The 111,897-nt window shown below is 40.2% G+C and overlaps 1 protein-coding gene across 1 annotated transcript; it reads right to left on the minus strand.

Moving 5' to 3' along the window:
- Positions 1-10,179: 10,179 nt before the first annotated feature.
- Positions 10,180-86,312, minus strand: RICTOR (RPTOR independent companion of MTOR complex 2). The gene is made up of 32 exons (XM_065406075.1): positions 86,186-86,312; positions 83,763-83,932; positions 82,795-82,862; positions 78,878-78,945; positions 71,134-71,216; positions 62,889-62,976; positions 60,584-60,674; positions 60,361-60,427; positions 60,177-60,257; positions 58,993-59,093; positions 55,479-55,641; positions 54,552-54,653; positions 52,443-52,489; positions 49,447-49,582; positions 48,626-48,825; positions 48,009-48,135; positions 45,144-45,308; positions 44,675-44,751; positions 44,496-44,574; positions 39,228-39,337; positions 39,032-39,119; positions 35,839-35,931; positions 34,912-35,018; positions 32,998-33,227; positions 30,577-31,606; positions 25,729-25,906; positions 23,351-23,435; positions 21,711-21,944; positions 14,106-14,264; positions 11,970-12,093; positions 10,862-11,000; positions 10,180-10,254 (listed from the first exon to the last, which is right to left on the minus strand). The coding sequence occupies exons 1-32, from the start codon at positions 86,310-86,312 to the stop codon at positions 10,180-10,182; spliced, it is 4,692 nt and encodes a 1,563-aa protein (XP_065262147.1).
- Between the last annotated feature and the right edge of the window lie 25,585 nt (positions 86,313-111,897).

Genomic DNA, 111,897 nt, shown 5'->3' on the forward strand with positions numbered 1-111,897 from the left:
TCAGCATGTGGTTCCTCTCTAGGCTGGAATGAACCTTGGTAAGCTCCAGCTTGACTGCATAGTTCTATGAGATATATGCTGTTGATTCTTTCCTCCATGTCGTAGATGCCATGAGCTGTTTAGGATGCCAGGTGTGTTCCCCTGCCCTCTAGACTGGCATCGGTTGTCAGGATCAGGGGATCTGGAAGGCATATGTGCATTCCCTGGTGGGCATTGCCCTGGGCTGACCACCGATTTAAGGAGTTGATCACCTGTGCTGGAATCCTTACTTGATCTTCCATGCATTCTGGGAAGTGGTCCCATACCTTTAAGATGAAGCCTTGAAGGCATCTGACGTGTGATTATGCCCATGCCCGTCCCATGGAGTGATCCCTACACACAATACTAAAAGGCCTAGCAATTGAATTCTCATGCAATAGTGGGCCCTCTTACAGTTCCAAAACAATGTGAGGTCATCTTGACCCTTCTGGAACCTCTCTAGGAGAGGGATATATCCTTGCTATCAAGGTACCTATGTCCACTCCCAAGTGAGTTATTTGGGTGGACAGAATCAATGCGCTTTTCTCGAGGTAGATGATAACGCCATTCGCCTGCAGGAGATTCAAGGTAGGGATGTAACGCTGTGTGCTGTTTCTGATTAAGATGTCACTCAGGAACAATACAGATGGATACCATGCAACCTGAGTCTGGCTATGATTACCATCACCACCACCACCACCATCTTTGTAAAAACACGTGGGGCTCAAGACAGGCTGAATGGGAGGCATCTGATATTGAGATTGCTTCCTGCTGTAGGCAAACCCTAGGAACCTGTGATGGCACAATCTGCCAGGTCCACTGAAGTCAGAAAGGTTTCAGAGGGGTAGCCGTGTTAGTCTGTATCACTAAAAACAACGAGGAGTCCTTGTGGCACCTTAGAGACTAACAAATTTATTTGGGCATAAGCTTTCGTGGGCTATAACCCACTTCATCAGATACATGGAGCGGAAAATGCAGTAAGCAGGTATAAATATACAGCACATGAAAAGATGGGAGTTGCCTTACCAAGTGGGGGAGGGGGGAGGGTCAGTGCTAATGAGGCCAATTCAATCAAAGTGGATGTGGCCCATTCCCAGTTGACAAGAAGGGGTGAATATCAACAGAGGGAAAATTATTTTTTGTAGTGACCCAGCCACTCCCAGTCTTTATTCAGGCCTAATTTGATGCTGTCAAGTTTGCAAATTAATTCCAGTTCTGCAGTTTCTAGTTGAAGTCTGTTTTCGTTGAAGAACGGCCACTTTTAAGTCTGCTATTGAGTGTCCAGGGAAATTGAAGTGCTCTACTACTGGTTTTTGAATGTTACAATTCTTGGTGTCCAATTTGTGTCCATTTTTTCTTTTGTAGAGATGTACGTGGCAGAGGGGCATTGCTGGCACATGATAGCATATGTCACATTGGTAGATGTGCAGATGAACGAGCCCCTGATGGTGTGGCTGATGTGGTTGGGTCCTATGATGGTGTCCCTTCAATAGATATGCGGACAGAGTTGGCAACGGGGTTTGTTGCAGGGGTTGGTTCCTGGGTTAGTGTTTCTGTTGTGTGGTGTGTAGTTGCTGGTGAGTATTTGCTTCAGGTTGGGAGACGGTCTCTAAGTGAGAACTGGCCTGTCTCCCAAGGTCTGTGAGAGTGAGGGATCGTCCTTCAAGGATCTACAACCTATTCTGATGATGCGCTGGAGAGGTTTTAGTTGGGGTCTCTAGGTGATTGCTAGTGGCGTTCTGTTACTTTCTTTGTTGGGCCTGTCCTGTAGTAGGTGACTTCTGGGTACCCTTCTGGTTCTGTCAATCTGTTTCTTCACTTCCCCAGGTGGATATTGTAGTTTTAAGAATGCCTGATAGAGAGAAACACCTAGAGGATCTCTGTCTGAGGGATTGGAGCAAATACGGTTGTATCTGAGGGCTTGGCTGTAGACAATGGATCGTGTGATGTGGTCTGGATGAAAGCTCAAGGCATGTAGGTAAGTATAGCGGTCAGTAGGTTTCCGGTATAGGGTGATGTTTATGTGACCATCGCTTATTTGTACTGTAGTGTCCAGGAAGTGGATCTCTTGTGTGGACTGATCCAGGCTGAGGTTGATGGTGGGGTGGAAATTGTTGAAATCCAGGTGGAATTCCTCAAAGGCCTTCTTCCCAAGGGTCCAAATGATGAAGATGTCATCAAAGTAGCGCAAGTAGAGTAGGGGCATCTGATCAAGTGGGTTATATCCCACGAAAGCTTATGCCCAAATAAATTTGTTAGTCTCTAAGGTGCCACAAGGACTCCTTGTTGTTTTTACTGAAGTCAGAACATCACCCTGGACAGGGATGACACCATAGAGGTTAGGGTCTCCATTCAGAACTTAATTTTCTTCATCTACTTTCTGAGCCTCTTGAGATCTAGAATGGATTGGATTCCCCCTAACACTTCTGAATGATAAAGATGGAGTAGAACCCTGAGATTCCTTTCTTCTGAGGGAATGGTCTCTATTACTCCCATATCCAGGTGAGAAATTTTGTTCTGGATTAGATCTTGCTTTAAAGGGTCATTTGAGATGGGGGGCTGAATGAAAAACAGATAGGGTGGAGCCTGTAACTCAAGGGAGTATCCCTGGCTCACTGATCTATTTCCCCCAGAAATGGGAAATCCTGCCCCTAGGCTTCAGCTCCTGGTGGAAACCTATGCAGTCTTTGTCATAAAGAGGCTTTGGGAGCAGCAGAATTCCCTCAAGGGTTGGCTTTCTTCCCAAGCCAAGATTCCACAGCTTTTTCTGGAGAATCTGCTGTCTCTTTGCTGGTATTTCTGTGAGAATGAAGGCCAAAAGGAACACTTTCATCTGAAAACTGGTTTCTACTCTCTCTTAAAGGCATGGTGTGGTGTCAGAAGGGCCTCTTTAGATTTTACAGCATTGTCCACCACTGCCTTGTCTAGCTTCTCTCCAAAAAGCAGGGCTCCTGTGAATTTGGCAGAGCACAGCACCAGTTTTGAGTGGCTATCCATCTTCCACAGGGACCGAGCCATATGTGATGCCTGGTCACTGAGCTGGTGGCCATGGCTTTGGTTGAGATTCATCGTGTCCAATGAGGGAATCTTTCTTTAAAATAGATCCAAAGTCAGGGTGACCTTTAGCCATGAGGGCTCAAAGATCTTCCATCTAGGAAAAAGATGTCTTAAGAATGCAAGTAGCTGTCAGGAACTCTCTGAGGTAGGCCTCAACGTCTTTATTGAGAGTGGCCTTCATTTTTCTATCCATGGGATCCTTCGGATAGAACCGTATCTTGAGAGGGGGGATGCTACGGCAGGGTCAACCTTTGGTATCTCAGTAACTGGGACTTTCATTCCTAGATCCTATAGAACCCAAGATCCTTTCTGTTAACATGCTTGCCCTTGTTTGGCTTACCCCATTCACCCCAGATTACTTCCTTGAAGGAGGAGGGTAGGGGAATCACGGCCTCAGGGGAGTATTTCGAGGGAGAAATTGGCTCAGAGACTTACTCTTGGGATATTTTTTTAGGTTGAATCTGAATAGTAGATACAACCTTGTTGGTATATGGCCTTGAATTTCTCAGGGTGGGGGGAGACAGGGGAAGGCTTTCCCCAATCCTGATCAGAGTCAGAGCCTGACAATTCACCATTCTCTGTGGAAGGGGAAAAGGAAGAGGACTCATACCACCTAGATCTTTTTACACTTTCTTCCCCTTTTTTGTGTGTCCTTTCCTCCCCTGCTGTGTCCCATACCCCAGGGATGTGGAAGAGAAAAAGCTTCTAGAGCCCTCCTGGCCAAATTGGGAAGTGCTTATGAGCCCTGCTTCTTTCCCCAGTATGCTCAGGACCCATTTTGGGGGTCAGGGAAAGGAGGAGGGAGGGATTTGTGACCCTGCAAAGTCTGCCCACTCTCTTTTCCAGGGGCCCCTTGGGACTTACCCCTTGAGTCAGCTGGCTGGGGTCCTCCTTGTCCTTGGAGCCTTTCCCTGCTCTGCCCAGTGACTCCTGGTTCATTTTACCCATGCTGGAGTCATTGCAGCTCTAGTGGGTAGCGGATCCCACATGCCTGTCCAACTCATAGCCCTTGGACCTAATAGAGTTAGGTATAGAAGGCTGGGTGAAGCCTGGGAACAACTCGCTGTCTTCCAAGCCTGAGGAGGGCAGTCTGACAGATGGAGCACTGTATGGATTTCATTTGGTGCTTTTTTAGGCTACTCTGCCATACCTGGAAGTTGCAGAGAAGCAAACAGAGAGGCACTGTAACTGCGGCTCTCAGGAGTTCCAACACCCAGCTAAAAAACTGGCCTGGGAAGAGGAGGGGCTGAGAGGGAGATCACTACTGCCTCAAATTTTGACAAAGAAATCCCTCCCACCTCCCAGGCAGATGTGAAGGTGGGAGCTGTCTGCACGCTGCCACAGAGGCAGAGAAATTGAAAACAAGTGGGAGCATGGCCAGATGATGCGACTCCAAAACTCTGATCCGTTTCCATCAGCAGCAGCGAGAGGAAAGTAGCCTAGATGTCAAGAACTGAGAGAGACGCTGGGCTGCAGAACAAATGGGAAAGCTTGACTGTTTGCCAAGAGGAGGAGGAGGAGGATTGAAAATCCTACATCAAGACTGGTTATGACTTACCTCAGAAATGAAGAGAGCCCAGTCACTAGTCCAGACCAGTGGCAGCCACATCACATAAATTAACTGTACTTCAAAATAATATATGATATGAAAACAGTCAAGCATTAGTAAGCAGATATCCAAGCAAGGATAATCCTTTTTGTGTTATTTTCTAATGACATATTAGTCAAAGAATAGAGTGGGAGAACTGTAATAAAAACTATATACCAGTATAGTATATCAACCTTTGTCACTTGATATCTATACTATTATGGAAAAATTTCTTTATGGGTTATATTAAGAACTGGTCAAAAACTAAAAAACATGAAATTTTCATTTAGTTTTCAAAATGGAGTTTTTTGCTTTTTGAAATATATCATTGACATGTCATCGTTCATTTCCAAAATAGGAAATTTTCAAAAGTGATTTTTTAATAATTTGAATTACTTTCTAAAAAACACTTTGGTGATTACTGCAAGTAAAAGATTATGTGGTGAAAACTGTTTAATTGTTTTTCAAAATTCAAAAATCATGTATGAAAATTTGAAATTTAAGTGATAAAAATTAAAGTTGATTCATCAATTTATAAAAATAAATTAAAATATTTTTTGGAAAATGGGAATTTTTCCTCAAATGGGCATTTTTGACTAATTTTCATTTGAAAAATTTAAGTTGGCTCTAATTATATTTAGTAACTCAAATACATTATATAATAAGAAAATTCCAACTCATTTCTAGTGCTTAGAGGTAGTTAAGACACCAGGACAACTGTAAGTAGTTTAAGCATTTTATTAACAATGCATCCCTTTGATAAGATTATACTTCAGGAGGCTTTTAATGCCCATGGACATGAACTGTACGCACTATACAAAAACCAAAAAAAAAACACAAAAAAAGATCAAGGTGGGCAAAGCCGTGTTGAGACAAGCCTCTGTTTAAATTATACACAGCTCAATGAAATATTCTTACGGAAAATATATAAATACTTTTTCTTTCTATGTTACAGGTATACAATATAAATCAGATTTCAATGTCTGTTCAGTGACCTACAAACACTAGAACCTCCAAATATGTAGCAGCGTATTACTAAATAATAAAAAAAAAGTAAAGAAACCACATGGGGCAGGGAAAATAAGTCTTGAGATTTTAACAATCCCTTCCCTCTTCAGAAAGACTAATTTACATCATCTCTTATAATGCAGTTTTAGGGATATTGACAGCCAATATTGGAACATTTTTTCAACTACATCTACAAAATGTCTGCCTTTTCCCCCTAAGACATTGCATTTTGTGCTAAAACAACCTATTCAGTGGCAAAATGGCAAGTTACACTTTTTTGGCATAAATTACATTTCTCAAATTAAATAGTGTATTTTACAAAGCAAGTCAAGCAAAATGTGCAATTTCTGCATGCTGTGGCATTGCTATCCGCCTATTTTACAAAAATAGTTCAAAGAAAATCCGCATTCTTTAATGAACATAAAAATCTGTTGTGAACAAAAATATTTAGGAAATCAGAACATGGAGCTAATAATCAAACAAATTGAAGAAACAAAAGGCTAACCTTTTCCACTTCCTACCAAGGGGAAAACTCTAACACGGTTTCTAACATGTTCCCAAAGGTCTTTCATAAATTTAGGATTTTACGTTCAGTACTAGTATACCTTTAAATAAGCACAGAGTGGTATAAGTGAATGGAACTGAAAAAGATTACAGAACCTTTTCAGCTGCCTCCACAGCGAAGCACAACTTGTTAAAACCTTCTGTGTAAGAGCTGCAAGGCCATGGGGAGAGGGCTAGAGGAGACATTTCCAAACTTAATCTAAACTTCTTCCATGAAGAAGGATTCCTCCTTATGAACGTACATTCACTTTACAATGTTACATAAATTAGCCCAGATCTAGAAAAGCAACTGCGGATTACAGTGCAGACTGAAGTGGAAGCATCTGAAATTTTTTACTGCTCATTACTCATTCTCTAGATGTTTTAGAACTATTTCTAGAATAATTATTTCTCTTCCTTATACTACTATCATAACTGTTACTGTTTTTTGTTCAACTCCCTCTCACCACAAATTAGATTCACATTCAAGCTCACTGCATATGTTTTTTAAGAATGATAAAATATATGAATGATTTCTCACTGCTGCCTGGTACATACTTTAAGATGTATATAAATGCAACTTACTTCTGAGTGTTTCAACCCAACCCCCAGGTCACTCCCACCTCCAAAAATCTCCAGACAAGTAAGCTTTTATGGTGTAAACTATTGAATACTTCGTCATTTTAGTGTGTCACAAAAAAACAGAAGACATCTGTAGGTAAATATTTAAGATCAGATTAAACAGGGCAACTCTGATGAGCACTATTCTGTTTCTCACATACTTTATGTCCAATGGCCAAAATTACTGAATGTGCACACCTAGGCATAGGTAAGTGATGATCTACTGCAACTCTCCTTGAAATCAGAGAGCTAGGAGTGTTTAACACCTTTGAAAATTGGACCTCTAATCTAGATGCCTACATATGGCTTTAGGTGGTTAACTTCAGGGACTCTCCTCTGAAAATTGTGGCCATACTGTAATATATATTCATTCATGAGCTCTATGTCACAGCAAATACAACTCTTGGGAGTATACTTAGAATGCAAATACTGTAACTGAATGCTATAGGGTTTAGCAGGTGTTCAACAGCATTACAAATCTTTAGGTTTGGAAAGATACAGAGTGAGCAGAGTCTGTCAGCTTCTCATGTCTCCTTCTAAAATTGGGGAGGGGGGGAGGGGAGGGAAGTTAAGCATAAGGATTTTCAATTAGGTTTAAAATAAGCTGCATTTTACAATTATTTTTCTCTTTATGTAAATATATCTAAATGATATTAAAGGAACAGAATAAATGCTCTTAAATTAGGAACTTTGCAAAAGGATATTTTGAAAATTCACTCTAAAATTCAAAATTCACAGTTTATAACTAATGCAAATGTCACAAATTACTCCAAATCATACAGTACCCCTTCATCTGTCAATTAACATTAAAAATTAGTGTGAACTAAATGTAATTTAGTTCTAGAAATGCCGTATCTATGAAGCTTACAGTACTGACATTACATCTATTATGCATATTTTGTTGAAATTTACTAACATTGATATAGATACTTGAAAAATTAATCTTCTGCTACCATTGAGATCAACCCTTAAGTTTTCAGCAATGTTTCCATACATTAACTTCTTGGTGTAATGATTCCCCACATAACTGGGTACTTCAGAATACATAAGCATTCAAGGGTGGAGGATCCAGACCTGGCGGTGAACAGCAGAATTAACAGAGTGGCATCAATTTTTAAAAGTATATTGAAATCTTCATTTGTTTACTTTTTGTTTATTGAGATACCTTTCTAATGTTCTTTCTATACTGTCGATAAAAATGGTGACAAAGTTTTGTTTTTTTAAATAAAGGTGGATAAATGGCTTACGTTGCCTTAACTGCAGAAAAACAAACAGATTTATTTGATTTAACACCATCTAGAGTTATTAAAACAAAGAGTTCATACTCTATTCTAACTGAGGTAGTGTTGGAAACTACTGTATAACATATGCTAATCCCATTTTTGGTGGGAATACTACATTATTTGCTTTGGAGTTTATATCACTATTTCTTATATTGTGGTTATTTTGGTTTTGCAGAAATGTTTATTCCTTAAGACCAGAGAAGTCCAAATAACTACTGTTGGGTAATGTTTTCCATTATCGAATATATTTCATAGACACGTTATACTGTTATTGGTGTCATTGATGGTAAGAGTTAAAGTGGTTTCCTTCTGCTCTTTCCTTCAATGGGATCTCATGAAAAGATGAAAAACTCAGGGAACTAAATTTTACTGTGAGAGAAGCAGTTTGTAGCCCTGCAACTGCTTTGCTGTCAGGTGTTGGCATGCAGTGCACTCACTGAAATGAATTCTGCAAAGCAATGATAGACAACAAGATGATATTGCTTTGTCCCCAAAATGAATGTCCAATATGATCAAATTAATTCTACATTTCATTAGGAACTGTGTTTTGCTCTTATTAGCTCACAGGGCTATCTATGGAAATCTCCAATAGCACATTAGTTAATAAGGTAACATGAGGGTTATGAACTATTGGGATAAATTTACCCTATCTTCATCTAAACTATCTAATTTGACACTTTAATTATAAAAAAGGTAAAAGTGAATGGGTTAAAAAGGTGTTCTATCTAATACAGTCCAGCTGAATGATTCACATATCAAAACCAGGCTTTCTAATGAAGGTGGCCATGCTACTGTATATACAAATTTGCATATATTTGTATTTAATTCTTGTAAAGGCTTCCAAATCTCTTTAGATACATAAAAGGTTTTTTTTTTTTTTTAGGTTGCACTCAATTTATCAACCTCAATAATAACATAATGAAGGCAGTTATTGTACCCATTTATCAGTCATTGTATCAAGTAAATTGTGCAAAAGATCTAAAGAACACCAATATAAAATTAAAGTACTGCTCTTTCAAAATTTGGTACTTAAGGCTTTTCACTACAATTATTAGCATTATCCGGTGATCAGACATATGAAAATTAAAGCAAACGTTTGTTTTAGAAAAATGTTTCCCATGGAATGTGGAAATTACCTACTACTATGTATTTTACCAAAAAAGCAACAATGATCAAATGTTTTCTAGTTTAGCTGATACAGTATTCACCCTATCTGATACAAATCATGCTTGTTAAAGATTTTCATTTAAGAATAAGACCAATGTTCACAATACATGAGCATGAATATAGAAATCCCAAACACCACATGCATAATGTACAGGGAAAACAATCAAATTTCAGTTGACTTAAAAAAAAAAAAAAAAGGATTTGTTGTTTTTTAAATCAGAAACTGTAGTGAAAATCCTTAACCAATTTAGATAACATGTTGTATGTAATTGCCACAAAACTGGAGAGAGTGCTAATAAAATAACAACTCTTGCAACTATAGTAACATTAAAATAACTTATAAGAAAACCCCAGATTCATGGAGGCTTTTCTTTCTATCTGAGGTTATGAACCCCTCAAGTAGTGTTACAAACATTAAGAAAACTAACATAGAAGGCCCAACGTTAGTCCCTTGGCGTCCATGGTTACAGTATGCCCCACTGTCGGCAATGGGTTATACTCTCGTGTACCCTGACTCCTGGCGTCCAGGGGTTAATAAGCAAGGCATCATTCTGCTTATCTGGAACAGAATTTGAAGTCAACCATTTAAAAGAGGTCTCTGCACACTGTCGTATATTGTTTAACTGTCATATTAAAAATGAAATGAAAACCTGTGCAGGTGTTCAGTGCTTGTTTCTTGCATATATTGGTAATTATTATTATTAAAACTATGGTAATGAGTTACAATTCCCCAAGGGCTCAGAGGGCTGGGGCAGTGATTTTTGTTGAGAAAAGTCTTCATTCACTCTTCATGTACCAGTAATTTCTGGTGCTCCTATCTTTGCTGTCCAGTCCATCAGAAGTTGTCTGAGGCTTTCAGCAAGTCCATATACCATGCACTGTACAAAACTGAGGTCAGGATTCAGCTGATGTGTCAATTACTGGTTGTTTTGGTGGTGTTGCTAGAACAGCCTCTGCTTCTTCATGCATCTAAAGGGCAAAGAGGATGCAGTATTAACTTACAGGTGTTCTACCATGAACACATCACAGAACCACAAAATTGGCATGATTGCTCACTTCATTTAGAGCACGATGAAACCTGAATCCAATTGGTGCATCTTTTGAAGTTAATACTGTGAAGAACTGAGAAATATCTATTATTTTTTATGAATATTGTGCATGCCTGTGTGTGCTGATGATGGGTTACTTACCATGGAGGGAATGCCAAATATAGGTAAGACACTAGAAGAATAGGTCTCTGTTTAAATCCTGGTCTCAGAGTGCTGTGCACCTTCTGGCAAGTAAATCATACTTTGTTTTGAATAAACTTCTCCTGAGTTACTGCATACTAAACAGAGGCTCCCGAAAGGAAACCCTTGCCAAGACTACCGGGGCTTATTAGGTATCATGACTGGAAACCAGGGGATGTAACCCATAGACCCAGTCACATAGTAGCTGGATCACAGGGTCCTACGCAAAGAGAAGTAGAGGCATGGACCAGTCACTTGAAAAGAGTACACACAGGGGATGACAAAAGGGTCTCAGAAGGGGCAGTTTACCCAAGGATCATGACAAATAAATCTTCACTTCTACTTACTTGTAAAAACTGTACATCTTGAAATAGCTCCTGAATGAACCTTCGAGATGGCAGTCGAAATGTGCAGTGTGCTAGCAAGTAGGACACCTCAGAGTAAAGGCAGATGTCATCAAATGCTTGGGGGAATTTCTCTTTAATGCTAATTATTTAGGAAAAGAAAGCAATTTTAATATACTCTCACATGTAACCATCATAATATTTTTTTTTTAAACTGTTCAGCTAAATGTTGGTCATAATGGTTGACAAAACTTCTCTCTTCAGCGACAGAAGTTGAGAATTTTTAATTTGTTCAGCCAAAACAATCAACTCATGTAAGAAGAGAAGCACCTAATCCAAATGATCTACAGGGATTATTATTATACTGTTTGGTCACAAGCACTTCTCAACATGTTACATTAGCTAACATTTTGTATCCAACCAGAGGAAATTTAGATTAAATGAAGTTCTATATAAGTATACGAACAAAAATCTCAAATTGGAAAGCACTATTCAAGTCCTTAGGCTAGATTTTATTTTAAAGTGAACAGCACAGCATAGTAGTTTATAACCAAATAGTACAGTATATAATTAAAAGCAACAGGCACTCATTGCATGTAGTGAAGCATTAAGAAAATTCATACAATAAGGACTTTAAGCAGTCAAACTTTTTTTAAATGTACAAAACCACTGCATATCAAATGCACAAAATACCATAATGGTTAAAGGACTATTATGAAAGAAAATGAGACAGAGAAAACAAGTAGATATTAATTTAAGGTTTAATAATAAATCTTAAAAGGCAAGTCCTTAAAGTCTGTCATTCCTCAATCTGTCCTTAACTCCCACCAGTATACATAGGCATGACAGAGTTCCTACAAAATAGTACAACCATACATAAAAAATATGTGTAGTGCTTAGCATTGCAGTTAAGCAAAAACTGAGCCCAAATTTTGGATTCACTTAGTGGAGACATTATGCCAACCCATCTCTACAGACTTATGACAAAATCAGTTTTGATGCTTTTTAAAGCCAGGAGAAAAACATGAAAAAAAAATACAGTTATGATTTTACAAGATATCTACACTGAATGCTGGTAAAAACTATAGTTTGAAGGACACATTTTACTTACGTTAGGAGTCCAGTTTCATGGCCTTTTGTTCCTACTGAACTACTCAAATTGATTACTAAGCGTAAGACTTCTTTTCGCAGCAGTATTCGGCACACTGGTGTATCATCTGGAATTGACTTTACTCCTTAGGAAAATAAATTCCATAGTATGAATTTCAATCAGGACACTCTTTCATTGTGTTAAATGGAAGTGTCATGTACTATACAGCTGAACCGTGCTAATTCACAAAAATCGCTGCATTTTGTGAATTACCAACACACACACACACACACACACACACACTAAAAAATGCAAAACCAACAAAACCCATCACCAAATATACTTTGTTCATTTATTTTACCACAACAGTAATTTAGTTTTAACTAGTTAGGTTACAGCTTAAGTATACTAGTAAATATTGTGCAATATATTTTACAACAACGAGGTCTTAAAGATTTAACACCCAACTACATTTCTGTCCCTGCTGTGGCACTGGCAGACCAGGTGCCAGCTCTTGCCATGGCTTTAGGCCTCGGTAGAGCACTGATAAATTCAATGCTGGAAACCAGTCTGTTTCACCTGTGTGTTAGTATGGATAACATGGGTGCTGGACTTATAACAAAGGGTTTAGTCTTTATGAAAAACTTAAATATTACCTTTATAGCATGCAGTAATCTCACTTATACCACCTTTATCACATGCTATAAAGGTAATATTTAAGTTTTTGCTTTGTAACCACAAATATATGTTTGCTCTGACACTTTATCATCTCCTGCCCATCAAGAAGGGCCATCCAAACTAAATGGGCCATTGTGGAACATCAGTATAAAAAGACTTTGTTAATTGCCCCCTCACACCATGAAGGGGCTACCTGAAAAAGGGCTCAAACCGATGGGATGAATTCTGGAAAAGGAAATAAAAATAGCTGACAATAAAATTTTTCATCTCTTTTGCTATTTCGACTCTCACAGGACCAGAGCCATGAAACAGAAGCAGAGATCCACAGGGTCAACCTAGGATAGCCCTAAAAGACATTCAGAGCTGACATTACAACAACTCTTGTCGCCTACAGGAACCATAGGCTAACTCATTTGTGTATATATGCTTGCCTGCTTTAACCTTATAATAGCTCTCTCATTTCTTTTTCCTTAATAAATCTTTAGTTGGTTTATTACTGGATTGGCTGCAAGTGTTGTCTTTGGTGAGAGATTTAAGGTACAAATTGACCTGGGGTAAGTGACTTGTCTCTTGGGACAGGAAGCAATCGGAATCTTTTGTGACCTTTGGTGCACAGCAACCAACTATCACTAAGTCCAGCTTGCTGGGGTGGCAAGAAAGACAGGAATACCCAAGTGGACTAAGTGACTCTAGGAGTTCACATTTGTTACTGGGTTGGTGAATTCCAATTATAGAACACACAACCAGTCTGGGATCTCTGCCCTGGTGCTTGACCCTCTGCCCTGAGGTTGGCATTCGTGGTTGTGAACCATTCCACACAGCATGACACTTCAACCCAATTCTGAGCAAAAATGTAGTGGGGAGATCTGCCTTTGTATGTGAATTATAAGCTATTTGGGTTAGCAAGGTTGTACTTTATATGTAAAGTAATTACACTAATTCAAATGATTACAAACCAACGAGGAATTATATTCAAAGATAAAATGTCTTCCCTAATATTTTAAAAGAAATCCAAACTATAAAAAGCTCAACATTTATCAGTTTATAACGGTGTTTAAATATGGTCCCCTATTCTATTTTAAAGGTCCAAAATATGGAATAGAATGTTCTTAAGAGTCCTATATAAACAACTTTAAAGATAATTTTCAGTCTGCTAACAGTAGGCTGGAAAAATAAGATGATTAATTTGATTTAAACTGAGGTACAGAGAAGTTTAATTGACCTGCCAAAAGGCCACAGTGAGTAAATGTTAGAGCCAGGAATAGAACTCAGCTCACCTGACACCCAGTTTTGGTGCTCTTTCATGCTACCTTCCTGACAGTGACAGAAAAACACCTAAATCATTTAAAAAAAACCCTACTGCTACTCTATTACAGTAATTGCAAACAAAATTGTCTTTTAAAATATTTAAGAATAAGAAAGAAAATACTTAAAAAATGAATTAATACTTTTCTAATACTAGCAAAGTTGCATGCTTACCTAGTACAAGATCCGTACTCTTGGTACTACTAGCTGAACCATGGGATACTGCATCACTACATCCTGAAATCCCAGAAAACTTTGAGGAATGAGAAACCACATCTAAGTGATTATGTATGGTCTGCCCACACCAATCAGAATATGGAATGTCAGGAAAATCTGAAAAAAAATAATATTGCCTATTTCAAGTAAAGTATTGAAAACATACAAGTATGCATTTGAAGGGAGAAGAAAGCAAATTGCAATGTTTAGTCCACAAGATGTTGATGCATTAGAAATGGTAACTGTCAGCATACAATTTGACATCTTTTTAAAAGCCAGATGTTGAACCTTGGACAAAACTGTACCAATATTCCTGAAGTTATCTATGACATTTCTCTTAAGGTTTATATGTTTGAGAATCAGCATTTGCTAAAATGAAAAATCAAACTGAAGCACTGACAGATGCTTCAAAGACTATCAGGATGATGACTTCCAACTCAATCTAAATGTTGGAAAACTAGCAGGCACAATAAAGCATTATTTATTAATTTATTATTATTATTAATAGTAGTAGTAATATTAGTGTTACATTAGCATCTAGAAACCCAAACTGAGATATAAGCCCCACTGCACTAGTGCTGTTCCTACACATGGTAAGTAATCACTTTTGCCCTGAAGATTTTACAATCTAAACAGGTTGAACAGGCTGTGAAATTTCTTACCCTATAATTTCCTTTCTTCTAGGAGTGTTTCCAACAATTCTGATATATATGAACTAGTCCCCTCTGTCAACTCAATGCTGTAACACAACTCCTGCTACTCAAAACTTGTTATCTGGTGTGACAGACCCAGACCAGTGGGGTACAGGAGTCTAGTAGAGGGCAAATATACTGGTCACTGGATGAGTAGTTTTCTATTCCCTGAGTGACCAGAAAAGGGGCTGCACTAGAGTAATCAGGAACCTGCTAGAACCAGTTAAGGCAGGCAGGCTAATTAGGACACCTGGAACCAATTAAGAAGCAGCTGCTAGAATCAATGAAGGCAGGCTAATCAGGGCATCTGGGTTTTAAAAGGAGCTCACTTCAGTTTGTGGTGCGAGTGTGAGGAGCTGGGAGCAAGAGGCGCAAGGAGCTGAGAGTGAGAGGGTGTGCTGCTGGAGGACTGAGGAGCACAAGCGTTATCAGACACCAGGAGGAAGGTCCTGTGGTGAGAATAAGGAAGGTGTTTGGAGGAGGCCATGGGGAAGTAGCCCAGGGAGTTGTAGCTGTCATGCAGCTGTTACAGGAGACACTATAGACAGCTGCAGTCCACAGGGCCCTGGGCTGGAACCCGGAGTACAGGGCGGGCCCGGGTTCCCCCCAAACCTCCCAATTGACCTGGACTGTGGGTTCTTCCAGAGGGGGAAGGTCTCTGGGCTGTTCCCCAACCCACATGGTGAATCTCTGAGGCAAGAAAATCTGCCAATAAGCACAGGACCCACCAAGATAGAGGAGGAACTTTGTCACACTGGCTTGCCACCAGATGATTCATTCCAAAATGGAGTAAAAGTTCTTAGAATATGATTAATAACAATAACTTCAATAGCAAATCAGTAAATGTTTTACAGTAGGAAAACTGGTTCATAAACTGTAGCTTTAAAAATTAAATGTTGTTCCTTGGCTAAGGTACCATCCAGGGCAGAATTGTGGTAGACTCTGGTAGCAGAAAGCAAATGATTGGGTAACAAATGCTCATTCTGCAGCCCAGCGTCCCTCAAACTTCTGATATGCATGGGAAATAGTGAAGGATAAAAAAGTAGACTGAGATGGGGGGAGGAGGGGAGGGAAAGAAACTGTATGCCTCTACAATTCATAACTTGATCCGTCTGGCAAGAGGTAGTTTGGATACCCTGAGCCCTTGGCACTTCAGATTAAAAGTTGATTAACAGGTAGCCTGGTGGTTTTATCAATTCAGTGATCTTTGTATAGATCTTTAGTGCTCTCTGAACATCCAGATTATACCCAAGCTTTTCTACAGAATACTGTGGCTTTGGACAGAATGACAGGAGGATGTCTTCTTGTGAGGCATGGAAAGCCGAGTTCACCTTTGGCAAGAAAGATTCTGGGGTCCTAACACCACCTTCATCCTGGAATACACAATGAGGTTCCTGCATGGATAAAGCTGAAACTCTAGGGCTTTGTCTACACTACAGGAAAAAGTCGATCTAAGCTATGCAATTTGAGTTATGTGAATAGCATAACTCAAGTCGACATAGCTTAGATCTACTTACCGCGGGGTCCACGCTAACCGATGTCGACGGGAGACGTTCTCCCGTTGACTCCCCTTACTCTTCTTGATTCGGTGGAGTACAAGAGTTAACGGGAGAGCAATCTGCAGTCGATTTAGCGGGTCTTCACTAGACCCGCTAAAATCGACCACCGATGCATCGATCACCGTGTGTCGATCCCCCAGTAAGTGTAGACAAGCCCTCAGACTCATCCTGAAAATGTGATCGTGACCAAGAAACAGGTTTGGATGAACAGGCAGAATGGTGTGACCAATGGCTCCAAAGGGTTATGCTTTCAGCACCTGCAGTAGGCCCCGTTTAGGAAAGGCTGGTCTGACCACAAGTCTAGCCACTCTGACAGCTTTCAGAAATCTGCATACTTGAAGATTCTTTGACAAGTAACCTGTATGTAAGATGCTACTTATGGCCAACACCTGGCATGATATGGTGTTGGGCTCAAGTCCCTTGCCCACACTGTTCTCAAGAAAGTCAGAATAGCTGGGATACCAGGGTCCACGGGATTTTTGTTGCTTTTTAGACACTATGCACTAAACCTTGTCCAGATGGAAGAATAGGCATTTAGCATTAAAGTCTATTTGGAGGAGACTAGAGTGACAATCATTTTGGAGGATAGAGAGTGATTAATGCTTCCGTCAATAGCCAAGCTGTTAGTTGTAGATGGTCTGGGTCTAGATTGAGGCAAAGACCTTGGTGTGAAGGATATCTGGTCTCACTGGTCCATACAATGCAGCTTCCAAGGCCAAGTCTGCCATATCTAAAAACTCTCCTCTCCTCAGCCAGTGTGAAGCCGAGCTACCACTTTTGCTTCTTCTTGCCTTATCTTCTGAATCACCTTCCCTAAAAATGGGAAAGGTGTGAATGCATAAAGCAGGCCTTGTGGCCATCTGTGTCAAAAAGCATCCACTTGGAGGGACCTGCTTCTCTGGTATAGTACTTCGGCAGCTTTCTGTTCTTGTGACCGGCAAACAGGTCAACTGCTGGAGGCCATATTCCTGTGATATCAGGCTGATATCCTGTGATATCCTAATTCAGATATCATTCTGAGTTGATTACACATCAAACCACCTAGTTTACCTTCTGGTTCAGTTCTCCCTTTGTTTGCTTGTATTGTATATGTACTGCTCTTATGGAAAATAAGTTCTTCTTAGCCCATTCCATTATCTCCATTGCTTCTGCAGGTAAGAGTTGAGCTCCAAGTTCCCCCATGGCTGTTGATACATGTGACAGTGGTAGTGCTGTCCAATAAGACCAAAATGTGGCTGCTCTTGAAGTGGCTCTGGAGCCTTTTTTGGACTAGCTTGACAGCGCTGAGATCTAAGGGGTAGATGCTTTGATTCCTTTCTATGGAGTTTAAGTACTTTGTACTTGTTCTGTATCCCACATGTGCTGATCACACCATCAGGATGGCATCTGTTGTGAGTACCCAGGGGTGGGTCTGAAAGGCATGTGGGAAGACCCTTACAGACTTTTTTGGGACTGTCCATCATCTGAGGGAGTACAGTACCTAGCTTGGAACCAGCACTTGATCCTGCATATGTTTTGGTGAATGGTTCCATACTTTCAGGAGAAACACCTGGATACATCTGATACGGGATCTTCCCCATGGAGTGATTACTATACATGAAATCAGAAGGCCCAGTAACTGTAGAAATTGAGCTATGGACAGCCTTGTGTTTCTTACCACTATATACAAGGTTCTGGATTTTCTGGAATCTGTCCAGGGATGGGTAGACCCTTGCCACATAGATGGCAAAGTCCACCCCCAGCTGAACTATCCTTGTGAAAAGGACCAGGGAATTCTGCCTGGTGTTTATCATGAAACTGTGCTTGAAGTTATAGTGTCTGGAATGTGGCACAGTTTGCTGCTACTTTGGCTTGAGTTCTGATAAAAATGTCATCAAGAAAGGGATACAGGTGAGTGCCCTGAGACCTGAGTCTGCCGATGACCATCACCAGCATCTTGGGAAAGACCTTGGGGGACAATGAAAAAAGAACTGGCAGAGTTGTGCACTTTTAATGGGTTGTGCCATACACAAATCTCAGTAGGTGGTGGTATATATGGGTGCATCGATATGCATCATCTAGGTCCATTGAGGCAAGAAAGACTGCTTGGGACAGGGATGCTACCATCGAAGCTAGGGTCTCCATCCAGAATCTATCTTTGTTCATTTATTGAGTCGAAATAACTAGGATGACTCTGATGGTACACTTTTAGATGATTAAGAATATGATGTGTAGCCTTAAGAACCTTTCTTCTGAGGGTACTTTTTCTCTTGCTCTTATGTCCAGGATTTTATTTAGCACAAGCTCACATTTGATGTGGCTGCATGAGATGGGGGATTACATGAAGAAAGGATGGGATGGGAAGCTTTATTCGAGGGAGTAACATCAACTCACTACCTCTCATCCACTTCTGTGGTTGATAGAGACCATTCTCCTGAGAAATGAGAAATTCTGCTTCCTAGATTCAAATCTGGACAGAGGCACATTTATTTGCTTGTTGCCATAATGAGCCCTCAGAGAGGCTGCTGCCATCTCTGATTTTGCTGCCTGATCCATGGCTCCAGGGCTTTCCTGAATGAACCTGCTGTCCTTTCCTTAGGTACTTTTGTGAGGAGAATGGACAGAGTATCTCTGTTACTGGGCTTGTATAACTTCATCAAGGCAGTATGTGGGGGAAAGGGAAGGACTATTTTGGTTTAGAAGTGTTGTCTGCCACAATCTAACCAACTTTCCCCCCAAACAGCTGAGAGACTGTGAATTTGGATGACCATAGGATTTGTTTGAAGTGGGCATCTGCAATCTGGGGCATAGCCATACATGGTGCCTGTCTGCTGAGCTGGATGCTGTGACCCTGACTGAGAATCTCATTGCATCAATTGGGGGCATTGCTAGAGTCCCCAGAAGTCCACAGAAGCTGTTGCTAGGGATATTTTCTTAATGGTAGACCAGAAATCAGGATGTCTGTGTCTCCCTTGGCATTATGGTCAATCCAGCCAGGACACTGTAGTTCTTGTGATGCATGTAGTGGCCATGGACATTCTGAGGGTAGCCAAGGAAACCTCAAAATCCCTTGGTGGCTTCCATCTTTCTATCAGTTGCATCTTTGGGAAAGAAATCCCATTCGGATGGGATCATTATATCTTTTGCCATAGATGCCACTGCAGCACTGACCTTTGATATTTCTGTGATGGCATTTTTTAACCTAGGTTCTATAAGTTGCAAGAGCCAACTCAAAGTCCCCCCAAGCCAACAGCTCATTGGGCTGACGCAGCTAAGGCATGTGCATACCTGCTTATGGCTTACCCTTATTAAGGAATTCCCATTTCTCCCTGATCACACCTTCAAAGAATGGGTGCAGTGGGATTGCTGTCTCAGACAAAGATTTGGAAGGCAGGTATTTGCCCTTTGACTTTTCCTTATATATCTGCTCCTGTTGCATCATATGGTCTCAAATTTAAACAGAGGAAAATACCTTTTCTGCATTTCTTCCATGCCCTATTCAGAGACTGAATATGAGCACTCTCCTTCCTTAGCAGAAGGGGTGGTGCTTTAAGTCAGGGCACAAACACCTCTTAGATTTCTAGCTTTTTTCCTCATTTTTATTCTATTTTGGTTTTTAAAACTTTTTTTCACCCACTTTGAAAGCGTTGCCACTCAGGTGTAGCCGGGGCAGGGTCTCTTGCAGCTCTTCTATCTTAAGCTATCTGAATAGATCTCCCTCTCTGTTCTTCCCCTCCGGGTTCCACTCCCTCTTCCTGGGGGATGGGGTCTCATTGCTAGAGTCCCCAGACTTGTGTTGAGAAAAAGGGGAACTGCATATGGTCTTACTTCTTTCCCCAGAGACCTTAGGACTCACTTTAGCATCTGGTGGGGAACAGAAAAGCAGCACCATGTCCTACTCAATGATTTCTTCTTCTGACCTGGGTCTGCCCTAGGATATACCCCTTGGGCTGGCCAGAGAGTGTCCTCCCCGTCCTTTGATTCTCTCCCCAATATGCTCTGAGACTCCTGATCAGGCTTTTCTGCATTTAGGTCATGGCTCCTTGGGGTAAGGACGGACCCAATAAGACTGTCTGACTAAGTCCCAGGCCTTGGCAGCATGAGGGTCAGCTGGTTGTGAACAGGCCCTCTGAAGAGCCTGTAAATGATGCCTCACACTGATTTAGCTTGGTGTTAGCAGGAGTGCTCCATCATGCCTGTACTGGCAGGAAGGTAACGGTCAGATCCCGGTGGCTGATACCACCACACTGCTTTTTACCTGATCGGAGGAGGAAGGAGAGTAAAAGCTCACCACTATCTGAAAAATTATTTAAATTAAAGCTGGCAAAGAAATGGTTGGGAGCAAAGTGAATTGCCTATGAACTGCAAGATGAGATGCCATGGCAGAAGATCTGGCATCAAGCTAGAAAACAGGACATGACCAGAAGGGGCTGTGTTACAGTACTACACTGCCCCTGGAAACGGAAGGCAGGAGGCAAATAGCCCATATGTATCAGAATTGTGGGAGAGACTGGGCTGCAGAAAAAGGAAGTATTAAGCTATTTTAACAGATGGAGAACTGAGGCATTACTCCAGTTTTACACCAGTGTAATTCCACGGAACTTGCCAAAAAATTCACACAGCAAGTCTGTGGCAGAGCTGGAAACAGAACTCAGATTTTTAAATTTTAAGGTTGATCCAAAGTAGATCAGCATGGTGAAACGGCAGAGACCCTGCCTATAGAGGTTAGAAGTTCTGTTAGCAGAATCTGTTTTACTATAGACACCATAAAGGGCACACACCAGCAAACTCTGCAGAAGCAGGTTTGGGAGGGAAGTGGAGAAACCTCTTATGACGCATTCTACTCCAAAGCAGAGTAATTGGAGAAGAAAGACAACCAAATCCCCTTCTGTTCACTGCATCTCTTCTCAGACAGACTCTCCAAGCATAAGCTAGTTATTTCCATTTTAACATACATATTGTCTGCTGGTTTGAAAGTGAGTCTCAGTTTTCTGCATGCTGATCTATGTGCAGGCTTGAATTAGGTTTCAAATTTTCACATTTTAAATAATTTTCTTCTTTGGTGAGCTTTACAAATTTTTTTTTAAAAAGAATGTATGCACACAATTGCATGAACACCAACAAAAGAAGCGGAAAATTGGGAAATTATAATCTAGAAATATCACTGCTGATTGCACAAGATTTTAGTGCTATACAAAGACAGCATAGCCATTAAAAAGGATGCATTATTTTTGTTCATCTTCACAACAGACTACATCAGTATTTTTATTCAGCATTTCTATAAATCCCATTGAAGCATAAATAAAAGTAGATAGTAATGGAGGCAAACTAACCTGTATGACTATATGCAGTGTTCACTCTGTTATTCTGCTGGTATCCCAGTATCTGGATACAAACGCAATAAAGGCAGTTATCATCTGTGTGCTCCTGTAACCCAGTGTCTTCTGTGTTTTCTAAAAACTGAGAGGCATCTGAACGACTTGTATTCATTATCTCTGTGAGGCTGATCTGCTGTCTAAGCATTTGGAAGGGACTTTTGACAACATCCGCAGTCCCAGATGGATGGCCTGTAGACACACAATTAGAAATCAGAAAAAAGCAAGATCAAAGTAAGTTAAGATTATATTTTTTTAATTAAATCCCTTTTAAAAATTAGCCAAAAAATGAAATATTTTTAGTTGGGAAGTGGCGTATCTCCAAGAAGAGTTGTTCGTATTAAAACTCTGATTTTCTTTCTGTAATAAATCTCACAACATCCCATACAACCTCAATTTCTTTATGAGTAAGACAGTCAAAATACTGCAAAATTAAAATACATCCATTGCACATTCAAACTGAAGAAAATATGCACAGCCAATAATGAATTTATTTCAACATTAATAATGCAAAAAAAAATACATAATAAATATTGACTCCCTTTCAAAATAAAAGCATGAAACTTTGGTATAAACTCAATATATACAAAAATAGAAGCAGGTATTTGACCTTCTCTTTTATTGGTGCAACAAACTGATGTATGCAATCAAAATGTTTTGTATAATAGTTTTTGTATGTGACAAGTTTGATAACTACACAACTAACCAAGACATTGCAAGTGCTGCTGATAACCAGTTAAAATTACGACAAAGAAGAAAAGCAACCCCATAACAGTAAATAACCAGGAAGCCCAAAAATAAACCAAATCCCCCACTTTCCCTTTACATTGCCACTAACAATATTTCTTTCTTCAGTAGCTCTTTAAAAACATGTGTCTTGCAGTGAGACCTGAAGGTCAGTGGATTCTGACTATTTTGATCTAAGAGGGGGAAACATTCCTAAAGGAAACACGATATCCACCAAAAGAACACCATCTTTTACACCATACTGGAGTAGGGCAGGGTGTCCAGCTCAAGCGCCTCTGCTGATCTCAATTGTTACAATATGTCACAAGGAGAGAGGTTGTACTTCAGTAGGAAAATCATAAGCGGTAAGGCTTTGTAGGTCAATACCACCAGGAAATACACAAGTAGTCAGAGAAGATCATGAGACAGTGGTTGAATATGCTTATGGCAAGAAAGTCAGGTTACCAAGCAGGCAAAGATGATCATCCAGAGGAAACAGGAATCTAACCAATCTTCCAGGTTACAAACAGTGGGCAACAATTGGTGGAGACATACCTTACTATCAATGGGGGAGAGAATTTCTGCCCTGGTTTACAGTTAGTTTGCTTTCTCTAACCCATCATGAGCAGTTGTTTCTCAATTGGTCTCTAGTTCTTTTCCCTGGTGTGTTATCTTGCTTCCAAGCAAGACCAGGACACCTTGCAAGCAAGATCTGATATGGGGCCGATGCTCCGTTATCCTGAAAAATCTAAATTCAGTCCTCAAAACTGAACAGCTAAGAATAACCTTTTCAAGAAGGGTAAGGAAAGAAAAAAAAGTATGGTAAAGTCTAGCTATATAATTAAATGGTATTGAAAAGAAAAAACAACTACCTCCTACATCAGATGCAAAGACTCTAGTTCCACGGTCATCAAATGGAGGCATGGTTTTCTTTTGGAAATAAGGAGTCTCCTTAACCTGAAACATTTTAAATGAAAGTTATGCAGAAGTGTTTCAAGAAAGTCATTAAAGGATCTTTGAACTAATATGCAGAATTTTTTTTTAGATTTTATTGAACAGCTGGAAACTGAAGCTTATAAAACAAGATGATCACAATTAGTTACGTTTTTATAATCTATACAGCTAATAGACAAAGTGCACACAATAACCTGAAGATTATATCATTTGCTGCATCTACAAATATTTCTACAATATGATACATGTGAAAGGTGCTTTAAGGACAGAACTCTGCTCCGTGGAGTTTAAGATGCAAGTAAGGGCTTGATTACATGGGGAAGTTAGTGTGCAGAGAGCCCAGAAAGTGTCCACATAGGAAATCAGTGTACAGTATCTACTCCGCACTAACAGCTAGGCTTTTCCTCACATGTAGACAAGCCCTTATGTATAGCAAAACAATTAATGGTAGAGGGTGAAAGGAAATATTGGAAAGAGGATTACAACAGTAAAAATCAAGGAATAAATTACTTATGTAGTTACACATCTTATTAGTTCTTTGTGTTTTCCTCTATTGTGTACATAGTTTTTAGATATTGTATAGTAATATATTATATGATAAATTTGATGGAACAAAGTTTGATAGAAGAACAGATATTGGCGAGAGATCAGTACTGGAAGTCTAACCAAAGTGAGTCCTGAGCAGGAATTTGAAGGAGGAATGAAACTACATCGTACAGGATCAGAGGATATTCTACACGTCCCTAGGAATAGCTAGGTGCGCTGAGCTGGAAGTCAGGATAGGGAAGGGAGAACTAGGCACTAGCAGTGGTATCTGCAGCCATGAAGATGAGAATGAGCAAGTTTGAATATGATGAAAAATGATCAGAAAAGAGTGCAGAAATGCAAAGAGTGAGGGACATTCAAGGAAGATTATTTTAGATACAGCATGCTGGATAGGAGAGTAATATAGCCATGGCATCAACCGGGTTCTTTAGCACTAGTGGTGTAGAAGATGGGTCACATTTTGAAGATAAATTATTCATTACTTAGATTACAGTAGCATTTACAGAACTCAATCAGGATAAGGGCCCCATCATGCTAGATGCTGTACAAATTGTGAAAGAATTGGCAGGATTTATCAAGTCTGGACGCGTGCACTGAAGAGTACAGTAAAAACATTACATCAAGTTTGTGAAGCAGGGTAACAGGGAGGTTGGTGCAATTATTAACAGAAACGAGGAAGAGGGCTTTGGGGATGAACAGAGTTCCACATTGCACTATAGTTGTTTTGAGCTGGCAGCTTGATGTCCATATATGTATGTTATCATCTGTGCAGTTATTTAGGTATGTGTTTGGGTAGAGAAAGTTGCAGAACTTTACTGGAGGGATACAAAGTTAGATTTGGGAACCACCAGCAGAGAGATGGCAGATCTTAAAAGAAAAAGTTTACCTAAGAAAAGGGTGCAGTAAGATGAGGGGGCAAGGACAGAACCTTGAACACCACCAACAAAAAGGAGGTAAAGCCAATGAGGAAATTTCTGCTGAAGGAGAGTTTGATGAGAAAGGCAGAGACAGTCAAGTGAATGATAAAAGAGGGGGAAGTGATAGGCTATCAGTAGATCAAGGAGGATGAGAACATGGAAGAGCCTCTAAGTTGGCCAGTAGTGAAAACAACCAAGTGGAGCAGAAGAGAAATGAGATCACAGAGGACTTACAAAGGGTTAGAGAAGAGAAAACAGGCGAGAGAGCATGTAGAGGAGGAGGAGAAGAGAAATGAAGCAGTAGTTATTTAATGAGGGGAGCGCACTGGGAGTGGCAGAAGGATTTCACGAGGGAAGATCAAGTGCAGATGGAGGGGGTGAAAAATGATTATGCCAATTTTAGTATAAAACAATGTCAACAGGAAGTCCTATTGTGATGACGCACAAAGTAATATCCCATACATAGCTGTTAGCGAGTGCTGAGATTTCAACCTCAAGAAGCATAGGTTTTCTACTTTAATTCACTAGCTTTTTATCTAAGAACAGTTAATTTAAATGAAAAACACCCTTCCAAAACTATGTGCCAAAATGGATTGGAACTCTGTAAATAACTAAGGTAGGAAAGTGTCCCCATTTCAGAAACGTGTGCAACTCAGAAATTTCAGTATCCTGCTATTCCTACATACGTAGATCTCCTCATTGAGGTAGATGAGAATTTCACACATCCTAACAGAATACTGAATCAGTGGGGGAAGTTTTGACATTACTCATGAAAATAAATGCAAACTCATTTTCATTCTGTACATCAGTTAAACACATTGCTGTGTACATACCTGAAATATTTCATTGATATCCACTGGGAGAGCAAGGCCAATGTAATCATCAGTACTACCATACGTAGCATTGGACACCATGGACCGAACAGAGGAGGAACGCTGCAGTGTGTTTTGGTTAATAGGGCTTAATAAATCTTCTTTATCTAGCGAGGCATAACTTAAAGCTTTCATGAACCTGTAAGATAATTAAAAGAACAAATGACAAACTTCTGACAATCACTCCTTTTTAGATTCTGCATCTATAGGTGGGGGTTGTTAGTACTGCCTGTGTTAAGGTTGCCAAACACATCCCAGTATAAGACCCCATTTCCAGTTACTTATGACTTGGCCAAATTTTAACCACTTGGGCTTAAATTTTCCATGCCAGGTGTCTGCTTCAGGCTGAAATTTCTTTTGGAAAATTTCAACCAAAATAGTTTATCTATTTCCAAAACAAGGTCAAGGAAATATACATTTTGCCAATGTTAAAAAAATGTGACAACCTTTATTTGGGAAACTAGCACCCCCATGATTTGGGGAAAGGACTTGACATTTGGCAAGGGGTGGCCTCTGTGCCAAGGATGTGACTTTTGATATCTGCCTGAATTTGGCCAAGTTACAAGCCTTAGGGGGGGGGGAAAAATCACATTTCACATATGCTCAATAGAGATTTTAGATTTCAGTGGCTAAATCAGGGGTGGGCAAACTACAGCCCGTGGGATTGCCACCCCCGTGGTGCCGTGGGCCCCACGCCGCTCCTGGAAGTGGCTGGCACCATGTCCCTGCAGCCCCTGGGAGTGGGGGGGCAGAGAGCTCCGCACGCTGCCCTCGCCTGCAGGCACCACCCCCCGCAGCTCCCATTGGCTGGGAAGGGGGAACTGCAGCAAATGAGAGCTTTGGGGGAGGTACCTGCAGGCGAGGGCAGCGCGTAGAGCCCTCTGCCCTCCCCTCCCCCAGGGGCTGCAGGGACATGGTGCCGGCCGCTTCTGGGAGCGGCGTGGTGTCAGGGCAGGCAAGGAGCCTGCCTTGGCCCCAGTGCACGCCGCTGCCACCCCAGAGCTGCTCCAGGTAAGCGGCGCCATGCCAGAGCCCACACCCCGAACCCCTCCTGCACCCCACACCCCAGCCGCACCCCAACCTCTTGCCCTGAGCCCCCTGCCACACCCTGCACCCCTTCCTGCATCCCAACCCCCTGCCCTGAGCCCCCTGCCGCACCCTGCACCCCTTCCTGCATCCCAACCCCCTAACTCCCTGCCCTGAGCCCCCCGCCGCATCCTGCACCCCTTCCTGCACCCCAACCCCCTAACTCCCTGCCTTGAGCCCCCTGCCACACCCTGCACCCCCTCCTGCACCCCAACCCCTTGCCCTGAGCCCCTTTCTGCACACCACACCCTTTCCCACACTCCGCACTCCCTCCTACATCCCAACTTCCTGCCCCAGCCCTACATTCATGGCCCTGCATGCAATTTCCCCACCCAGATGTGGCCCTCAGGCCAAAAAGTTTGCCCATCCCTGGGCTAAATTCTCCAAAGATTCTGTCTTCACTGGGTGTGTTCCTGGTACTGAGCAGATCTCTTCCTACAATTGCAGCTCTGGGCTGTTGCAGGCCATTCCAGGTCTGGGCACTAGAACTGAGAGCAGGGACTCTTTCTCCTGTGTGCTCAATGATTTCCCTACCCTGGCTGGGCTCAGATAGAGTAGAGGAAAAAACCACCTGAACTGAATGCAGAGGGGACAAGATCTGTACCCAAGGATGGAGAGTGGAAGAAATGGGGACAAGGAACCTGGGAGGGTGGACTAGTATTAGTGAGGAGAGAGGAGAGGGAAATTGGGACAGGGAAATCTGGAACTGGCTATGCAAAAGCCTGGGACTGAAAGCCAGTGGGGTAGGAGAAAAGAGGGGAGACAGATCTGATAAAGAGCCAGGGTGCAGGGGGAAAACTGGTACTGACTTGTAAAAAACAGACAGGAGCTGGGGGTGAAGGGCACGATGAGATGAGATGAGATGAACCAATGCGGGGATTGGGACTGGGTGAGTGGAGAGAGAGAGAGATCAGATGAGGTGCCAAGTAGTGGAGAATGGGACTGGCTGATCAATGAGATAAGAGTTCTGAGGAATGGAGACTGGGAGTGACTGTGGAAGAAGAACAGGACGGGGAGGGATAAGGCGCGGTGAGGAAGAGACAAGAACATGTTGGAGGGGATGGGGCAGAAGGGGTCATGCTTTGAGGGAATGGGAAGAAGCTTCTGTGCCCACTAGTGCACTCCCCCTACAGATCTTGGAACAGAACCCAAGATTCTGGAGTCTCCCCATCCCTCTGTTGTCAGCAGATATCTGGCAAACTGTCTCTCTCATTCCCCTTTAGTACTGGTCCACATAAAGGACAACCTACTAACAACTATCAGTTACTCTGCTAGCTCAAGTGACAGAGGTATGTGGTGGATCTAAAGGTCTCAACCCTACCAATGACCCATATGGGTGTCAATATTATGTCGTATAATTAAATTTCTTTTTTCCCCCGTTCCCCATTTGCTTTTTAAAAACATAGGAAATTAAATACAAAAACTATGTTAAAAGATCATTGTTTGCCAAGTCAAGCACTCAAAGCTTAGGAAATCCAACAATTAAAATTAGCTGTGCATCCTTAATTCAGACCCCTTGTGTGTGTATACTCGATAATCTTTAATTACATGATCAAATATTTCTTTTTCCACAGGACTCCTGGCACATTCAGTATACAAGATGGACCTCTCTAAGCATGAATCAGGGTTGTGTAGTGAAGGAGATCATCTGTAGGACCACTGCTTCATTTGCTGGTCTCATGGTTAAAGCAGGTAGAATTGGATTTTATTCTTGGTATCTTATTCTAGTAAGTATCTCTGCGAACTAGCACTAATTAGAGTAGCAACCGATGCAGAAAAAAATTCATGCCATTAATCTAGACCTAGACAACTACTTACTACAATGAGTGAACACCACAAAACAGCCATACCACTTTAAATGTTCTAATGACACCTATTTGCCACTATTTTCCTCATTTCCAACTGCCGAGTTAGGAATTTAATATTAACCTATGAACTTAATTATTTTGCTCAGGGGAAGACTAGAAGAAAAAACTCTAGTGTAGGTAAAGAGTGAGGACATTTTCCGGAGGTCTAGTCAGTAATAAAACAGGTGTGAGCTTATGATGATGATGATTTGGGGCATGACCTGAAAGATGCTCAGGAATCATAACTTAAATGGAAATTGTGGGCACTATGCATCTCTCAAATTACATTTGACTAAAAAAGGACCATATCCTATCATAAGATCAAGATTTTAAAAACTATGCCCCTAAATTTAGAACATATGAGAAAGTCAAATATGTCCTATTTCATGCTGCTGCAGCTTGGGAAAGCAATGAGCAACAGAGGCAGGCACTAGAATTATTCATGGGAGACAGAGCACCAGATGCCTGCCTCCTGTGCAGCAGCCAGGAGGCTCCAGAGAAGAAACAACTATGGTAACCTCTCCCCTTTCTGTCACATCAACCAGGATGCTGGTGAAAGAATGTGTGTGTTGGAGGGAGAGGGCGCAGATAGAAAAAAACAGAGCTAGAAAACTTCTCCTTGCCAGGAGCAGTCTCAAATTTGAGACACATTTGAGTCAAAGACTAATACAAAAGACAAAGCTCTGGAAACAGAGTCCAGGGACAGTGACCTGATAAAAAGGGGGATGTGCTGGGACTTCAGCAGCTGGCAGTTTTTCTCTAGCAAAGGCAAGACTGTCAGTGTCATGAGACAAGCATCTTATGTAATGGCCTAATCAGTGCTTCAGAATGTCTGACATCACACACTAATATAAAGGAACAGAGGGTCCTGTGGCACCTTTAAGACTAACAGAAGTATTGGGAGCATAAGCTTTCGTGGGTAAGAACCTTCTTACCCACAAAAGCTTATGCTCCCAATACTTCTGTTAGTCTTAAAGGTGCCACAGGACCCTCTGTTGCTTTTTACAGATTCAGACTAACACGGCTACCCCTCTGATAATATAAAGGAGACATTGACTTTCTCTAAAAACGGGTCCCACGGATGATATTCTGGACCCAATGAAGTCAATGACAAAATTCCTATTGACTTCAGTGGGGCAAGGATTTCACACAGTGTCTCCCTGTGTTGGACTTAATCCAGAGATAGTGCTCTCAGTTTAAAACCTCAGTAAATGACACTGGGAGAAACTCAAGAAAATAACAGGAGTACTTGTGGCACCTTAGAGACTAACAAATTTATTAGAGCATAAGCTTTCGTGGGCTACAACCCACTTCTCCGAAGAAGTGGGTTGTAGCCCACGAAAGCTTATGTTCTAATAAATTTGTTAGTCTCTAAGGTGCCACAAGTACTCCTGTTATTTTTGCGGATACAGACTAACACGGCTGCTACTCTGAAACCTATCAAGAAAATAAAACACTGTTTGCTCTCATTGCATGAAAACAGGGAGATGAGTCTGAATCATTATTATTTCCGCTTAAGTAATATTAGTATTTAACAATTTAAAAAAACAAACAACCAAAAAAGTTAAATGGGAAAAAACACCAATATAAATAAGAAAATAGTTGTTCCTGTGACTGGTCTACCTGGCAGAGAGGTTCTGAGGACAGTTGTGTGTGCTGGGCCTTTTAGAACAGCAATTAGGAAGTTCAGATCCCTAGTTGATTAATTATTCCCTTAACACAGTTACACTGCTTCCAATGGATTTGCGGATCATTAGGCATTGAATGTTACCTATCATTAGCAGAAAGCTGTAGAAGTAATTTTCATGAGAAAAAAAATTTCATTTAATTTGCAGCTATGCTTGTGAAATAATAAATTAGCATGGATGCCTCTTACCTGCTTGGCGTTAGCCGAGAATCCAAGCTCCCAGACTTCATGGTAATAGTGTCAGTAAACAGCACATCCTTTGCTGGAGATGCTAAGGCTTCTGAATGCGACAGTGAAGGATGCATCCTTTGCTGCTGTAAGCGTTTCAGTGTAGCGTAGCCGAAGGCATCTCGAGAGCTTGTATAACTAAAGTTGTAGTCAGCAAGACTCTTTATGGTAGCAAGAGAAGGAGCTTTAAGGGACTGTGCTCTTCGAGGAAGCGTATGAGAAGACCCTGGCGGCACCAGGGATACAGAAATTGATTTTGAAAGAGGCAGGTGGTTAGATTGTGGTGTTGAACAGTGGCTTGTTTTAACTGTTTTTGTACTTACCACAGTACTCAAACTTCCACAGTCAGTGTCTACATTTGTAGTGTCCACAGCCACCGTCTCCCTTGATGGACTTGAGCTCATTGAGCTTATGCCACTTGTTGTGGTATCCGTATTAAAACTTAAGCTACGACTCTTGAAATGTGTTTGTGTAGAACCATCTCCTATTAGTCTCTCTCTGCTTGTGTTTTCTCTGTGATTTTCATTTCCAAGACCTTTTGGCAGCTTTAGATCATTTTCTCCAATACTTGGGGTACTACCTGTATCTTCCATGTGCTTGCTCGCAACAAATGAAGTTTCTAAGCGTAAAGTATGGATTTTAGGAACTCTGAACCCAGGAGTGAATTCATCCCCAGGAGTAAAGTCTATACTACTGGAAGGCTCTGTTACTGTACGATTTCGCCTCAAGCCTGATTTACTGTCTGATGATGACAGTTTGCCTCCTTTAGGATCGCTGCTACTTCTATGTTTTTTATTAGGCAAAGTAAGTGAATTTAGGATGCGATTCTTCACAAATCTGCTAGAAGCAAAAAAGGGAAAAGGACTACGATCCTTATCCTTTAAGGGTCCAGGTTTGTCATAAAATGTTTGTTCTGCATCCTCATTGATATCTAGGAAAAATGTGCTAGTAGAAGTACTGCCAAACCGGTCATCCTCCAGGATAAACATACCTGAAATTAAATAAGGATTCTTATTACTGAATGCTGATATTTCTAGGAAGTGTAGGAAGTAAATTGTAAAAAACTTATTGAAAAATTACTGAAACTTGATACACAGTAAGATCAGGTAAATACATTTAATAATTCTAAAACAAAAAGAAGTAAATGTGTATGTTATGATGCACGAGTCACATTTTAAATTAGCATTTGTTTCCTGCTTAGAAAAACAATCCCCTTCTCTTGCCCTGTCTTATTTTTGTTCTTTGGAAAAGATGGTTAACTCCCCCTAGAGCCAATGCTAAGAAATGTCCATGAAAACAAATTGTAGTTACATTCTTTGTTAATAGAAGCTGCATCAAACTTAAAATCTGAATATCACAGCTTGAATCACACCTTTAAAATTTATTCATATTTTGTTCATTTCATCATACGACATATTTTTAAAATGTGGATGCCTAAATGGTTTGTACAAATATGAGTTTTGAGCGTAAGCTATATAGCCACCTGTGCCAGTTATTTTAGTCTTCATAAAAGGGGAACTCAAACAAAAACAAAAAAACCAATCAGCTATTTTAAGAGTTTTGAAAGGTATTTTCTTTGCATGTAGCTAACACACTGAGAATTAAATTTGTGTGATCTCCCAACTTACACTGTGTGTTTATTCCTGATGACTATAATTATTGAATTTAACGATCTACAGAACAATTGCTTAAAAATAGCTGCCTATCACAAATTTTCTAAGATATCTGTTCACCTGTCAGTATGTACAATTTCTTAAAAAAAAAAAAAAAAAAAAAAAAAAAAAAAAGTAATGGAAGTAACCTGACAACTGAAGGCATCTAAACATCTAAAGAATTTAGGCACACAAGTCTCACTGAAATGCAATGGGACTTGTTACTAAATTCCTCACAAGCTATTGAAAATAATCATTTCCTTTGGTGTTTACAATGACTATAGGTATTACTATGTTTTTGTTTCAATTTCTGCAACACGTAGTACTTGACTATACTAGTTTCTGTACCCATCAGAAAAGGAAGACATCTCTTCAAATCCTGGTTTGTCAGGTTACTTATCTTTTACGAAATATTTTAGATGTTAAAGATTTCATTGTTTCAAAGATATAGCTACATTATTGTATTTAATACTTAACCTGAGACTAACCCCCAATCAGCAGTGCTGCATTCTTTAGGGCTATTTAAAGATTCTAAATACAGTATGGTTAGCAGCAGATTTAAATTCCCAATATCGATCACAAAACAAATGTAGTATTATTATTAAACCTAGAAAATTTACACCAAGGTTATAAGTATAATACTGTACATACAAAAACATTTTCTAGATGTTGTTTTGAAAACGTACTAGGAAATGTTTACCACTGTACCATTAATTCTAGCTATGCTTACTTGATGGTGCAGATTCACTTTCACTGTTATGCCTAGAACTGGTGGACCCCGAGTTCAAGCTAAGAGTGCTGGGTATAGAAGAGAGCTCATTGCAGAGTTGCTCCATGTCATCAGGGACTACTGGCCAAGGCTGTCTACGACTGTGTCTCACTGCATCCCAATTGTGCTGCTTCAGAATGTCACAACCTTGTTTAGTTTTGGCTATTAGACCAAGCACGTAGACACAGGTTCTGTATTTAATAATAATAAAAAAAAACCAGTAACAATAGCCTGATTTAATCAATAGATCTGAGTTATTCAAACATACATTTGATTTGTAAGAGGAAACAAAGTTGCAAGATAATCCAATATAGACCAGCTGAGTAGCTTTTTTTGTTCTATCTAATGGGAAAAACAAATCAGAGCAAGTGTCGTACAGGTAACAACTACATGTTAAATATATTAAATGGGAAAAAAAATAAACTTGTGTAATGCAATGTTAATGTTCCACAGTTTTAAAAAGTTAATCAGGAAAAGCTAAAGTTAAGGTTCCTACAGCAATGTTAATCAGTTCATACTTCCTGTTTGTTTTACAGTACAGAACTAAACAAAGGATAAGAAACTGTCCATGTAACAAGAAATACAGTAATAGAAATGTATAGGCTGAACTGGTAGCAGTGCCTATAGTTAATTTTGCCCAACACTTTCCATTATAAGACCCTTTTTTCAGTTATTTATAACTATGACAAACTAACTGTTGGGGCTGAAATTTTCTGTGTTGAGTATCTGCCTCAGACTGCTGGTGGAAGTCGTGGGTTGTTGTTTTCTATTTTTGTTTTCTGTTTTTGTCTTTTTTGGTGGGTGTGTGGGTTCTTTTCCTGAAGTTTCAGGTAAGATTCCAAAAACAAGTTTAGGGGAAAATGTCATTTGCCCATGTTAAAAAATTACCGTTTTAAACAGAAGCTATAGCATGTCCATGCTTTAGCACAGGAACATGAAATTTGGCAAAGAGATGCACTGATGCCAGTGATATGCCTTTTGCTGTCACTGTGAAAATTCATCCAAATTTGGCCAAGTTATAAGCCTTCTAAAATTCTCAGTTCACACATGCTCAATAGAGATTTATTATGGCTGCAGGGGGCTGAACAGAACTGCAATTGTTTCTCCTGCCAGATGGGGGCCAATCTGGTGCAACACACAGGAATTGAGAGCAGGGAGACATCTTTCCTGTCCTCTCAATGCTCCTCATGCTGGCACCTAGGTAACATGGAGAAACAGAAGCAGTGGCCTGATTCAAATGCAGAGGGGTGAGGAATGGAATAGAGTTGAAGGGAAAAAGAGAGAAAATAAGAGCAGAGGGGGAGACAAGGTTGCAGAAACCAGAGTGGGTAGGTGGAGCAGAGGGGAACAGACAGGCTGAGATCAAGGGAGCACAAGGGTCTAAAATCACTAGCATGCATTCTGCTGCCACAAAGTTCCTATGGGATTCTGGCCAAACCACTTAACCCACATATTAACTGTGTGTTTCTCATTTTCTATTACATTCAAACAGTCTAAGGGGTAATGTGATAATAGGTTTTTGGAGACCAAATACATTTTATCTGTTTCCTCCTAAAAACTAGTACAAATATTACTGAATAAAAATCGAAAAGAATAGTGGCAGAGATTTAAGAACTTCTAATAATTTTACTTGCTTCTTTAGAAAAACAAAAATAAAATAAATGCCTTTCATGATGGCCTTCCTAAGCTAGTTTCCATGACACTTCCTGCAAATAAACTTTTGACCTATTTAGAGGACCTGGAAAATTTCTCAAACTTTGTCAATGATGTTTAATAAAGGAATCCAGTGTAAGCAAAAGTAGAAATCTTTATACATCCTAGGCCTGTCAGGAAATACTATTTGCAGATTTTAATTTTAAAATTAGATATACATACCCCCTAATGGATAGAACTTCACAGTGCTGGGCAAGTGCCATTATGTCAGGAATCACATTCTCTTCTTGAAGCAAGTTAAGGCCCCAATTTGATGATCCGATATTTCCCTGGAATGAAGTTATTATTTGCCATCAAATAAATTTAACTGCTGATGTCATTTGTAGTGGTGCCCACAAAACTCTTGGCATGCTAATAAGGTGAAATGCCACCTGGCCACAATTTTATTATAACTTCAAACTTGTAACTTTTAAGAGCAGATAGCCAATCCTTCTGGTATTTTTCACCTGTGAGCAATGAAGGACTCGGGGCACCATATGCCATCTTGGGCTCTGGGATAACTGAACAAGGATAATCCTACATTTCCCCTCATCATACTGGCACTTTACTTGTCCCCATTAATAGTCAACTTGGACTGGGGCACAGAGAACAAACATTGAGGAGGGAGGGAAGACAGACCCATGATATATGATGAAACTAATGTCCAATTTTGTTCCTGCTCCACCCCAAAAGGACTTCAGGCTTCCCTCCTATCTCCCCGCAGTGGGCCAGTTGAACCAGGTAGGTTCAAACCCACCAGTCGATGTCCCGCCCCCCAAAAAAACTGTTTTGGAAAAATGATGGTGATATCACGCAGGTCACAGCAAGTCATATCCCCTGAAGATTAGCCACACATATTGGCATACATGATACACATTCTTTTGCTTTTAAAAAATCATTGTTAGACTTCACTTTTTTTTTTTTTTTTTTTTTTTTTACAAGAGTCACATGCAATGCATAGTATTTCATCGGAAAGACCAGCTAGGATACCAGAAGAGTAAGTTTTGTGAACTACTTTTACTTAAAACCAATTCCTTAATTATTTCAGTATCTGAAAAGTTACAGCAGAAATAAGAGGAAAGAAAAGCAATACATATGTCTATTACTAACCAAGGCCCAAAGGGCTGCTTTCAGATGTTTAATTCCTTCCCACTTATCCAACATCGGGGAACGAACAGTGTAACTTAAATCTGGAACAACACTCTAGAGGAGGAGAACAAAACAAACTTAGTTCAAAGTGACTAAATATTGGAAGTTTCAATACATCAGGTTCTCCTAAAGCTTTGAACAAATGTTTACATACGCACACTTTAAAATTGGACCATTCCAGCATATAAAAACTTGGATTGATTAACATCAATAATGCAGAAGGAAAATTATAAACTTAACACTACCTGATATCCCAAAGAGGAACAAACGATTCTGTAATCAGTGCATACAACATGTTAATTCTTAGCTAGCTTACTTTTACACCATTGGGAAACCTTCTCATTGCAGTTTTACAATTCAAAGAGTAAAGAGATTCCCAGTATATTCTTTTTCCTTTCCCTCATCATCCAAATGATTTACAAATCAGAGATTAATAGCATGATTACATAATGCCATCCCTAAATCAAGTTAATCTCCCCAGCAGAGCTCAAACCAACATACTTCAAACCTAACCACAATCCCCCTGTTGTCTGGGTATACTGAAAGAAGGACAGGAGACACTTGATATGGATTTTAATCAGGCTGCAACTTTATTAAATAGATGTCTGGGACTACCCAGCAGATAAAGTGTACAGAGTAGGCAAATCCATGTTTATTCAAATCATTACCCAGGGCTTCCACCAGCCCCCCTTCTTTCCATCCAGGTCCCCCCAGCCAACCCATGGCTTGGATCTTACCATCCATCCCCCTCGTAGGAGGGTTAAGGTGGGCTATAAGAACGGGGGGAGAGAGGGCTTGGCTCCCTGCCATACAAATCATAGGAGTCCCCAATTCTGTTCCTTTATCCAGCACATCCTTTTAAGTCCTTTACCAGGTCACTAGATGCCTTTCCTATGGAGTACCTGCACTGGACATCCGCCCCACATTTACAAAATAAGTTGCGACATAAGGCTTACCACCTTTTCTTCTTACCAGGAAAGGTCCTCCCTGACACCTGCTGTGGGGAAGGTGAAAAATCCTCACTCCACCGAGGCCAATCTGGTGGTGCAGGAAAAATTCCTTCCCAGCCCGCCTTAAAAAGGAGCGACTAGCACAATGCCCACAACAGGTCCTAGACCAACCTGATATTTGCTACCTCTTGGGGGGGAGGGGGAGGGAGGGAGGGAGAGAGCTGCCTTGCCTGCTGAGAGGAAAAAGGGACTTCCAACCTCACATTCCCGGGGGGTGAGTCAGCGCCGCAAAGCTAACCACCATTCACCTTTTGTAGCAGTTTCTGACCTCATTCCCCCTCCGGCCATAAAGCACAGCTGCCTTCTCTCGGCAAGCTGAGACAACGTTCCCTCCTGCTTTTGGTGTGGTGCAGTCACTATCTGGTTTTCAGGTCTCTTTTGTACAAAGACTGTCAACCATGTCATATTCTGTCCAACTGTGTGATGGTTTTAATTATATGAACAGATGCTCACTAGCAGCTTGAATGAAAGCATCAAATATAATTGTTAGTGAATTATCCAGGTTTAATTCAGGTCTCAAAAGGGGACAGATTCATTGGATTAAATCAATGCAATATTTGGCCTTCCACTTGAGTTTATTTTATTTAAACAATTCTATAAAACTCACTCTAAGCGCTAAGTTAACAAGTTAATTTTTAAAAATGAAAACAGACTAATTTATTTCTCTCTTCATTTTCAAGGACCTAAAATACATATTTGTTTTAACAAAAATTCCCAATCCATATTTTCTATATGCATAAAGCAAAACCATAGCTTTACTAATCATTGCTTATAGTGTTCATTCAGCTAACAAACTCTCCAAAAAGCATTTCTGATTGGTGATGTGTTTGCCTTTCCTATTTCTGTCCTCATTAGCCCCTACCATTCACAACGATCAGTTGTAAGAAGCAGATTGAAAGATATTTCTCTGATGTTTTCAACACCAGGAAAGAATTTCACATGATGCTAGAATGCAGGTAAAGATTGTCCTTGCAAGATATAACTTCTTTGAAATTTGGAAAGGCCATAGTTTTATGAATCTTCATTTAATGACTGTTCAAATGATGATCAAAATAGAGGTTATCCCAAGTCAATTATTCTAGAAGGGTTACACATCACACTTGAAAAGTTTTTACTTTTAATTAGGGCTGCCAAGCGATTAAAAAAAATAAAATAACAGCGATTAAACGTACTGTTAAGCAATAGAATAACATTTACATATTTTCTGTTTTCTACATTTTCAAATGTTGATTTCAATTACAACACAATATAAAGTGTACAGTGCTCACTTTATATTTTTTTTATTACGAATATTTGCACTGTAAAAAACAAAATAAATAGTATTTTTCAATTCACCTAGTACAAGTACTGTAGTGCAATCTCTTTATCATGAAAGTTGAACTTACAAATGTAGAATTATATACAAAAAAATAACTGCATTCAGAAATAAAACAATGTAGAACTTTACAGCCTACAAGACCACTCAGTCCTATTTCTTTCTGGAGTGGGGGTTGAAGCATGAAGGGGCATACGAATGTTTACCATATCTGGCACATAAATACCTTGCGATGCCAGCTACAAAAAAGTCCCATGTGAACGCCTGTTCTCACTTACCAGTGACATTGTAAATAAGCAGTGGGCAGCATTATCTCCCGTAAATGTAAACAAGCTTGTTTGTCTTAGCAATTGGCTGAACGAGAAATAGGACTGAGTGAACTTGTAGACACAAAAGTTTTGCATTGTTGCTGCTTTTATTTTTTTTGAGTATAGTTATGGAACAAAAAAAAAGCTACATTTGTAAGTTGCACTTTCACGATAAAGAGATTGCTCTACAGTACTTTTATGAGGTGAATTGAAAAATATTGTTTCTTTTATCATTTTTACAGTGCAAATATTTGTAATAAAAAATAATAAGATAGATTGAGCAGTGTACACTTTGTATTCTGTGTTGTAATTGAAATAAATATATTTTAAAACGTAGAAAAACATCCAAAAATATTGAATAAATTTCAATTAGTATTCTATTGTTTAACAATGCGATTAAAACTGATAAATCGCGATAAATTTTTTAATTCGTGATTAATTTTTTTTTGAGTTAATCATGAGAGTTATCTGCAATTAATTGACAGCCCTATTTTTAATTTATCTATTGTCAATGTCCTCACCTGAACTTCCAACAAATGACAGCCTGTTTTGTGGTGCACCAGTTGGCCATAAAGGTGAACTGGCAGGTAGACATGTGGCCGCTGTAATCTGGTAGAAAAAGAAATGATCTGTTTTCATGGCAATAATTATGACATTTTTAAAAAGCCATCACAATTCATGTCCTCTTAAAACAAGTTTATTTGCAACAGAAGTTACCTTTGGTTGCTCCGACGAACATAGTTATCACCATCAATAGGTTTACGGTAAGTGGTAAGTGCTTCGTTAAGTTGTTCTTCAATTAATTCAACATATTTTAAATTGTACTCCTAAAAAGGAAAATTGAAATATAGAGCCTATTACCTCATTGATAATATGACAGGCAACAAATGTTTCTAGTATTTACAACATACTACTATATTATGGAGAAACTATTTCTGACCATAATCAAGGTTGAGTTTTTCAGCTAGTGCAGTAATTACAGTACTTAGAATATAGAATGAATTTTCTGAAAATGTACAACAAATCTGCCCAACTATTTTAGGGGATAAAATTAATTTAAAAATGGATGCTAAGAGAATTAGCACCTGATATAGCACTTTTTCTCTCATAATCCTAAAAGAACAGATCATTCAAGCTTTTCGTTTAAACACTGAAATCTTGCGTGTAGGCTACATTTGAATATTTTTTGTAGGATTAATGGAAAGAAAGACTTATTTTAATAACTAATCTTGTCCTTTAACAGAGGCTGAAGAATTATGGACCTACTATAGAGAATTCCAAGACCTGCCCTCTTTCAAAATGGCTGCCATCTCCAATGGCTCTCAGTGTACTGAAGCAAGAGGCTGCCCTCAAGTACCTATCTGGAGAAGGGAAGCTATCTCCCCATTGTTGTCAGTGGGTCTGAGTGTTCCTGTTCACTTTCTGACAGTATAGTGTGTCAACATCTTCATTAGACCACCTAAGGCCTGGTCTACACTATGAGTTTAGTTCGAATTTAGCAGCGTTAAATCGAATTAACCCTGCACCCGTCCACACAACGAAGCCACTTACTTCAACATAAAGGGCTCTTAAAATAGATTTCTGTACTCCTCCCCGACAAGGGGAGTAGGGCCGAAATCGACATTGCCATTTCGAATTAGGGTTAGTGTGGACAAAATTTGACGCTATTGGCCTCCGGGAGCTATCCCACAGTTCACCATTGTGACCGATCTGGACAGCAATCTGAACTCGGATGCACTGGCCAGGTAGACAGGAAAAGCCCCGCGAACTTTTGAATTTCATTTCCTGTTTGCCCAGCGTGGAGAGCACAGGTGACCACGCAGAGCTCATCAGCACAGGTAACCATGCAGTCCGAGAATCGAAAAAGAGCAGCAGCATGGACCGTACGGGAGTTACTGATCTGATCGCTATATGGGGAGAGGATTCTGTCCTAGCAGAACTACGTTCCAAAAGACGAAATGCCAAAACATTTGAAAAAATCTCCAAGGGCATGATGGAGAGAGGCCACAATAGGGACTCACTACAGTGCCGCGTGAAAGTTAAGGAGCTCAGACAAGCCTACCAGAAAACCAAAGAAGCAAACGGAAGGTCCGGGTCAGAGCCGCAGACATGCCACTTCTACGCTGAGCTGCATGCAATTCTAGGGGGAGCCGCCACGACTACCCCACCTCTGACCGTGGATTCCGAGGAGGGGGTAATCTCAGCCATGCCTGAGGATTCTGCGGACGGGGAAGATGAGGAGGAGGAGGAGGAGGAGCAGCTTGCGGAGAGCACACAGCACACAGCACTCCGTTCTCCCCAACAGCCAGGATCTTTTTCTCAGCCTGACTGAAGTACCCTCCCAACCCGGTATCCCAGACAATGAGGCCATCGAAGGGACCTCTGGTGAGTGTACCTTTGTAAATATAAAACATGGTTTAAAAGCAAGTGTTTTTTAATGATTAATTTGCCCTGAGGACTTGGGATGCATTCGCAGACAGTACAGCTACTGGAAAAGTCTTAACAGGTCTGGGGATGGAGCGGAAATCCTCCAGGGACATCTCCATGAAGCTCTCCTGGAGCTACTCCAAAAGCCTTTGCAGAAGGTTTCTGGGCAGTGCAGCCTTATTCCGTCCTCCATGGTAGGACACTTGACCACGTCATGCTAGTAGCAAGTAATCTGGTATCATTGCATGACAAACCCTGGCAGCGTACAGTCCCGGTGTTTGCTGGCATTCAAGCAACATCCGTTCTTTATCTCGCTGTGTTATCCTCAGGAGAGTGAGATCATTCATGGTAACCTGGTTGAAATACGGGAATTTAATGAAGGGGACAGAGGTGGCCATTTGCCTGTGGCTGAAAATAAATCCTTCCCTGCAGTTAGCCAAGCGGTGCAGGGGGGGAGGGGGCATTGGCGCTGAGCTAACAGGGATCTTCCCTGATACCAGCCATGCAGTGGGGGGAGGGGTAAAGCGATCATCCCAGAGAATTGGAGGGGTGGGAGGGGGGTTTAAGTTTGGTTTCTGCTGCTGAAAGTTAACAGGAAAACCGCAGCACTTAACAGGCTTTGCTTGGTATGGGAAAGGAGGGCGCTGCTTTAATGAAGGTTGCAGAAGCCGAAAGACAATGGCTTACCATGGCTGCATGCAAGCCGAATTCCGTTGCCCGGCCCTGCATCTGTGATCTCTAACACCAAAGCCAGAGGCACTCAATACAAGATGCAAAATGTGACCTTGTACCGAAATCACATGTGCTATGTAATGTGAATAGTGTTCACCATGAAAGAGTATAAGCATTGTTCTGTAAAATGTATCTTTTTAAATACTTCTCTCCCTTTTTTCCCTCCCTCCCTCCCGCAGCTGCAAATTTTTCAAGCCTCCCTCCTCCGTCCCGAAGGCTATCTCAGATAAGGCGGCGAAAAAAACGCACGCGAGACGAAATGTTCTTGGAAATCATGCAATCGACACACGATGAAAGAGCTCATCTGAATGAGTGGAAGGACACGGTATCAAAGTACAGGAAAGATGCCAGTGAACGTGAGGACAGGAGGGACCAATGTGAGGATGGGGGGGGGGAGGGGGAAGGCTCCGTGCACCCGCCCACTCCACCCCAGTGGATAGCCCAAGCAAAGGCTGTCATTATTTTGAACTTTTGAAGTGGCCTTTTCCTTCCCTCCTATCCTCCTCCCAAACCCACCCGGGCTACCGTGTCAGTTCTCTCCCTATGTTTATAATCAATTAATAAAGAATACATGATTTTTAAATGATAGTGACTTTATTTCCTTTGAAAGCAAGCTGTGATCGAAGGGGGGAGGGTGGTTTGCTTACAGGGAATGAGTCAATCAAGGGGGCGGGTTTTCATCAAGGAGAAACAAACAGAACTTTCACACTGTAGCCTGGCTAGTCATGAAACTGGTTTTCAAAGCTTCTCTGATGCGCAGCGCTTCCTGGTGTGCTCGTCTAATCGCCCTGGTGTCTGGCTGCGCGTAATCAGCGGCCAGGCAATTTGCCTCAACCTCCCACCCAGCCATAAAGGTCTCCCCCTTACTCTCACAGAGATTGTGGAGCACACAGCAAGCAGCAATAACAATGGGAATATTGGTTTGGCTGAGGTCTGAGCAAGTCAGTAATGTACACCAGCGACCCTTTAAACGTCCAAAGGCACATTCTACCACCATTCTGCACTTGCTCAGCCTGTAGTTGAACAGCTCCTGACTACTGTCCAGGCTGCCTGTGTATGGCTTTATGAGCCATGGCATTAAGGGGTAGGCTGGGTCCCCAAGGATAACTATAGGCATTTCAACATCCCCAACGGTTATTTTCTGGTCTGGGAAGTAAATCCCTTGCTGCAGCCGTTTAAACAGATTAGCGTTCCTCAAAACGCGAGCGTCATGAACCCTTCCCGGCCATCCCACGTTGATGTTGGTGAAAGGTCCCTTGTGATCCACCAGTGCTTGCAGCACCATTGAAAAGTACCCCTTACGGTTTATGTACTGGCTGCCCTGGTGCTCCGGTGCCAAGATATGGGTTCCATCTATCGCCCCACCACAGTTAGGGAATCCCATTGCAGCAAAGCCATCCACTATGACCTGCACATTTCCCAGAGTCACCACCTTTGGTAGCAGCAGCTCAGTGATTGCTTTAGCTACTTGCATCACAGCAGCCCCCACAGTAGATTTGCCCACTCCAAATTGATTCCCGACTGACCGGTAGCTGTCTGGCGTTGCAAGCTTCCACAGGTCTATCGTCACTCGCTTCTCAACTGTGAAGGCTGCTCTCATCTTGGTATTCTGGCGCTTCAGGGCAGGGGAAAGCAAGTCACAAAGTTCCATGAAAGTGCACTTACGCATGTGAACGTTTCGCAGCCACTGGGAATCATCCCACACCTGCAACATTATGCGGTCCCACCAGTCTGTGCTTGTTTCCCGGGCCCAGAATTGGCGTTCCACGGCTATAACCTGTCCCATTAACAGCATGATCTCCAAAGCGCCAGGGCCCGCGGTTTGAGAGAATTCTGTGTCCATGTCCTCATCACTCTTGTTGCCACGCTGCCGTAGCCGACTCCTCCTCGCCTGGGTTTTCAGGTCCTGGTTCAGCATAAACCACACGATAACACGCAAGGTGTTTACAATGTACATGACTGCTGTCTTGAGCTGAGCGGGCTCCATGCTTGCCGTGGTATGGCATCTTCACTGTTCACCCAGGAAAAAAGGCGCAAAATGGTTGTCTGCAGTTGCTTTCCCGGAGGGAGGGGGAGTATGTACCCAGAACCACCCGCAACAATGTTTTTTGCCCCATCAGGCATTGGGATCTCAACCCAGAATTCCAATGGGCGGAGGAGACTGCGGGAACTATGGGATAGCTATGGGATAGCTACCCACAGTGCAACGCTCCGGAAGTAGACGCTAGCCTCGGTACATGGACGTACACCGCCGAATTAATGTGCTTAGTCTGACCACATACACTCGACTTTATACAATCCGTTGCCAAAAATCGAATTCTGTAAATTCGGAGTAATCCCATAGTATAGACATACCCTTTGATTCACTTTCTTTGGGAACAATTAGAGCCAGTAGCCATCTGGAAAGAAGGCAATTCTTTGTGAAAGAAATTCTCTCTTCTACAGAAAATAATATGCACCACCTTCTGCTGACAACTCAGCAGACCGACCACTCTCCTAAAGCATCTAATCAGTCATGTAGTTGTGTACATTTGGGAAAAGGGAATTGTTGCCAAATGTTTTTTTTAGTTAATTTTATATTATTAAAAACCTCATCAACATGCTCTTGCTAAGACAAGAAAGTGGTCACACAATGGAGTGAAGAGTCCCTAATAACAGGATGTTTCATTAGAAACACTCACAGACAATCACTGAAGCAATAGAATGTCCTGACATTAATATTGTACAACTGTGAATTCCTTCCAAACTTCTAAATGTCTATATTCACATCATCCCTCCTTTAAAAATAATTTGCAATGGCTATACACTTAGCCTTGTTAGAATTACCTTTTGCCATTTCTCCATTTGTTTTGTTACATAACCTCTCTCATTTAGATAGGAAAACCCCTTTGGAATGGACAGAAATCTGTAAAGTAACAACAGACACTGAATAGTCCATCTTTAACAAACCACTTGGAGTATGAACATAAGTTTTTCTGAAATGAAAAGATGCATGTAACACCTACCTTAGAAGCAAAAGCAACCCTTTGTCTCCAAGATGGGAGAGAGCAGGTTTCATCTGGATAAGGGCATGAAGATTGGCCTAAAAGAGAAGTAGAAAAACTCTTTTTAAAATCCTGAATTTATGTAAGCCATTTAAATTAAAAAGGCAACTATTTATTTAGAATAAGAAATATCCATATAGAAGCTCGGAGCACCTTTAAGAATGAAAATTACAATAGCAGTGATAATTACTCAGAAGCATGCGAAATTGAAAGTATATGACAGATAGTAAACATCACAAAAATTTCCTCCAATATATGCTATTATAGTTCACGAATATTCATTATATAGGCACTCTGTAGTAGGCAACTTAAAACACTTTGCAAAGTAGAATTATCAAAAAAGGTAATTTGATTTAATTAAAAAAAGAAAAAGAAAATATATTTTCCTACATACATTCTTAAGTTATTGCTGTAGACTAATGATGCTCACCTTATCTTCACATGCCTCATCTAAGATATCAAGTGCTTCAGAAGATATGGTTTTATTTTTATCATGCAGCTGGGTCACCAGTAATTCAATCCCCCAGTTACTAAAGAATTCTACATTGGCCCTCAACAATACTCGTAAATGTTTTGTTGCATATAACCTGCAGCTCTGCAACAGAAAAAAAATATTTGCAAGAGAGAATATACAGTAGTTAAATATTAAACATATTTTTCATATTCAAAGGCAGTGCATTTCCATCACAATGTTACATAGCAAATAAGCGCAGTTTACACATTGTTTTGCATGTGTTATTACAACTGTCTACATGTTTCTCTTACAAAAAGTGTGATGTAATTATATTTTCCATGACCACAAGTTATCTGGTCAGGACAAGTCTCACCTGTCTCATCTGAAAGCCAATACTATCTAACAGTCCACTGTCCTTGGCACCGTGTAGAAAATGGTCAGTATCGTTATAAGTGCTGCCTTGTGAATTGCCAGCACTATTTCATAGAGGACAGCATCTACGCTCTACCTGCAGCAATGGTTTGAAAAATCTACTTTTCTCTGATGAGCAGGAAAGCTGGCCCTGGTACCTGAGGGGATTTATACTATCAATTTTTGAAGAATTTAAGATCTCTTACAATATATAGCTTAAGTTTTGAAAATAATCTTCTAAATGTGAACAAATTCAGTGCTGTCTTCCCAAGCCAGACAACTCCAACACTTATGTTGCTACTTGCAGCAGCTTTCCTAAGTAGCAGAGTGAAATGAACAAGACATTGGTCCATTGCTGCTACAGTGGAACCTCAGAGTTACGAATGCCAGAGTTACGAACTGACCAGTCAACCACACACCTCATTTGGAACTGGAAGTACACAACCAGACAGCAGCAGAAACAAAAACAAAAAAGCAAATGCAGTACAGTACTGTGTTAAATGTAAACTACTACAAAAATAAAGGGAAAGTTTAAAAAAAAGATTTGACAAGGTAAGGAAACTGTTTCTGTGCTTGTTTCATTTAAATTAAGCATTTTTCTTCTGCATATTAAAGTTTCCAAGCTGTATTAAGTCAATGTTCAAAAGTAAACTTTTGAAAGAACAATCATAATGTTTTGTTCAGTTATGAACAACCTCCATTCCCAAGGTGTTCATAACTGAGGTTCTACTGTACTCAGAACCCTGTGGGCAGCAATGACAACTGGCAACTATCAAGTCAATTTCAGTAACTATTGTTACTGGGGAAAGCTCTGAGGAAAAGTGGAGGCAGGTAGGTTCAACCTAGGCTACAAACATGTGTTGTTTAGCTTAAGCTTATCCCTAGGAGAGTTGCAGACTAACTTTTACACATGTATTAAATAGCTAGTTAACTGGCAATCAATTAATTTGAGATAAGAAGTCTAGTGAAGACAAGCCATATGATGGTGTAGGATGAGGGTTGTGGGGGAGAGCAAAAGGGGGAACTACAAAAATTCCTTGATTTGGCTTTGCTCAACACAAGGGTAACCCCTGCCCTCCAAGTCTTCCCCACCCCCCAAACTTAGATCTCATGGAGTTCCTCCCTACCTCATGGTGGGAGAAGCATGAGATCCAAGAGTTTCTATCATCATGATTTCTTTAAAGAATATCAATTCCAGTCCAAGGTCTTACTTTCCACTTTCAATCTGTCATCCTGACACAACCTTCATAGTCTCAATTCTCAACCACCCACCTCCCTTGCCCTCAACCTCTTACCTTCACATCCAAAAATCCTCCAGTATTCGCCAGCCTCAAAGAAATACACGGAATTTATAGTAACTGTCTGACTTCCCCTCCCCTAACTCCCTTTTGGCACTGAATTTTGTCCTCTCCAGTCTACAGAAGAACTGCTCTCACCAAGGTAGATCATTGAGAGACAAGGTGGGTGAAGTAACAAATCTTTTATTGGACCAACTTCTGTTGGTGAAAGAGACAAGCTTTCAAGTTACACACAGCTTTTCTTCTGAAGAACAGTTCAAAAGTTTGTCTCTTTCATCAACAGAAGTTGAGCCAATAAAAGATATTACCTCACCCACCTTGTCTCGCTAATATCCTGGGACCGACATGACTACAATACTGCAAACAAAGTAGACAATGACTTTCTTGGGCAAGTCTCAACTTTATTTATCCTTTTTGACATCACTCAAATTGAATCCCTCCTACTTGTCTACTGTATGAAACCTAAACTTCTTGCCCTTTTCTTGAAGATCCACTACACTTCTTTCCTTAGCCTACAGAATCCCACTCGCCTCCTTCACTACAGCAGTTCCAGTGTCAATGCCAATTTTTGTATCCTTCCCTAACTCTGCAATCACGCCTTCCCCCATGCATCTTTCTAAGATTTACTTCAATCAGCTAATGTGTTAAAACTTGTTTTCACTAGGATTTTAACATGTTACCTAACATATTAAAAATCCAACTTTCTCCTAGTGAAGACAAGGCCTTACAGTTATTCCTCAAGAAGATAACCTGGCATTGGTTTATATTTGGTTCATACATTTAAGAACATTTCCCCTCCACCATCAGCTCTCTCAAACCTGAGGGCTCGAAACTATTAAATAAAAGCTTAAATTCTGGAGCCCAATTAGGTGGCAAGGAATGTATTCTATGGCAAGTTGTGCAGTTACAGCATCACAGAATACATGAGGCCCAGGTTATATTTTAAAAAGTTTTCTGTGGTATGCCAGGAGAGTTTGTGTTACACAACTAAGAAAAATGAAAGCCTGTTGTAATGAATGAATATACAACATTTTAAATTAACCAGATTTAGCTTATTAGATTAAACAACAAAAGAAATAAAATGTTTAATAATAAATATTGACAAGCTGTGTGCTTGATTAATTACACTTACATCAGTAGATGCAGTTAAAATTTTGGAAAGGGTGACTCTTGCTAACCCATCTCTGCTGTAATCCAAACTAGAAACTGTCAGTTTTAGTAAGTGATCTTGGTTCTTCAAGGAGCAGAGATTAAGAAGACTGAAAAAAGTTGAAAGAAAATATTAGTTGGAATCCACTTTCAATTTTAATATTTTATGCATGTACACATAATAATATATACACCACCTTGCTAATTTATTATTTTTACTATTCAACATAATATGTTGGGTCAAAGTTAAGGTAAGGACAAATGTTAATCTGATACTGGCTGCTTAAGAAACGTTAGCATGATATTTGACAATGCATGCTGCCTGCCTTTTTCTCATATTTTCAGTGTGTAGACAGAAACATTCTCCCTGATGCAGTCACCAAGATGTTTTTGTCAGTCAGACATGCATGGAAAAAAAGGCCATTCTACAAAATCCATCTGTACTACAGGGCTTTTCCCGAAGAGGTTGGAGAATCCAGTGAGATTTGGGAGGTTTTTAGTTTTGTTGGACATAGGTCTTTATTTACTATTTGCAGGTTTTATAATTATTGAACATGTACCCACAGCATATTACAAACTGAAGTAAATACAAACACTCACCACTGAAACACATTGCATTTTTCAAGCATTTTCACTCCGTGAGGGTGACAGGAGAGTGTACCAAAAAACAGAAAGTAGTGCTGACTAAGGGTGCTTAGTAACCCATTGTTCTGAAGACTGCGTTCTGGTTTCATTCCAGAGGAAGAGTTGAGCCAATGCACAATATCTTTTACCAATTCCTCCAGATAGCCTTGTCCATCCTACCCCAAAAAAGTAAAGATATTTTCATTTATTACTGGTAATGAACAGCTTTAGTTGGTTTTTGTTTACTAAAATGTATTGATTTAAATTTCTCAGAATGCACATATATAAAAATGATAAAATAAAAAAATGTTAACTAGCGCAAACAGTTTAACGAAGTGAAAAAAGCTAAAGGCAAATAAAAAAAAGACTGATTTCAGTGGGAGCTCTGTACCAATTTTGACATATGCAGTATGACAGTTATGAAAAGACAAGGCAAAGTAAAATATTTTAGTATAGTTGAAGGAAAGAAATTTGAGCATGATAATAAGGATACATCCATCTCTGGTACTGAACAAGAGGCCAGGGAGCATTCCACAAAACCCATTTCTGCTTTAAAAACAAAACAAAACAAAAAACCAACTCCTTTTTAATATACAAATCACCACAGTACTGAGGCACTCCTATGCCTGCTGGCCAGGATACCTCAGGATTCTAATTAGACTTGCCAAGATGGTCTTTTTAAATTTTAAAACCCTGAAGTTTTCTTGCAAACATCGTTACTAAAATTAAGATTTTGCTTATCTAGCATAGAGAACTGTCATTTTTTCTTATATCTTGTAGCTGAAATCATTTCTCACCTCTTCAGATTCAAGAAGAAATTCAGTAAACTGGCAACCCACAACAGTGAGTTGCTTAGACTTGGCATAATCCAGATCCAGGTTGGCATACAATTTACTGCTAGGCTTGTAAAAATACAGCAATCGTCGGACAAACCTAATTAAGATTAAAATGAGAATTAGTTGATTACCCTAAAAAAAAAAATCTTACTGTGCTGCAAGAAGTAATATATATGAACTTGTGGGCATGAAAGGGATATTTTGTACACGAGGAGTTACGGTGATGAGTACCAAGTAGATTTATTCGCAAATTACTAAAATTGTAGTCTGCAGAAACAAAGATCAGGCAGCCCAAATAATTATAGCCAGAGAACAATTTCAGAGATGTGACCATGTGAAGAGTCATAAAAATTCTTTCTATGCCTTTTGGGAATGCCACAATAGAAGACAAGCAAAAAATTCAAGTTATCAAGAAGATTTTTTTTTTTTTTTTACAGCGAACAACAAAAGCAGGCAATAAAACAAGTTCATTCAGTTATAATCTCTTCTGTAACATTTCTCCTGTGGAAAATTCAGAGATTACTCCTATCTGTCTGTCTATAAGAGTGACCCCACTTCATGTAGTAACTACTCTTCTCTTGGCAGATTTAAAAAAAAAATGCATGTGTCCTGGTATTTGTTATGTATTTTTAAGAGAAGTCAGACCACATAGTGGCTGGTATGTGTTTGTCTTAAAGAAAAATACATGCCTTCTATGCATGTCACACCATATTTTCCCAACGTGATACTTCTTATTTGGACAGTTTAAACAGAACTTGGGCATTACTAATGATCAAATATGAAGCCCTATAACGGTCTTAGTGCACAGCTACACTGATTCAGGTGGAATCAATTCAGGATTGAAGCAGTAGGGCCCTAAATTTGTAATTTAAAATTATATTAATTTTTCCATAAATCATTAGTCATATTTAGTATACAGCTTGCATACCATACTATAAGAGAACACAGAATCAGAATGCTTTTTAAGGGGTATCTATGACTCTCTATACAAACATTGATTTTTTTTTTTTATTGTTGTTACAGCAGGAATGAGAGAACAGGCCTCTGTCCAAGTCTGACTGACAAAACACAGGGCAGAGAAATTCCTAAGGAGTCCTCTCAAGGCTGTTTTATATTTTCACAAAACAACCAACCTATAATAAGAGCATGTGAGCGAACATAAGTCATAATTAAACATTCTTATGGATTATGCTTATGTGCATCTCTCAAAGATTAAGTAAGGCTAGCAATAACTTGAACGACACAATTGTGATTTAATCATTTTTAAAAGCCATTTTTGATTACTTTAACGCTACAGTCATAAGATTTTCACAACATATATTAGACTAAATGCACTGGCACACAGCACAAATTGTGTATTTACACGATGGAGAACAAAGCCTGGGGAAAAAAAAAAAGTGTTTTGCTGTCAACAATTTTTGAGAATGATACAGTTAACAGTTCATAGCTCTGAGTCATCCAAGACTGCAGAAGGTTGGTTTTTTTTAAATCTATGTTAACTGCAACCAAGAGTTAGAATATTTTATGGCAGTAAAAGCATGGAGATAGCTGTTTGCAATTCTGCACTTGCAGAAATAAGCCTTATAGTAAAAAGCGTCCTAGCTTTTCACAACTTATTGAGCGTTTAAAAAAAAAAAAAATCATTCATCCACTGAACAATGCTTGAATACAGTACAAATCCAGGAAACCGTTACACAGAATTGTAGACATTCCTTTGAGAAGAGTAATATTACAAATGACTGAATCTGGAAAATAATCCTTTATCACATATTACCAGTTAGCAATTACTTTTGTATTCTGTGTGTATGAAAGGGGCAGGAGGAAAGTGGGATACAGTTAGATTGTGGTCATAATGATTATCACAACAACACCACTCATGTTTAGGACAGAATGTAAAGGGTAGCAATCCATTTTTACATTTCCACTTAAAAAGTAGTCTGATTATTTTTACAAAAGAAATTAAGAGGTCAGAGCAAGGTGTAGTGCAGGGGTAGGCAACCTATGGCACTCACACTGCTCGGGTCCTGGCCACCGGTCCGGGGGGCTCTGCATTTTAATTTAATTTTAAATGAAGCTTCTTATACATTTTTAAAACCTTATTTATTTTACATACAACAATAGTTTAGTTATATATTATAGATTTATAGAAAGAGACCTTCTAAAAACGTTCAAATGTATTACTGGCACGCGAAACCTTAAATTAGAGTGAATAAATGAAGACTCGGCACACCGCTTCTGAAAGGTTGCCGACCCCTGGTGTAGTCCTTAAGGTTGCATCTTAGCAGTAGGTTTTCCTCGTAAGTTTACAGAAAAATATCCTGTCAATCTTGGCAAAAGGAGGAAAACTAAAAGACTGTTTATTCAGATCAATGTCTTAGGTCTACATTATGAGTGACATCCCAAAGATATTTACTAACACTTGAAGCTGGGAGTAGAAGTGATAAAAGAAAAATTCCCTTGTTCCAAAGATTATAAATGTAGATGAAAAACACTGCACTTCGTGTTAGAGCTTTTAGTTCTTAAAAAACACCTACATTTGATTTCAAAATTGTTGCTTTTTTCTTTAAAAAAAAAATCTTCACCCTTTTGTTTTGTTTTATGGTACCAGCTGGTATAGTGACCAGGTTTGTTTTACTCTGGAATGTTTCTCAAAATGTTGCCACCAAACACTAAATTGAAGAAATAGTGAAAAGATAATCTTTTGAGGTTTAAAATGTAATGAAGTGTGTTTGGCTAGTTGATATCCTTCTGTTTTAGGGGATAAATATATTTGTACAGAAAATAACTCTTAGCATACATAAATGGCTCCTTATATTTAACCTTTACAACTTAATTGCCTACATTTCATTTTCACAGCTCATATACAGAGTAGAATTTTGAAAAGTTGCATTTACAAGGAATAGCTGATTGAAATATTTCAAATTTTTCCACAGGAAGTCTAAATAAGTGTTACATACCTGTGCAACTGTTCATCTTTATAGTTCCTTAGATTTACATTTGGCCACTAGATAAAGAACAGATATGGCATTATGTAAGACTTGTACATCACTCTTGAGTAATTCACTAAAATTTCTTCACTTCTATATATTGACACAGATGCGTCAGTTACTATTTAAAAATTTCTCATTAGTTATTCTGTTTGTGTGTGAAAAATCTAAAGAAACTGCTGAAGAATGCTTTCATTCCAGTAACAAAGTGTCATCACATCTTTATTTTCTTTCAGTTAGCTGCACAGTTGAACATAGTTACTCACTCATGGTTCTGGCTGTTTATAAATATAAAACTAATGGTTATCAAGTCTGGAAACATTTTAAAATTTTATTTTTTTATGGACAAGCCAATTTTCTCTTTGGTGAGGAGTTGGGGTTGAGAGGTGTGGGCCATTTGTGTCCGTGTACAAAATTCCAGTGAATGCAATTTCAAAATATTGAAAACCAAGTCTGCTTATTTTTCTTATCTGTAAATAAACAGCAACTTTAAAAACAGACATTTTAGAGGGACACAGTCTGCTTGAATTGTTTATAATAATAAAAAATTAATAAGTTTGAATAAATTCAATATTTTGGTACAGCACCTATTAAACAATATTTTAATAAGAATTTTTCTGCTCCCCAGTTGATGTTTATAAGAATCTTTTGGCCAGGCCCGGGAACACCACAAAGCATGCCTGAGCCCACCCCTCCTTGAACAACCACTTCCCGTTTGTGCTCATTCTTTCCTGTTGTCTCTTCACTGTCATCTGTACTTTTATTGTTACAAGTAAACACACTCTTGCAAGGTCTGGGGAAAAAACCCATACACATGAACATTGTCCCTCCTGCCTAGGCAAGGCATGACAGCAATATGATCATGCTAATACACGAGAAGTAGGGCAACTGATTATGCAGTCAGTATCACTTTTCATTAAGTGTGGATAGCACAAAGTTAACAGCTAACAAAAAATAAAGAAAAAAATTCTAAACTTTCAGTTATAGCAATCCTATGAATGATTTGTAATACCAGCAGTAAAAAAATATCAGATAAATGTGATTAAGTCAACAGTGCATAGCTGTCTACTCTATTTCCCTGTCACTCCCTCCTCATTAGCATTCAATAGAATTCAACATTAATGTTAAGGAGAGTACTTTATTTTAGCAAAGCATTTAATGGTGCTGCATGATCATTTAAAATATTTGAATAGTTCTGAATACAAGCAATGTCACTGACAGAAATATCCGAGACCCTTCACCTAAGGGTAAGGATAAATGTCAATGTGAATTGGGGAGGGATAGCTCTGGTTTGAGCATTGGCTTGCTAAACCCAGGGTTGTGAGTTCAATCTTTGAGGGGGCCATTTAGGGATCTGGGGCAAAAATCTGTCTGGGGATTGGTCCTGCTTTGAGCAGGGGGTTGCACTAGATGACCTCCTGAGGTCCCTTCCATGTGGGAATTCTATGATTCTAATGGTATTTAGGTGGGGAGTTGCAGGGATATGTGCTAAATTGGGTTTTTATTAATAATCTAAAATGGGTAAATACCAAATAATTTATATTTGAGGTACTAACTTAAAAACTCCAGTGAATACTGAGAGATAATAAAACGGCATCTAAACAGGTTAAAATACAAGCAAAAAACAAAATGGGATTTCATTTTGGAGGACCTGAAGCTTCATCCTTTGAAACATTTAAAATTTAGTTTGACAAAGTACTAGAAAATATATTGTATGGAAAATCCTCCATTGGCATGAAAATTAACCAGATGGCTTAGTAGTTTTTTATTTTCTAATTTCTCCAAATTTTATGAGGAGAAACCTTAGCGGTCTACTAAATGCAATTCTTGTTTTTCAATTCAGAATAAGACAATTGAATAGAAAAACTAGGTGACATTTTGAAAAGCAGAAATACCAGAGTATTCAAACACTCCTAATGAAAAAAACAAAACAGGAACCTACTTTTATGAGACGACTTCAGAAGTATCTTCTCATAGCTTCCTTCTAATATTACAAACTTTAAGCTCACATAAGAAATAAGCCAAATTAGTTTTTTTATGAAATAGGTTGAAAAAATATCATGAATTTTCTTTGCTCACCTTCAGTATGGTCCCTATCAGATTCCAATTCCACTCAAGGTTTTCTTTATGATGAAGTACTTGACTATCTCTAAGATTCATTACAAGTGCTTCCTCTGTATCCTAGAATATTAGAAAAGAAGTGAAAATAGGAAGTTACTTTGCTGCACTTTACCCTAACATAAAAAACGCTTATGATAAAATCTACAATCGTTTAATGAATTGTTGTTGATTATATTGCAACTGTACTAATGCTTGACAAACAGCATTCTACATCAAACAAGGTTACACTATCAGCAGTGAAATAAGCATTATAAAGTCTAAACCTCACATTAATTTATAGTACATTTTTGAAACTGAAGACAAATTCCAATGAAAAGCATTTCCTCCTTTTTTGCAAAAACCTATCATGTGTGTATACAACTCAAACTGCAGCATTCTGGTGCCGCAATGACAGCCTAAAAGTGAAACTGACTAAAAACTCGTCTTGAAATTAAATAAACTAGTTTAGTTTCATTGCCAAAGCTTAGAAAAAGTAGTACGTTGCATTTTAGCAGTAGGTTTGCAAAGTAGCAGTAAGATGCAAAGTAGCAGACAGCATAAGAAGCAAAAAGTAAATTCGATTTTCAGCATGCCTTCCAGTTCTGAAAGTCAAATATGTTCATTTTTATTATTATTAAAGTTAAAAGTTTGCAAAACAGGCAATTACATTTATTTTACTAAAGTTAAAAGCAAACCTCACAATATCCCTTAAATGATCTGGCTGCTGAAGAGAAAGTGCATAAAGGATCATGGATTAAACAAAAACAGAAGTGGTAATATCATAAAAAAAAAAAAAAAAAATCGGGATTTCTGGAGAATGGTTTAAAAATCACAACATAAATTAACTTCAGAGTCTCTGATATTTAACGTTAAGCTTACTAATAGTTAAATGGTTAATCAAAATACCTTTAAAACAAAGATATCTTTCTGCACACGGTATTGATCCCTTTTTTGGTGTGTTGAGATTGCCTTCTGAACAATATGATCTAAATGGAGGCTGTAAGGTTTAGGTCCTCGTTTCTTCATCTCATGAAAGCGTTTTAAACAATTTAGCGCTGCACTGGCTCGTCTAGTAGGGAAAAATATTGATATTTATCACTGTTCAATAGTACAATAAAACACAGGCCACCATTGCTAAGTCTTGTATTAAATAAGCCTGGGTCAACCAAGAAGTTGTCAATGAGAAATGACTGTTCTGAATTCAAAAAGAAAGAGTAAAATTACTGTCCTCTTATAATTCTAGAAGGTGCAAGTTCCAATAGGTTTATACTCTCCAGTCTTGTACCTTCAGTGGGAAATTAGTTTTGAGAATGTTAGAGATAGGAAACAAGGGGAAAACAGGACATGGGCCATTCAGGAATCAATCAAACTAGCATCAGACATCAAACAGCTTATGAAATCAAATATTCATCATGAACTTGAACACTGAGGGCATGTCTTCACTACCCGCCAGATCGGCGGGTAGCGATTGATCTATCGGGGATCGATTTATCGCGTCTAGTATAGACGCAATAAAAATCAATCCCCAATCGCTCTGTCGTCGACTCCGGAACGCCACTGCAGCGAGAGGCGGAAGCAGAGTTGACGGGGGAGCGGCAGCGGTCGACTCGCCGCTGTCCTCGCAGCCAGGTAAGTCAACCTAAAATACGCAACTTCAGCTACGCTACTCGTGTAGCTGAAGTTGCGTATCTTAGGTCGACCCCCCCGTAGTGTAGACCTAGTCTAAGAACTAGGGAGACATACCACTTGCCTAGATACAAGACCAAATGATGTGCATTAATTACAAGTTTTACAAATGAAAAGGATGGTTTGGGAGCTTTTTTGTGTGTGCTTTTAAAAAAGTACAGCAATCCTAAGAATACCAGCACTAATAGATATGGTTGTAATACTTGGATATACACTGTTCCCTACTTGGGAGATATTTTCATCTACACCTTTACCTCGATATAACACTGTCCTCGGGAGCCAAAAAATCTTACCGCGTTATATCAAACTTGCTTTGATCCACCGGAGTGCGCAGCCCCACCCCCCCGGAGCACTGCTTTACCGCGTTATATCCGAATTCATGTTATATCGGGTCGTGTTATATCGGGGTAGAGGTGTACCTTTTTTTTTTTTTTTTTTTTTTAAAAACAACTTTTAATACAAGTGTTATTTGATGGATAACTACACTCACAAATTGTAACTTTGGAACTCCTAGATCAAGACAATACAGACAGTGCTGACAGGGTCAGGGTCCCCAGATATAACAGATGTGATATCAGTAAGACTATATTTCTTCAGTAGAGACAGGTAGGGAGAAATGGAGTTAAGTGGCTAAGGACACCTTTGACCCTCTGAATTATTTTCAGAGGGGGCAAAAAGGAGAAAAATTGTAAGCTAAAGTGTGGAGGTGTGCCATTTCTATTCTTCAGTTCCTCTCCTCACCCACTGCCCTGACCAAGTGTGAAAGTTACCAGTTACTGCTACAGATCTTCTATTCCTTCCCTGGCATCCACTTAAGTCCAACGTTAACAGATTAAAATTAGAATGTCACCACTTTTATAATAGTCCAACATTTAAATTAAAACCATTTTGTGGATTTTTTTTTTTTTTTTTTTTTTTACTTTCAGCAGAATTTTTAAGACATGCAATACTCATACTTTCACAAATGTGTCACCACTATAAGACTTTCTACGGCTTTCTTCATACTAACTACTCTTGCAATGCAAAAGAAATATAGGCAGAATTATAAGCACATAAAAAAAGAATCCCCACCCCCACCCTCAATATGTACAACTTAGTTAGCAGTTAACATTCTTGCCAAATTGTACTCAAGCCTTTCAATAACACCTTGGAAATCTTCTTAGAAACCTTTATTATTTTTAGTATTTATGATACCACCTACAGCCATCGAACTTAGCACCAGAAATTTTACAACAGTAGTTTAAAAATAATTCAGTGTTTATCATTAAAAGCACAATGGAGAAAGTAAAATATCAAGGAATTTCTTTCCTGGTTTTATCATCACTGGATACAAATTTGAAAAGCCAGATCAAAAATAATACTGAGAATAACCTGAACCATCACAAATAATAAAAAACAAAAATAATACTGAGAATAATACTGAGCAATCACAAATAATGACTACAATACTTCGCACAATTTACTACAAAATTGTTTAGCTTTGTAGAGGACATAATACTTAAGCATACTCAATAATGTAAAAGCACCTAGAGTTATGTATAGGCAATTTATAGATTAATTGGAATATTTATTCCAAATTTCTGACTTCTGTCATGAATAAAATACACTACATGCAAAAATTCACTCTTCTGAAATTGAACAGCAAAAAAGTTAAATTTTAGTAAAAAATCTTAAACATTTAATTAATTTTCTTCTTTCATATTTACTGTGAGGAATAAACGGCTTTTATAGATATTTAGTTTTAGTCAGTGTTGCTGGCATATAGCTTTCAATTCATTATTGTGACAGTGCCAGACAAAAAACAAACAAACTATGATTAGTGTGTAACTACTAGCAAATACAGTATGTCTGCTCCATCAAATGCAGTGGTAATTGTTTGAAGCTTCTGCTTTGTTTGCGCCTCATGTTTAAACAGACCTACAGCATAAGAAACATTTTGAAAATGAGTGGAAGCCTCAAACAAAAGAAGCTGTAGCAGGAGACAGAAGCTATTTCTCTGGGTTTTTTAAATCACTGTCTTTTGGAAAGTCAAAGTCTTTTTGAGACTGAGCATTTTCATTTCTAGTTCCTGAGTTTTCAGAGAAAGTCTAACATTGAACTTCAGTTTTTAATTTTGCTATTAATGCTTCATAAATTTATCAAATTACTAATTAATATAGCTAGAGTTAAACATTGGCTAAGGCAAGTTTTTTGCACAGCCATTCCTAATTTTAAAGGCTTAACCTTTCCAGAAGGTTAAACACTAAACCACTTCAAACACTTAAGGGAGACAAAATTCAGAACACATCTCAAGTAATGTGGTTTATACTGTTTGGTCCGATATTAATTATTATTATTATATGAATTAATAATAATAATAATAATAATAAAGATCTCTTCTTAGTAATATGAACTGCCTTGTAAAAAATAATTCTTGTAATACCTGATGCAAAGTAGTTTTGATACGACAAACTTACTCATATCAAAATCTTTCTTTCAATTCGGTCTGAATTTCAGGATTAATTATGGTCACTATATTGCAACTTTGGAACTTATATGCTGTACACTGAAACAATATTTACCTGTACTGCATATATGTACTAACCATTAATAACTACAGACATAATTCCAGTAAGGGTCAAAACACATTTATGTATGCACACTTTTTTAAAAAACAACAGTTTTTAACTGTAATAAATATATATTGTATATGTTCACACATTCTCAGTATCTTAGTACAACATAATATGCTTACAGTCTTTTCTCCTTCAGGATATCAAATGATGCTGCCATATTCATTAGCGTTGGTAAGCAGTGCAAGTGATGGCTATGTGAATGAGGAAGGATTGTGTTTGCCTGAAAGAGAGATATTTGTTATTAAAAACTAGGTCCAGCTATTCATCAATATTATACTTTTTCAGCCATATTCCACAAAAATCCCACTGACTTTAACAGAACTTTCCTATGCAAAACAATGACACAATATGGCTCGATTTGCCCTTTTCATATAACACAGCTCTATGTTAGAACACTTTCTTATACATGATTACAGATTCCCATTACATTAAGCCTTCTTTACTAAAAAGAGACAACCTTGAAATATACCACATTTGGTAAAAAGCATTTAAAATAGTTCTAGAGACTGCACTTGCCTCTGAAGTCTCCTGTTAACTTCTGGTTTTACAATCAAATTAAACAGTGAAAATGATAATACAAAATGTTGTCAAATGCCCAAAGTAAACAAAATGAAAGATAGCAAAAAATATTCCTTTCAACTGTAGTATGAATACCATGATGATACTTGTAACAATACTCAGGAAAAAATATGAAACAGAAATGAGAGGTTTTCAGTTGCTAGTGACCCTTTGGAATACTCAAGATTTGGCTGCCAAAAATGTTGTTGCAGATGCTGCAACTACGAAAGTGCACAAAAATATTTCTTCAAGTGTTGAAATAAGGGTCAAACCCTATTGTCCAGAATGGTAAAGAATTTAATCCATTCAGAATAAATCTTAAAGGCTTACACACAAATATCTCTGTCATAAGATTATTATTAAGATTCAAAGTCAAGCACCAAAATTAGAAAATACTAGAATGCAGGGTTGCCCGTCAAACCATAATTTACTCACTCCCCCTTCACACACATCCCCGCCTGCACTCACCATGGGTGTATGCATTATGACAAAACCTTTAATTACATACTATTTTTTCCACAGGGCCTTTGCCTCATTCAGCACACAGGATGGACCTGCTCTGGGATGAAAAACGTTGTCTGTAGGACTCCTCCCTCCCCCTTTATTTGTTGCAGAAGTTGTAAGGTGTGTAGTGAATGAAACAAAGGACTGCAGGAAGAGAAAAGCTGGTCTCATGGTTAAGGCAAGCTTAACAATATGTGACACTACCAATCCTATCTATAATGAACAATAAGCCCTGACTTACCATGTGCAAAAGTTCTCCTAACAGGATTGTTGCTCTAACAGACACATGGTCATCACTGCTTGTAATTACCTCAACCAGACCCTTAAAGAAAAGTAAAAATGTACTGAAATAGCTGCATTTAATGTACACATATTTTAGTATTATTTTGAGGAAATGATCATTCTAACTTAAACTCTGCACTTACTTCTAAAAGTCCATTAGTAATAAAAGCCGAAAGCACCAAAGCCAAATAATTATCCATGAGGTCAGGTCTGGAAAAAAAAACAACAACAAAAAACATGCACACAATGTAAAATGTGTAGTTTCTTCTTCTGTTTTTATTTTTCATTATAAAACTTAGAAAACAATACAGCTTGTGTCACAAACAACACCACAACAATCATCCAGTTTCAGTCACAAAATGCTACCTTGATCTGGCTCGATGGGGTAATATAGTTTTAGATTCAGCTGCTACAAAACCATCAGAAAGTCTCCAACAGTCCTGAAACCGACTTGGATCTAGAGCAAGAAAAATGTGGACATCAGTAATTGTAACATTTAACTTTAAAGGGTCATTTTAATATCGGCAGTTGCATTTATTAGAATAAATTATTCATTACATTAGCAACAATAAGTGGTTTTGTTTGTTTCTTCTAATCTCCAGTGTAGACCAAAACAGTACAAATACGATTTTCACATTCTTCACTTTAATACAGCACTGAACTTGTAATTAGCAAATACCATAATTACGACTAACTAAAACGTAATATGAGACACACAAGGTGGCTGAAGTAATATCTTTTATTGGATCAACTAAAAGAGACTTAAAGCTCAGAACGTATATTATACATGAGCACCAGTTCTCAGACTGCAGAGAAGTAGTATTGCTAACAATATGAGCATGATTTGTTCTACTATACACTGACTGCTAAAGTGTGTGTCAGACAACAGAATTTTGTAATCTAGACCAAGCTTTAGTCAGCAACTCTGCCGAAGATTTAACTTGGGAGGCTGGGAAAACTGTACACTACTGCAGGGTAGAAGGGAGAGGCTACTTCCTGTCCTCTGCCCTTCCTCCTGAGTCCATACTCCTGCAGTGAAAACCAAAGGAGAGGCTGCTTCTACAGAGTTGCAGGAGAGTGTGGCTTCTCCTGACATAAAACTAGTACCACTCAGTGAAAGGACATTTGACACTGCAGCCTCACACATCCACCTCAAGGGGATTATGGAAAATCTGCAGTACGGATGAGAGTTCCCATTATAATTACATGGCTAAACCGGACAGTCTCTACGCAAAAGAATAAATGGACACAAATCTGACATCAGGAATCATAACATTCAAAAAACAGTAGAACACTTCAATCTCTCTGGTCACTCAATAACAGACCTAAAAGTGGAAATTCTTCAACCAAAAAAACCTTCAAAAACAGACTCCAACTTGAAATTGCAGAACTGGAATTAATTTGCAAACTGGACACCATCAGATTAGACCTGAAAAAAGACTGGGAGTGGTTGGGTCATTACAAAACCTAAACCTATTTTCCCCAATACTAATTTCCCCCCCTACTGTTACTCATGCCTTCTTGTCAACTGTCTGAAATGGGCCACTCTCATTACCACTTCAAAAGTTATCTTTCCTCCCTTGGCATCCTGCTGTTAAGTGAATTGTCTCATTAGACTGACCTCACATTTGGTAAGGCAACTCCCATCCTTTCATGTATTTATTTATACCTGCTCCTGTATTTTCCACTTCATGCATCTGATGAAGTGGGTTCTAGCCCACGAAAGCTTATGCCCAAATAAATTGGTTAGTCTCTAAGGTGCCACAAGGACTCCTCGTTGTTTTTATATTTGTAAAGGCATTGGAAACAAAGATTAAGTCTATTTGCTGTGTGGAAAAAATGCAACAAACAGAAAACTGATTAAAGTCAGATGTTTAGAAAAATCAAAGATTACTTTAAAATGCTGTTTTAAACAGTCAAAGTGCTAGCCAGAGGTTGTCATGGGTGATAATACCCTTAAATAACATTAGCAGCAATGACGCATTTCAGAGGTGATGTTCTTTGAAATTATATAATTAGCCTAGTAAAACTTAACTCATCTAGAATTCTTGTGTATTGCTGAAATGTATTCTACCCCTCCAATGCATCTTAGATTAAAAAAGTCTACACAGCAACATTATTATTTAAATTTGACAAATGAATCTAAAAATGTACTAATTTTAATTAGACTTATTTGGAATATGTTTACAAAGTGAAATGTACCACTGATAGCAGCAAGAATTCACATTATTAAAGATGAATTCTCTTATGCAATAGGATGCAATCCTACAACATTCCCCACCCTCCCAATAATAGATATCAACTATAGATTTCTCTGACCTAACTTTTGATAACTCCTTGTCTACAGTCAAAGTATCCTATTAACCTACAGCAATAGATTTACCTGGTGTCTTTTAAGATTAATTGCCCCCAGTACATCTCCTGTACTACTTTTACAGCTGATGTAGTAATAAAATCAACAAAAGCCAGAACAACGGAGATACACTTGAAAGTAATCAACAGCTGAAAACAAGCCAATTTTTAAACAAGTATTTTTTAAAAACAAATTAAATGATGAAATAGTCAATATTGACATGATTTACTGTGGCAGGGAAAACCCCAAAGGACTCAAATTTTAGAAGAATTAAATAAGTAGGATGACCTGTACTGTGCATTGATTCTTAATACCTACCTACACTGAGAAGTGCTTCTATGAATTCTTCTGTCACAACAGGGAGAGGAAGGCGAAATATATCATAAAGAACCTCAAGTAGACCTCGCTACAAATACAAAAGGAAAATATTTATTTTCACAAGCTATTAGAAACCTGAACTTCACTTTAAAGCTAGAAGAAAAAGTCACTATCTTGAAAGTTAGAAAGTTATCCAAAATGAAAAATATATTCAAATATAACTATTTGAAGCAGGCTATCAAGCAGCAAAAACTGTTACACTCAATTTGTCTTGACTTTTTATTTTTAAACTTTATTTTTATTGTTTTTATATAAAGAAAGCAATATAATGAAACCAAAAAACACATACAAAGGAGGAAGTAGCATTTAAAGTTCAATGTTCATAATTTGCTAAACCTGTAAAAAAACCAACCCCCCCCAAACCAATTAAACCCCAAAACAAACAAACAAAATCCTGAACTCATAAAGGTCATGCAGTGACTAAATAGATAAATAAGTGAGAACACAGTCTACGAATATCAGGATCTAATATGTACTAAGCTTCAAAGATGTGCAATAGTTTCATGTGTGACTAGACATCCTCATATTTTTCCAAGTGTTAATATTAGAGTCATTTTTTTCCAATAATGCAGTAGTAGAGAGCTCACTCAGCCAATCTGTGTATGAAGGGGGAATTGCAGATTTTCTAAAAGTAACTTCTTCTGGCCACTAGAATAGTAGACAATGTTTTCACCCCTCAGCTCATAGAGAGCCAAGAAGCGATACTACAAACCATTTTTTAATGTTAACTAATCATTCCAACTCATCCAGCACCCCTGCGCACATATATATACACATAGAGAGAGAGAGAGAGAGAGTGTAAGTATATATAATATTCCATAACATGTGTTTGAGAGGTCTAGAGGATGTGCGAAAGGTTGGCATGGTCTCCAACACTCACTCTGCATTGCTAATCTAGCCTTAAAGAGTCTGGAGTCCAGTAGCACCTGTTTAATATCTTGCTCTGGAAGAATAGCAAGGACTTGAAGTATCTTTCACATTAAGCCAGATATCTTTCCAGATTTCTGTTGCGATAGTAAGGCTAAGTTCTTTTTCCAATTTTCTGTCAGACAGAGGATACTGCAAAACATTAAGCCATCTAGAAGTCATTCCTACACAGTGACTTGTTTCCTTATTTCTTAACATGTTCACCTAGAGGAGAGAGAGAGTTAAAACAGACCAATTGTTCCCTATCAGTGTGTAAATCCTTGACTATAGTCACTGAAAGAAGGAACTGAGAAACAGCAGTGGCTGGTATTTGTCACACATGTAATAGAAAATCAGTTGATCATCTTCAATTTTTGTTAATCCTTTTTCTATCCAAATGGTCTTAAGCATGGAGTTGGCCCTGATTCTGAGGTGCGGGTTATCCTATAGTGATACAGAAAATGAGCAAGATTGGATGCTGTAACGTATTGCAGTATGCCCCATGTAGAAGCAAAGATTGGATTTTTCCTTAAGGGTACGGATAGACTCCAAATGGCATAAACTAAGCTTTTTTTTAAATCTCAAACCAAGCCGATACATATACAGAGCCACCACTGGATGTGAACCACCTTAAAATAGAACGCATTTGGAATACTGTATAATATAAATACAAATCTGGATATCCCATACCTCCAGTTGCCCAGTATTTCAGGGTCTTGTGACACCCACGAGGCAATTTTTTATCCCATATAAACTGCATAATACACTTATTTTTATTTGAACGAAGAGCATGGGAAAGATTTTGAAAGGCAAGAGGCTAATCATATAAATCAATCCTGGGAAAACATTCATTTTGGCTACTTCTGTTCTCCGCAGTAAAGATGACAGGACAAGACACCATCTTGCTACAACCTTGGAAGTTTGTTTAAATATATAGTGCATACTTACACAAACAATTTTCAGAAGATTAGGACAAATCTTAACACTTAAGTAAGTGATTTCCTTGTATATTTGAAATTGAGAATACTGAAATTGAGACGGGTCTAATCTTTTGGATACACCCATTGCTTGTGATTCATTCCAATTAATGAGAAAACCAGAGATCTCTCCAAAAATGTCAACTACATCAGTTATGGCACAGATGAGGATGGATTCTTCAAAAAGTACAAAAATGTCATCAGCATATAAACTGATTTTGTTCTTCCCGGTTCACACCTTCAATGGCTGAGAACTGATAACGTACACAGCATTGGTTCGAGAGAGATTAAAAAAGGAGAGACGACAGAGGACAACAGAGTTGTCCTATTTTCTGGTTGAAATCCTGGAGAAAAAAATCCATTAGTTGACAGTGAAACAAGGGAGAGTTGTAGAATACACTAATCCAGTTCAGGAATATTGGATCAAATTCAATTTTTATTTATTTATTTTTTTTTAAAAGAACAGCCATTGGATAAGTCCATTCAACCCTGTCAAAGACCTTCTCAGCATCTAGAGAAAAGCTATAGAGGAAATTTCTGAAATATGAGCTTGCTGGATCGAGTAATTTTTCTCTATCACCAGTCAATCTTCCTTTAATGAAACCAGGCTGATGGGATGATGGTGTTCAATTATATAGCAAAAATTTTTACAATTATTTTGCAATCTGTATTCGACAGAGATATGGGCAGAAGCTGACACAGTTGCAACTGTTTTTGCTCTTCTTCAGTATTAAAATAAATAAAGCAGTTGTCATTTCACAAGACATGGCTTCTTTTTGGACTGTTCCAGTAAAGACCTTTGAAAGAATAGAAGATAACTGATTACAAAGTGTTCTGTAGAAATCTTCCAGAATGTCATCCATTCCAGGACTAACAGATTTATTTGGGCATAAGCTTTCGTGGGTAAAAACCTCACTTCTTCAGATGCATCTGAAGAAGTGAGGTTTTTACCCACGAAAGCTTATGCCCAAATAAATTTGTTAGTCTTTAAGGTGCCACCAGACTCCTTGTTGTTTTTGTAGATACAGACTAACACGGCTACCCCGATACTTGATCCATTCCAGGAGCCTTTCCAGAATTAATTTTTTTTATAGTATGTTCAATCTCTTGTGTTGAGAAATTTTTGTCAATAAACAACATTTGTTCTGAAGTTATGGTATTAAAAGGCAAGCCTTCAACAAAATGATCAAATTTGTTAGCGTCAAACTGGTTGTCTGATTTATATGAAAGCTTGACAGAATTGCTTTAAGTGATTATTTATATCTATTAGTTCAAAGATGACACTCCCATTTCCTTGTAATATAGAAGAAATATTGTTACCGGATAGTTCCATCTTAAGTCTTCTGGCAAGTAGTTTACCTCCTTTATCTTCTCCATTCATAAGATCTTTGTTTGGCTCTGACAAGTGTAAATTCAATTTGGCTGGATAAGCATTTATTAGGTCAATATTTGGAGCGGATTAGGGAACGTAGGAGTTTTTCACTATTTGGGTCAAGTCTTGTGCATTCTCTCCAAATCATCTATTTCCTTGGTAACTTGAGTCTCTCTCCTTTTGGGAAGTATACTTGAGCATCCACCCCTTGCAGTAGCTTTCAGAGCTTCTCAAAAGAGGGTCTCTCAGGCAACTGAGTCCTTATTTTCTCATATGAAGTTAGAGTTAGAATATCAGGGTTGGAAGGGACCTCAGGAGGTCATCTAGTCCAACCCCCTGCTCAAAGCAGGGCCAAGCCCCAGACAGATTTTTGCCCCAAATCCCTAAATAGCCCCCTCAAGAATTGAACTCACAACCCTGGGTTTCGCAGGCCGATGCTCAAACCACTGAGCTATCCCTCCCCCTGAATCAACTATGCAACAAATTTTTGTATCTTTTAGTTCAGCTTCCCACCTAGAAGACTTCAATGAAGTGTAACCAGCATCTATGGTGAGTATAACTGGCATATGATATGCTAATTTTGTATAATCAATAGCTACTTCTAGGCATGCTAGAATCAGATAGAAAAGGAAAGTCAATTCTGGGAGTAAGATGAATGTACTACAGAGAAATAGGTATAGCCATGCTCCTTGGGGTGTCTCAGTCTCTATATATCTTTTAAATAAAATTCATTAATAATGAAGGTTGGCCTATTGCGTTTTCAAGCTGGGTCTTATGCAATTGGATTTGTCCAGATGTCTTTCTAGGGTAGTATTTCAATCACCTCCCTTTAGTACAAGAATATCTTTTATATTATATTGGCAGTGTCTTTGAAACATTTAGAACGACCTCCACTTGGATTGTAACAGCTTCCTAGAATTAACCTTTTTGAGTCAAAACAAGGATTATCCTTCAAGAAGGATCATCTTCCCTCAGGATCAGACCAACAGTGTATAAACTAAGATGATGTGCTTCTGCTCTTAGAATTCAATGATGAATGATTTGCTACACCTTCTTGATTCTGTTGGCATCTATTTCTGCTAGATTAATTTCCTGCAATAAAGCTACTTGGCATTTATTTTAAAATCTGAGATGTCAAGATTTTTAATTATTTTGGAAGGTTTATTGAGTTCCCTCATGTTCCGGGATCATACCCTAAGAAAATTCATGGCAAGTTTTAAAAGATATATTAAGATATATAACTTTATTGTAAAGATATGTATTTCTAGTTAATATTGTTAAACCACATCTCTAAAATATGGTGTGTATTTATATACGTTAGATAACTGGTTAGTTTTCAATGAATTTATGCCTTCAATTAGGCCTCTAAGGTGTCAGGTATACAAAAGGATCTATAGTTAAATATCCAAAGAATAAATATAGTTGTATTTCAAAGTATATTTGTAACAGGGGCAGGGGAAAACACTTAAAATAAGCCAGTGTGGGCATGTTCAGATCCCTGAGGGTATCTGTTTCATTCTCTCCTCCCCTCCCATATTATCTAATAATATTCTAAACATCACTAAATGCAAACACATTTTCTAAGAACATGTATAATATATATATGCATATACATACATAGAGTCACCACATATAAATTCACAACTGATTTGGTCAATGAAATACTAATTAGGACAACTAATCTGAATAAGAAAAAATACAATATTCATATTCATAATATGTAAATGCCCTGCACAAACTGAGTAACTAGTGTTATTTAGGGTTTAGGTTATGAAGTACTTTACATGTCAGGAATATTGACTGCTCCAAAGGACTTGTGGTAAACATAACATGATCTATCAGAGGAAGAACTAGTGAAGAGACTGTCTAGCAGTGCAAGTTGTGATGACTGGGGTTGGTAATACTTCCTTGAGTACATGGTGCTATATCCCCCAGCTTAGTGTTAAACTGTTACCCCATGCATTGCAGTGTTGTTTGTACTCAGCTCCAAAGTGGGTAAACTGAAGAGTTCAGCCTAACTGCTAGATTATATAGGTGATTATTATTATAGCATATCTACAAGGATACATAAGAAAAACTGATTTTTCAGCATGTGGAAGTATGCTCTTTATGGTGAACCATTACGTTATTGTTGGTAAAATCTGGCTGCAATGTTAAGCATCTTACAAATTTTGCAGAAGGTTTTGCAAAATCTTGTAAAGCTTGCTAAATCCATAGTGAAAGTAGATGCACATCAACTCCCATATGACATTGGTCCCCTAGGATTTGCTTTATGTCATTGAATGCAGTCCTCTTTTTGTTAAGCTCAGCTGAGAAGTCAGGACAAAGAAATGTTGTGCCCTTTGTACATAAGGGTTTCGGCTTTTCTGGCAGCATTCATTAACATTACTTTATCATTGAACTTCAGCAACTTGAAGATAAGTCTGGGCTTGTCAGATTCCAACTTTCTAGCATCAGGAATTCAATGAGATCTTTAAATATATGGGGGGAGAGGGAGGCAATAAGGAGTCCAATTTAAATGGGTCAGGGAGCAGCTTCTGGAGAAAGCTGATAATATTCTTATCCTCTAGACCTGCAGCAATACCCAAGATGTGAAGGTTGTTTCTTTGAGATCCGTTTTCCAAGTAATCCTGTTTTTCTTCCAATTTGTTTAGTCTAAGGCCTGGTCTACACTAACCCCCAAATTCGAACTAAGGTACGCAACTTCAGCTACGTGAATAACGTAGCTGAAGTCGACATACCTTAGTTCGAACTTACCGCAGTTCAGACGCGGTCCACACGCGGCAGGCAGGCTCCCCGTCGACTCCACGGTACTCCTCTTGCCGAGCTGGAGTACCGCAGTCGACGGCGAGCGCTTCCGGGATCGATTTATCGCGTCCAGACCAGACGCGATAAATCGAACCCGGAAGTTTGATTGCCAGCTGTCGAACTACCGCGGTAGTGTAGACCTGGCCTAAGTTTTAAGGAGGCAGTTTCTTCTTTAATTTTACTCGTTTCAATGGCAGCCTTTTGTGGCTCATTTTCCAAGTAACCCATTCTCAATTTTACATCACATACTTCTTCAGAGAGGCCGCGAATATCTTTTGAGATTGAATCCACTTGGTAAGGAGGAATTTCTTCAGTGCCATGATATCCTGAGGTAGGTTCTGCTGTGGCCTTTCTCCCCCCAGCTCTTTAGGTGATTCAGGCTTAGGTCTTTGGTTGCCTCTCATTTTTTCCACTGGAATCCATGTTCAACAGTCTGAAGTTTATCCAGGGAATTTAAACTTTTATGACAGAAACTTAGTCAAATTTGCTAGAAAAGTAATAATTAAATTAATATATGGGGTGACAAGAGGTCTAGGACTAGGCAGCCATCTTTCTCACAGGAAACTTCAAGGTGAGAGTCATGTGGTATCCATGTGTAGATTTAAAAAACAAACAAACAAACAAACAAAAAAACCTGATTCTAGCTGTATCAAAATTTGGCTAAAATAAAGTAGAAAATTACTGTCTTAACTGTTATATTACATTATACGTAACACAATACAAAAAGACACTACAATGCTATTTAAATGACAAAAGGGGGGAATTTATGAGTTGCCACTACATTCTTAATTAGCAAGGACTGTACAAGCCTTGCAGTGCGTCTAAAATATAGCTACTAAATGATACACAAATAAATACAAAAGTCAAATTAATGTAGTATTCTGTATTAAAGACAATAAAATAATATTTCTGTGTTGACAAAAGTAATAAAATGAAAAGTTAAATATGAAAAACACTTAGATCAACTAGTTCATCTCCCTGTCAATAAAGGATTGTCTCCATGTATACGTTTTCTAGTGTTTAGTCAGTCTCCAACTATATGTGTTTTTTCCTACTTCACACAGAGACATGAGTGATCAATTGCATTTTTTTTTTAAACTTTCGCTGGAGGCTATGCACTTTGGCTTCTTTCTCATTCTTGCCAGGATCATGGACAATTCCTGCGTCAAAAATTGTCTCAATCTCAGAAAGGAAGTTCTTTTCAGCTCCAATTAATCACAGTGTAAGTCCATATAATGGAGTCTTGATATACATAGGAGTAACATATAGTAGTGCAAATAAAACGTATGTCACTCTTCTATTTACTGTATCTATCTCTCTTAGGTATTTTAAAGAAAACTTGGCAGAATTCAATTTTTATATTTTATAATTTCAACTGATATCAATGTTTATTTTTAAGCTTGTTTTAGATCTTTACTGATTTAAATTTTCACCATTGCGTGAAATTATGGGTTTTAAGATTTTTTTTTTCTTTCAGAAATTTTAATTTTCACAGTGGTGGGAAATCATTGGAGGTCTGAATTATTAATGAGAAACATTGAGATTCAAAAAGTTAAAGCTTTTTAACCCTTAAAACACAAACTGTGAACAACACATGTCAAAATATGCAAAGTAAATATCCTTAAATCAAACGTTTTCAAGCAGCATTTTTCTTACTTTGCCTATCTGTAAATTTTAACATTGATGTAATATTTTTGGATGGCGTATGCATACAGTAAAAATCGGTTTACCGACATTTACAAATAAAAATCTAATCCTTCCAAGTCTCTTTATAAGGCCCCGTTTACTGTAGTATACGACTGCCACATGATCTTTCATGTATTTATCCCCACAACACCCTTGTGAAGCAGGATACTGCTAATATCTTAATTTTACAGAAGGGGAATTGAGATACAGAGAGGCTAAGTGATCTACCCAAGATCACACAGGAAATCTGTGGCGGACTTGAATCCAGCTCTTTCAGGTCCTAAGCTAGCAACCTAATCACTCGACCAATCTTCCTACCATTAATGTTAAAATTAAGTGTTAAAAATACACAGGAAGCACACACAAAGTACCTCCTAGAAGTGCACACAGTTTTAGAATACCATTCCCCTCTGTAATTATCTGATTTATTGCCTACCCGTATTTCCATATTTGGTATACAAAGTACCCCAATAAGAGACTGGATCCCAGAGTTGCCCGGCTTGCATAAACTGATAATACCTAGAAAACACAAAATGTATAATTAGTGTGTCAATCAAAGCAACAAATGCTTTAAAAAACTCTGTTTGAAATACTAATAAAAATTATAACTAAACAATTGTCTCATAGGATTATGCACAATTACTAAATCATAACTGCAGTTTTCCCTCTAGTTATCCAATCCCCAGCAACAGACCATGTGTGCTTTGCATATTCACGAGTTATTTCTCAATAATTATGGTCCCTATGCAGCTCCTTGTATTCTGACTCTGATAATTGGGTAATTATTAAATTAAAATGTAATCCTGATTGCTCTGCCTCCTATACACAGAAATTTCAATTTGTTTGCAAGCAATAAGCCTGAGCTTTAGCTGTAAATTAATTTTAAATGAAGGACAGGCAATACAAAGCAAAGAAAATGAGGTTGTCAAACTTTATTTTTGTACTTGGTTCTCTGATTTCTCTTTTCCTTTCTACAAGTTAGTTATTCTGAAGACAAGTGCATTGCTATCTTATCCCAGACATTCCCTCTCAATTAATTTGTTTTTAAGTTATACTTATTGCTATTACAAATACCTTTTTATGAAGAGATGTAATAAAATGCAAGGCATGTAAATCAAACCACTACAGCACTTCTAGAGAGAAGGGGACCAGGCTAGCAAACAAGAGGGAAAAGTGGGGGGACAAAGTGGGAGAAACAGTAAGAAAAGACATATCAAAGGATTTTCTCTCCTCTCGGTTTAAAAATTTACCTTCAGCAGTATGACAAAACCTATATAGATTTTTGTAGTTTTCCTTATGTAAAATTTACATGTTTAAATATTTCAGTATTAAGAGGGCTTCACCTTTATGATGTAAAATTGCACCTTAATCTTAATGAACTCCCTGACCTTTGGCCTAACTTTACTTGCTTTAAATGTAATCTTGCCCTGTTAATGTCCATTCAAAATGCGGCTGCAAATATAATTTCCTAGCTCATCTTTTTGACCTTGTCACCCCTCTCTTTTACACATTGCCTCTGGATCTCTTTTCTCCATCATATCCAACAAAGTACCAGTACTTATTTTCACTCTGAAGACCTTCACAGCCTATTCCCATGCTATCCTCCTTTTCTCATATACTATTGAGAATTTTCCTGCCTCTGCTCAACCAATGATGCCAGCCTTCATTGCCCACTTGTTAAACTTTCAAACAAGAACTTTTGTGCTTTCTTCCCTACTGCCCCTGACGCTTGGGAAGAGCTCTTGTAAACATCCACAAAGCCGTGTCTTTATCCTTCAAATCCATTCATAAAACTGTTTGTCACGATGCCTACAAAAAAACTTGACAATGGTGAGGTACCTAGTGAACTGTGACCACTGAACCTATCATGCTAGATTGTATTGTCTCATTGTTTCCTTGTTGTTATCCATCTGTCTGTATCCACTTGTTGTCTTTGGAGCAGCGACTGCATTCTTATTAGGTGTTTGTACAGTGCCTATGAGTTTATGGTCTATTACTGGAGCTCCCTGGTACTACCTAATACAAATAAACAACAATAAAAAGTTACCCTGTACAGTAACTGTGTTCTTGAAGATGTGCTCCCCTATGGGTGCACATGTGCCTTCAGGTCTGCATGTGCCTCTTGAGCTCTTGATGGGAGATTTTCCATTAGCAGTATCCGTTCAGCCTGCAGATGTGTCCTACACATCCTCATACCACACGCAAAGGCTATATAGGGCTGTAGAGGTGAGCCGCCCTCAGTTCCTTCTCCATTTGAATGTCCCACCGAGAACAGTCTGAAGCACAGGGGAAGGAGGGTGGGTAGCGGAGCACCCGAAGGGCCTCATTTCAAAGAAACATGGTTACTGCACAGGATGAATAACCTCTTCTTCTTCAGGTAGTGATCCTTTGAGGCCTTCACTTCAGATGACTCTCGAGTAGTATCCCCACAGAGAGGAGGGAGCTTTGAAATTGAGTCCAGAACTGGATAGGACTGCATTACCAAGAGTTGTATCTGAACTGGAGGAATGGATCAAGGCATAGTGCTTAGGAAATATATTTACTGAAGACCACACAGTGGCCTTACACATCTCAGATACTGCAACATTCTTGAGTGATGCCAGGCATATTGCTTATGATCTGATAGAATGTGCTATAATCCTTTGGGGGAGGGTGTGAGCATCAGCTGCATCGTAACAAGTGACAATACACCCAGAGATCCACCTCGATAGTCTCTGGGCAGAGATGGTGGACTCCTTGGATTTGTTTGTGAGAGAAACAATCTAAATAACTTCCAAAATTGCTTGGCCCTATCTAGATAGATGTTAGATGGGCATTGGCCTTCTAAGGTATGTAAAGACATCTCCTATTGAGACTTATGTGGTTTTGGAAAAAACAATGGTAGATGACTGAACTGGTTAAGATGAAAGTCCGATAAAACCTTAGGTAAGAATTTAGGGTGTGGGCATAAAGAGACTTGTCCTTGAAGAACACTGTAAAGCCAACATAATAGCTACTAAAAGATGGCCATCTTCATGGATAAGTGAAGCAAAGAACAGGTTGCCCTTTCTTCGAATGGAGATCTTATGAGATATCTAAGTATGAGGTTGAAGTCCCAAGTTGGAGTGTGGTCCTTAACTTAGGGGTAGAGGTTCCACAAACTCTTAAAACACCATGAAGACAAGGCAACAGTGGGCAAATATAGAAAACCCTTCTATTGCAGAATGAAAAGCCAATATTGCAGCCAAGAGAACCTTAATTGAGCTGATAACCCTGATTTCTTTAGGTCCAACAGGTAATCCAGGATAGCTGAGAATGACAAGGATTCAGACACAGGTCAGTGGCGCTGGCACCAATGGCTGAATCTCTTCCACTTCTACAGGTAAGTAATTTGGGTTGACACCCTTCTACTGTTCAACACTTGTTGTACTACCATAGAGCAGGTAGATTCTAACACCGTGAACCACTGAGGAACCATGCCCTGAAGAAGAGGACCCCTAGGCTGGGGTGAATTAAGTGGCCTGTGTCTTGAGAGAGAAGATAAGGAATGATTGGGAGCTTGATCACCACATGCATGCATACGTGAAGCAGGTAAGGATACCAAGTTTGTCTTGGCCAGATTGGTACTATAAGGATACCCTGGATTTGTCCTGCCTGACCTTGCTCATAGCTTTCAATATTAGCAATGTTGGAGGAAGCGCATAGAATAGTCCCTTTGTCCAAGGGAGGAGAAATGTGTTTCCCAGAGAGTAATGGCCTAGATCTCCTCTTGAGCAGAACAGACAACACTTCCTGTACCTGGAGGTAGCAAAGAGGTCCATCTCTGGAAGTCCACAACTTTGGATTATACCATAGAGAATTTGAGAGTCCAGCTCCCATTCCTAGTTCTGGAGAAATGTCTGTTGAGAGTATCAGGTGGGGTGTTCTGACCACCACAGAGAGAGAGTGGAAATTTGGCTCTGATGGGCTACACACCAGTTCCACAATTTTGCAGCTTCGAGTGCACAGTGTTAATACAGAATATGTAGGCCACATTGTCCATCATGATCCTGATTGATTTGCCCTGATGAGGGACAGGACATGAAGGCAACCTTCCTGAGTATCCTGAGTTCCACCAGATTAATGTGGAGGTTTCCTGATGTGACCATCTGCCCTGAGCTGTACAGACATTGTAATTGGGCAAATGAAAGGAACACTTGCACTGACGAGTTGATTTTTCCACAAGTCTAGGGAATTCTTTACATGAAGGGGAAGCATTGTCCAAACTCGCTTGTACAAACGGTCTCTGTTTGGTGAACAGATCATTCTGAGCCAGCCATGGAAACAATGGAAGCATAGTCTTGCCATGACCAGTCATGAAGGTGTAAGCTGCCATACAACCTAAGAGCTGTAGACAATTCCTTACTTATGTTAGAGGATTCCCTGAGAATGGTCCTGACTAGATCTGAAAAAGTTATGAATCTGTCCATGGGAAGGTAGGCCCTGGCTGTCAACGAATCCAAGTACGTCCCTATGAACAGAGTTCTCTATTTGGGGGTTAATGTGGATTTTCTTACACTGAGCTAAAGACCCAGTTCCTCAAAAAAAGAAAGGACCATCTGAGTGGATGACAGTACTGCTTTGTAAAATCAGCCCTTGAACAACAAGTCATCACAGTATGGGAAGCCTAAAATCGCCTCCCGACGAACCTAAGCGATCAGAGATCTTGGAGGGGACATAATATTTTTGTATCCACCCATTTGCAAGTTGGTAGAACAGTTGCAAATGTTCCCAAACAGTTTTTGCTGGGTCCAGGAGTGCCTCATTACAGAGTAACATCACTCCAGTGGGTGTTGCTGATTGTAAAATGTCAAGCAATTTGTGCTGCAAATCCTTGATTTCCTCGAGTGGTATTTGAAGTTCATCAGCTACACTCTTTATAAGGTCTTGAACCTGCTGGAAATCATTGGTCACGGATAGTGGTGGAGGCATGATCACATCAGCTGGAGAAGATGAGATAGGAGTTTGAGGGATGGCTTCTTTATCTGCCCTAGCCTCCTTTTCCTCAAACATCTCCTTGTGTTGGGGTCCCAATTAAGGAAACGACTGAGCATCTCTAGCCTCCCAATTCATCGGAGCTGGTGGTCTGGCAAATTGCTGTTGGTATGCAGCCCAGGGATCCTGGTATGGCCACGGCAGGGGCCCATATAGGAGAGGGGGTGGCATCCAGGGTTGGTGCCACCACCTTTGGTGTTGTGCACCAAAGGTCTTCCCTATGGGTGTCAAAGAACTGGTTTCCGTATGGATGGGTATGAGAACCCTGCAGTGACATGGAAGAGACTGAAGAGAGGTCTCCCTCACCTTCTTGATATCCTCCAATGGGTATGGGTGCACCAGCAGAAAAGGGTGAAGAGCCTGGCAGTACCAGAGACCGTCAGCAGTCCAGACAGAGACCAGGGTCTCAGTACTGAGAGGCATTCAGTATCCATGAGCAGTGGAGATTCTGGTTCATCTGCCACTGTTAAGTCTTTTGGGTATCTAAATTCCTGTGGTACCAAATGGAGCTGATGTGGTAACATGCTTGGCAATTGAAGCAGAGAGTATCATAAATTTAAAGCGTAACAGATAGGATTCAATGATGTCTGATGCTTTGGTTTGCATAGTACCGAGGGTCCCAATTGGGGAGGTATCAATGACAGAGATGTACTTGATGGTACCAGTCTGGAGGAGTGCTTGTCCTTGCCCTCCTTGTACTTTGTAGATGGTACTGAGGTTCTGTCAGAGCACTGTTTCCCCTTAGAACTCAGGGACTTGCCAGTACCGGAGAGAGTCGAAAGACTCCTTAAGGCACTGAATCAAGCGGTCGAGGCTTCTGATACCATGGACTTACCAGGAGGACCAAGGTTTTTGGGAGCAGCCTCCTTATGATGAGAGCCAGAGCTCCTCTTCTGGGAACCATCACTGGGGTCTCAAGAGTCTTCGGGGGGAGGGATAGCTCAGTGGTTTGAGCATTGGCCTGCTAAACCCAGGATTGAGAGTTCAATCCTTGAGAGGGCCACTTAGGGATCTGGGGCAAAATCAGTACTTAGTCCTGCTAGTGAAGGCAGGGGGCTGGACTTGATGACCTTTCAGGGTCCCTTCCAGTTCTATGAGATAGGTATATCTCCGTATATTATTTCCCTCTCTTAGGGGAGATCTGCACCAAAATCAATTGGGTGCTGCATCTGCCTAGACACAGATGTTCAGGGAGGGTCTCCTAACCTGATTCTGAAGCAGATAAAAGGGAGCGCTTCATTAGCAGCAGCCTCAACCTGGTCTCCTGGTTCTTCCTTGCTCTAGATTTAAGGGCCAGGCAGAAGTTACACATCCGGGATATGCGTTACTGTACCAGGCAGCAAACACATTTAGAGGGGTTGTCACTAACCTTCTGACAACAGAGGAAACTTTTGAATCCTAGAGAGCTGGGCATGCCCTGCCAGGAGAGTAAGGCTCTCCAGAGGGAGGAAGCAAAATAAAGTTAATCCTCTCATTATGTATCTACTAATTACCTAACAAACTACCACTTAATACTAAACTATAAACAGTTAGCTGAAGCATGCTCAAGGCGGACAAGCTAGGCCTCAGTCTCAGGCTGAGACGGTTGAGAAGAACTTGAGGGCAATTCACCCATGCAGTCCTATATAGCCATACACGAGAAGGCCAAATGGACACTGCTATTGGAAAATCTCCAGTTAAGGGCTCAAGAGGCATTTGAAGTGAAACGCCTATGTGGACATAACTTGAAGAATACACTATCAAAGGATATGTTTATTATATTGGAAAGTGGAAGCACCCTTAAGTTATCACTGTATTATAAGAACCTAACAGAGGAATTAAGCATGGAACAGCCCAACAGGACAAGTCAATGACTACCAAAAAATATGCATGCTCTGTCATAAATGCAATCTCCAATGAACAAAAACTTGGACTTCTGACCTTTTTCAATTCTTTGATGTACAAAAAAGCCTGAAGTTTATGTTTTAAAAAGGTATTTTCCATTTGAGACTGGAAGACTATGGGTGACTAGAAAACTACTGAAATGGTGACGTCACAAAAGCTAAAAGTGAAAGTTAAGCAAGAGAGAAGGGAAGGGATTTTTAGACAAACTTTAAAAATTAAATGTATTTACTTCTGTAAATACTTCAAAGACTTGACTTCAATAACTAATTTTTTTGGATAGAAGAAAGGTTTTATCCAAACACCTTTAATACCACAGCTCACAATATGCACTTCTGACCCCTCCCAATTCTACATTCCTGATATTTATAAAGGTAAAAACCACAAGTAGGGGAAAAGTTAGCTTTTTATTTGTTTTAAAACATCTAAAGCCACCTTTATGTATGAAACCAGCAAAAGATGGCACAACCCCCTTTTTAAAATCCTTTACAAGTATACCTTAAAAACTAAATGAATTATGGGGGGAAAAAACAAAGGGGCAGAAAAAGGGACAAATAATAAAGAAAATGTCAAGGGAAGTGGCATATTCCAAGCCCACTGTTCCTTCAGTCTTCTGAAGGGCCTTTCAGGTTTTTAAGCTTAGCTTCCAGTGCATGGGTGAGGGAGGTTGTAAAAGAGGCAACCATAGAAATGGCTTGTTAGAGGTTTCTAATCAATCATCTGTCTGCATTAAGAGTTTGCACCAGTGTAGCCTCACCAATGATTGCTGTAATTGGGGCAAAGCCCCAATGTAGACATCACCTAAGGTTTTTGAAGGATTTGCCCCAATTACAGCAATCGGTGGCCAGTCACTGGTGAGGCTACACTGGTGCAAACTCTTAATGAAGACAAACAGTGGCATTATTTGCACTGGGTAGCGAGTAGGGCAGATCTCAAGTGTAGATAAAACTTTAGACTATGGTGATCATCAGCCCCACCCACCAAATATCAGGAAACACTGCTAAAGTAACTAGATATCGGATATGGAATTCCCAAATTGGCAACAAGAGGTGCATCTCTTGGTCAGGAATGACAATCAGAGCACACCACATAGTGGAATCCCATCTGATTTGACACATCAAAACACATTAATATCATTGCAGACAAGGTACTGATGAAGACATACAAAGTAGACTCATAGGAACAGATTCTGTACTTAAACGAGCCATTCTTTCACTCTTTAAACTCCCTTCTCAACACACAAATGGGGGGCAGGGTGGATTAAGGGAAAAAAATAAACCACTTACCTGCCCATGATCGAAATGCTGCCACTATTCCCATTTTGCTAGCTAGGAAGCGTGCTTCTCTGTCCTCTCTGTTATAAAAACAACAAATGCCAAACAGATATACCACCATTACATTACTGTTAAACCTAGAGTGCTACTTTGTTTACTAGCCACTTCAAACAAGAGTACAATTGTTAGAGGCTTTTTGATGGGGAATGAGACACAAGGTAAAAAAATTCAGGTGTGACGTTGTGCAGTCTATATGGTTTTATAAAAACACAATAATAAGTGAATATAATGGAACTGGAATATGCTTTATGCAAAAGAACTCTTGTAAGGTATCATTACAAAGCTTATAATCTACTGAGTGTGATCATCCTATTTGTATAAATGTACCACTCTTGTATCTAAAACTAGAAATATAAAATATAACTCTGAGGGCCTATTGTAATTATGCAAAGTGTGGGCCATTACTGGTGGTTTGGAATCTTAATGACTCCCATTAACCAGGACCATTGTCTGCAGATGGCTGTGTTTTACCTGTGAGTCTTCCTGTATATGTGTGTGCTGGCAAGTGGGCAATGAAGTCTTGCAGTGACATGTGATCATGTCACCTGAACTGGAATCCATCTTTAACCTGGTGCTTTTCCAGTGAGGGGGGTAGGGGGGAAAACCAGAGGGACAAAGGGTTCCCGCCTTATGCAAAAGATATATAAAGGGGGGTGGGGGGGAGAGAGCCATCATGAAGAATTCCCTAGCTGCCACCTAAGTTGGAACAAGAGCTGTACCAGGGGAAAGAATTGTGCCCAGGCCTGGAAGGTGTCCAGTCTGAGGGAAAAAACTTACTGAAGCATCTCTGAGGGCGAGATTATCTGTATTTAGTTTGATTAGACAGATTTGCGCATTTTATTTTATTTTGCTTGGTAACTTACTTTGTTCTGTCTGTTACTACTTGGAACCACTTGAATCCTACCTTCTGTATTTAATAAAATCACTTTTTACTTATTAACTCAGAGTATGTATTAATACTTGGGGGAGCAAACAACTGTGCATCTCTCTCTCTCTATCAGTGTTATAGAGGGCGAACAATTTATGAGTTTACCCTATATAAGCTTTATACAGGGTAAAACGGATTTATTTGTGGTTTAGACCCCATTGGGAGTTGGGCATCTGAGTGCTAAAGACAAGCACACTTCTGTGAGCTGTTTTCAGGTAAACCTGCAGCTTTGGGGCAAGTAATTCAGACCCTGGGTCTGTGTTGGAGCAGACGGGAATGTCTGGCTCAGCAAGACAGGGTGCTGGAGTCCTGAGCTGGCAGGGAAAACAGGAGCAGAGGTAGTCTTGGTACATTAGGTGGCAGCTCCCAAGGGGGTTTCTGTGATTCAACCCGTCACATCAGGTTCCATATTTATAATATAAAGATTATAGAATCAGAGTTTTAATTCCATGACTTTTTTCTTGCAAAGTTAAAGAACCCAGTCTCCCTAGTGAGTTACTTTACTAGCCATGGAATGATTCTCTAATCTAAAAATGAAAAAGCCAATTATAAACAAGATTTCTTTTAATTTTAAAGATAGTGGAGGGGATAAAAAAAATCAGGTTTTAAAAATATTTAGAAAGTGATTCATACAGAAGTGTTATCATTATTTGTCAAATTCTTTACTATGGTTAACAATGAACTTTGATACCACTGTGATGGGTAACAACCCCTAAGATCAAACATTCAGGCCTTTTCTGTTGAAAATTTTATTTCTGAGAAGATATAAGTTCTGATTTAGACCACTACCACCATAGACCTAAATAAAATCCCACAATAATTTTATAAAGAAGTCACATAACTTTATAAGCGTTTGGATAGTAGATTTTTTTTTTTCAGTTGGCATAACATTTTCAGAAGGATACATCTTGACATTTTTGAACATCAAGCCAAGAGAAGTTATTGTAATAGTAAAGGTTATAAATATTCCCCAGTCAACTACACAAAGAACTATGCAGATTCACAGAATTCACAGAAAGGGATTCTTTCCCATAGATCAACCCCAGTACACAGCTGTAGCAGCATAAAATCATCATGAAGCCATTTCGCTGTCTGGGACAGAATTCCCCGAGCACACAGACTGTGTATAAGGCTGCTATGGCAACATTACGTAAACTCTTGGGAGGCCCAAAATACAGGGTGCAAGGTACCTATTGTGAATCCCACCCTTAGTGCACAGCACTGTGAATATTTTGGGCAGCACTGCCTAAAATTGTGCTAGGGCCACTCCAACCTCCAGAACAGCCCAGAATCAGGAAGGCACAAAAGGCATCATAAAGCTACTAACATCCCATCTACCATGGGCCGTCCCCCCTCTAACTTTCTGGCAGTATAACACACAATCATACCCATAGATTTTTAAGGCCACGAGGGGTCTATAGTCTGACCTACATAATGCATATTTTAAACTCTAAATAGCCTTCTTAACTGATTACAGAATTGTACCGGTTTAGTTATCTAGCAAACATTATTAAACAATTCCCAATTAAATTTTTTCCTTCAAATCAATTTTGCTGTAATTTTTCAGCTTTGGGAAATTGACATTTTAAAGTGCCAAATATGTTACATTATGGGATTGTATTCTGTTTCCACCTAACGAATGTACTCAGATTGTGATTACTGGCACATAGGCAACCACTAGATTTCAGTTGAGCAATCAATTGTTTTATGTCAAAAAGACATTGAATACTAAATTACCTGAATTTAAGTATAATACTAGGTTAGAAAATATCTATAATTTAGAAGGGAAAATTAGATCTTGCCTATAAGTTTCTTATTACACTTCTGGCCCAATATTGCTCCCTGCCCAGGAATGGAGGCAGAAAACTCTGAAGAACTTTAGTATGGTATGGACCTAGCCTCTGTATGCAGGCAAATCTATTGGTCTGTCTCCCTGCATCAGGGACAAGGAAGTACCCCATATTTCAGAGTGTTGTGCACAGAGAGGCCATAAACTCCAAAGATGGCTTACTACTGGCAGAATGAGACCTTGAGCATATGTCCTCCAGGCCGAAATCCTACAGGATAATGAAGTTTTTCTCTGTTTATATATTATAGACAGAAGTTTATGGAACTATTTCTCCCGTTATCTAGTCTGATGTGATGGTCTACAATAGACCTCTACTAATACCCTCCTCTTTGCTTTATTGCTTAGAAAATGATCTAAGGACATTCCAGGTCCTGTGCTTCTGAGCTGTCAATTAATTTACATCAAAGATACCATTACCTGGTTTAGAATTCATTTCTGCAAACTCCATCCTTCCTAAACTGAGAGTGTATGCAGAAATTTTAACATTCTATTCATGTGATTTTTACCAGGTTTCAGTAATACCAGTTTCTTCTGATGAATGAGCACTTAATAACTTTTGTTTATTTCTCAGGCTTCTAGCATTGATATACAGGCAATTAATTTTTTTCTCTTTTTGTCCCTTCATTAAGGGTTATATGCTTGAGCATTAGCATCATGTTTAGCCCCTTCACTTTTGTTGTTAGTATAATACCCTCCTGGACTAACCTAACTAGACTGTCACCCTGAAGGCTGGTTCGCCTACTACTGAAATGACATGAAAGGGGTCCAATGTTCCTTGACACCAAAACTCTCTACTTCACACCACAAGGTTTATAACTCCATTTCTAATTCATGCCTATGATAATTTAAAGAGAACTACATTTATAGCCCATTTAGCTTTTGGTGTTTAAATTCGACGTAACTCAACAAGCTACAGTTTACACTTTTAATTCTACCTAGGTTAGCATAAAACAATTACTAATTACAGATCTTTATACTTTTTCTTTTGTGAATTATAGTATATTTAAATCTCTTAGACTGGAAAAAAATGTTCAGTTATAATACTGCAATTTTACCACAACCTGTGACACAAGAAATAGTACTAGTACTTACTTCAGCTGCCCTTCTGCTGTGTCCGGATTGTGCCTGTAGTGAAAGTCTGTGTATGGAGCTAAAATTCGCTAAAAAGATAGAAATACACAAATAAGTGTATTCTCTTGACAAATTAAAGATCTTTGTTCCTTCTCCACCCCCACCTCTGTCTTCAATTTATGCATTTTATGCTTTTAATTACCCATTTAAAGTTTTTAAAATAACATGTTTCACTTAAAAATGGACTTTTATAGTAGAGTACAGAATAAAATTTGAAGTGAAAAGTAAAATACCATGATTTAATTATTCATATCACTAATTAGTAGCAAAATAACCAAAACAAGCTTTTACCCCTCCCCACTTTCAGGAAGAAATTATTAGCCTACATGGCACTGTTTCCCCACTTGTCAGAGACCGCTTTCAGTTACTAGTGAGAGTTGCAGTAAATTCTACACTGTGTTCACAAAAAGGACACATTAGTCAAGCCAGAATAAACAGCTATATCCATGAGCACGAAGTACCTGCCTAATTCTCATTTCAAAACTCAATGATGCTCAATTCTATTAACATTCATGACACAAATCAGCATCTGATTTATCAATTTATTCTTGTACAGCTAAATATATTCCTCTCCTTGTCCATAGAAGCAAAACCAGAAGGCTCATATAGTAATGTGCACTAGCACATATTTTGAAGTCGTAAAGTAAATCCAAAACCGTATTAATTTCTCTCATATACAGAGCAAACAACTCTTTTCCTAGAAGCTGGAACAACTGATTACAGGTTTGAGACAAGCTCATTCTCAAAGCGAAGCCCTCAATTACTCTACAATAAATTACACCAGCTACTGTGGTCCACTTCCATTTTTTTCCTATTTTGAAATGGTACTGCATCTTGCATGTGACAAGTTACCCACTTTTCAGGATTTCAAAATAAATAATACAATTTAATAACATATTTAAGACTGGAAAAGAAAATGAAATTACTACCTCTAATTCAACATCTGCTCGCACATATTGTCGAGTCTTTGGATGATTAAGGAGGTGCAAAACTGTAGTTATGAGAGCCTCATTTATTCGGCTTAATTGACAATCAATCACGTTTTTCAAGATGGTACTTAGTCCACCCCGAAGAGCTACCACCTCTGGATTTTGAAGTGCTAAAACAGGAGAAAAACATGTCAATTTAACAACTCAAACTAAAGGAAAAAATTGCCTCCAATATAGTAACTGCCATACTGGATCAGAACCTTGATCCATCTAGTCCAGTACCTTGTCCCCAACAGTGACCACCCCACAGATGCTTCAGAGGAAAGTGCAAGAAACCCTACAGTAGGCAGTTGTGGGGTTATCAGTTGCCCATGAAGGTTTCATCCTAATCCCTAATAGTTAGAGACTGGATTAAATCTGAAGCAAAAAGTTTTAGCTCCCTTCCAATACTCTTTTTGTTAGAATTAACTATTTAAACCCTGGATATTCTTATCCATATAAACCGCCGAAGCCTTGTTGAATCTTGCTAACTATGGCTAATACTGGAATATGTAGTGGCATTATTTATAAATTTGCAGCAAGAAATCAGAAGTACAACCCATTATATTTGAGATTAAATTATCAACTGTTTATAAACTTTTTTCCTGTGAATGCTATCAGATGGTAGTGGTCATAAAAAGCTTTTAACTAAGGCCAGGTCTACACTACCGCGGTAGTTCGACAGCTGGCAATCGAACTTCCGGGTTCGATTTATCGCGTCTGGTCTGGACGCGATAAATCGATCCCGGAAGCGCTCGCCGTCGACTGCGGTACTCCAGCTCGGCGAGAGGAGTACCGCGGAGTCGACGGGGAGCCTGCCTGCCGCGTGTGGACCGCGTCTGAACCGCGGTAAGTTCGAACTAAGGTATGTCGACTTCAGCTACGTTATTCACGTAGCTTAAGTTGCGTACCTTAGTTCGAATTTGGGGGTTAGTGTAGACCAGGCCTAAGTCAAGTTATGTTGATGATACCCCCCCCCCCCCATCAGCTGCTAACATTTTGCAATAATATTTCATCAACATAAATATTGGCAAGAGTCAGTCACTACACAGTGCTTCTTGACGAAGATTAATATGCTTGCTTCTGAGCACACGCACAAGAGTACATGGACATTTCACTACAGGTATAGTATTTTTGCAGTAGAATGGATTTGCATTGCAGTATAAATGTTGTATATGTGGCAAACACAGTACAGTTTCTACTTTTTTAAATCTAAAATTTAAATCTTGAAAACAACAGTTCCACTTATTTCCCATCAGTTGATGTTAGCATGTAATGATCTCAATGAAACTGTTCTACACTAATTCTAGAAAGCATGGTGGATGCAACATAGGTCATATTGTCTAAATCAGGGGTCGGCAACCTTTCAGAAGTGGTGTGCCAAGTCTTCATTTATTCACTCTAATTTAAGGTTTCGCGTGTCAGTAATAATTTTAACGTTTTTAGAAGGTCTCTTTCTATAAGTCTATAATATATAACTAAACTATTGTTGTATGTAAAATAAATAAGGTTTTTAAAATGTTTAAGAAGCTTCATTTAAAATTAAATTAAAATGCAGAGCCCCCCAGACCGGTGGTCAGGACCCAGGCAGTGTGAGTGCCACTGAAAATCAGCTTGCGTGCCGCCTTTGGCATGCGTGCCATAGGTTGCCTACCCCTAAGTCTAAATGATCTTTGTGAAAACAGACTTACTTTTTGTTGTCAGCAGATTTCTAATATTACCAATTTTAAAACGTTTCATGCAAATTAAATATTACAGTTTAATATCTGATTGGAATGGATATTAACTTGAGTAATAAATGTGGGGATTAACACATTAAAAAGACATGGCCAACTTAAATACTTGCACTTTTCTCTGAAAATACTGCCACCTATTAGTATTAGACGTAACAGTCACCATTTACTATAACTGAAAAGTACTTGAGAAAACATTTTGCAGCTTCATTTGCACATTTGACAGTGCCTAGTAATTTTCAGTTTCAATTATTATTGCCAGTTTGTGTGGGTCTTTTACACAGCAGCGGAGATGGGGAGAACTTTTTTTATTTTTAATAGCAAAGGTTAATTGTAAACACCACAAAAAATGGCAAAGAGCTCATGGCAAGGATAAAACTGTCAATTTCTTTGTTCTTTGGGTTTTGTTTTGTTTTAAACCTGACTAGATTTTAAATTGACTTGACTTTTTTGACAACTAAAAATATTCACTAGATTTGTGACATTTTCACAAAAAAAAGCCCACACTTTAATATGATTATCTGCTTTACAAATTACCTACTATAATATATTCAATTACTTGGGGAAAAAGCCTACAAAAGAAAGGATCCATTAAAGATTCGATGAGTTGATGCTTTGTGTTGAATTTGTTAATTGTTTCAACATTCTCACCTAGTTCACAGATAATGGCAATACAAGCTCGAACCATTCTGTCTCTCTCTTGAAGGCCATCATTTCCAACTGCTATCAACGAATTAGTAATAGAGCTAGGGAACAAGGAAGCATTCACAGTGATCATCTGCAAAAGAACAAAAACCAAAAAAGGATGAGCAATTTCTAGGTTGCCACATGCACACCCACACCCAGAATCCTGTGTATAATATGATGTAGCCAAACATATAGCCCCTTATATTACCTGCTTATATCACAAATCCTCAAAACTACTGCCTTCTGCCAGGGCCGCCCAGAGGATTCAGGGGGCCTGGGGTGACCAGGCACTTCGGCGGCAGGTCCCGGGGCGGAAGGACCCCCCGCCGCGGGTCTTCAGGGCACTTCGGCGGCGGGTCCGGAGCGGAAGGACCCCCCACTGCCGAATTGCCGCCGAAGACCCAGAGCGGAAGAAGCTCCGGGGGCCCGGGCCCCACGAGACTTTTCCGGGGCCCCCGGAGCGAGTGAAGGACCCTGCTCCAGGGGCCCCGAAAAACTCTCATGGGGGCCCCTGCGGGACCCAGGGCAAATTGCCCCACTTGCCCCCTCCTCTGGGCGGCCCTGCCTTCTGCTCTTGAGCTTCTTGGCTGACCATTCTGCTTTTCTGTCTTATTCCTCCCTGTTTGTATTTTAGTTTCTGCACATGGGCATTAAAAGAATGGAAGGGGAGATTGTTCCAAATGGTAAAGCAGCAAGGGAAAGAGCGATTACTAGTCTACTCAGAACTTTTGCAGGAGCCTCTGCTAAATTTTACTGACACCGAGAGAGAGAGGGATATGTACTGCAACATCTTAGGCCTTGTCTACACTACAGTTTTGTCGACAAAAGTCAGGTTTCTTTGACAAAACAGTGGAGGTGTATAAACTGCAATACTCCTACTGACAAAATGCTCCTGCTTTGCCAACAAAATAAAATCACCTCGACGAGAGGCGTAGAGCTTTTTGTGGCAAAGTTATATTGACTAAGTGTCAGTGTAGACACGACGCTTGATTATATCGCTCTAAATAGCCTCCAGGAGGTGTCTCACAATGCCCATCCTGACCGCTTTGGTCAATGGTTCAAATTCCGCTGACCTGCGCCAGGTACACAGGCATCCATCCCTCCCCCTTTAAAAGGCACAGGAATTACTGAAATTCCACTTCCTGTTTGCTGGGTGTGGATAGCTCACATCGCATTTTCTCAGCTGACCATGGTGGCTCCATGCAGCAAATGCTCTGCTGCTTTGAGCACACCCGAGTTGCTGGATATGCTGGCACTGTGGGGAGAACAGGCTGCGCAGTCCCAGCTCTGCTCCAGCCATAAGAACTTTGATACCGATGGTCAGATGGCTTGTTAGATACGGACTATGAATGGGACATGCATCAGTGCCGTGTGCAGACAAAGGAGCTGAGGCAGGCATACAAGGGAGGCAACCGTTGCTCTGGTGCTGTGCCGAATACCTGATGCTTCTATCAGGAGCTGGATGCCATCCTTGGAGGTGACCCCACCTCCACGAGCCCTGGGGATACTTCAAACGGGGCTGGAGGCAGCGGGCAGTGGAGGCAGCGGGCAGTGGACTCACCCTGAGAACAAAGTCATGGACAAGGAGGCTGAGTTGGAGGACAATGTGGAGCACACGTCAGGGTTGTCCAGTGACGCAGCAAGTCAGGACCTCTTTTCCACACCAGAGGGGTCTGGCCAGGCCCAGCAGTCTGTCTCTGGTGTGCATGATGCAGGAGAGGAGAGCCCTGGTAAGTGATCTTTTTGAGTTGATGCTCCTTGGTTATATGAGGTAGAGCTGTCCTTTGCTCTGTATATTCAAGAAGTGGGTGAAGGGATAAAAATGTACAAGACTAGCTGTGTTTGAGTGTGCTCCACACTTCCTTCTGCAGCTAAGCAGCACAGCAGAACAGTGTGTTAAGGCACACCAAGATTTCATGGGAATCCTAGAGAGATTTCTAGGAAACTTTCCTAGAGGTACTCGCCAATCCTCTGCCAAAGGTTCCTTCCTCCACTTTCCCCGCACCAATCGGCAATCATTTGTGTAGGGACCAATGTGGCACAAAGGCAAGCAGCATAGGAACTGGGTCTGAAGCCACACACATGCGGGAGATGCACCCTTGCATCCTTGTTTACCCTCAGGAGTGAGATATTGGCTTCAATGACCCCTGCTGTGTAAAATGGTGACAGAATTTACAATATTGGCCCATGTCTCCTGCAGTGATCACCTTAAAAAAAAAAAAAAACCTAGACCCTTTGCCCCATCTTGAGCACCCAACCCCCCCTCTCCCCCCTCAGGCAGAACTCACCATCTTTGGGGTGTTTGCCGAGATGTGTGCTTGCCAAGGGACAGGGAAAAAGCAATTCATATGTTCAAAAAAAAAAAAAAAAAAAAAAAAAAAAAAAAAAAAAAAGGTGTATTTTACTATAATGATTCAATGCTGTGAGTTAACAAACAATCATGCTTCTGGGTATTGTTTCCTGTGCTTCTGCAGATATGGCCTTCAGGGGAACCCTTACACACCAGCAGAGCACCTCCGCTAGATAATGAAGTGACGAAGGCAGAGCAAGGAGGACATGTTCTGAGAGGCGCACCAACCCTTAGAGGCTGAAAAAAAAAGACTGCAGAGAGAGAGGAGAGAGACCCCGAAGGAAAAATTTAAAATAGAAAAGCAGGACAGAAAGGACAATGAGGAGTGCATTTTAAAAGGCCAGGAGCAGATGATAAAAGTGATGCAGAAGCAAACGCAGACGCTGAAGTCCCTAATCATTCTCCGGACAGAACACATGCATGCTAGTCCCTCCCTGCAGCTGATACAGAACTGCTTTCCATGCACTCTCCAAACTCCTCCCACACATTCTTTGCAACTTCCTGGAACATCTTGGTACCCCATTCACTCCACCCTTTCGTACAGCTTCCGAAATGGTAGCTGGACACACAGCTATGAGAGCCTACATTGCCCTACACTCTTATCTCCCCTCCCACCAAGTCTTGTTGGTGTTGTTAATTGGTATTTAATAAAAACAAACTCTCTGAAAGATAACCAATCTGTCTCCTACAGATAGTGGTTACTGCTGGTAGTAATATATAGTGGCAGTCTAATCATTTGCTGACTACAGATCCCCATCAGGAATCATCACAATTTGTATGCAAGGCGGCAAGTTAACAAAGCATGGCAGAGTGCTTTATAGAAAAACATATTACTGATGCTCATTGTCAAAATGTTGCCTCAAAACCTCCCTGATTCGAATAGCGCCCCCGTTGTGCACCTCCAATAGCCCTGGTATCTGGCTGCTCAAATTCAGCAGCCAGGCAATCCACCTTCACGCCCCACCCGGGGGGAACTTTTTACCCTTAGCCTCACAAATATTATGGAGTGCACAGCAGGCTGCTATGACCACAGGAATATGTTGGTCATTTGTGTCTAACCTGCCATGAAGATAGCGTCAGCGTACTTTTAATCTGCCAAAGACACATTCTACAGTCATTCTGCACCTACTCAGCCTATTGTTGAAGCACTCCTTGCTGCTCTTCAGGTTTTCCATATAAGGCTTCATGAGCCATAGGAGTAAGGGATATGCTGGGTCTCCCAGGATTAGTATGGCCATTTCAACATTCCTCACTGGAATCTTCTGATCTGGAAAGAAAGTTCCTGCTTGGAGCTTTCCGTACAGGCCACTGTTACTGAAGATGCATGTGTCATGCACCTTCCTGAACCACCCCGCGTTAATGTAAGTGAAACACCCACAGTGATCCACAAGCGCCTGCAATACCATAGAGAAGTACCCCTTTCTATTGATGCAATCCATCAGAAAATAGGGAAAGAACAAGTTAAAAATTACTTAGGACCTGATGAAATGGGCATCCTAGAATACTCAAGGAGCTGACTGAGGAGATATCAGAGCCATTAGCAATTATCTTTGAGAAGTCATGGAAGACAGGAGAGATTCTAGAAGACTGGAAAAGGGCAAATATAGTGCCCATCTATAAAAAGGGAAATAAGGACAACCCAGGAAGTTACAGACCAGTCAGCTTAACTTCTGTACCTGGAAAGATAATTAGTCCTGCCACAAGTGCAGGGGACTGGACTAGATGACCTCTCGAGATCCCTTCCAGTTCTATAATTCTATGAAAATGGTCCAGGGCCAAAATTGGGATATGCGTACCATCTATCACCCCACCCCAGTTAGGGAATCCCATTGCCGCAAAACCATCCAACATTTCATGCACATTGCCAAGAGTCACAGTCCTCCTTAGCAGGATGGACTTCCCGACTCCAAACTGACTCGCAACCAACCGGTAGCAGTCTGGATTCACCAGCTTCTACACCGAGAGGGCAGCTCTCATTTTGGTGTCCTTGCACCGCAGTGCTGGGGCAAGCACTGCGCAGTTCCTGGAAGGTGGCTTTCCACATCCAAAAACTCTGCAGCCACTGTTCGTCATCCCAGACCTGCATAACAATGCAATCCCACCACTCTGCACTCATTTCCTGAGCCCAAAAGTGACGGTCCCCTGCGTGCAGCTACTCCATGAATGCCAAAAGTTATCTGGTGTTGTTTCTTTCCATGGCACACAGCAGGTCAGGCAACTCTGATTCCTGGTCAGATTGGGAGCTCATGATATACTGCATGATCATCCGCGATGTATTCCTAACAGTGACCACAACAGTAGAGAGCAGTGTAGGATCCATCCTTTCACACAGAGAAGGCATGCACACAGTAAACAGGAGCCACTGAAAAAATGCCACGAAATACAGTCGTAAGCCCATGGAATGCTGGGATGGAAAGAACTGCATCATGGGACGTTGAGCCCACACCCACGCTGCACTGCGATCCACTCTGCCTTGCCACAACTCCTAGCTGCAGAAGGTGGCAAGTAGCACAGTGGGATAGCTACCCACAGTGCACTGCTCTCACTGTCGATGCTAGAGCACCAACTGTAAACGCGCTCTGCCAACAGAAGGAGCATTGTATGAACATGCACAAGCAATGTAATTACACCAGTTTTTAACTGTCGGCTTAACTTGCGTTGACAAAACTCTGTAGTATAGACAAGGCCTTTCAAGCTACTTCCTTCCTTCAGGGCTTAGGCACTCTGCATGACAGCCACTTGACAGCTACTCAGCTGCTGAACTGCAGGAATGGGCCTCCCATCTTGCGGAGCTACTAAGGCCCATAGGAAGGGAGACTGTGTTGCAGACTGAAGTAGAAAGAGCAGCCAGCAACAGAAGGGACTACAGTACTCCTGGGGTTAGATGGAGGTGGCTGCCATGTGAAGCTCTTAAATCCTGCTTTAATGAAGCTGTTCTCCCAAACACTGCAACACAATTCAACTCTGCTATATAATCTGTGGGGCACAACTTTGGGTCTGACACACTACATAAGTACACAGGGCCTTTTAAATACATATATAGTACTACATGGCAAGTAGGGATAGTTAATTAAAGTTAGCTTAAGTTAGCCTAAGAAAATATCTGCTTTATGGTTTGTGGCAAGTACAGAAAAGGCCTCAATCAGCAAGTAAAAAGGTTATGAGAATAATAAGCAATATTGCTTACAGTGTGGGAAAGATGTACGGTTCAAAAGTAACTGACCACATGAAAAGCTGCAGAAATAAGACAAGGGAAAACGGTCTTAAAAGAAACAAGCATAAACCCTCACACTGTTTCTCCACAACAAAAGGGCTGTGGAAAAAGGAAGGACTTGGAAGAAGGAAAGTAGCAAGGATGAGCAGCTTCAAATTGAGTTTTTGCGAAAGCTTGCAAGTTAGCTGAGGTATATAAAGAGAGCTATGAATTTGAAAGTTCTTTGTCAGACTCTACCTGATCATGCTAGGGCAGGGTTTCTCAAACTGTGGGGTCGGAACGTTGCGAGCTGTCAACTTCCACCCCAAACCCCGCTTTGCCTCCAGTATTTAGAATAGTGTTAAATATATAAAAAGTGTTTTTAAATTTATAAGGCGGAGGGGTCACACTCAGAGGCTTGCTATGTGAAAGGGGTCACCAGTAAAAAAGTTTGAAAGCCACTGTGCTAGGGCATGTCTGAATGAGAATCATCCTTCAGTGTGGCCAGTTTGTAAGTGTACTGCTCATATGCTAATGAATACTTTGTTACTGTATTGGATATAGTGACTGCTTGTTTTCAGGCAGATAGATATGTCTACAGCAATTGTATAAATACCATTTGGCCTTTGGATTTAATAAAGTAATTTATGTCTAAATTAGTGTTGTGGTAATACCTTTCATAAATAATAAATTCCAACATTCTAGCAACCATGAAGGGACTTCCACCAACATTAATTTCAGTTGCTCTAAAACCCTAGGATAAAGAGTATCCAGACTTATCCTCTGGAGCCATTATAATTTCTCTCCTAAAGTAAAAATCACCAGCAAAAGAGAAATGGAATGTACCTTGGATACCTATGTGGAAAGCTTCTTGGCAAAGCGTGGCAGAGATCCATTGAATATCACTGAAATTTTAAAGAATAAGACCAGAGGAGACCAATATTAATACTGCCTTCTTAAACAATCCCAAGGTAAAGAAAGCACAGGCAAAGGCAGCTGTGTTACAGGGATTGTATTTGGTGGCTAAGGGCATGTCTACACTACAAAATTAGGTCGACTTAATTTAGGTCGACCTGCCATCGCAGTCAATCAGCTGTTGGTGTCCACACTACCCTCCTTCTGCTGTTGGAGCGTATCCTCACCAAGAGTGCTTGCAGTGACTGAAGTGGGGCATTGTGGAAAAATGACAGCCATGCAGGGCTTACAGCTGGAGCCCCTCCATCCACCCCAGGGTGACAGCCCCAGCTGTGAGCCCCACCCAGGCTCAATTTCATGCTATTGTCTCCTCTCAGAGCAGCTGCACTCTGGGAGCTCTGTGGGGAGCTGGAAGGCCTGGCTCTCAGCACCCGGCAGCTGTGTTCAGAGTGGGGAGCCCAGGCAGCAGCCTGGCTGGGAGCGGGGAGCCGGGGGGAGCAGGGCTCCCTGCCAGGAGTGGAGAGCCTGGGTAGCAGTGCACTGGGAATGGGCAGCCGGGAGCCCAGGGGGCAGCCGGGCTCTAGTTGGAGCCCCCCACCCACCCAAGGGCGACAGCCTGAGCTGTGAGCCAGGCACATGGTTCACAGCAGGGAACCTACCAGCCTTTCTTGTCAATTTCATGGCTCCAAAATGGATGAAAGAGAGAAATCAGCTGATGAATGTGTCATTTTGGGAGATAAACAAGTGATTTTTAAGGCGAGAGAGTGAGGAGTTTAAAAAGTAGCTTTTGCACAAATGAATGCTGCAAATTTTGGAGGGAACTAAACAGTCAAGGTTTGCAGAAGTGTTAACAATGGAAACAGAAGTGTTAATGAGGATGTTCAAGTGTTAAAAGGTTGATTTAATAATGAAACTAACTTATGGCAATGCAATACAATTCCACTACAGTCACGCCCAATGGAAACCTGGTAGTCAAATCACGCAAAGGGCTGGTCAGATAGTGAGAGAACCCCCACTACACTTTTGCCGCAGTAGCCTTTACAGATGCTCTGAAGGAAAATGGGCTCTTTTCCCAAAGGAATGGTCTGTAAATAATCAATTGTAAATGACTGCTGCATGCAGAGAGACAATATCATTTGACTATGGATGATTTAATCAAAAAATCACTGAAAAGGAAATAGGGATTTCTATACGGCTTGACTACTTCCAAATATACGAATGGGGACATAACCTATGTACAGTTGTGCAGAAAGATTATTAAGAGCAACATAAGGGGTGCTGATCAGCTCAAACAATAGATTGGGGACAACACCTAGTAAATTAAAACAGAAATACTGCCGGTCAGAAAAAGAAAAATTTAAGTGTAAATAAGCTTACTAAAAAGTCGCAGATAGCTGCAACACTGAGGAAAATAGGAGTGAAAATGGCAGTAAAACAAAACATTGCTAGGATTCAGCAATTAGAGTCCAGACCCAAAAAGTTATCTTGCCTGTAAAAACTTACCCAAAGCGTAAATATAAAAATAAAATTGCAGTTTAGAAATGTGAGCAACTTAAATGCATCATCTGCTCATAAATTGCAATTTGCAAAGGTAAAACCATTTTAGGAAAGAAGGTTCAGTGGCTCAGTTGACAAGAGTAAGCTGAGCAAGTTTAAAGTATTTATTTGGTCTTTCATAATAAACTGCTTACAGTACAGCAATGGACCTCAGAATTTTAAAAAAATAAATTGACTTTTAAAAAAAATTCCACTAATCATCTATCCAAAGTTGCAAAGTGGAGATGTTTTGCCAAACACAGGTATCTAGTGTCATGCAGTTTTGTTATTTAGCATTTATAAAATCACTGAGGTACCCAAAGGGTTAAAGTTCAATATCTTTTTAAATAAGGACCAGAGGACATGGACAGAACTGTGGCATAGCCAGCCAGAACCAGGATAATGGGGAGAGATCCTTTTTCAGTAATAAAACAGCAGCTAAAAGCACTGCAGGAAAAGAATGAAAAACTAGACACAGTGCACCTCTTAAGAAACAGCAGGGGGGAGGTGCACAAGAGAAGCAATGTTAGGATGATTGACCCTTAAGGTGGCTCTGAGTAATCAGTCACTTTAATAAGGAAACATGGAAACTTTTTAAGCACAAAAACAGTTACACTTCATGTGGAAATTGATATGACTAATATAATACAATAGTAAATAGAAATTAAACTATAAAAGTTATGATTAACTGTGAAGCAAATGTTATTAGGGAGTAAAAATCTATACGGTGATGTTTTGTAAGTGGAAAGGAATAACAGTATAAAAACGAAGAAATTGTTTAATAGATTGAAATGCCCCAGATTGAAAACAAATCCCACTGATGGCTTAGGGCTAAACCTATTAAGAAAATGCTGTGCAATATGTAGATGATATTCTGGTGCATATTTCTGATGGGGAAAACCATTTAAAATGTACTAGAAACCTGTTTGCAGGAGGTTTCCTTCCTGGAACTAACCCTGCATCCTGGCCAGCAAGCTCCAGAAAAACAAAAGGGTGAACTGATTTTGGAGCTGCCCTTCCCTAACACAGAAAGAGTGCTGCTACCTCACTGGGCAGGACAGGCTTTTGTCAGGATTTCTTACCTGACTACACAGCAATCGCTGCACCTCTCTACCAGCTCCTGCAGAAAACTGTAGAATGGGAATGAACACCTCCCCCCGCCGCATATAAGTTAAAAGAGGCTTTAACAAAAGCTCCAGTTCTTAGCACTCCAAGTTATACAAAACCTTTTGGATTGTTTGTCACAAACAGGGAGACAGCCATTTCAGCTGTGTTAATTCAGGACTATCATGACAGAGAAAAACCTATTGCTTATTCTTCCAGGATACTGAATGGAGCTGGAAAGTAGAATACCCCATGTGAAAAACATTTATCGACTGTTTGGTGAGCTCTGACACATTTTAGATATCTGATGGGATTCGGGGACACAAAACTGTACACTGCTCATACTCCTTTAAAGTATCTATTGACACTATATCATCTCTGATTTTACCAGACTAGTCCTAGATTGACATGGTGGTCCTTGCTGCTGGAAAAGCACCAAATTGAAGTCTGTTGTCTTAAACAACCAACAGTCTTGCAGGCAAAGATGAGAATTGTGGTACTCCACGCAAGTATCCTAGAAAAAGGGCCCTCTAACCATTTTATCCCATGTGCAGTAAATCATTTAAATTCTGAATGGCTTCACCCTGAGGGTCTGACAATATATGTTGATGGGTCATCCTATCACCAAAATAGGGACCCCAGTCATAAGATGTGTGGTTTGGGTGCCTTCAGTTCAGGTTGAACATGTGCAGTACTGGTGTAGTACACACTCAACCGAGTATGCTGAAGTGGCTGCTGTAGCAGAGGCATCATCACTCTGTAATAAAGGACAAGCACCGGCAGGTATAACACGTTCAGACTCTCAGTGCATCTGTGATGCTTTGACAACATATCTCCCTTGGTGGAGTATGAATTTATTTTGCAGTACAGATCAAAAGCCTTTACACTATTAAGCCATTTTGTCCTGTGCATGGGAACTAGCAAATAAATTGGGTAACTCAGTGGTATGTGTGCTTAAGGTAAAAGCTCATTCCAAACATGGGGAAGTGAGCAGGAAAAACCACGGGGTGGATGTAGCTGCTGCAAGTGGAGCTCCAGTATAGGTCCCACTCATGATTATCCAGTCTGTGGTGTTACCACTTGAGCACAAGCAGAAAACATTGATTTAACAACATTACAAGAATCTGATCCAGAAGTATCTGCTCTTAAACAAAAAGTATTACATGGGGAGTTAAACCAGTTAAATGGTAAATTGCTCCTTGTGAGGGAAAATTTGTTGCTCACTGAAGGAGATGATTTACCTTACCTGCTCTGAATTCTACCACAGCTCCTTGAAAGGGAAATATTAAGATCTGTGCATGATGTACATAAGAACATAAGAAAGGCCGTACTGGGTCAGACCAAAGGTCCATCTAGCCCAGTATCTGTCTACCGACAGTGGCCAATGCCAGGTGCCCCAGAGGGAGTGAACCTAACAGGCAATGATCAAGTGATCTCTCTCCTGCCATCCATCTCCATCCTCTGACGAACAGAGGCTAGGGACACCATTCTTACCCATCCTGGCTAATAGCCATTTATGGACTTAGCCACCATGAATTTATCCAGTCCCCTTTTAAACATTGTTATAGTCCTAGCCTTCACAACCTCCTCAGGTAAGGAGTTCCACAAGTTGACTGTGCGCTGCGTGAAGAAGAACTTCCTTTTATTTGTTTTAAACCTGCTGCCTATTAATTTCATTTGGTGACCCCTAGTTCTTGTATTATGGGAATAAGTAAATAACTTTTCCTTATCCACTTTCTCAACATCACTCATGATTTTATATACCTCTATCATGTCCCCCCTTAGTCTTCTCTTTTCCAAACTGAAGAGTCCTAGCCTCTTTAATCTTTCCTCATATGGGACCCTCTCTAAACCCTTAATCATTTTAGTTGCTCTTTTCTGAACCTTTTCTAGTGCTAGAATATCTTTTTTGAGGTGAGGAGACCACATCTGTACACAGTATTCGAGATGTGGGCGTACCATGGATTTATATAAGGGCAATAATATATTCTCAGTCTTATTCTCTATCCCCTTTTTAATGATTCCTAACATCCTGTTTGCTTTTTTGACCGCCTCTGCACACTGCGTGGACATCTTTAGAGAACTATCCACGATGACGCCAAGATCTTTTTCCTGACTCGTTGTAGCTAAATTAGCCCCCATCATGTTGTATGTATAGTTGGGGTTATTTTTTCCAATGTGCATTACTTTACATTTATCCACATTAAATTTCATTTGCCATTTTGCTGCCCAATCACTTAGTTTTGAGAGATCTTTTTGAAGTTCTTCACAATCTGCTTTGGTCTTAACTATCTTGAGTAGTTTAGTATCATCTGCAAACTTTGCCACCTCACTGTTTACCCCTTTCTCCAGATCATTTATGAATAAATTGAATAGGATTGGTCCTAGGACTGACCCTTGGGGAACACCACTAGTTACCCCTCTCCATTCTGAGAATTTACCATTAATTCCTACCCTTTATTCCCTGTCCTTTAACCAGTTCTCAATCCATGAAAGGACCTTCCCTTTTATCCCATGTACAAGTGGGAGCCCATCAAAATGCCGATGCCACTTATCAGTGACAGATTAAAGTGGCTGGATTATATATATAAAAAAAAAGATGTTCATAAATCATGTTAATAATTGTCTTATTTGATGCTAAAAGCAATTCACCAGGGAAAACAAAATGTGGATTTATTCAGGCACAGCACCTCAGGGTTCCTTGGGAAAGACTGCAGATTAACCATGCGGGGGAGTTATTGCACACAAGAGGCAGCAGACCAATATCTACTTGTAATTGTTGATGTTTTTACTAAATGGATAGAAGTCTTGCCTACTGGAGAAACCACCCGCTCCTGTTTCAGGAAAACTATTAGCAAAGCATGTCTTTTCCAAGTGGGGAATGATCCAGAGACAGAGACCAGGGAACAATGTTCACAGGGAAGGTGATGAAAGATGCTTGCATTATGCTGTGAATAGAGCAAAAATTTCAAATAACTTTTCAGCCACACACTTCTGGCTTGGTGGAAAGCACAAACAGAACAGTCAAAACAACGCTAAAGAAGACTGTGTGTGAATCAGGCAAAGACTGGGATGAAATAATTGCCTATGACTCTTCTGACTTTAATGGGAACCCAAAATAAAACCAGTGTGTCTCCTTTTACTGCTATAACTGGCAGAGAAATGAAACTCCCAGAACATTTGTTCACGGTTCCTGTGCCAACCCTAATGAAGGAAGGGTTGGTCCCAGAACAATGGGTAAGACAGATGGGGGGGGAAATTACAATTTATGTGTCTAGTGCACAGCAGGATCATGCCAAAAATGAGGGCATACTTTAACTGACAAGCCCAAAATGTAGATTGGCAAGTAGGGGACAGAGTGCTGGTACAGTTAACCTTGGAAAAAACCATTTCCAGCACCTAAATGAGGAGGCCCCTACTATATAATACAAAAAAAGCTAGCACTGCAGTTTATCTGGCACAGTACCTTGAATTTTCCATATGTGTATGTTAGACATGAGGGGCATTATACATGTTTTGTGTTTCCTGTACATTTTAATCAAATAAGAGCTCATCAATATGTACTCTTTTGAGAATCAGAGACAGTAGAAATAAGGGTGGCACAAATACCATACAATGGAGAAGAAGAAGAAGAAGAAAAAAAGAAGAATGCCCCAAGGTGGAGGTAGGACCCAGTAATGGATTGGCATTATAGTCCCTTGAAGTGCTGTACAATGATGTTCAATTTATACATATACCTGTGTTGCTCAGCTTGATTTCATTGCATTTGCCAAAAGGATTATGTACACCAGAGCTTGGCCAATTGTATGGTAAATGATAAAGGACTATTGTTGATAGACATGCAGAGGTAAAGGCACCCGAATCAATTCAAAAGATATGCCGACAGAGCCCTATTTGCCAGTGACTTAGCAGGGTGGTTTAGAGCCAGAGCATCAATCTGAAACCTCGACCTGGTGGACATTAAGACCCTGTGGGAACATGACTGAGCATTCCAACACAAGTTGGCTGCGGACATACTAAGCCCAATGAATGAGCAAAGCAAAGAACTCGTTAATCAAGAACTTCTGAATGTATAGAATATGCACAGTATAGTTACTTTATTTAAGGAAGTACAGCTTACAGTAAATGAAAATCAACCAAACCAGTGAGGATCATCAAAGCAGGGCAATAGCCAGGGCCATAACATATCCTGTGTATGGAGGGTATGCACTAGAGAAAAATCAAAGCCACTCACCGATACATTGCACTCTTTATCAAAACTTGGTATGGCAGAGATCATATTGATTGGGATAAGGAGCCCTATATCTCCTTTCCACAATTAACCCCCATGATATTGGACCCTTGAGAGGTTTTTTTGGTTGTTATTGTTGTTTTTGGGGGGGGGGGAGGGAGGGTGTTGTTTTACACCATTCAGACTATTCATACCAGTAACTGCAAAATACCAGCTCAGTCAAAAAATTGTTAAAATACTACGAGTAGGAGTACTAGAAGAGACTGAAGCCAATAAGGTTTGAGAAGTTTGTTCTCCTCCTCAAATACTGTGGCAAGATAACAACAGGGTCTGGAAAGCCCTGGACTTCTCCTGTTGCTTGCACCTAGGGGACACCCACATGTGTAGGTATAACATTTTATAGAGTTGCCAGCATGTGGGTTCTCTCTAGGGGAGCAATCTCCAAACTTCACAGTATGGTTGAGATGCTGGGGAACTGGTGAAGTATAAGCCACTTATGCTGGGAATGTTAAATATTGCATGGTGGCTGGAAAGAATCACTTTTGGTATGGATCCAAAGACTGTTATTCTGATTGGCGAATGTTTTGTTTCCACACCAAAATTCACCATGGGGATAAATGGAAAGACCTTACATCCCATGCCCATTTTTCATACTGTAACTGAATTACAGGCTGAAGTCAAATTACAGTAGAATGCTTGAAAAGCAGTACCCAAGTTTGGGAATCCTGTTCCACCCTTGAGCTTGGAACTTAAAATTGTAAATAGGCAGGAACAGAGAATTTGGTAGTTAACTAGTCCTTCCTGGTGGAAACACGCATGCAAAGTAGGATTACATTCCTGGTGAAGATGGCCATTCAAAGCTTTGGTAGTTATCAATGTGATTGTGATAACTTATTCTGATTTTGTATTTGTCAAGTTTATTAGTTGTACAAAATGTTGCAAAATAAAAAAATCTTTGAAAATTTTAAATGTAGTAAAACCCACATGGTATGTATGGTTTTAAAGGTGGGTAATGTAGAGATAGTTAATTAAAGTTAGCTTAAGTTTACTTTAAAAAGTAGTATCTGCTTTATGGTTTGTGGGTAGTATGGAAAAGACCCCAATAAGCAAGTAAAAGAAGGTCATGAGAATAAGTAATATTGCTTACAGAGTGGGGAAGATATATGATCAAAAAGTAACTGATAAGTGAAAAGCAAAGGAAAACTGTCTTAAAAGAAACAAAGCATAAACCTTCCCACCGTTCTACTGGAAAGCGGGGGTGGAGGTGTGGGGAAGAATAGGAAAGGAAGGCCTTAAAGGAAGGAAAGTAGCAAGGATGAACTGCTTCAAACTAGGTTTTTGCCAGAGCTAGCAAGTTAGCTGAAGTGTATAAAAAGAGCTATGAATTTGAAGGTTCTTTGTCAGACTCTACCTGATCATACTGGGGGAAGGCCAGAATGAGACGGTCATGCCTAGGTCTGGCTTATTTGTAAGTAAACTGATAGCATGCTTATGAATACTTTATTACTGTATTGGGTGTAGTGACTGCTTATTTTTAGGCTGATAGACAAGTTTATAGCAATTGTAAATACAATTTGGATTTAATAAAGGAATTTATGATTAAATTAGTGTCATGGTAATATCCTGCATAAATAATAATAATTCCAAGACTGCACCACAAGTAGACTATTCAGGACCCCTCATAACAGAAGGACATACTTTATAAAGAAGTGCAGTGATGCAACAAGAGAGTCTCAGATGACGGTCTAGCCATCACATTTAGGTAAAATGCTCAGATTAAAACAAAACAAAACCAGCTAGCAATAAAATTTAGACAATCTCAGCACAGTTCTGTTCATCTGATGTTAATTCAAAAGAGTATGGCGAGGAAGTAAGTACATATAAAGTACTCTACAGGGAGCTCTACAGGCTGTGTTTTATTTTGCCTCCTGCTCTTGAGCTTTCCCCCAGTTTTGCAATGTACTTTGACATTAAAAGGAAACTATCACTTTAATACATTCAATGAACAGCACAAATGCTAATATATTCTTGCAGATAACAGCATCTTGTTTGTTTGCGCTACTATATTAGTCAAAAAGTTAGCACATTTATTACTACTACATATATTTTCTATGGCGCCTCTCTATGTAATATCTGGGCCCTATTTACATACATACATACATACACATATATACATATACACATATACATTATATACATATATATACACACACACACACACACACACACTTACATGAGTTGGAATTTACGTGGACAGGATGAAGTTATCTTCCACAGAGAACCCTTAGGTGTGGAATTTCCTCTGCTGAGTATCAGGCAGATCATGAATCTGGCCAATTTTTATACAATTGTACGAGACTCATCTTTCTACTAGTCTGAGAATTTGATCTGAAGAACAAGCCCTTGCTGTGAGCTCTGAAGAAAACAGAGACCTGGTTTTGCCTCAAGATAGCTTATCTCCTTGGGACAGTACAAATTTTGTTTCCTCTTCTTTGAGGAGCTTATATGTAAATATAGTGTAATGTGTTCTCAGGAGTGTGTTCTATCAAACAGATGAGTTATGTAGTGAACCAGTTCTATAAAGATACACCATCTTTAAATAGAAAACGCTCCCAATATACATCCGGGAACATCCAACAATTCTTCCATCAAAACCCCATACAGACCAGGCTTGGTATTCTTGATATTTCTAAAATTTTAAAAGGCAAACAGAACCCCTTTTCTTAACCTTTATTTGCTTTACATACATTTCAGGCCTTCTTTAGGTTTCACATAAAGAAGCAAAAAAGTGAACAAGCCTAGTTTGCTTCCTTTGCAGGTCATTATTCAATGAGAAGTCACTAATGTTACATAGACAGATTTAAACATACAAAACAAGTTTATTTTTGTAAGATGTTTTTAAGAAACTACAGCTTGTCATACGATAATACTCTTACCCACAAAACAGGAAGCTCTTTAACACCGGACTTTAGAGAAAAAACCCAAATTCCTCACCCACCCACATACATACTGAGCCTTTCATTTACTATAATGGTAAAAAACAACAAGAATTAATTAGCAATAGTGGGTGGGACTAATCACTTTTACAAAATCTCCCCTCCTGGTCTTGAACTGACAGGATAAATGTTATTACACTCATTTATCATGTTGGGAGAGTGCAAAGACAATCTCTTAAAATTAAGGCTGCTTTGCTTCTCGGGTTCCTTTCTGTTTTTAGAAGATGGAAAGGAAAAGTTCTTCTGTTAAATAAATCTTCTGTTAAATAATCATTTCCTAATGTTTTATTACAGTAAATGTCAGCTGAACTCTGCATTTATTTTAATGCAGATATACATACATTTATGCCTCTGAAAGATCAGAGATAGGTAAATGAGAGCTTCTTGGAAGCAACCAAGAGGCGTTGTCAAGAAGAACGCCAAATGTGGAGTCTTAAAAAAAAAAAAAAAAAAAAGCATCTCTCCTTTAAAGAGTAAGGGGTCACATTGAAATTACCTCATCTTGACCTCTGTCTGTAAGGTCTGACATAGAATAGTCTCCTTTTTGAATTATCCAGGAGAGAGAATGATCCAGGCTTCCTTTAGATACGGAGAAGTGTTTTACAAAGCTGCTCTGCAATGCTCTCTTCAGAGACCCAACACTGAAGACAGTTTCTACATGAGCTTCAAAGTTCCCAGTGGGAAACTGGCTGCCAGATCTGTTTGGCGATGGCAAGTATCTAGCATGAATGCCCTCCAAAGGGTAGAGGCACAAGAGAAAAAGAATGCTTGTGCCAAGGCCATCCATGAAGCTAAAAGCCAGGATAAAAAGGAAAGTTTATAATGATCCACAATGAAGATTTTTTTCTTTCTGTCTCCTATTCTATTCTGGATTTTATACCAATCTCATCACTGAGATATGAGTACCTTCCAGAAGCACATAAAGCAACACAATTATCATGCTATGTGGTTCTCCCTTCCTATATTTTATTTAATTCTTAATTTTGAAGTTTTATTTTATATCTTTAGTTCTATGATTTTTTTTATTGTTATTGAAGGCAAGGTTGAAGACGTGCACTTTGAACTTGGAGCAGAAAGTGGTGAATTCTTTGGTGATTCTGAGATCCAGAGGGAACCCATTCCAGTGTCTGACTGGCTCCAGAGAAACCAAGGTCTCCTACACAAACAAGTTTTCCCCATGCAACAAACAACTTCACTGTGGAGAAGCACAGCTATGGTCCTTGTCTTGGAGCTTTAGAAAAAATCTTTTAGGTATCCTGGACCCAAAACATTGAATACCTTGAAGAGAAGGACTGAGGCGTTGAATTTGACTATAGGATGCTAGTGTACTTCACAGAGGACAGGTCTGATATATTCTATGCTACCAAAGAGATATGTTGCAGTGTTCTTTACTAGCTGGAGTTTCTTAAGGGCTGACTTCTTCATGCCCCGGTATATTGCACTGCTGTAGTCCAGCCAGGAGGTGACCACGGTGTGTATTACTGAGGCCAGGTCATTTTCCTCCCAGGATAGGACACAGTATCCTTATCAGCCAGAGATGTTAGGAAACATTGCTCACCAATATTGCTATACGAGGGCTTAGCATCACAGAGGAATCCAGTGGCACTCAAACTAGGGACTGAATTGACTAATTGTGGTTGTGTATCTTCATCCAAAGGAGACTATATCATGGCTACACATTCCTCAAAGACATTTCCTCTGCATCCATCTTATTGAGGTTCATCTTCAACTACCTGTCCTTCATTTGTGTCCTGATCTTGACCAAACACTGCACAAACTTGGTGACAGCTTTGTTATATGTTGTGACATAGAAGGTAAAAAGCTGTGCCTTATCTATGTCCTGTTGGCATGTAAGTCCATGATAATTCACCAGTTCTAATAGCTGCATATAGATGTTAAACAGAACTGAAGGAGAATAGTCCTTGTGTGACTATGCAAGTGTAAGTTCTAGTTGTGAAAGGAGTAGTTTTCTATCACTATCCTTTGGGTGCATTGTAGGATGGACTAAAGCAATTTGAGTGTTCCTCTGCACTCCAGTGGCATTCCTTGATCAACTATCAAATGTGGGAGAGAGGTCAAGAAATATGAGAATGGATGCCTGTCCTCCACCCATCAACAAGTGACTATTTATCAGCACTATTAATAGTGTCCATTCCAAGTATTGGTCTGAACCCAGATTGTACTTGTCTAGATTACGGAAGGTCTCCATTTAGCTGGATTGTGACTTTTGTCCATATCAGAGAATCCAGTGAAGGAAAAAGTCACTATTACCCTAAGGAACGTTTGCTTTTTTCCTCATTCTTTGAGACAAAGCTGTTTTACCCAAGAACCTAAGGCTTGTGTGTAAGAGCTATGAATGCCACAACTGAGATACACGTGATCAACAACAAAGGTTTTCTTAAAAGGGACTCTAAATTTTGATGTCACAGATATTTTCAAGCAACTACACAAACACAGGAAAAGCAGTCATTCTGAACTCAGTGTTCCTGTGGAAACCACCCTTTGGAACTGCTCCAAACCTCAACTGAGTCTTTAGGTAAACCTTCATTCTGTTTCTATGATGTTGATGCTGACTAGAGGAGTAGGAGCTGAATGCAGAACACTCAGGTCCAGTCAAAGGCAGAGTACCTTATGCCAGAATAAAGACCTCATCATCTGTGACTAGTCTACAAGTGTCAAGTACTCTGGAGGGAATTACAGGTGCTAGCTATAGCCCTACATATCTCATGCATTTGAGGGCAGGACTGACCAGCATAGTAGCTAGCTCAGATTGACTAGGTCCTTTTGCAGCCCTGAGAAAGGCACCAAATAAAGCTGTGGAGTAATCCTTAGAGTCAGAGGATTCTAAAGAAAGGGGCCATCATTCTTACAGGGCAGAGACACAAGCGCCTCTATCCATGACTGTCCATCTAGAAAAGTAACATAGGAAGGCCTAAACCAGCAAACCAGACTTGCATTGTTGTTCCCAGGCTGTCTTACCCTCTGCAGAGGACTGGGCCTCTTTAGGGTGATATCAAGAGAGCCAAAGTTCCTGCCCAATCCCTATCCAAAATAGGTGTATTCTGTGGGACTCCCTCTCCTCACTCAGGGGAAGGTTGCCAATGGCAAAAGATAAAAAATCAAGCCATGTTTCATCTAGTACCTTTCCTTTTTTCTTTAGGGATAGCAGCCATGACAACGGCTCTTCAGCAGACAAGTCTGGTGCCAGCATAAAGTTCGATAGGGAACTGGAGGCTGTCCAAAGATGGACTGTTGATGGGACAGTTCTAGAGACAATATGACTGACTGGCTTGGCTACTGATATAGCCAACATGAGAACAGTACAGAGTTAAATTTTTACCTTTCTCACTAATCGAAGTGCTTGTGTTCTCTCTACTTCATTACTCTGCTGTATGTCAATGCACCTAAAATAAAACAAAAGTTAAAATAAAAAATGTGGTTTGTAGATAGGAATACAGGTATCTTCCACTCTAACTATTAACACCTTGGTGCTACTATTCAAGAAATTGAGTGAATACTACAACACAACTTACTGTCCAGAAATTCTAGCTTTCAGAGAGCACATGGATCATGACTGGTTACAGAATTTTAGTTTGTGTTTTTTCTTCAATAATAATCTTTATTATAGATGAAGGATCACTAAAACAATTTTCTTATATACATGCATTTACATAACGCTGTGGTGAGATATAAAAGTCTTAAGAGTAGTTTTGAGATGCCTGCAAAACTGCTAGTCATTTCAGAGGAGTACCAATAACATATTTATAACATACCAGATCATCAATCTATCTCATCATATTTCCAGACAAAACAAACTACATTAAATGGCATTAGGATTGAGAGTAACTATCCCCAAAACAAACATGGAAATTCAGAGTTACAGTTAAACTGTAAAGAAATCCAAACATGTTAAGTTATCCAAACAATCTTACTTCTGACTTGTAGTCATGTCATACAATTATGGTTAATTCAGAGTTCAGGATCAGATTAAACTGATTTTTAGAAACAAGTTTATTTCCACACACACACACACACACACACACACACTTTTACTTCCTCATGATATCATTTCACATGATAACATTTTCTTTGGATTTGTATTTCTTTTGATTTGGCTGACATTCTTGTATAATATTTTTTATTTTCTTTAAAAAGGAAGTTTCCCAAAAGAAAAGAAAAAATACCAAGAATCAACATTTACAGAGAATATTAAGATAGTCATTTCCACACACACACACACACACACACACACACACACACACACACACACACACACACTCAGTCAAAGATGAGGAAATGAAACAAGTTATTGTAATATAATAATCTAGGAAAATTACCTAGCTATCAAGTAATCCACTTTCAATTTTAGCACCTTTTGTAGAATACTGGAGTCTCGGATGAGATAGCGAAGGGCTCGCAACCCTGCTGCTCGCACCTCTTTTGCTTCATTCAGTAAAGCTAATCGCAAACTACAATGGAAAAAATAAGTGGAAAAACAAATTATATAGCAACTGATAGAGCTCCCCATTTGAGGGATAGACACTGTTTACTGACATGAAAATAAGTTAAAATTTAAAATGTAAAGGGAAATTTTCCTTACCTTATTAAATTTTCTTCCTTTGAGATCTATGCCAGTCCAGTCACTTGGGTAAAGCACCTCCCAGCCAGCAGATGTAGACAGTACATTGAGATTTTTGGTTTTGTCACTCCCCCCCACATAGAGGTTTGAAGGCTCCCAGACTTAAGATGAATCTTTGAAAGCAGGTCATATAATAATATTTGCTAAGTGAAATATATCAGAGAACTGATACTTTGGAAAGGTAAATTTTAATAAAAAGTGGTAAGGTTAATCAATAAATCCCTAGAGTTAGAAGCAAAAGAATTAAAACCACAAAGATGGCATAGATGCTACTTTAAAAAAAAAATAGAGTTTTAAAGAAGACATGCATATTGCTAAACAAAAAGTGACCGTGAAAGACGAGGAATAAATCAAAATGACTAAATGGCAAGGTTTGAGAGGCTATTCAAACAGACTGTTACTGCCTTTCAGGAGCCGTCCCATAGTGCCCCACACTGACAATACAATCGATTCAAGCACTCTTGGTGAGAACGTGAACTGCTAACAAGTGTAGTGTGGATACACACAAGCGATGTAATACCTGCAGCTACTGTATGCTGACATGACTTAGGTCAGATCCAAATGGTATTTCCAAGAGTTCTGAAGGAACTTATGAAGTAGCTGACCTGCTAATAAAAATATGCTCTCTCATTAGAAAAAAAAAACAAAACAAAAAACGGTTACTCACCTTCTCGTAACTGTTGTTCTTCGAGATGTGTTGTTCACGTCCATTCCAGGCAGGTGTGTGCGCGCCGCATGCACGCCAGCCGGAAGATTTTACTATAGCCGCGTCCGTAGGGTCGGCTTCGGCGCCCCCTGGAGTGGCGCCTTCATGGCGCTGTATATAGGGGCCAGCGGACCCTCCACCCCCCAGTTCCTTCTTGCCGATACTCCGACAGAGGGGTAGGAGGGTGGGTATTGGAATGGACATGAACAACACATCTCGAAGAACAACAGTTACGAGAAGGCGAGTAACCGTTTTTTCTTCTTCGAGTGATTGTTCATGTCCATTCCAAGCAGGTGACTCACAAGCCCGAATCTAGGCGGTGGGGTCGGAGGTCACTGCAGACTGGAGGACTGCGCGGCCAAAGGCAGCATCATCTCTGGCCTGGTGTGTGATGGCGTAGTGCGCCGTAAATGTGTGGATTGAGGACCAGGTGGCCGCTCTACAAATTTCCTGCGTCAGGACCTGGGCCAGGAACGCAGCGGAAGAGGCCTGCCCTCTTGTGGAGTGGGCCAAGATAGGCGGGGCTGGTATATTGGCCCGACTGTAGCACTCCCGGATGCAGGTTCTGATCCAAGCTGAGATTCGCTGTGACGAGACCGGGAGCCCTTTCATCCTGTCAGCCATGGCGACGAAAAGTTGGGTTGACTTCCTGAAGGATCTTGTCCTTTCGATATAGAACGCGAGAGCCCTACGAACGTCCAGGGAATGCAGCCTACGCTCCCTCGCAGAGGAGTGTGGTTTCGGATAAAAGACCGGGAGAAAAATGTCTTGACCCATGTGAAATGGGGAAACCACCTTAGGCAGGAACGCTGGGTGCGGCCTGAGTTGGACCTTGTCCTTGTGGAACACGGTGTACGGGGGTTCAGATGTTAGAGCTCTAAGTTCTGACACCCTCCGGGCTGATGTGATAGCCACCAAGAACGCGACCTTATATGAAAGATATAACAGCGAGCACGAAGCCAGCGGCTCGAAGGGGGGCCCTGTGAGGACAGACAGGACCAAATTGAGGTCCCAAGCAGGGACAGGTTGATGGATGTGTGGGAACAGTCTGTCAAGGCCCTTAAGGAACCGCGTAACAAGTGGGTTCGCAAACACAGATTCCCCCTCTCCCGGGTGGAACGCCGAGATTGCAGCAAGGTGTACTCGAACCAACGAGAGAGTCAGTCCCAGGTGTCTCAGATGCAGCAAAAATAGTCCAATATGAGGGGGACCGGGGTGAGCGAGGGAGCCTGGCCCCGTTGTGTGGCTCAGAGGGAGAAGCGCTTCCACTTGGCCAAGTACGTGGTCCTTGTAGAGGGCTTCCTGCTACCCAGGAGGACCTGCCTGACCTGATGAGAGCATTGCAACTCCACCGGGTTTAGCCATGGAGCATCCAGGCTGTAAGGTGGAGCGACTCCAGGTTCGGGTGAAGCAGGCGACCGCGATCCTGTGTGATCAAGTCTGGGAGTAGGGGCAACCTGAGTGGCACCCGCATAGACATGTGCAGGAGAGACGTGTACCAGTGCTGGCGCAGCCACGCCGGCGCTATCAGGATGAGCCGAGCGTGATCTCTGCGGGCCTTGAGGATTACTCTGTGAATCATGGGAATCGGGGGAAAGGCGTAAAATAGCCCGTCTGTCCAAGAGAGGAGAAAGGCGTCTGTTAGGGACCCCGTACTGCATCCCCTGAGGGAACAGAATCGGTGACACTTCCTGTTCTCGGTGGAGGCAAACAAGTCCACCTGGGGATGACCCCAGAGCCGGAAAATTGAGAGAACTATATCCCAGCGGATAGACCACTCGTGACCCTGGAACAAGCGGCTGAGTGCGTCCGCGAGCCCGTTTTGCGCCCCCGGGAGGTAGGATGCTGTCAGGTGAACTACGTTCTGTACGCAAAAGTCCCATAATGCGAGGGCTTCCCGGCAAAGGGGAGAGGAGCGAGCACCACCCTGTTTGTTGATATAAAACATCGTTGGAGTATTGTCCGTGAGGACAGAAACGCACCTGCCTGCCAGCTGGGATTTGAAGGCTATGCATGCGAGGCGCACAGCTCGTAATTCCCTGACATCGATGTGGAGCGAAAGATCCTCTCGTGACCAAAGGCCTTGGGTTCTGAGGTCACCCAGATGTGCACCCCATCCCCGATCCGATGCGTCCGTTACCAGGGAGAGGGAGGGCTCGGGGTCGAGGAAAGGAACTCCTGCGCAGACCACCCATGGGTCGAGCCACCATTGAAGGAAGTCCAGCACCGGCCGAGGTAACGTCACCACCGATTCTAGGGAGTCCCTGACTGGCCGATAAACCCGTGCCAACCAAGACTGGAGTGGGCGCAGTCTAAGTCTGGCGTGTCTCACCACGTAGGTACATGCTGCCATGTGCCCTAGTAATTTGAGGCAGCTTCTTGCTGTGGTGGTGGGGTAACGTTGGAAGCCGAGGATAAATGTTGGATATAGTCCGGAATCTGGCCTCTGGGAGATATGCTCTGGCGTGTGTCGAGCCCAGAACCGCTCCTATGAATTAGATTTTTTGGGTTGGAGATAGTGTGGACTTGGCCTCGTTGAGTAAGAGGCCGAGCTCGAGGAAGGTTTGCCTGGCAAAGACCACCTGAGCCTCCACTTGTGCTCTGGACCTGCCCTTGATGAGCCAATTGTCCAGGTAGGGAAACACCTGGATCCCGTGCCTGCGTAGGAAGGCAGCCACGACTGCCATGCACTTCGTGAAGACCCTTGGGGCTGCTGACAGACCAAAGGGCAGAACCGTAAATTGTAGATGAGTGTTGCCCACGAGAAACCTGAGGTAACGCCTGTGCCGAGGGATTATCGCAATATGAAAGTATGCATCCTTTAAGTCGAGGGCGGCATACCAGTCTCCTGGATCCATGGAAGGAATGATGCAGGACAGGGAGAGCATGCGGAACTTGAGCTTCTTCACAAACTTGTTGAGACCGCGCAAGTCTAGAATGGGTCTGAGGCCCCCTTTCGCTTTCGGTATTAGGAAATATCGAGAATAGAAGCCCTTGCCCCGTAGCTCCTGAGGAACCTCCTCTACTGCCCCTGATGCGAGGAGGGACTGAACTTCTTGAAGTAGAAGTTGCTCGTGAGAAGGGTCCCTGAAGAGGGACGGGGAGGGGGGCTGGTGGGGCGGGAGGGAGGAAAACTGGATAGAAGATCCCTCCTTTACCGTGTGAAGCACCCAAGCGTCAGACGTGATCCGGGCCCACGCACGATAGAAGGGGGGGACAGACGTGACGAAAAGGTAAGGTTGGTAGGATCCAGAGTTCTGACCGGTAGGTCGTCCTTGACCGGGCCATCAAAATGGTGGTCTAGGCCCCTGTGTAGGCCTTGGTTGGGTAGAAGACTGGCCGAAGGGCTGCTGTTGTTGCCTCCTCCTGCCCGTCCTTGGCCTTCTGCGCAAGGCATCCCCTCGATTTTGAGGTTGGTACGGCCGAGGGGCCTGCGGTGGCCTAAACTGTCTACGCTGAGTGACAGGGGTGTGGAGGCCTAGTGAACGAGTGTGGTCTGTGAGTCCTTTAGGCTATGAAGCCTCTTATCGGTTTTCTCCGAGAAGAGCGTGGGCCCTTCGAAAGGGAGGTCTTGGATCGTTTGTTGGACCTCGTGAGGGAGGCCGGACACTTGAAGCCTGGCTCCCCGCCTCATGACCAGACCAGTCACCAACGTGCGTGAAGCTGAATCGGCCGCGTCCAGGGCCACTTGTAGGGAAGCCCGGGTAATCAATCTTCCCTCCTCAACCAGGGCTGAAAACTCAGTTCACGACTCCTGCGGAAGGAGGTCCGTGAACCTAGACAAAGCCGAGCACGTGTTGTGTCCATATCGGCTCACTATGGCTTGCTGATTGGCAAAGCGCAACTGCAGGCCCCCCGTTGAATAAACCTTGCGCCCGAACAGGTCCAACTTTTTGGCCTCTCTATTTTTAGGCGTAGCCCCCTGAAAACCCTGGCGTTCCCTCTGGTTGGCGGCATCCACCACCATGGAGTCCGGGGGAGGGTGTGTATAAAGATGTTCATAGCC

This window comes from Emys orbicularis, chromosome 6 (genome assembly GCF_028017835.1).
Source record: "Emys orbicularis isolate rEmyOrb1 chromosome 6, rEmyOrb1.hap1, whole genome shotgun sequence".
Lineage (NCBI taxonomy): Eukaryota > Metazoa > Chordata > Testudines > Emydidae > Emys > Emys orbicularis.

What these genes read in the sequence shown, in the direction of transcription:
- RICTOR (XM_065406075.1), bottom strand. Translation starts at nt 86,312, where the DNA reads ATGATCACTGTGAATGCTTCCTTGTTCCCTAGCTCTATTACTAATTCG. An exon ending in TAGGAGAACTTTTGCACATG is followed by an intron (nt 59,094 to 60,176) that starts GTAAGTCAGGGC and finishes TCTCTCTTTCAG; the next exon opens with GCAAACACAATCCTTCCTCA. An exon ending in TTTTAACTGCATCTACTGAT is followed by an intron (nt 45,309 to 48,008) that starts GTAAGTGTAATT and finishes TTTCTGTTGCAG; the next exon opens with AGCTGCAGGTTATATGCAAC.